The sequence below is a fragment of the Equus caballus genome, chromosome 11 (assembly GCF_041296265.1).
Source record: "Equus caballus isolate H_3958 breed thoroughbred chromosome 11, TB-T2T, whole genome shotgun sequence".
NCBI classification, from domain to species: Eukaryota; Metazoa; Chordata; class Mammalia; order Perissodactyla; family Equidae; genus Equus; species Equus caballus.
In genome coordinates this window covers 30,087,854-30,232,032 of record NC_091694.1, presented here as the reverse complement: position 1 = coordinate 30,232,032, position 144,179 = coordinate 30,087,854, and the positions used below count along the sequence as shown (strand labels likewise).

Sequence of the window (144,179 nt, the reverse complement as noted above, 5' to 3'; positions counted from 1 at the left end):
TGGGAAGGCAAAGGCATGACGCTATGAGCAACCACCACTTGAACAGGAAACAATGGGAAGCTTGATATGTGGAGAAATTGGTAAGAGAAAAGGGAAAAGCAGTGTTGGGATTCTGAAGTTCCTTTCATGACTGAGATGTTCTGCCTTTCATCCATAAATGATGGAGATTCGGCAAAGGTTGATAAAGACCAGAATGACTAAGAAGATATGTTGCTTTAGAAGGATGGTTTAGAAGGAGATAAAAATGGAATCTGGGAGTCCAGAAGACCTGAACTATGATGACCATGAGGGAAGTGGGAAAATTACATCATTATTATTGGCTGGACGCGAATAAGATACCTCTGCTTTATTCCCTGAGCCTGGCTGCCTAGATCTACTGTTAAACTTGCCTAAGGGAAGAGGATGGAGGGAAAAAAAAAAACTTTCACTTTTTCTTTTTTCCTGCACAATTCCCAGGTGAGGAGTTCTACATCCAAGCAATTCTTTCTGCTGTCCTGCATTTTTAACAGCCTCTTGGAGCCATCTGCATTAATTAGCTCTAAACCTCTTAGGTTCCCATCCTAATCACTAAGCAGAAAACCTTCTGCCTCCACTAAGATTCCAACTGCCAAAGGAGGACCCTAGAGCTTGGTCTGTGAATGACAGTGAAAGGTTGAATGAAGTCAACTCAGTTCTGAGGTTCTGAGTTCCGAGAGCAACACTGGCTGTTTTCACATTCCTGGGCTGGATTGATTTGCAATCCTCATCTCCCTTCCACGGCCGCCACTGCCCCAGGCAATCTCTGGAAAGCCAAGTCGTATTCCTATCATCTTTATATGCAATATATCCAAAGGATTTTTTTGCTAAATCATCGTGGACTTTAGAGATTCTTGTGGGGGATTTGTAAAGCTTTCTTGTTTTCAGATCAAACTTTCTCATTTTGTTTCTCTTCCTTTGCTCAGGGTTTAGGGGAGAGCTCAGCTTTCAGTTTGATGGTGAATTATAGGTTAAACACTTCGTCTCCAAATGGCAGTCTTGGAGTGGTTTATGAATGACGTTGGAAACAGTCTCAGTGGACTCAACAAGATGGCCAATGATGTATTCAATGAAGACTCACGTGCTATAGCTAGGCTGCATCTTATGATAACTTATTTAGGAAGAAAAATTAGGTAAAATTATTGTACAAAGTATTTTTAACAGAAAATTAGTTATGATTTGTTGGACAAAATTCAGCTGATTATTTTCAAAATCAACTAGCTTTTTAAAAAATTAACCATATTCTGTTTTTGACATCTGTGCGTGGAAATCTCTTGTGTATCACAGTTGGAGGAAACCTGAAAAGGATGATTCTAACCAATACTTCCTTTTTTTCTTTAGAATAAATATTAATGTCTGTGAGTTCTTCTTTATGCAATCTTAAATAGAGCTGGAAGGACGCAGAGCAAGCATCTAGAAGAATCCCCAAAAGGTGCAAATGAGGCCGCTAAAACCCAAAGAGGTTAAGTGACACCCAAGGTCACACAGGAAGTGTGTGGCAGAATTTGAATTCTACTCAGATGTCCTGGTTCTTTGTGCAAATCTCTTTAGCTACATTTCTTCTTCTTCTTTTTTTAAGACTTTATTTATTTAGAGCAGTCTTATTCAGAGGACAACAATATTCGGAGGAAGGTTCAGAGATTTCCCTTATGCCTCCTGCACTTACACATGCATAACCTGTCCCACTGTCCACATCACTCACCAGAATGGTACATATTGTACTAAGGATGAACCTACACTGACAGATCATCATCACCCGAAGTCTGTAGTTTACCTTAGGGTTCACTCTCGGCGTTGTACATTCTGTAGGTTTAGACAAATATATAATGACATGTATCCATCATTATAGTATCACACAGAGTATTTTCACTGCCCTAAAAGTCCTTTGTGTCCTGCCTATTCATTTCTTTCCCAACCCACACCCCTGACAACCACTAATCTTTTTACCTGCTTCATAGTTTTGCCTTTTCTGGAATGTCATATAGTCGGAATCATACAGTCTGTAGCCCAGATTGGCTTCTTTCATTTAGTAATACACATTTAAGATTTCTCCATGTCTTTTCACGGCTCACTTTTTTTTTTCAGCACCGAATAATATTCTAGGGGCTACACTCAGCTGTGGGCTGGGCTATAGTTCCCTGGTCAGGATGCGCCACCGACCTGGTTCTGCAGATGAGCAAAGCCACTGGTTGGGACTACTTGGGCTCTGCAGGAAGAAGCTCTGTCTGCCAAGATCTCAGTGCTGGTTGTGGGAAGCCCCTCCCCACTTCTCCATCACAAGCAGATTCCCTGTGATCAAGCCCCCCAGATTCCCCTGCAATCCTCATGGGGTGAGACGACAGTGGGGGCTCCCAAGAAGTGACCCACAAGGCTGGGGGAACTGGATGTCCTCCCTGGGCTCTCTTTTCCCATTGGAGGAACCTCTCTGGTGCTGTGCTGGTCTGGAGGAGGGGCAAAGTGGTCAGCATGTAGCTGTTCCTCTTACCCTTCTAACGAGTTCTGCTTTGATCTCTGTGTGCAGGGGATGCTTCAGCCTCACCCTCATGTTCTAGGATTCTCTCAGTGGTGTCTTGTCCAGGAGTAGTTGTTAGTTGTTCTTCTTGTGAGGGGGATTGAAGTCAGGAACAACTTATGTCACCATCTTGGTGATGTCACTCTTGAATAATATTCCATTGTCTGGAGGTACCATAGTTATTTATCCACTCACCTACGGAAGGGCATCTCGATTGCTTTCAGGTTTTGGCAATTGTGAATAAACATCCATGTGCAGATTTTTGTGTGGACATAAGTTTTCAATTCCTTTGGATACATACGAAGGAGCACAATTACTGGATCGTATGGTAAGAGTATGTTAGTTTTCTAAGAAACTGCCAAACTGTCTTCCAAAGTGGCTGTACCATTTTGCATTCCTACTAGCAGTGAATGAACTCCCATTCCCCACATTCTTGCCAGCATTTGGGGGTTGTCAGTTTTCCAGATTTTGGCATTCTAATAGATGTGTAGTGGAATCTCGTTGTTTTAATTTACATTTTCCTGCTGACATACGATGTGGAGCATCTTTTCATATGCTTATTTGCCATCTGTATATCTTCTTTGGTGAAGTGTGTATTAAGGTCTTTGACCCATTTTTTAATTGGGCTGTTTGTTTTCTTAGTGTTGAGATTTAAGAGTTCTTTGTATATTTTAGATAACTGTCCTTTATCAGATGTGTCTTTTGCCTACATTTCTGTACCTACAAAGTGTATTTCTTTGAAGGACCTTAGCAGAAAAAGTAAAAACTATTAAGCTATAGATTTAAGACTTCCTCAAATAATCCCACCCATCTGTGATGTTATCCTAGTTAGTGAACAATTGTGAGTAATTGTAATGATTTGTGTGTTCGTATGTACAACTAACACTTGTCAGGTATTTACTATGTGCCTCGCATGGGGCTGGGCACTGGGGCTAAAAATGTGATAACACGATCCAGGCTCTTAAGGGTTCCACAGTCCAGGTAGCAAGACACACTGAAATAATGGATAATATATGCTCTAATCCTGGGATGTGAAAAGATCTGGAATACAGAGAAAAGAAGGCTGAAATGTGAAGAGGACAGTTTAGGACTCTGACCTATGGCTAGGAGTTTTGCAGAGGAGGAGGAAAGGAAGAGGCGTTTCAGGCAGAGGCCAGCATGAGCACACACGTGAAGCTATGGAGATGCAGACGCAGGAGGAAATGGGGATGAGTCTCCTGCGGCCAAGTGGGCAGAGCCTGGTTTTTGCCACCCCTACTAAGCTGAATGCTTTCTGAGGGTAGATACAAAGTTTTCAAACCTGAGTTGGTAGTTCCCATCTCCAGTGATCTATTTAGGGATGGCCTATTTTTTCTAACTATAAAATAGTCTAGAAGGGAAAATTCCTGCTCAGAGAGTGCCCTCTCTTGGTAAGAGGTCAAATGAAGCATTTTAGTCCAAGAAAGAAACATACATATATTTCTGATTACAATTGTCTATCTTCATCCTCACACAACTCTTAGAAAATACAACTTCCCCGACAGAACTTTAGTTAACAATAAGAGGAGATGGAGAAAGAGCCACAGACTGAGGAAAATTAAGATCCAACCAGCTGAGTGACCTTAGGCCTCTGAGCTTCTGTTTATAAAGTTGGTAAATTGCACTACGTCATCTTCATCCCTTCTTTCTCTGACAGTCCCTGACTTCTAGAAAATATGGCTTATTGTATCTTGGCTGAATATAAAATGCTTGGTACTTAGACCATATTCGCTGGAGTTAATGGCTCTGAATAAACTGGAGAACCCCTAACCAGGAGAAAAATGTTGTTTCTGGCTGTGGCAGCTTCGGTCTCTGAATTTTCCACAGCAGTCAGAGAGAACTGGCCCAAACGATTTCCCCTTTCTCTTCTTCTCATATTTTTGGCAGTAAAAAGCCTATGTGAGATGGTAAAGGATGTAAATACATCAGAATCACAATTCATTCCTGCAACACACCCCCACCACCAGTTTAAACTACAAGTCTGCCCAACAGCATATCAAGAAAAAGATACTTTTTGAGTGCATTATGGGATCCCGAGGATATCTTCCTCCCAAATGACTTCATTTTTCAGGCTTTCAATACAAAAAATTTAAGTGTGCTGAGGGCCAGCCAACTAAGCACGGTAAAGAGAGCTTTGAAGCTTGTCGTACCTTGAGATTTGGACATTTCCCTACAGAGAATTCCAGAAACTGCGTGATAGGGAAAAACAGTTCTTGGAAAGGGAGAAATTGACTGACTACGAAGAGGGGAGAGAAGTGAAATGGATGCAAACTGTGAAGTGATCATGTGAAAAAAAATTAGTTTATTTTTTCTATTTGTTGCCAAAAGAATGTCACTGGTGATATAAAGAAGAGGAAAATGAGAAAACTACATTATCATCCAAAAACCACTTGTCCATTTCCTGCTCAGCATGGAAAGGAAACTTGGACCATGAACCTCAGACTTACACAGGGTTGTGGTCTTCTGGTGCCCTCTACTGTCGGGGAGGGAGACTGCAGCTGCCTGCACTGAGGAAAGAAAGGCCAACCCAGAATTTGGCCCTGGGCCTCAGACGCAATAAATGTGTTAACTGATAAGAAGAAAGGAAAGAAGGAGAGAGTGTGAGAGGGAGAAAGGGGACAGGAAATTCTCAGGTTCCTTCCAAGCCTGGAACCAAGGTTGAGTCCAGAAATTCCAGGAGGGTAACTCCTAACATCAGACAGGTGCTCAAAGAAGGTTTAATGAATGAAAGAGGGGGAAAAAAATGAGAGAGAGAGAGAGAGCTCTTAACTGGCCAGGACTGTGTTTCCCTCCAGTCTGTCATCTTAGAAAAGTCTGATTCTGTCACTCATCTAAAGGATTTTCATAAGTTGTATCCATCCTCCAGATATTTTCAAAAGTCTGTATGTTTGAACTACTGGCTAAGGTAACAAGATGTATTGTATTTTGAGTTTTTATAGAACCTTATCAATTCGAAATTGTTCTATAAGGATAAAGCAGTAGTTGTGGTACCGGCCTTTTAAATTCAGAAGCCTTAGAACCTGGTGTGCCTGGATCACGGAATTTTCAATTTCGGAGCAGATGGGAGATGTCTATTCTTTAACTATAAAAGGTATTATTCTCCAGTTTGTTTCATTTCACTTAAAACTTTTTTGTGGCACAATGGATCATAGACCACCAGTGATTGAACCAACACTGTTAGCATTACTCTACCACATGTGAAATAAAGGGTGCTAATGGATGAGAGAGAGAAATGTTATTAATTTTTTTATTGAGGTAACATTGGTTTATAACATTATGTAAATTTCAGGTGTGCATCATTATATTTCACTTTCTGTGTAGACTACATCATGTTCACCACCCAAAGGCTGATCACCATCCATCCCCATACACGTATGTCGTATCACCCCTTTTGCCCTCTTTCCTCTACCCTTCTTCTTGAGCAACCACCAATCTAATTTCTGTATCTACGTGTTTGTTTGTTGTTGTTGTTATCTTTCACTCATAAGTGAAATCATACAGCATTTGACTTTCTCCGTCTGACTTATTTCACTTAGTATAATACCCTCACACTCCATCCATGCTGTTGCAAAGGGCAAGATTTCATCTTTTTTATGGTTGAGTAGTATTCCGTTGTGTATATATACCACATCTTCTTTACCTGTTTGTTCATTGACGAGCACTTAGTCTTGGTTATTGTGAATAATGCCGCAATGAATATAGGAATACAAATATCTTTTTGACTTAGTGTTTTCATGTTCTTTGGATAAATACCTGGAAGTAGAATAGCTGGATCATATCGCAGTTCTATTCTTTTTTTATTTTTTTTTCATTATTATTGTTTTTTTATTGAGTTAATGATAGGTTACAATCTTGTGAAATTTCAGTTGTACATTAATGTTTGTCATTCGTGTTGTAGGTGCACCACTTCTCCCTTTGTGCCCACCCCCGACGCCCCCTTTCCCCTGGTAGCCACTAATCTGTTCTCTTTGTCCACATTTTTAAATTCCTCATATGAGTGGAGTCATACAGAGATTGTCCTTCTCTAACTGGCTTATTTCACTTAACATAATTCCCTCAAAGTCCATCCATGTTGTTGCAAATGGGACGATTTTGTTCTGTCTTATGGCTGAGTAGTATTCCATTGTGTATATATACCACATCTTCTTCATCCATTCATCTGTTGATGGGCACTTAGGTTGCTTCCATGTCTTGACTATTGTAAATAATGCTGCAATAAACATTGGGGGGCATAGGACTTTTGGAATTGCTGATTTCAAGCTGTCTGGGTAGATACCCAGTGGTGGGACAGCTGGGTTGTATGGTAGTTCTATTCTTAATTTTTTGAGGAATCCTCATACTGTTTTCCACAGTGACTGTACCAGTTTACATTCCCACCAGCAGTGTATGAGGGTTTCCTTTTTTCCACATCCTTTCCAGCACTTGCTATTTCTTGTCTTTTTAATTATAGTTATTCTGACAGGCATGAGGTGACATCTCATTATAGTTTTGATTTGCATTTCCCTAATAATTAGTGATGTTGAACATCTTTTCATTTGTCTGTTGGCCCTCTGTATATCTTCTTTGGAAAAAATGTCTCTTCAGATACTTTGGGTTTTTGTTGTTGAGTTGTATGAATTCTTTGCATATTTTGGATATTAGCCTCTTATGAGGTATATGATTTGCAAATATCTTCTCCCAGTTGTTAGGTTGTCTTTTCATTTTGTCGATGGTTTCTTTCAATTTGCAGAAGTTTTTTAGTGTGATGTAGTCCCATTTGTTTATTTTTTCCTTTGTTTCCCTTGCCTGGTGAGACATGGTATTCAAAAAACTACTGCTAAGACCAATGTCAAAGAGCATACTGCCTATATTTTCTTCTAGGAGTTTTATGGTTTCAGGTCTTACATTCAAGTCTAATCTATTTTGAGTTGATTTTTGTGTATGGCATAAGATAATGGTCTATATTGATTCTTTTGCGTGTGGTCCAGTTTTCCCAACTTCATGTATTGAAGAGACTTTCCTTCCTCCATTGAATGTTCTTGGCTCCCTTGTCAAAATTTAGCTGTCCATAGATGTATTGGTTTATTTCTGGGTTCTTGAGTCTGTTCCATTGATCTGTGCATCTGTTTTTATGCCAGTACTGTGCTGTTTTGATTACTATAACTTTGTAGTATATTTTGAAGTCAGGGAGTGTGATACCTCCAGCTTTCTTTTTTATCAGGAATGCTTTGGCTGTTCACAGTATTTTGTTGTTCCATATAAATTTTAGGATTCTTTGTTCTATTTGTGTGAAAAATATCTTTGGGACTTTGATACGGGTTGCACTGAATCTGTAGATTGCTTTAGGAAGTATGGACATTTTAACTTCGTTAATTCTTCCAATCCATGAGCATGGAATATCTTTCCATTTCTTTATTTCTTCCTTGATTTCTTTCAGTAATGTTTTTACAGTTTTCAGTGTACAGGTCTTGCACCTCTTTGGTTAAATTTATTCCTAGGTATTTTATTCTTTTTGTTGTGATTGTAAACAGGATTGTATTCTTAATTTCTTTCTGCTATTTCTTTGTTAGTGTATAGAAATTCAGCTGATTTTTGTATGTTGATTTTGTACCCTGCAACTTCACTGTATTTTGTTTATTATTTCTAATACTTTTTTGGTTGATCCTTTAGGGTTTTCTACATAAAAAATCATGTCATCTTCAAATTGTGACAGTTTTACTTCCTTCTTTCCAATTTGGACCACTTTATTTCTTTTTCTTGCCTGATTGCTCTAACTAGGATTTCCAATACTATGTTAAATAAGAGTGACAACAGTGGGCATCCTTGTCTTGTTTCTGTTCTTAAAGGGATAGCTTTCAGTTTTTCACCATTGGGTATGAATGTTAGCTGTGGGTTTGTCATATATGGCCTTTATTATGTTGAGGTGCTTTCCTTCTATATCTATTTTATTCAGAGTTTTTATCATAAAGGATGCTGTATCTTGTTGAATGCTTTCTCTGCATCTATTATGATGATCATGTGATTTTTATTCTTCATTTTGTTAATGTGGTGTATCACATTGATTGATTTGCAGATGTTGAACTATACTTGCATCCATGGAATAAATCCCTCTTGATCATAGCATATGATCTTTTTAATGCATTGTTGTATTCACTTTGCTAGTATTTTGTTGAGGATTTTTGCATCTAGGTTCCTCAGTGATATTGGCCTATAATTTTCTTTTTTTTCTGTTATCCATGTCTGGTTTTGGTATCAGGGTAATGTTGGCCTTGTAGAATGAGTTAGGAAGAGTCCTCTCCTCTTCAATTTTTTGGAAGAGTTTGAGAAGGGTAGATATTAAGTCTTCTTTGAATGTTTGGTGGAATTCACTGGGGAAGCCATCTGGTCCTGGGATTTTGTTTTTTGGGTGATTTTTGATTACACTTTCAATCTTTTTACTAGTGATCAGTCTATTCAGATTCTCTATTTCTTCTTGATTCCATTTTGGAAGGTTTATGATTCTAAGAATTTATCCATTACTTCTAGATTATCAAATTTGTTGGCATATAACTTTTCATAGTATTCTCTTATAATCCTTTGGATTTCTGTGGTGTCTGTTGTAATTTCTCCTCTTTCATATTTATTTGAGGCTTCTCTCTTTTTTTCTTGGTAATTCTAGGTAAAAGTTTGTCAATTTTTTTTATCTTTTCAAAGATCCAGCTCTTAGCTTCATTGATTTTTTTCTACATTTTTCCTACTCTCTATTTTATTTATTTCTCCCCTGATTTTTATTATTTCTTTCCTTCTATTGATTTTGGGCTTTGTTCTTCATTTTCTAGTTCCTTTAGGTGTATTGTTAGATTGTTTATTTGAGATTTTTCTTGTTTCTTAAGGGAGGCCTGTATTACAATAAACTTCCCTCTTAGTACTGCTTTTGCTGTATCCCATAAATTTTGGTATGTCTTATTTTTGTCTCCAGGTATTTTTTCAATTTCTCTTTTGATTTCTTCATTGGCCTAATATTTCTTCAGTTGCATTTTGTTTAACCTCCACACATTTGTAGCTTTTCCAGTTTTCTCCTTCTAGTTGATTTCTATTACACATCATTGTGGCAAGAAAAGATGCTTGGTATTATTTCAACTTTCTTCAATGTATTGAGACTTGGTTTCTGGCCTAATATGTGATCTATCCTGGAGAATGTTCCATGTGCATTCAAAAAGAATGTATATTCTGCAGTTTTTGGATGGAATGTTATGTATACATCTACTAAGTCCATCTGGTCTAATGTGTTATTTAAGGCCAATGTTTCCTTATTGATCTTTTGTTTGGATGATCTATCCATTGATGCAAGTGGAATGTTAAAGTCCTCTACTATTATTGTGTTACTGTCAAGTTCTCCTTTTATATCTGCTAATAATTTCTTTATATATTTAGGTGCTCTTATGTTGGGTGCATAGGTATTTACAACTGTTATGTCCTCTTGTTTGATTGTTCCCTTTGTCATTATCTAGTGCCCTTCTTTGTCTCTTGTTACAGTTTTAGTTTTAAAGACTATTTTGTCTGATATAAGTGTGGCTACCTCAGCTTTCTTTTCATTGCCGTTTGCATGGAGTATCTTTTTCCATCCCTTCATTTTCAGTTTGTGAGTGTCTTTAGGTCTGAAGTGTGTCTCTTGTATGCAGCATAAATATGGGTCTTGTTTTTTTTTCCATTTGGTGACCCTATTTCTTCTTATTGGAGCATGTAGTCCATTGACATTTAAAGTAACTATTGATATGTCTGTACTTATTGCCATTTTCTTACTTTTTTCTGGGTGTTTTAGTAGTCCTCTGTAGTAGTCCTTTCTTCTTTTCTTGCTCTCTTCCCCTGTGATTTGAAGGCTTTCCTTAGTATTATATTTGGGTTTCTGTCTTTTTATTTTTTGTGTATTTATTACAGGTTTGTGGTTTGTGATTTTTATATATATAAAAATTAACCTATGTAAATAGCAATCTATATTAAGTTTATGGTCTCTTAAGTTTGACCTCTTACTGAAAGCCCTACACTTTTACTCTCCTCCCCCCACATTTTATGTTTTTGATATCATATTTTACCTCTTTTATGTGTGTGTGTATCCCTTATCCTCTTATCATGGAGATAGCTATTTTAAGTACTTTTGTCCTTTGATCTTTGTACTAGCTTTATAGGTGATTGATCCACTATCTTTACTGTATATTTGCCTTTACCAATGATGTTTTTCTTTGATAATTTTCTTATTTGTATCTGTGATCTTTCCTTTTCCACTTAAATAAGTTCCTTTAACATTTCTTTTAAGACCAGTTGAGTGGTGATAAACTCCTGTAGTTTTTGCTTCTCTGGAAAACTTTTTATTTATCCTTCCATTCTGAATGATAACCTTGCCGAATGGAGTATTCTTGGCTCTAGGTTTTTTCCTTCCGCACCTTGAATATGTCACACCACTCCTTTCTAACCTGTAAGGTTTCTGCTGAGAAGTCAGCCAATAACCTTATGGGGTTTCTTTTGTATGTAACTTGTTGCCTTTCTCTTGCAGCTTGTAGGATTCTCTCTTTGTCTTTAATTCTTAACATTTTAGTTACAATGCGTCTTGGTGTGGGCCTCTTTGGTTTCATCTTGTTTGGTGCTCTCTGAGCTTCCTGTACCTGGATATCTATTCCCTTCCTCAGGTTAGGAAAGTTTCCAGCTATTATTTCTTCAAATAGGTTCTCTGCCCCTTTGTCTCATTCTTCAAGTGAGAGATATTTTAAGTTGACCTTTACACTCCACAACAAATACTTGATTTGGTACCAGGATTGTTGAAGGTGCTCTGACTCCCTTGATAGATGTCTTCATGATTACTAGAGTGTATCAGTTAGTTAAGCTAGGCTAGGGTAACAAATAGACCCCTCCAATCAGCTTTTTTTCTTGCTATGTAACAGTCCCAAGGAGATGTTCTTGTTCAACAGGCAGTTATCCACACAGTGACCCAGGGGTCCAAGTTTCTTTCATATTGTGGCTCTGCCATCCTACGGGGCCTCATCATCACCCTCTGCATCCAGTTGGTAAAACAGACAAGCCTAGAAATGGTCATTTGTCTTACATTCCATATCTGTCATTTGTGCTTACATTCCATTGGCTGAAGCTCAGTCATAAAACCACAACTAGTTGCAGGGGTGTGGTCTAGCTGTGTGCTCAAGAAGAACACAGATTTTGGTGAACAACCAAATTCTAGGCTATGGCTACCACAGCTTTAGAGGTCAGTTTGTGTTCTACTTTCTCATAACTCATGCTATTCAAATCCTCATTATTATAACTCCCTCATATTAGCCCATCACAATACTTCTAGATGTTAGGCATAACAAATGTTAGGCCTAACACAAGTTGTGTCACTTTGGACAAACTGCATAGTACCTCTAAGATTCACTAAGATTCACTATAAAATGGCAATAATTATAGTACACACAATAACATTGTAAGGAATAAATTAGCTAATGTGTATAATGTATTCAGCATGGTGCCAGCTATTAATTAGAATGATTACATCTATCATTTCCTTCTACCTTGTCCATTTCTTTGTTCAAATCAAAGCAGATCAATGAATCTCTACTGTATCTTCATTATGTTCAGAGAATCATATGTAGTAGCTATTTTATCCCCACCCTCAATGATTTAAATCTATTTGAAAGATGAGACATAAAACTGGTGGAAAGTTAAGTCCTAAGAATATTTATATAGAATATTGAAACATTAATAGAAGGGTTTTAATAAGGAGGTACATGATTACTTCCCAAGTTAGTTGTGTGTACAATGAAGTTTTCAGAGGAGAGTTAATATAGGACGTTATGGGGGAGGTAGGATTTGGATTTCGTCTTCAGGAGTCAATTCTAAATAAGGACAGTAGGTAAGAACAAGCACAGAAGGTGTTATAGGAAACTAGAATGACCCAAAAAAAGCCAGGACATGGGGCACGAGGTTGGGGGGAGATGAGGGATAAGACAATTTTTCTAGATATAAGTGAATAATGAAAAATAAAGCTGGAAAGGTAGGTTATACTAACAGAAGGCTAAGCTAAGAACTTGTCCTTGTAGGCCAGTGACTAGCAAATCTAGATGTGCAGAAGAAGCCTTCTGTAGACAGGGGAAGATACATAAATGAGGTACAATGCAGTGGTGAAAAGCACAGGCCCTAGAGCCACGGCCTAGCTTCAAACCTTGGCTCTGCCACTTAAAACGCATGACCTTGGTCTACTTTCTCAACCTCTCTGTGCCTCAGTTTTCTCATCTGTAAAATGAAGTGATAAATTTGCATTCAGTTATTGCAAGAATTGGATGGCTCAATGCAGGGAAAGCAGGTGGGAGAGAACCCGACACACAATAAGGCTTCAGTCGGTGTTAGTTACTGTGGTCATGACAGTGGTAGTGATCTCTAGGGGATGCTTCATTATTTCAGGATTGAAGTCAATCTAGCTTTATACAATTGCTACCAGGAATAGAACTTCTTTCTCTCTTATGAATTATGAACTCCCTGGAATCACTGGACCTTAGAAACCTTTTGTGAGCTCGTGTTTCCCATTTGGCTTCATATAATTAGACCCAGGCACTTTGAAAGCCCAACTCAAAATATTACTTTTCCCTGAAGCTAAGTGTATTCGTTTGCTAAGGCTGCCATAACAAAATACCACAGACTGGGGGGCTGAAACAACAGAAGTTTATTTTTCCACTGGTCTGGAGGCCAGAAGTCCAAGATCAAGGTGTCAGCAGATTTGGTTTCTCCTGAGGCATCTCCCCTTGGTTTGCAGATGGCCACCTTCTCTCTGTGCCCTTGTGGCCTTTCCTCTACGCATGCACATCCCTGGTGTCTCTCTGTGTCCAAATTTCCTCTTCTTATATGGACACCAGTCAGACTGGATTAGAACCCATCATAATGGCCCTATTTTAGTTTAGTCGCTGCTTTAAAGACTCTATCTCCAATATAGTCATGTTCTGAGGTACAGGAGTTAGAACTTCAACATATGAGTTTTAGGGGAACACAGTTCAGCCCATAACACTAGGCTAGGCCCTCTTTCTCATTATAATACTTTCTCTAACCCCCTGTCAAGGAGATCTCTTTTCATCACCATTACCTCATAATAAACAGTTTGAGACTTTATCAAGAAAGGCAAGAGGTGTATTTGCGAGTGGCTCATTCATTCATCCATTTCCCAGATATGTATTCAATGCTTCCCATGTGCCATGTTCTGGACAGTGTGCCAGGATACAGCAGTGCATAAAACAAGCCTCCTGCCCTCAGGAAGCTTGCTTTCTAGTGGGGGTGTCAGACATCTAACAAAATATGTGATGACATGTAGAGTGTGTCAGATGGGAACAAGTGCTATGGAGAACAGGAAAGCAGAATAAGAGAAAAAGGGAATGCCCTGGGCAGGGAGGGTGACTATTTTATAAGGGCTGGTCATGGAAACACTCTCTCACAAGGTCACATTTTAGCAATGACCCAAGGAAGCCAGGGAACAAACCATGCAGATAATTGGAGGAAGAACATTTCAGGCAGACAGAACAGCAAGGGCTAAGATCCTGAGGTGGACTTGGCTTGGAGGGTCCAAGGAAGATCAAAGTGGCTAGAGTAGACCAGAGGAGAGGGAAAGTGCTTGGAAATGAGAGGAGGGAGGTTAGGCCACTTGTGCAGTGCCTTACTGCCATCATAAGAACGTTGGCTTTTACTAGAGTGAAATGGGAAATCGTTAGAAGGTTGTGAGCAAAGGAGTGGCATGGTCTAACCCATCTCTTACAAGGTTCACTCAGGTTGTTGTGTTGAGAACAGACTGGGTGGGAGCCATGGGGAATAGAGAGCAGGCAGACTGGTTGTAATCGTCAAGTCAGGAGGTAACCATGGCTTGATGCAAAGTAGAAGCAGTGGAGATAGTAAAAGAGGTTTAGATTCTTGATATATTTTGAATGTAGAGCCACCAGGATTTTCTGCTATCCCATCTGGTTCTCGTTTCTCCCTCTGGGTTGCTTTTGGCATCCTGACAATTAGCATTGTCAAAGTTTCACTTGCATCTGAGCATTCTCCCTATTTTGGAGGGAAGTATACATTTTAAATCCATGCATGTCTTCCCGAGTTCAATCTATATATCAAAATAAATGAACACTAACATTATCTAAATCCTACATAGGAAATTGGGTAAAGTAGGCATCTTCAACCTTCTATACCCTAATTGCAGGTTTAAAAAGTCCAAAGCTGAGCAACCCCGATGGCCTAGTGGTTAAAGTTTGGTGCTCACAACTTCAGCGGCCCAGGTTTGTTTCCCGGTCATGGAACCACACTACCCACCTGTCAGTTGCCATGTTGTGGCAGTGGCTCACATAGAATAATTAGAAGGACTTATAACTAGAATACGCACTGTGGCTTTGGAAAAGAAAAACAAAAAAAGAGAAAGATTGGCAACAGATGTTAGCTCAGGGTGAATCTTTCCCTGCAAAACAAAAAAAAAGTCCAAAGCCAAAAAGAATGCAGAATGCTTCCAGATGGCATGATATTCAGATAAGAAAATATAGAATGTCATCATGGATGTGAAACATTTCTCAGCAGAAAAATGAAAGAAAGCAGAAGAAACAAAGGCAGACCAGGGAAGTGATAAAATTTACTATCCCTAAATCTGGATGACTAGCATGGTGCAATTATTTTTTCATAACACTTCTTGTCAATACTTTCAAAAGCAAGCTACAAAATTATTTTCTCTCTAATTGCTGAAATTATGTGATATTTTTTGAGTTTCTGTTATTTGAGATGAAGAATTTAGCATAGTTCTACTCATCTTTTCCTTCTTGGATTTTTGTTCATATAATCTGAGATTTTAGATCAAGATAATTTTTATTAAGTAAAAATTATTATAATTACTATTATTAGCATTATTTTTACTGAAAAATGACCATACCTGAACACGTTGGTTCCCCCCAAGTCCTCTCAAACAAAAGCCAATTCTTTTCCATACTCCATTTGGTAGGCTGAAAAATGGCCTTCTGAGAACATAGCCACATCCAATCCCTGCAAGCCATGAATGTCACCTTATAAGGTGATTTTTGCATATGTGATTAAATCCAGGATCCTGAGATGGGGAGATTATCCTGGATTGTCTGAGTGGGCTCAAAATGTAATCACATGTATCCTTATAAGAGTGAGGCAAAAAGGGATTTTACTCAGGGGGCCAGCCCGGTGACATAGCACTTAACTTCACGTGCTCTGCTTCGATGGCCCAGAGTTCTCAAGTTCAGATCCCAGTTGCAGAGATACACACTGCTTATCAAGCCATGCTCTGGCCGGCATCCCACATAGAAAATAGAAGAAGATGGGCACAGATGTTGGCTCAGGGTCAATCTTCCTCAACAAAAAGGGGAGGATTGGCAGTGGATGTTAGCTCAGGGACAATCTTCCTCAAAAAAAAAAGAGGAAGATTGGCAGTGGATGTTAGCTCAGGGCTAATGTTCCTCAAAAAAAAAAGGGGGCATTTTACACACACAGAGGAGAAGGCATTGTGAAGATAGAGCAGAGAGATTTGAAGACTCTGACTTTGAAGATTGGAGTGATGTGACCACAAGCCAAGGAATGCCAGTCACCTCCAAAAGGGGAAAGAGACGAGGAACAGACTGTCCCCTAGAAACTCTGGAGGGAGTACAGTCTCGCCAACACCTGATTTTGGCCCAGTAGTACTGATTTTGGACTTCTGGCCCCTAGAACTGTGAGAGAATACATTTCTGTTATTTGAAGCCACAAAGTTTGGGTTACTTTATTACAGCGGCCACAGGAAACTAATACACCCACATACAGCCTGCAGTTTTCATGATTTGTTATACTGAATTGCTACTTCTAAACACGTGTTTGCCCTTTCTCCATCAAAATCCTGAGTACTGTGCTGACGCTTGTGAAGGACACGTCATTAGACTCGACCACCAGACACCTCTTCTTTTCCCTGTCATCTAACAATCTCCCGACACCCCTCTCTCACCAAGAGCTTTCGAGCTCAGCTCATTTTGTTCTCTTTACTCTAACACTTTTAGCCTTCTTGGCTGTTTCAACAATACTCTGCCACTGCCGGTTTTGTACTTCAACTAAAAAGAGATGCCCTCCACTCCATGTCAGCCATGCACACTCTCAGAGTCCTCCCTAAACCTTATCATCTCCACTAACTATACCCTCTCCAAAATCTCACTTCCAATCATGCCCCTCTCCAACCACCACCTCCAGTCCTCCCAGTGTATGTGCTCAATTCTCTACTCCAACTCTCTTTTGACCACACAGGGACTGCCATTGCATTGACCCTACTGTTTATCACTACACCCACACACATACAAACATACACACACACACACCCCCTACACGTCCTTATTTCCCTTCTTATCCAGCTTAGATGCTTTGATCTAGTATTAGAACCATTTCCTTCCTAACACTCTTATTGGCCCTACCCTGTTTTGTTTGCTTGATTAAGCCTCCAACCTGCTTAACCAAACTATCTACCTACTTTGAGCCAAACATCTCACTTTAAATTCACGACGACAAATCTCAAATGGAAACTCAACACTGCCCTGCAATTCCACCCTCCTTCCCTAGGACATTTGTTTTCTCTTTCCCCAAAATAAATATTTCAAAACTTCTCATCTTTCCTATACCACACATTTCCGTCCCTCAGTCTCTCCTAATGACTTCAACTCATTCCTGAGTCAAAACAAAACAAAGCTCAGGAATCAGATGGCACAAACCTCATTTTCCTAACACTAAAGGCACTCTAAGCCCGCTCATTTTTTCTCCTCTCCGGACACAATGGCAGGATTGTCCCTGCTCCTAGGTGAGCCCCATCTGCCCGTGCTTATTCTGTATCTTCTCCCTGCTCAAGGGACTTGCTCCTATAATTTTCCCCTTTCTCTTGTATTATCAATTGTCCTTTCACAACTGGATTGTTTCCTTTGGCTCACGTACACATTTTAATATCACTTATCTAAAAAACAAAGAAACAAACAAAAAACTGTTTTTTACTTCCACACTGCCCTCCAGCTACTTCCCACTTCTCTTCAATCTTTCCCAGCCAAACTCCTCAAAATTATCTTTGCTCACTGTCTCTACTATCTTACCTTCTATTCTTTTCTCAACTTAGTCTTTCGGGTTTCATTCCTCACCCCATCTCCTCCATGAAAAACCCCTTCAGTTTTTATCAAGGTCTCAAAACCAATGGTGACTTCTCTGTTCTTATCTTACCCAGTCACCTAGCAGCCTTTAACTCAGTTGACCACTTCCTTTTGTAAAGGCACGTTTTCCTAGATTTCTCTGATACTATGCTTCTCTGGTTTTCCTCTTACCTCACTGACCACTTCTTCTCTGTCTCATTCTCTGCTGACCTCTAAATGTTGGAATACTCTGAACTCCCCTTAGCTCTCTTCTCTTTCCTATTTACACTTTCTTCCAATGTCACCTCATCCAGTTCCTTGGCTATAAACACTACCTATGTATTGATAACGCCAAAATCTGCTTCTGCAACACTAATCTTCTCACCAAGATCCAGACCCAGAGATTCACCTGCCTCCTCAGCATCTCAAATTTAATGAATCCTAAGGAGAACTCCAGGAGGAGACTCCCAAAACCAGTCATCTACATGGCACTAAATGGTACCCCCGTATGCCCACTTGCTCAGGCCAAAATCCTCTTTCTCTCATCACATCCAATCCTCAACAAGTACAACAAATATTTCTCAACTCCAAGCCACTTCTTAGCATCTTCATCAATACGCTAGTCCATGCCACCACCATATCTCAGCTACAGCACTGCAGCAGCCTCCTTTACTGATCTCTCTGCTCCTGTTCTTGTCTCTCTATAATTCATTCTCTGCAGAGCAGCCATTGAGAGTTTCTCCAAAATTGAGTGTGATCACCGTCGCTCTGTTTGAATCTCTCTGATATAGCTCACTAAGCCCTATGTGATCTGATCCTGCATTCATCTGGCACAGCTTTGTGACTGAGATGGAATTTTCTCCTGCCCATTGTGCCTTCTCTGAGAGTTTCTCTTGTCTTTCTGCTCTTTTTACTTCTTTTAATTTTTTTTGCTTTTCTTTTCTTTTTTTCCAGCTTTTTTGAGATATAATGTATCAAATCATCACATCACACACGTTTATCTTTTACTCGTGGGGAATTACTGCCCATGATGTAAGGCACCACCACTACTACCCTCCCTTTCTACTCAACTTCTCTTGGATTGAAGATGCTGAGGATGGGAGGATGGCAATGAGTTTATGTGGATCCTGGCCCTACGATACAGGGGCAGATGGTAGGGTTGGTTGGAGAAATGCCCAACTATCCTCACACAGTCTCTATTTCATAATGCAAGGCCTGATTATGTCCTGCAGCAAAGACTGTTTAAATACTTCTCAATCCAGCTCTACCTACTTTATAGTTATCAAGAGTCTTCTTAAATTCTGGTGATAGTTTGTCTTTCAGTCTTGTTTTAATGCATGTATAAATTACAGGCATGACTCAAATAGACAAAACTTTCTTTCATTTCTCTGTAACTAAAACAAATTAGTTCAGAAGTCCCCATGTCTGCCAATGGTGAAAATTCAATCTTGTCAATAAAAAATAACTCAACTACTTCTTGTTCAAAGCTTCCTCTTTTGGAAAGTAAATACGTATTCAAATTTTGGATTCTTCCTTTTCCCCTTCTTCCTGACTTTTTCCATCTAAGTTCCTAAGGTCTTAGGTAGTGTCTCAGCTTTGGAGAAGGAGCATGTAGACTACATATTATCATTTGTCTTCAACGTCCCCCGCTGGGTTGTGGCTTGTCCCATTCATTCTTGGACATCAGACTCTGTACCAGCTATATCACTGCTCATGTCCAAGTCTCCAGTCTCACAGTTGTCAGATCCGCTCACTCTATGCCCTTGGTAGAACCATGAGCCCTTTTCAAATAGACATCTCTCAATTCCTCCATCTTGATTCCATTTTGGAGTCTTAGAAACTCTTGGGTACTTTCCCTGCACCACCTTGGTATATCTTCAATTGTAAGGTAGCTCTGGGTTGCCCAGTTAGCCACCTGTCTTGGAAATTGCTCTCTACCAGTCAAGCACTTTGCTGCTCAGTGTCATATGGGGCATGGGGTTTCTCCAAGAATCTGACAATCTCCCAGAGATAGACTATGGAATCAAAGCCAGAGACTTTTTGCTCTGGAGCGCCCATCTGGGTGATTCTATAGTCTCTCCACCAACAGATGGTGTGTAGGGGAAGGGATGGGGCTTCATAGGGGCACACCAACATCTAAACTCTTGTCACTTCCCCTTGGAATCCCCCTTTCAACTCTTATCGCCCTAAGAGTAGAAAAGGTGCTTGCATTCTTCAGTTTCTCTTTCCTATATTTTGGCCTGTGCTATAAATTCTGTATTCTTGGTCTCTTAAGCCAATATCTTATCATTTTTAAAACGGTCTTTGCTCTCCGCACAATGCTTGGCTCTAAGTCTATGGATATTTGTATAAATTTACAGAAGTCTACAAAGAAGTCCAAGAATGATGAATTTAACTCTTCCAGGCTGTACCTCTCCTGAGAGTCACTACCATTAGAAATCCAGGATGGGGGCCGGCTCCGTGGCCGAGTCGTTAAGTTCACGCGCTCCTCTGCGGCGGCCCAGGGTTTAGATCCTGGGCGCGGACATGGCACCACTCATCAGGCTACGTTGGGGCGGCATCCCGCATCCCACAACTAGAAGGACCTGCAACTAAGATATACAACCGTGTACAGAGGGGTTTGGGAAGATAAAGCAGAAAAAAAAAAAAGATTAGCAACGGTTGTTATCTCAGGTGCCAATCTTTAACAAAAAGGAAAAGAAAGGAAATCCAGGATGATGAAAGAGAAAAATGGATTGAAATATTTCTTGGGAAAGGGAGAGGGGAGAAGCAATGCCTTAACATCTTAAAAATATTAACTCCTGCTATTCTGTTTTTCATTTCTCTTGTAGATTTTTATATTTTTCTGTGTCTTCCAAGGAATTTTACTAGGAAGATGTAAAAGACTACATCGGGGCTGCCAACCAGTTTCTATCTTAAACTGAAGGGCTCGCGTTTATTTTTTATGGAAGTAAATTTCACGTACAGAAATTTTCTTTTCTCTCGGCCATTTTCTTCATGGAGCCACACCTCAGGCGAAGAAGCCAGGAACCAAACCCAGGGCTAGAAGGGGCAAGAGCCAAAAGGAAACAGAGGGAGGTCTAAAGAGTTTTATATACCTTGTAGTTTGCTCCAAGCCACACTGGGATTTATCTAAGCATTAGACAGATGGTGTGTTAGTTTCCCAGGACTGCTGTAACAAAACACCACAAACTGGGGCACTGCAAACTACACAAGTTTATTCTCTCACAGTTGTGGAGACCAGAAGTCTGAAATCAAGGTGTCAGCAGGGTTGCTTCCTTCTAGAGGCTCTGAGGAAGAAAGTGTCCCCTGGCTCTCTCCTAGCTCCTGGTGGTTCTGGCAACCCTCGGCATTCCTTGGCTTGTAGATGCCTCACTCCAATCTCTGCCTGCATCTTCACATGGTGTTCTCTTCTCTGTGTGTCTCTGTGTCTTCACATGGCCTTCATATAAGGGCACCGGTCATTGGATTTAAGATCCACCCTTATCCAATATGACCTCATCTTAACTAATTATTTCTGCAAAGACCCTATTTACAAATAAGGTCACCTTCTGAGTTTCCAAGTGGATATGAATTTGGACGGAGACACTATTCTACCCAGAACATGTGGAAAAAATATCTTGAAGTCGTTCTGTGATAAAATATGGCGATATTTCCCCAGAGGCTCCCAGATGAGCCACTCACTCAATTCCGACTGGGAAGTTGAGACGGCAGTGGTTTTGGAGGAGAGCTGTGTTCTCTCAGGGAAAATTCTTAGGTCAAGTGGACTTGAGAAGATATAGAGGGTTAGCATTTGATTTTTTTTATTGTTGCCATTCTCACTTTTCTAGCATCTATAGCATCTAGCCCTCTTTCATCTTCCACTCTATCTAGTCAATAGCTCCCAGGGAAAAAAGCATTTGATTAGAATTCAAAAAGCGTGGCTTAAAGTCTTATTTCTGTCATTTACCATCTGCTTGGCCCTAAGGAAGTCATTTCCCTGAGCCTCCATGTCCTCAACTGTAACATAATTAACCTCCCAATGATCCTTTTTGCAAGTTTGTGACATTTTTACCTCTGAAGTTATTAAAACTTAAAATCGCAAGAAGACTTTTAGGATATTGCATTTTATCGAGGAAGCAAGGCATTGCATAATATCAAAGATAAATTCCTAACCAGAATAGTTAAAGTACAAAAGTGTTTTGGTGTTTTAAGGCATAAACTTAGTTGCCTAGAAATGCATTTACCTGGAACACATATTTATCTGGCATTATCAAGTGATGTTCCAGGACAGCAGGCAACGTGGACTATACTGTAAATAAGTGTGTATACAACTGAGAACCCATGGAATTCCTCTCTGGGTTCCGAATGCCCCAAAGCACATAGCATAGGATGTGCTATGTAGATATTGGATTTACATTTCAGGCAGTAGAAAAGAGAGATGGAAGGGTGAGAGGGAGAATGCGAATAAGAAGGAGCTAATTAGAATTCCATCCCCTCTCTGAGCTTCAGTTCCCTCATTCCTAAAGTGAAGTTGATAATTCCTCTCTCATTAGTGCTGTTTAACACTGGGCATGTGGCATAGCTTCAGTATTTATTACATTTTCAACCTCCAAAGCGCCAAGCACCCCGCCAGCACATGGTAAGCGTTTGTAAGGGAATGAAGGAAGGACTATATCCTGACTACCTCAAGAGGTTGTTCTGAAATGTGGCTGCTTCTTATTACCTATGGCACCCTTCCCTGCTGATTAGAAATAGCTGTCCCAATTTACCTTTCGCCAACGTTTTTTCTTTACTTAGCAGTTTCTGCTTTGGCCACTAGATGGCACAAGAGGAAAGTTCCCTAATAAAAAGGGGAGAGCAAGAAAGAGGGTCCGGAGATGTGCATAAAGCAGCCATTCCTGGGGTTAATGAAGCAAAACAGGTAGCCAGCATCTCACCGAAGACCTTGGAAGGAAGCAAAGCTTCCACAAGGCTGGACTTGAAATGAACTCTGAGCACAGGTAGATACAAAGATTTTTAAAAAACTCTCTGCAGGTAGTAATAAAAACAATCGCCTTGAACAAAATATTCCGGAACACCATGGAGAGAATCAGCGGAACTAGGACAATGCAAGAGGAGAGAGGAGGCCAGACCAGATCAACTGCTATCATTAAGGGTTATCATTTGCACAGAGAAACCCTGAGCTCATGTGAAAACTCCACTGGACACAAGAGTTGCTGCATACGTTTCAGTTTAATTTCATGTGGATTAAAAAGTATGTAGTCCTCATTTCACAGTCAATTTTAGCAAATCCTTGTGTCATCTCTTTAAAGTCATCAAAGAACTCCCCTAACTATTGTTACATGGAAGAACCTGTGCTGTTCAGACACGAGTTTACTATTGAAGTCAAGAATCTAAAAGTTCAGAGTGGGTGAAAGAAAGTAATTAACTGGTTTATAATAATGCTGCCTTTTTAAAGTCTCGCTGTGATCTGGGAGCCCTACACGTCACTTACAGATGTACAGACAACTCCACCTGCTGAGGATCTGAGCGCACCAAGACATTTTCTGATGACAAATGAACTTTGCCCACAGACCTCCCTCCAGGGAGAAAAAGCTACGGTGGTTCCAGCACCAGCCCTCCCAACCTGTGACAGTTGTATTTCTCGCTGCAACTTAGTAAATTCACATTCTGTTTTAAACATTAGTCTCCTATGAGCTTGGTAAATGTGAATTGCCACCAGGAAAAGGGCTTCCTCTTGACAAAATGAACTATCTGAGCCTGTTGAACTCACAATTTCAGACAGGGTTGAAGTCCGTGTTGAATGTCCCCTAGGACATCTCTTGGTGGCCAACCAATGCTCTGGGTGACCCTTCTTTCACACTTATGTGGCCACAAGCCTCCATGCCAGTTGCATATCAAAATTATCCATGAAGATTTTTACTAATGCAGAGTCCCAGACTCTAGTCCCAAAGATTCTAATTCAATACATTTGGAGTTGATCTGGGAATCTGTATCCCTAAAAAACCCAGTTGATCCCAATGAGGCTGGCCCTAAACCTGCAGTGTTTGAGAACCACTCACCTTCTTGAATATAATTCCTCAGGTTAGTCCAGGACCACAGAATCATAGAGTATTTTATTTGAAAAAGGCTTCCAGATCAACACAAACACCTTTCTACAGCATCCCCTCAGGTTCCCACGGAGGCTGGGCATAAAGGAACCAGGCAGGAAGCTGCTAGGCCATTAAAGTTTAACAAGAATAAGAAACCAGCAGACCTCTGGGAGTTTCGGCCCTTAACTAGGAGTAGAAAAAGAGTCCCATTAGCTCCTGGAGAAATGGCCCTGTCTGGCCAAAAGTGTGTGTACGAGACCAAGGCCAGATACATAATTTGTGAGCCCAGTGTAAAATAAAAGATTATGAAGAATTTCAAGACGGTGACAGCAGAGCATTAAACCAAGTGTGGGGCCCTTCTGAGCACCGGGCCCTGTGCAAGCACAGGTCACACGCCCATGAAGTTGGCCTTATATGACACTACTGGGCCAGGGCTACAAAGGAGAACAATGCTCCATAAATCAACGGATACCTGTACTCTTATCTGATCCTCCCTTCAATCTGCTTGTTTTTCTGCATCCACACAGCAGCCAAGGCGACCTCTATAAAATGTAAATCTGATCGTATCACTGCCCTACATAAAATGATTCAAAGGCTCCCATTGGTCTAGGATCAAGTCTCAAGTATGGCCCACAAGTCGCTTTGTGATCTGACCCTGCCTACCTCTCTCTGCTTGTGTTCCCCGTTCTCTCTCTATAAGCCTGTCAAGCTGCTCTTATTTCAATTCTTCCAACGCTCCGGCTTCTTTCTGCTCAGATCTTTTACAAATGCTGTTCTCTGTGGCTGGAGGAGTCTTCCCCGCCCGTCCTAACCTAACTAAACGCTGCATAGCCTTCGGCTCGTAGCTTCAATGTCTCTTCCTCAGGGCAGTTTTCTCTGACCCACCTTGGGACACACTCTCCTCCCACCCTCTCCTTATCTTTTATAAACTTATTCCCACTGTTCTGTGCAAATATTTGTTGAACGCCTGTCTCCCCTGCTAAACTAAATGCTTCTGTGTCTTCTCGTTGCTTAGCACAGTGCCTGCAACACAGGAGGTGCTCAAAAAGTATTTTTGAATTAATGAATGAAAAAATCAACAAATGAAGAAAGGAACAAAATGTGTTCCTCTTATTAAAGAAACATATCTAGTCCCAAGGCCCACTGATCTGATGGCCCAAATCATTCCAAGTATGGATACTTGATATTTAAACCTCCCTTATGTAAAGGGTGACTATGCTTAGTTTTTCCAGGACAATCCAATGTTTTAACAGTGCGCTTATTAACAGCACTGACTTTTGCTCACCAAACTGTCTGTTTGGACAATGAATTATATGGACACTCTGCTTATATACCACTCTTTGGTGACATATGAACTGTCTCTTTCTTGCTCTTTCTCTCTCTGCGTAGGTGAATTGATGAGAGACAGCTTCTGTGTTTTGGTGGCTGTGGTATTAACAGCAAGAGCTTAAGTTATTAAACTGAGCAGCTTTAATCTGTAGGGTCTCCTAGAGCCATGGGGATTAATGTATTTTTACTCCAGAGCCAATGTAGCTATTCCGACGAGCTAGGGTTTGCTCCCTGCAATCCTCAGCTGACCCCGTTGCCTTTCTCAAGACCCACCTCCCAAGCGTGAGAGATGTCATGGAGTTTTACTTGGAGATCGACCCTGTCACCTTGAACCTGATCATCTTAGTCGTGAGCTACGTCATCTTGCTCCTGGTTTTCCTCATTTCCTGTGTGCTGTATGACTGCCGAGGCAAGGACCCCAGTAAGGAATATGCTCCTGAGTCTGCTCTCGAGGGCCAGCCCTCCATCCGCTTGGTGGTGATGCAGCAAAATGCTCCAGGGGCTCCCTGGGCAAGGGGGCCTGGCCTTCAATTTGGGGATCCTGCTCCACTAGGGAAGAAAAGCACAATGGTGTAAGGCTGGCTGGGGCATACTGGGGAGAGAGCTCTAGACATCCTGGACAAACCATTTTTCAAGTGGCTGCCATTCTCTAAGCACATATGTCCTGCTTGGCTACATAACTGGGAGCTCTGCCTTACTTTCTGCTTCCTCATCACCCTCTTTGTGGATAGAGCAACTGTTTAAGGTAAGAATTCCAAGGTAGTTTTGGTCAAGTTCTCCACATGCAAAATCTCAGCAATACTATCACATAGTACAGTTGGTTACTGGCACATTCCTGATGATGCTATCCTTGCAACTTCTAGGAGAGACTGATATTTGAATAAAGTGTAGGGGTGGAGAACTTTTCCCATCTTCCATTCTAGGTTTTTCTGGCTGGCCTGATAATTAAATTGACACAATACAAGTTAATAGGAGAAAAACAAATTTAATTTTGTACATATGGGCACCCCATAAAAAACATGAGACTCAAAGAACTGATCAGACTAGGCAGCTTTTATACCTTTTAGACAAAGAAAAATTGACAAGACAAGGAAGTTTGGGCTTGGAATAGTAAATTAGTGAAGAAGTAACAAGCTTGGTTTATACAGCCTTCTTGGCCCTAAATTCCCTATTTCTGGCAAGAAGGATGCCTTCTACCCTCCTGGTTCAGGGAGGGTACCTTTCACATGGCAGATTTATTTCCTGCTTTCAGGAAGACAAAGGACAGTCAGAGTCTCCTTCTTGCACTGGCTGTTTCTCAAGTAACTTTAATTCAAAATGAGCAATATGCCAAAATGACATATTTTTGGGAGGCATATTCTGCTCCCCTTCAAAGAGTTTAAAGAAGAGAGTCAACAGTGTGTGTGTCCGTGTGTGTGTGTGTGTGTGTGTATAATGAGGAAGGAGACTAGCTCAGATCTATCCTATATTTAGCAAATCCTTTCTTTTCAAGGCAACCATTGAACTTGTCCAGACTTAAGATTATTATTATTTCTACACACACCAGCTCTTCACATTCTGTTCCCCACTGTGAATCAGTACAGGGAATATAGTAATTGTAGAGCATAGTGGTTAACCGAGAAAGCTTGGATTCTGGGTTCAAACCTTGCCTCCTCCACTTATCAGCTGTGTGACCAAGCTAGAACACTTGCTGTGTGGCCAGGACCACCTCTTTGTGCCTCAGGGCTAGTGGTAAGACCTGTGGGCTATTTGGGGTACTTAAATGAGTTAATTCACTGAAAGCACTTGAGACAGTGCTTGGTACCTAGGGTTAGCTGTTATGATGATGATGATGATGATTCTCTTTCATACCTCTCATCAGGAAGTTTAATCTCAGTCCTCAGATTTGACTTGTTCCAATTCAGAGTTACAGAAGACTCATTGCAAAATGTTGAGGTCCCCATAGTGTGGTATTTCCTTCCCTCGAGCACTGCTTGCTCCCTTTCTTTGTCACTATTAACTAATAAATGTCTTTCCCTGCTCATTCATCTATTGCCAGAATTTTGAATTATTATCTCCATTGTGTGTGTGTTTTTATTAATCCTCCCTTCCCCAAGGTCAGAGCAGCCTGTATGTTCACTTGGTGGCTTACTAAACCCCTTCTTCCAATGAGGCCATGGGTAGAAATACAAAGAAATGAATGTGTCATGATCCCTGCCCTCCAGTCTTGGCTGCCTAACAGGAAGAGGAGGCGTGAGGCATGACTTAGATGATGAAGGACAAGAAAGCATTGCTGATGCTCTGCCAGAAGTCTACACAGGGTGCCAAAGTCCACAGAGACATGAACACCTAGAAACATTTGAATAATGTTGAATGGCCAATTTCATCTTAGACTCCAGCGTCAAAGATAAGATGATTTGTCTTGAAAGATAAGCGGCTATCTTCTAGAAGGACAAAAGTATGTTGGAGGCTTGGAGGGTAGGACAGGCCATGGAATTTTAGACAGAAGGGACAACTTAAACAAAGCTCGGAAGCAGAAACTGTAGAGTTCACCGACAGTGAAAGTCTGATGGCTTCCAAAACTATGAAGAAAAGTGAGAAATTAAATTTTAATTTATCCTATAGAAAACCGAAGAGGTGGGATGGCCCAGCCCGCCCTGCCAGCTTCAGTGAAGGAACTGTTTTGCCCCTGGGTTTAGCATCTATAACAAAAATAAAGATAATCTCAGTTATTTTCTTTTCACATTTTTAATATTTATTTTTAATTGCATTCATATTTTATCAGAAAATCATGTTTTCTCTTAAATATGTGATTTGAAAATTATACCAAAAATCCTTGAGATGAATTTTTTTCTTTCATGGTCAAGGAGCCATCTCCACTTTAGAATGAAAATACAAAATGAATGGGAAAATACAGTAAATTCGTAGGCTGCTTCTAAGAATCTGCCCTTTACCTAGTGTGAACTCTGCCTAGACTAACCTTCTTACCTCTTTCCCCTATCGTGGGAATATGTATACATCAGAGGAGACAAAACATATCAGTGGAGGAAAAAAAAAAACCAGCGGATCCCCCAAATTGATGATAGTAATAATTAATTTAGCTTTTTGAGAGAAATATAAAATACTCTACTCATCTGATTTTAAAGTTAAGAACGTGAAGTAAACATTCATTTAATGTTTTTAAAAGTACAAATATTTTCAATTATGTTTCAACTCCATATTGGGTTAATTGAAAAAGAAAGATAAACAGAGATGGAGGGTAGAAAAATAAATTCTTTTTTTTGGTGAGGAAGATCGGCCCTGAGCTAACATCTATTGCCAATCTTCCTCTCTCTTTTTTTTCTTTTTCTCTCCAAAGCCCCAGTACATAGTTGTATATTCTAGTTGTAAGTCCTTCTAGTTCCTCTATGTGGGGTGCTGCCACAGCATGGCTTGATGAGCGGTATATAGGTCCGTGCCCAGGATCCATGCCAGTGAACCCTGGGCCGCTGAAGCAAAATGAGTGAATTTAACCACTACACCACCAGGTCAGCCCCAGAGAAAAATAGACTCTAAGAGAAAGAAGGAGAAGAACAAAAAACCAAATAATTATAATAACAGCAACAGCCGATAAGGGGAACAGAAATATAGTCAGGGGAGAGGAAAAAAAAAGGAAAGAAAGAAACTAAAAAGACTCTAAGGCAAGTGTTGGAATAAAAGGAATTAAGCTTTCCAAAGCCTCTGGTTCATTTGCTTTGTGGTTCATTCAGCTTGTGTTCTTCACGCAGGAACCAGTTTCTCAGCATTTAAAACAATCTTTTCTGTATAGAGTGTAAGCTGAGAGTCTTATAAGAACTGGAAGTGTCTTTAAGAATTTTACCAATGAGGAAACCAGCCCGGAAGGAAAAGTGCTCTTCCCCAGCATGCGGCTTCAGAGCTGAGACTAAGATCCTATTTTTCCCTTTTTCTTATTTGTCCCCCAACGTTCTTTCCACCTGCTTGAATTTTAAATCTTCATGATTTATTTCTTATTTTTAAATAGAGCTTTATTTCCCAATGGAATTGCTAGTTGCACAGCTGTGAAGTTCTAACTAATGTTTTAAAACCTGGTGGAATGGATTGCTAGCTAGACGCAAGAAGTTCCTTTAACATCTCAATACTGCCTTGTTTTTGTTTCCTTATGAGATTAGGACCCCCTTCCCACCTTCTTTTAATTCATTATCCTCCCACCATGCACAATTTTGATTAAAGCAAATGCAATCTTTTGGCCTAATTTGGATGACAGCTGTGGGCAGGACACAAGCAAAACTCTTCCCAGGCAAGGGCAGGGAGGGACAGAACGGAGAGCTACCAAGTCAGCTACAGGCCAGACACTTTCATTCGTATCTCACTGAATCCTCACCCTCCCCTATGAGAATGGCACAATTCAAACCCGGTTAAAGATACGGAAATGAAAGCTTAGGGAAATGCTAGGGCTTGTGCAAGGCCACACAGCTGGGCCACATGCGAGGCAGTATTTGAACTCGACACTAGACATATCACCTTCGTCCATCTATTTTCTCAGAACTGTTCAACAGTAGCAAAACCACGTTTGTTCCACCCCATCTCTCTCCCATGCTAGAACTGCATACCCAGGAAGCTGCTCGATAAATGTCTGTTAAATAATCTAATAGTCTTTCAGATTCTCTCCTCCGAATAAGATGACCGTAGTTTCCAGCAGAGGAAAACTAAATTATTGTAATTTGGCCCAATCATTATCTTCTGATGTTCCAGAAGATTCCAGGGTGGAGGGGACTAAGCTGGGGCTTTGGCCCAGAAATGCTGAGCTCAAATCCCCCTCTGTCACTACCTGCTGTTGAGCTTCTTATGCATCAATTAACTTCCTACCTTTATTCCTCAACTTAGAAATGAGTAATGTTAACGTTGGTGATGGTTAGAATAATGTATATAAAGTATCTGGCATTTGGTAGGAATTCAATGAAATGAAAGCCACTATTATCATATCAGCAGATAAAGTGAAAATAAGTAGGGGGCCCCATCACTTGGAGGCCCAACATTTCTTGGGCAGGTTTAGGCTCCTTTTGGGAGTGTTGAGGAGAAGGAGTATATGGTTGGAGAGCTGCCACCTGTAGAAGCAATTTGGAAAGAGGAAAAGTCTCCATTGTGGGTTGAATTGTGTCCCCCCCCCCCCCCCCCCGCCAAATTCGTATGCTGAAGTCTTTACCCCAGTACTTCAGAATGTGATCTCATTTTGAAATAGGATCATTACTGGTGTAATTAGCTAAGATGAGGTTATACTGGAGTGGGGTGGACCCCTAATCCAGTATGACTGGTGTCCTTATAAAAAGGTGAAATCTGGACACAGAAACAAATGCAAGGAGAATGGAGTTATATGACCACTGCCAAGGAACTACCAGAAGGTCGGAGAGAGGCCTGGCACAGATCCTTCTCTAGCTCCTTCAGAAGGAGCATGTCCCTACCAACACCTTGCTCTCGGACTTCTGGCCTCCAGAGCCGTGAGACGATAAATTTCTGTGGGTTAAGCCGCTCAGCATGTGGCACTCTGTTAGGAGAGCCCTAGCAAACTACTACAGAGTCTAAAGGGAATGTTTAGGACATGGGATGAGATGCTTAACATTTCAAGAACCTTTAGGGTCAGGGACATGATTCTTTTGGACATAACCATGCTGAGGCGGGGCCTTGGGCAGAAGCTAGAAGGTCAGGTTTTATCAGTTACCTAGGAAATAGACCCTGCACAAGCAAAGTAACCATTTGTTGTGTTTTTAAGGAGGGTAAAACAGGAAAAATGTCTTCAGCAAGAAAATGTGTTTGTGGTTTTGCTACATGGAATGTAAAGGATAACTGAAAGGAAAGAGAATGAGAAACTCTCAGTTCTATAAAGAGAGGCAAGAGCCAAGTCACAAAGAAAAGATGCTATGGAGTCCGTCCAAGTGCATACCCATTGGGTTGAAGCCCAAAAAAGCTCAGAACTAGCCCTAAAGAATCCAGATCCTTCCAGATATCCCATAGATTCCTCCAGAGCTGCTCAGCGGGTGTCAGGCACATCGCTTAATCTGTCTCACAATTTGTAGGGAGGGAATCAGTTTTCTTATTTTAGAGACAAGGGAGTTTCAGATGGTCTTGCATAAACCTTCCGGTGGACAGAATGGGATTAACAGAACCCAGGGATTCTGATTCAATCCTGAGTTTGCCCTGTAATTCCATAGCTGCCCAGAATCTATGCAGAGTAACTAAGTGATTCAGCAAGTTGGATGCAGAATGGCCACATTTTGTGATTTGTCTCTCACTGCCTTTCCTTTGGGGGAGCACCAAATAACACAATCCTCTTGATGAGGGAAAAAGTCCCTAAGAACAAGAGGGCAGACACAGTCCAAGATTGCTCAAGAGTATCAAAGGCAGGCTTTTTCTCATGGCTTCATCTTCCCTGAGAACACTGGTGGTTGAAATGTAGAAAGCAAGAGAGCATTTATTATCTACCCCTGTTGTAACAGTTCATTTCGACTTTGACCTTCTTGGACTGTCAGTGTTGCAGATAAGGGCTTTGTGACAGCAGGATTAAGAAAGATCTTAGCTATTTCACATCTTCCCAAGATAATGGGAAGCTGTCTGCGCGTATTTATTTTTTGTTCAAGGCTTCTCTGTGCTTAACTGTTATTTAATTAGAAACCAGCCACGTGCTGGGGTCTGCTGGTTCTCTCATCAAGCACATCTGCAGCTTGGTGGCCTCTGCTGCTATCCCAAATTGAGAGGCGTGCAAGGCTGAGGAGATACTAGAAAGATGGGGAATTGGTTTGGAAGGATGAAAGTGACCAAGGGAGAGAAAAGCATGCTGCTCCAAGGGAGAGCTTAAAATTGCCCAACAGGCTTAAAATTGCTCAGCGGAAATGTGGCAGTGGAATTTGGAATCTGAACTGTTTGTCAGAATTGATAAAGACATTCTTGTCATGGAAATTTATCAGTGAAAAGTTGTTTGCCATTGAGAAAAACTAATATTATGATAGAATTTTGGAGAAAAACTTATATGTAACAGACATGATACACACGCTCAGGAGGAAAAGCAGAAGATTCAGATCAGAAAACAATTGGTTTCTTAAATGGCAATAGGACTGAATTTGACAATTCTTGCCATCAAGAAAATCTCTCCATATTTAACCTAAGTCTCTGCTGCTCTCATACTTTACATTCATTTTCTCTCATTTACCCATTTTGGGTGTTATAAAGAAGCACTGTTTAGACAGTGATTTGTACAAACGTATCTCATGAAAGAATCCAATCAGATTAGATCAAAAGGTGTCGCTTTGGCTATAACAGTTGGCTCACACCCATGGATGGGGTCATAGTATATTGGTGAATCCCCATCAGTTGTGAGGTGTGCTGCAAGTCATTTGTTACTAAAAATAAATTACCTAAGTTTGTGAATGGTTCACCTACTTTTTTGTAAGGGGTGAATTGAAGGTTATCCCAATCATAACATGTTTCTCACTTCTGTGTACTCCCACGTTGTTGTTTGTGCAACACAGATGGGAGCGCAGTTACAGTTCATGTGGAAGGAATTGCATAAACCTATCGACCACTCATCTATCTGACTAATATTTATAATGCACCTACTTTATGCAGACCTCGTGCCAGGCCCAGGGAATACATTATGCATGTGACAGCTGCAAGTTTTGTTCTCATGAAGCTTACCAAGGAGCAGGAAAAACCACTAAGCACTTTGCATATATTGTCTGAATCTTCACTACAACCCTAAGAGGTACTAGCATTTTCCCAGTTTTATACGTTTTTCGCAGCTAAGACTCTAAAGCCCATTTTCTAAACCAGTGCCCTCCAAATGCCTTTGAGCATGCATTCCTGTCAGTGAAGAAAATTTTAGTACTCACCTGTGTGTGTGTATGTATATATATATATTTAAATAAGTATACATTTATGTATATTTAAGTAATACATATTTAAATATGTATAGATTTGTAGATAGTTGTGCGTTATAGACACAGACGTGTAATAAGTATAAATTATATGTATATTATATGGATCTTCCTGTGCACCTCTCCCTGAGACCACTGCTCTACCCCACTCCACCGTGCTGCCCCCGATTTTGTCTATGGGTAATGGGCACAATCTACCCCCAGTCTTCCCCCAGCTACCCCAGGTTCTGCTCTGGATGAGTGGGGATGGAAACCTCATCCAAGAACTTATCTAGGAAATATTTAAAAAAAAATAAAAACCAGTTGTTTTCAAGCTTGGGCCAGATCTTTGTATTGCTAAGAATGTTTGGGAAGATTTCTTGATGATTTTTTTTATATGCAAAGGTAATTTCTTCTGTTAGTTTGTAAATCCTACTCATTTCTTTTGGATTCTCTCTCTTGGCTGGATCTTAAGCACCTCCCACAAAAGAGTGAGTGTCTTGTATATCTGTTTCAACTCCCCACGGCAACCGGGAAGGGACTGAACACATCAGGAAATCTCCATCCTTTGGTGACAACTTTGTTGGAAAAAGGCAGGAGAATTTTTACTTCAGCTGCCGAATAGGAATCACTCTCCTGTGGAAACAAACTGCCCCAGAGACAGTAGGGAGGAAGCTGGGTGGCTCTGATGTCTCCAAGCATGGAGGACTAGAGAAATGCAGCAGATGGTCTTGTAATAAATGAGGCAGCCGAGATGACGCCAGAGCTGTCACTTCACAGGCACAGTGAAGAGGAGGCTGAGAAACTGGATCAAAAGAGATGAGTCCTTCCATCTCTCTACCCATTCTGGCCCCAGCCACACTCAATCACCCTAACTTCGTCTTTTCCTCTTTGCTCTTTCCCCTATGGTGGCACCTCTACTCAACCACCAGGAAAATAGCTACAACTTCCTCCTTGAGTTGGTAGCCAACGCCTCTGAGCCATTAGACTCTGTGCTTGCTTCTCATCCATATTCCTCATCCAGTACCTATGCCTTGGAGCGGCAGCCTGGGCCACTGCCCTGAGATCTAGTTCTAACCCAGTCACTAACTTCCAGGGAGGCATTAGGCCTCACTTGCTCCTCTACAAAAGGAAAGCACTGAAGTTAATCAGCAACCTCCCAAGGTCCTTCCAGCTCTGGCATTTTTGACCCTGCATCTTTCTTTTCTCTTGACCTTTCTTCCTTCTTACCCTCCTGGCCTTTCAGAATGAAGCAACTAGTGACAGGAGGATTTGTCCTGAAAAACTGCCTATGGTTGTGTCATTGTTGTTGATCAGGGAGTTGCAAAGGGAAGCTTAACAGAGGGTTGAGTCCTTCCCTTTCACAGGATGCATGCACGTATCCCATTTTCAAACATGTTTTCCATCTGACATTTCAAATAACTATCCCCACGTTGATGTTTCTTCAAGTCAAGGTCTGTTGTGCTCTCTTTGGAAGGAGCATAAACCATGACAAATGGTCTCACTGTAGGCATATGGTGATACATTGATTTCCTAGTTGCTGGGATGGATTAACAAACTTACTGTCCCCAAATGTAAAAATAATGAAGTTACCACTATGCATGGAACAGTGACATTGTGAAACAGATTAGATTTATTGGAGCCTCAGAGACAATCTTTAATTTTTAGTAGAACATTGCCTTTTATTTCCATCCTAAGTGAATTTCAATTGCCTTCCCCCTAAAACCTTTTTTTAAGATGGTCAACATCGTTAGGAATTAAAAAGTTGTGTGTGTGTGCGTGTGTGTGTGTGTGTGTTTAAGTGGATGTATTAGTTAGAAACTGTGCTCGGCTATGACCGACAAAGACACAAAATACAGAGGCTAAAACATAATGGGGACTTTATTCTCTCTCCTGCAGCCTGAAGTTGGGAGAGAGATGGTTCAGCCTGGTACAGTGGCTCCAAAGTGTCACCAAAGTCCCCCCATTGGTGTTCCACCAGCTTTGCTTCATGATTTCTCTCCTTGAGGTTGTCTTCTTAGAAGATGGCCCCTGAGGCTCCAAACCTGACATCTTAGTGCCAGGCAGGGAAGAAAGGAAGGGCAAGTAGGCACATTCCAGTTAAGTCAGCTGAGAGACCCACTCAGCAACTTCTACTTACATTTCATTGGCTAGAACTTAATCAGATGTCTACCCTCATCTGCAAGGGAGCCTGGAAGATGCAGATTTTTGCTCGGTACATTGACATCCCCCCCAAAAATCAGGGTTTCATTAGAAAGGAAAAGGGAGAAAATGAATTTGGTGTAGGCAATTGCCCTGGTCGGGGTGCTTTTCCTTCTACAATTAATACACGTGTTTGTTAAGGTGAACTTGAAAACTATGGAAAAGGAAAAGAGAGAGATGATGATGATGATAACTATCCTAAGCGATCTCCAGTAGCATTCAGTGTAATTGTCTACTTTTTTAAATTAATATTTGTAAGCATTCTTTGATTGTATTTTTCTGATTATGAAAGGAATGCCTATTCATTGGGGAAACTTTGAACAAAGTATAGAGAAGAAAATAGGAATTACCCGTAATCTCATTACCCAGAGATAATCCTATACTGTTTTGTTGCATTTTCTGTCATTTTTAATGTATATTTTACATATTAACAATCATAGTGTGTATATAAGTTGGTACTTTGTTTTCACTTTCTAAATAAAACAAGTGAATTTACCTATGACCATACCTAGTGTATCCCTGCATCCTTGTAACATGGCATTCCAAATCGTGGGTGCACAGCTGTTTGGAAGATGCTTCGAGTAGTAAAGAATGAATAGCATAGACTGGTTTTCTCCTGCTCTGCTTCTAGGAGACCATACGGCAGATCTGGCTCACATATTACTCTCTCTCTAAAGACGATATCACATGCTCTCCTTTCTGTATGTTTCCATCTTAAAAAATGTCAAGTGTACATGCCAAGAGTTAAAGTGATTCTTCGGGGAACATGAGCTGTCATGCCCATTGTTAGTGCGTGGCTCACAGAGGTGGATTTTGCTCTGGCTTGTAAATTCATAGGATCTCAAAGCTAGATAGGGCCCTCATGGCCCGCCAGTCCAAACCCCTAATGCAACAGCGAAGAGAAGCAGAAAGGAAGTGTGCCCTGTTCAGGGTCACAGCTGGCACGGTCAGTACCAGAACATAAGCTTCCCTGGCACCTTTCTAGTGATTTTCCACTCTACTTGAGATGCTTTGGATGATGCAACTAATTGGTAAACTTCAAAGGTGTTATAACTCCCACAAAAATACACAACCAACTGCGGCCCCTTGCAAAAGGCATTAACTGAAGCCTAGAGATTTCTAATTTCCTTAGGATGGCATTTCTCAGATTGGCAATTCCATTTACTATACCTGGGTTTTCAGAGAAAATATACACTCTACAGAAAAATAACTCTTTCCATTTGGTGTTCACTTGCTATGAGCTCAGACCTTGCTAAGTGCTACAAAGTTGTGCTATAGATTTATAAAACTTACAGCGTGGCTGGGGAGGTGGAAGAGACATATGAGCCAACATGATACACTGATACAATCAGAATACAATATAGTCATGCAACTATAAAAGGGGATGAAGTAAATCTGCATGAACTGTCATGGAAAGATGGCCATGATATATTGCTAGAAGAAAAATGCTGATTACAGAGGAGCTTGATGGTATATGTAGTATGACCTCTTCTGTGTTTAAAAAAAAAGTATATTCACGCATGTTTTTATATGCATAGGAAATATCTAAACAAACACGCACAAACTTTTAACAGTGGCTATTCAATAAAGTGGGATTTTTATATGCAGGAAATAATTTTTTTAACTTTTTCCACTCTCATACTTCTGGTTTTTAAAGATAATCATGTGTAATCAGTTTCCGTTTCATACATTTTGAAGAACCATAGTATCTACCACAGAGAAGTTGTGACAATTAAATGAGTTGCTATGAATAAAATGCTTAGAACTTTGCCAGGCAAATGTTAAGAACTCAATAAACGTTAGCTGTGGTGGTGATGCTGCTGCTGCTGCTGCTGCTGCTGCTGCTGATGATGATGATAGAAGATGAGTGTTCACATGCTGTTGCTGAGCATATACATTCATACAAGTTATTTTTAAGGCAACTCGACCAGATATGCCAACAGCCTTTAAATTTTGAAAACATTTTGATCCATCAGTTCCTCCTTCAGAAATTTCCACTATGGAAAAAAATTGAGTAAGTAAATAAAAAGGATATACAAAGATGAATAAAGAGCAAAATGTTGGCAACAAGATAAATGTTCAAAAATGAGTATGGTTTAGGGGGCTGGCCCCGTGGCCGAGTGGTTAAGTTCGCGTGCTCCGCTGCAGGCGGCGCAGTGTTTCGTTGGTTCGAATCCTGGGCGCGGACATGGTACTGCTCATCAGACCACGCTGAGGCAGCGTCCCACATACCACAACTAGAAGAACCCACAACGAAGAATATACAACTATGTACCAGGGGGCTTTGGGGAGAAAAAGGAAATAATAAAAAAAAATCTTTAAAAAAAAAAATGAGTATGGTTTAATACACTATGGCACATCCTTCCAATGGAATAGTATGCATTCCTTGTAGCAGTAAATTCATTAATATGGTCATATGTTAATGAAACAAAATTAAGTGAAAAAAGCAAATTTCAGAATAGCATATAAAATATGATCCCACGATGGTACAAAAAATATAATATATATATGTATGTCTAGAAGCACATGCACTAAAATGTTAGCAGTATTGAACCCTGAGTAACTGTCAAATTTTTCTTCTTTATACTTAGTTGTAGTTTTCAATTTTTCTACAATGAATATCTATTATTTGTGCAAGTATTTAAAAGAAAGGCAAGGGGACTTTGGGGGAGTGTTTCGTAACGCAGCCTCCACACCAACAGGCTGGAGTCGGGATGCCTCTGCCTGAGAGTCAGAGGAAAGGCAAGTGCTTCCAGGCTCCAAGGATCATGTGGGCAAGTGTTTTCAGTTTCTACTACAGGCTCAGCAGACATGTGACTAGTGTCCTGGCCAGACACAGGAGATAGGGTTTTGGGTGTTGATTGAAGACCAAAAGAAGGAAATAGGTAAGAAAATTGGACCATGTCATTGCAATCAGCAAACCCCCCAAAATGTACCAAATTCTTATGATGAACATTCCTCCAGTTGTGCATGGAACAATCCCAGTTTATGTCTTCCGTCTCAGCATAATTACGAATAACGCCCCTTTCATTCTTGGTCACCCTATCTGTTTGGGCTTGCTCATTTGTTTTGTTATTTACTTTAATTTGTTTTCCTAGCTTCTGTATTTCCTGTACAGGAAATTGAAGTTAGTTAAAGGTTCAATTTAGCTTCAACTTCTTTTTTGGCAAGAATTGTTTATAGATGATTCTGTTTGCTGTATATCACGTCATGTCAGGAGGTCCAGAATTTCTGGTTGTCCCATTTTTAGTGATACATAAATTGATGAGTAGATTCAGGTGGTATCAGCATGATCAAGCCCTTGTAAAGTTCTTATTCAACCTTTCTTCTCATGGTTTCATCCATTGTTGATAATTGCCCGAATTGTTGTATTAGAGGTTAGAAAATGGTTCTAGTTCTGTCATTCCTTCTACATTTATTGGCTGGAATTGTTTTGTAAGAAAAAAAAATGTTCCCTCATCTCTTAGGGCTCAGTTACCCTCCAGTGTGGTTTATACAGGAAGTAGAGAATAAATGTTCAACTCTTTCCTTTTAATGGTCAATTTTCAGAGTAAGGAGCTGAAATCCTAGTTACTTCCAGCAGTGTTCAGTTTTTTGTTTTTGAAGTATTTTGTTTGCTTGTTTTCTGGTGAGGATGTTTCTATTTTTCTTTCCTTTTAAAAAAGTTTGGTATTATTATGAATTCATTAAGTTCTTGTATGTTAAATTTCAATACATTTATAAAACAAATTATCCTTATAAATTAGGAGTTATCTGTATTAGTCAGAGTTCTCCAGAGAAATAGAACCAATAGAATGCGTATATGTATATATTTATATTTATACAGAGAGAGAGAGAGAGAGACTTGTTTTAAGGAATTTGCCCACATAATTGTGGGGGCTGGCAAGTCTAAAATCTGCAGGGCAGGCAGGCTGGAGACTCAGAGACAACTCAAGTCCAAAGGCTTCGGGAGGCAGAATTCCCTCTTCTTTGGGAGGCCTCAGTCTTTTTCTCTTAAGGCCTTCCACTGGTTAGATGAGACCCTTCTACATTATGGAAGGTAATCTGCTTTACTCAAAGCCTACTGATTTAAATGTCAACCTCATCTAAAAATACCTTCACGGCAACATCTAGGCTGACGTTTAACCAAATATCTCGGTCCTATGGCTTAGTCAGGTTGACACACAAAATTAACCATCACATTATCTCATATTTAAAAAAAAACTTACAATATAAGGTAGGGAATGAAAAATGATTGGGAGAATCAGTGTTGACTGTGAGTGTTCAAAAATGCAAAAGAACACTTAGGCTAAACCAAACAAGAAAGGTTTGAATTAGTAATTTCTGTGTTCTACCAGCTTAGGTGCTAGACTAAGTTGACAACAATGACCCTGATTCTGCCACTTCTCACGTTAACTTGCATAATTCTCATTGGTTCACTGAGTTTCAGAATCTTCATCTTAAAAGCAAGGATAATAACATCTGTTCTACTTGCCACTATATTTTTTTATCACAGCCAAAAGAAGTGTATATCAAAGCATTTTAAAACTCTGCACGTTACACAAATATAAGGTGTTTTAGACTACTTTTTGTTAGGAACCAACGAACCATGGAGTGCTTCGAGGCCATAGCCATAAGTGCAGTGGCACATTATGCTGTTCAATGACTTTCTCTTCATTGGAGAGAGGACATCACTCTTAGGCCCCACATTTTAAGAGGATGGAAAGTTGTTACTCCCCTAAGGGACAAAGAATCAGAGTACTAATTTTCCATATGAATGCCCTTGTCTGTAAATTCATATTTCCCCTAGAATCTCTAATTCTCTATCAACCAGGTAGCATTGACAAATACAAAGGATAAATAACTGGCTGGCTCACTTCATTCATTAATGCATGTAGTACGTGTTTATCAAACACCCGTTATACATGAGACACTGTGCCAGGTGCTATTGGAGACACAGAAATGAGTCAAATCCAGATTTGGTCCTCACGCAATTTACAGGTTATTAAGAGGAAAAAACCACAATTTACAAAGAAAAAACATATTATTCAGTATGGAAATTGAAATGTACCATGAGAGAGATCAGTAACATCCCTTGGAAGTTCAGAGAAGGAGAGATCAGTTTCCACCAAGGATTCCAGACAGCTTCTCGGAAGAGGAGGCACGAAGCTAGACTGAAGAAGAGGAAAGATTTGGACCTGTGAGCTGGGGCAGCGTGGAGCAGATGGAATGGAGAGGCGATGTTGCAGATGTGGGTGGGAATACAAGGTACTTGAAGGGAAGCAGTAGGAAAGATGTTCAGACGTGCTATTTGTGGCGATCGATGAATTCTCTTCTTTACCTCTAACTTCTTTCTCTACAGTTTTGGAAAGGATATTAAGATTCATCTAACACTGGGATGGCAAAAAGATTTCCTCTCTCTAGCTCACCAACTTAATGGTAGCAGAAGGTCACAACTGGTTGGTCGTACAATGGAGAGAGTTATTGTCAAATGCCCACTTGATACATTCTAATTTTACAATGATTACGATGCTTTCCAACTCTAAAACTCTTTAATTCTCAGAAGCCAAATCTTATCTGAAAGTTTTTAACATTTTTGTTACAAATCACTCTTAGCTAGAATACCCACGTCCATGCTTCCTAAACAGAAAATACCCAACTTAATTTAGCCTCCTTGGTGATTCAGAGTTGTTCTCAAAAACAGAAGGGATCAGAATGTGCTGTATCACAGCATTGCCAGGATCCACGGAGGCACAAAGGATTATTTACCCCTAGACTCAGTGGCTCCAGATTGCTCTGTTGTTATAGTTTTTTCCCTTTTCCTTCTGCCTTATTGTTGGGCATTCAGCTCTCAGGTTTTGTTGCTCTCAGCATTATCTACCTACATCAACCCATTTTTGTTCTGTTTGAATTTCTGTTCTACTTGAGGCTTGGAAGTTAGATAACCAAGTTCTGTTAGAATTACACATAAAATAAGAGTAAATAAGCTCTGAGTAAGGGTCTAAGAGTATTGCCTACATCTAAAGTACCTTGAGTCTTAGTGCCATCTTATCTGGCTGTTTAATTAAAGGTGTGTGTGTGTGTGTGTGTGAGAGAGAGAGAGAGAGAGCAAGAGAGAGAGAAAATATGTCTGCAGGTGTGTGTGCGCATGTAAATGTGATTTTCCCTTCTGGTTTTTTACTGTGAGTGTATGACAGCTAAGTTCAAGATAAGTAAAATGTGACAGTCTATAATTTTCCTAGAAAAATTGGGAAGCATAGAAAAATCTAAGATAACAAGAAATTTTGTAACACTGCATATAAGAGATAATTGTGGTTGTCCCTGTTGTTGTACAGACCCTGTAATGATTATAAGGTAGTGGAAGGAGCAACCATTATCTCTGAGAAACAGCAGTTATATGATTAGTCCAAATTCCTTTGGGGAAATTGAAAGAAAATGATGATTAGATTGAGGTCCCCTTATCCCAAACCAGAGTTCCTTCAACTGCTATGAAATGCTACCTACATGATAATTATTATAAGAAATTCTGCACCTCTGTGCTTCTACACCACATTCGGAGAGCATTTAATCAAGGGATGTGGGTTTGGAATAACTCCACACATCCCAACAATCAACCAATGAGCGTGCTAAGCAGAATCACCTGGAAAGCTTGTTAACAAGACAGCTGCACAGGTCCCATTATCAAGAGTCTATTTTAGCAGATCTGGGATGGGACCAGAAGTTCGGGAGAGATTTTCACCCTTAAATATTTAAGCATCCAACTCCATCATCACTATAATATCATTATCACACCAGGTTTTATTTTATGAGAAACCCAGTGCTCTCAACCATTTAGTATTCCACCCTGGGGCTTTAGATAGCCAGGAGGTCATTTCGTTTTTCAAAGCACATCCTTCTTCCTGCCCCTGCCTTTCTCATTCAGCTCACTGTGTACTTCTCAGTGCCTTCACCCATGCCTGCACCAAAATAACAGGATATCTAAGCATGCATGAGATCCCACTCAGTTTCTTTCTGTTCTCCCTCTGCTCATGATGCTCAGCTATTAGTGGTGATGAGGTTACTACAGGACATTCCAGCTAGCCGGGCCCTGCCTCACAGAAGGGTTGAGGCTTGTTCAGCAACGATCATGTTTCTGAAAGAAGGGTCAAATGGTTGAAGGTAACGTTAACAGTAAAAATAGTGATAGTGATCCAGCCAGGAAGTTGAAGTATTCTACACCTTCCAGAAGCCACACCAGCAGCAACGGGGCACTTACTGAGAGCACACACAGGGACAACTGTTTTTGCACACATCACTTCATTTAATACTCATGACAATCTTAAGATGGGAATACCCTTATCTCTATTTTCTACCTACTGAAACTAAGGCTGAGAAGTAATTTGCCCAAGTTTGTACAGCTAGAAAGAGGAAAGCTGTGTTCAAAATCAGTGTGGCAGATGCAAAGTCTGACTCTCAGCCACTGGGCTACATTGGCGTACAACCAGGTTTGAATACATATCCAGATGTTGCAAGGATCCTGCTGCCTGCCTGTAGTCCTAAGCAATGCTGTCAAGAGGCCGGTTCCATTCCTACACCTTGGGGGCATTATAGGGATACTGAACTCAGTAGGAACACTAGCTAGAAGCTGTGTTTATGCATCAAAAGACCAAGAAATCCTCTATCCCCTGAAGTCAGTGTGACGGTCTGCAGCTGACTCAATGCCTCAGAGAAACTTGGGGGTCCTGCTGTCACCTTGGGGACACAGAAAGCACTCTCCATCTGAGAGATGGAGAACTACAGAGCTCAGGAGAAATCACAGAGAAGGAGGCTGTGCATGGGTCCACAGAACCTCTGGCACTGGATTGTGGGCTCCCTGCTACTGTAGAGAGATTCTGTTCTCCTTCCCCAGACTCAAAATTAGACATCGATTTTGATGGGTCTGGGTTGGAAATTGTATCCTCTCCAATGAACATTTAACCCAGTGGTTTTTGAATTCCCAAGGTGGCTGAGTGGTTCCACAAAGGTGCCTTAAGGGACACTGCAAAAAAATAGGGTAAATGCAATGGGCCTGGGGTCTTCCCAAATCACCCCATACAACCAGAATAGCTCTGCTGAAATATGTTTTATGCAGCGGGCTTCTCTGTACCTTCTATTTGAAGGAAAGATTCCATGTTAAGAAACATGCTTGAAAATGATTGTTTCCATCCTCCTGAATTCATTTACTATTATTCCTAAACCCTTGTGGATAGTTGGAGATCTAAGGCCTAGTCTCTGAGGCTGAACAAAGTCTGAGGAATAACCTCCCCCCATCATAAGTTTCCAACACAGCTGGTTGGTCTCTTTCTTAGCCCTCTGTTGAGATGGTAAAGAAACCAATGTATCAGGTACTCTTGATGGCAAAATTGTACTCTTCTCTGAGGAAAGGGACACCTCTTCAATTAAGCTTCATGCTTCAAGTCACAAAGGGAGGGAGGGGGACTACCATCCAGTCCCCGTACGTCACTGTGAGGAGAGGAACCCCAGTCAACTCCATCACTATCCACATTTAGTCAACTCATACCTGAGTATACTTGGGTATGTATATAGATATTGTATACATATATTCAGAGAAAGCCTGAGTTCTACTGGGGAAATGCAAAGAGAAGGGTGTGCAGAAAAGACAGTTGCTACCCAGGCCTGACAGACACTGTTGGTTGCTACTTGGCAATCACTTCCCACCCATATCCCACCTCTTCTTTGCTGGCAGGGCCGTGTCTCCAATTGTCGAGTCTGAGAACGTCAGATATTCGCTTTCCCAGCCTCTCTTGTATGTAGGACACGGAAAATGAGACTCATCCCTTCTGGGGGTTTCTGAGAAGGGCCTTCCTCTCTCCCTAAAAAAAGTGATGTGTCCATGAAAAGTCCCTTCCCCTTCATCACTTCCCAGGCACTTGGCAAACAGTTTCTCCTTTCATCCTCATAACAACCCTATGAGGTGGTTAATAATGTAGTCCTGGTTTTAGAGATGAGGAAACTGAGGCTCAGAGAGATGAACAACTTGACCAAGATCATGTTAACGGATGGTAGGGTAAAGATTTGAACCCAGATCTGTGTGACACCTGTTATGGGTTGAATTGCATCACCTCAAATAGTTATGTTGAGATCCTAATCCCCAGTACCTCAGATTGGGACGTTATTTGGAAATAGGGTCTCTACAGAGGTGACCAAGTTAAAATAAGGTCATCAGGGTGGGCTCTAATTCTCCTTATGAAAGGGGAAATTTGGACACAGAGATAGGCATGCACAGAAGGAAGACGATACGGAGACACACAGGGAGAAGATAGCCATGTGACTGGAATGATGCATCTACAAGCCAGAGAAAGGCGAGGACTGATGGCAAACACCAGAAGCTAGAAGAGGAAAGGATCCTACCCTAGAGCCATCAGAGAGAGCACGGCCCTGCTGATACCTTGACTTCAGACTTGTAGCCTCCAGAACTACGAGACAATAAATTTCTGTTGTTTTAAGCTCCTCAGTTTTTGGTACCTGGTTACAACAGCCCTGGGAAACTAATAGAACTCCCACACTCTTAAACACATTACTATAGTACTTTGCTGAAAGGATGCAAATTTAGATACGTTTGGCCAGGAATCCTACTAGAACAGTGGAGACAATAGAAATAGTGGTGTCTTCATGAAGGCACAAAAGCAGGGCCAAGAAAGTTGTGTGTTGATCCAGCTGGAGAGTCAGGTTGCGATGGAGACCATCATGAATTCAATTTGCATCTACCAAACTGAAAGTATGCCCATAGGTACTTCACACACCAGGCTCCCAACACCCCGCAAGGTTGGTGTCTCCACCCTCATCCCACAGGAGATGGAACTGTTTGACCCCAAATCGCACAGCTAATAAACAAAAGCAAGTGTTCAAAACTACAGTTTTGATAAGCCCCACTGTTCTTTCTGCCTGCTGTGGTTTATTCCCACAGGAAACCATCTTCAGGGACATTGCCTCAGGATGTGGGCAGATAAGAGAAGGAACACTGTGTAAGTACAGTATCTGCCTCATGTTTGGCATTTCTATGTGTCCTTGGCTCTCTGAGGATTCGGGAGTAGATTTTGGTTTTAGACTTTTCTTTTTTAAGACTTCAATTGGTCAGTGGGATCAGTTGCACTTCCCCTGTATGCTGTCTCAGAACACCCAATTGCATCTCCCCAATGGCTTCATTTCTCCCTTCTGTTATTGTGCACTCTACTGCAGCAGAGCTAATAACTGCAACTAATTAACTTAAGAATTGCCTTGAGATAAGAACAAAAGTGCCTAAACTGAGGAATTCAGTAGGTGGGACTTAAGCAGAAGAACTTGTTCCTTCAGATGAAAACTCTGAACTTGGCCTCCAGCCCTTGACACCTCTGACATCATCAAGACTGTTGATCTTGAAACTGTTGCTTTTCAGTTGAGCAGACCGGTGGGTGCTTCCTCTACTTCCCAGGAGAACTACATAAGTGAGAGTCTTCCTTTTCTTTCCACATACTGGGATGGAAAGGATCATTAATGTCGTGGATCAATCACCACACATTGTCTAACTCAGAGCAGCTCAGGAATGAAGAAAATGGAAGGTGATGATTCAAGTTACAGGTTCCAAGATGGTGAACTCCAAGAGGGAAGGAATAGAGTGTCTGGAATTGCCATTATTCATCATATAGCTCATCCTTCCAGAATGAGAAATTTTTGTAACTACCTTTGCATTACATTTATCATGGAGCCCTGCTTAGTAACTCCTGTACCCAGCATCTAAATCCCTCCACACACTGGCCATATCTTCTTTCCAATCAGACTCCCAACCACTCCTACTTGACAGCTCCATTCTTCAAAATATGTTTGCCACTTTCTTATCTTCGTATCTTCTTGCTCTCATCACCGCCCCACCAGAATTCCATCATAGCCTAATGTAGGTGAAAGGAGACACATCCTCCAGTCCAGGGGTCTGAATTACCTATGCAAGGACGAGCTTTATCAGAACCACCTAAGGTGCTCCTTAGAGATTCCTGAGCTCTACTCCCAAATGATTCTTAAGCACAATGAAGTCTGGCAACCCCTAAGAGCCCAAACTCACTCACCAGTGCAGGACTCCCTTCTACACCATCCTAAGACATGCAAATCAGTATATGCTCAAACACACGCTAAGGTCTTGAATTCCACTTCTAAACAAGGCAGATTGTCAAAATCTCTTCCATGTGTTGAAGCAATATTATCTTCTCTGCAAATCATATTATTTGACCTAATTCTGTCATATGACTCTACCCAAAATAAGTCCAATATCTCTTCCCAATAGCAGTTGTTTAAATATCTACAGATAGATATCACCTCCCATTCACTTCCCTCACCACTCCTAAGTCCTATGTCTTCAAATTTTCTGGCTAAACAACTCTAATTCCTCCAGATATAAATCATAATTTATTACTTCATCATATTCCTTGCCATAACTCCATGAGATATGTACTGTTCACTATTTCCATTGTATAGATAAGGAAGCTGAGACTATGGGAGGTTAAGTAACTTCCCAAAGGTCACAGAAAGTGTCAGAGCTTGGACCTGAACAAGTCTGTCTGACTCCAAAGTGGATGGCCTTAACCTCTTTACTATACTGTCACCAATTTTTTCATTCTTCTTTGGACAGTCTCTAATTTTAATGTCTCTCCTTAAAAGTGATATGCAGAATGGGACACAATGTTTGTGAACTTGCCTGCCCAGCACAAGTACAGAATTCTCTTAACGCCCACTGCCACTTCTGTCAACACAGCTCAAGATGAACTTGGTATTTCCTGGCAGCTCTATCACATAGTTAACCAATATCAATTAAAACTCCTGGTCTATTTTCACATGTAAAGTTGGGTATGATTTCACTTTATTAATTTCCTATCATGTGCAAATCAAAGAACTATGGACTAGGGATACAGGAGTGGATCTCACATTAGATAAGGCACACTCTGCTCTCAAAGAAGCAAATGGAAGGAAAAGGAGGGGAGAGTACGGAGTGGAAGAGATGCTGGAACTGGTTCCCAACCATATCATTGGCACTGTAAAAATGCCAGGCTCAGAGATCTTATGGAGACTTATTTCTTTTCCAACATTGTGACTAATGTTACTTTGTGATTATGTGATTCCCGGAGGCTGAGCAGAAGAGCACATCAGATACTTAAAGCTACCACCCTATATGTCTTATCCCATACCTGTAAATTTAATTTATTTTCAACCTGAGTTAAGGACTTTCCTTCTATTTGTACTTAATTATGTCTTATGTATTTACCTTATGAATGTTGGCCCGTCTTTCCAAACTTTAAAAAGTGTTTTGTTCTATTGTTGAACTTGATTTTACAAGAATCAGATTTTCCAATGTCAAAACTCCTAGCTCTGAACATCCCACAAATGGAATTAATATGGCTTCTATGTCACTGATAAAAGCATTAAGTGAGAAGGAAACTGGACAGGTTAAAATAGAGATACAAGCTTATGCCGGGAGAGGTCTATGTCTGGCTTGTTCATCACTGACTGCCCAGAACGTAGCACAGGGCTCAACGTGGAGTGAATGTCACGTCAAGCCTTGTATAAATCAATTGATTAATTAGGATCCTTCTCCAGTTTCAAAACATAGAATATCCTAGCTGGAAAGGGCCTTAAAAGTCATTTATCTCAATTCCACCCTTCATAGAGTCATAAAACAAAACCCAAAGAGGAACAATTATTTACCTCAAATCACCTGCTTAGAGAAAAAAATAGGTCAATGGCCCAGGTTTCCTATTTTCTAATGCAGAACACTTTCCACCACACCAAGTAGTGGACTTGCTCATCAACACTTTCCTATTATATGTGTCCACCTCTTAATCGTACTAGTGTTATCTAGCTTGGGGGATCCTGTGGAAACTCCACCTAGGGCAGAAGAAATACCTTTTCCTTCTGACTCAGAGGCCAAACGCTCTCCAGTGAATAAAGATAAATCCCTTTATCCTTGGGTACTAAATTTGTCATAATAAGGGAAAGACTCTTTCACAGAGAGTTTCAGAAAGTAGCTTTAGGGTCCTAGAGGGAAAAAAGAAGTCTTCCATCATTCCTTAGACATAGCAATTGGCCCCCAAAGGAACTCTCCAGGGTACTGGCCCACATCAGATCCCCACGACCCGATAGACCTCAGCTTTTTATCTCTGGGCCTAACCTATAATGAATTCTGCTGTCCAAATCACAAGGAATACTACATACTATGGATTGTTAAGTACCTATGAAGTGCCAGCTCACCATAATGGGGTTTTACATTCTTTATTTCAAATCCTCATGACAACCCTGCATGCTAGCTTTTCTTAGCCCACTTTCCAGATGAGGAAATAAAGATCCAAAGAGGTTAAATAACTTTCCTGATAACAAGTGGAGAAGCCAATATTGAAACCCTTGTCTAACCATCTAAATCCAAGACTTAATTCAAGGCCATATACTTCCCACTGTACCAGACTGCTTCCCCCAAAATCTGTCCTAAATTATTTCAAGTTTGACCTCAGCCAGCCCCCAAATAAGCTACAGAAAAATATGAATTTGGCTACCACCCATATCTACAGGCTTTCCCATCTGCTGCTCCAGACCAATCTCCCAGTGGATTCCTAATGTAGCCTACATTTGCAGCCTTCTTCTGCAAGAGGTTTCTGCCCTGAATTGTTCTATTTACTAAACATATTACAGAATCAAAAACAATATGACTTCAATGATGCATTTAAGTCAGTCAATACTACCACTGGGGGGAGGTCTTAGAAGTGTTTTTCCTCATTAGAGAAATGAATATCATAAAAAGAAAAACTAGTTGTATTTTTCTGGATACTCATAGAAATGTATTTTTTTTTCTGTTTTTAAATGTACGGTACAATTTTTACATAAATGAATAATTTATTTTTTGATTATTGTAGTATAATTTACAGAGAATAAAATGCACCCTTTTAAGGTGCACAATTCTGGAATTTTGATCATACAATCATTATTATGGACTGAATTGTGTACCTCCAAAATTCACGTTGAAGCCCTCCACATGACTGTATTTGGAGACAGGGCCACAAGGAGCTAATTACAGATAAATGAGGTCATAAGGGTGAGTCTCTACTCCGATAGGTCTACTGTCCTTATAAGAAGAGGAGAAGATATCAGGAGTGTACTTGCTGATAGAGAGAGAAATTATGACATCCACTTGTGTGGAATGAGAAGTTGACTCACCCTATTGGTGATTCCAGTTTTAAATGATCTGTGTAGCTCCAAGTCATCTCCAGGTCACCTGGGTTTGACTCATCTCTCCGAAGCAGTCATTGGACCCACTTTTCTACAGCTCAGTCCTAGATTTCTTTTGTTCAAACATACTCTTCTGAAAGAAACGCAAAACCTGTCTGGTATATGCATGATATATGTGGCTTATATGGTTCTTTCCCCATAGAGAAAAGGCTATGTGAGGACACAGCAAGAAGGTGACCATCTGCACACCAGGAAAAGAGGCCTCAAAAGAAACCAACCCTGCCAGCACCTTGATCTTGAACTTTCAGCCTCCAGGACCACAGAAAAATTAATTTCTCTTGTTTAAACCATCTGTAGTATTTTATATGGCAGCCCTAGCTGACTAATACAGCTGTGTAAGCACCACCGTAATAAAGATATAGACTACTTTCATCCTTCCAAAAAGTTCTCCCTTTATCTGCAATCAATCCTCTTCCCCCACCTCCAGTCTCTGGCAACTAATTTCTGTTGCTATAGTTTTACTTTTTCCAGAATGTCACATAAATGGACTCATACAGTATGTAACCTTTTTAAGTCTGGTGTTATTCACTTAGCATTTTGCTTTGAGAGTCATCCATGTTGCTGCACAATAATCATCTCTTTTGGATGAAGATGTTTGGAGAGTGTGTGAGCAAGAGAAAAGAGAGAGAGAGACAGAGAAGGAAGAGGACAATAGATTTGAGGAGTAGAGTGATGTTGAGTGTAGAATCAGGTATTGGAGAAACTGAATGCACTCAAAATACGGTACAAATAATTACTTTAGACTTCTCCAAAATATACTCTAGACAAATCTCTCCTTTCTCTGTCTCCTTGGCCTTAGGTCAGAGTTGAGATAATCATATTTCTCCGTTCCCAATATCTTATTGTCCCCAGTCTGCGAGGCCTTATTCCTGCCTAATTTTATCATGTTTCTCAATTTATTCTCTACACCAGGTGCCATTCTCCTCCCCCAGACTCTCTCTCTAATGTGTTCCTTATGTGTGTTAGGTCTATATGGATCCTTAAAACCCACATAGTGCTGATTTGTATATTTATGTGTTTTAAATTGACATAAATGGTGTTGTGGTATAGGGCTTGTCCTGCTCCTTTTTCACTCAGCACTGTGTCTTTAAGATCCATCCACAATGAGTTAATATGTAGTGCTTTGTAAACCGTATTAAGAACTCTACACATATTAATAACAATATAATAGCAATAATAATAGTTTGTTCAAGAAATCTTTTTGAGCATCTACTATATTCTAGGCACTTTATTAAACCCTGGGAATACAGAAATGATTTTTTAAAAGGCACAGTTCGTTATGAACAAATATAGTAAATAAATAACTGCATAACTAACTATACAAATATGACTGTAATAACCCTAAAATTGTAAAGAACTAAGTGGTATGAGAGTTTCTAACAGGAGGGCCTAACCTCATCTTGAGACTCAGGGACAGTTTCTTTGAGGTGGGGACACTTAGGCCAACTTTTTGTCCCTTAAGCTCAGACTCATGAAAGAACCATATAAGCCACATATATCATGCATATACCAGACAGGTTTTGCGTTTCTTTCAGAAGAGTACGTTTGAACAAAAGAAATCTAGGACTGAGTTGTAGAAAAGTGGGTCCAATGACTGCTTCGGAGAGATGAGTCAAACCCAGGTGACCTGGAGATGACTTGGAGCTACACAGATCATTTAAAACTGGAATCACCAATAGGGGTGAGTCAACTTCTCATTCCACACAAGTGGATGTCATCAGCAGCACATCAGCATCATCAGGAGAACTATTAATTAAACTCCCATCACTGTGCATTGTGAGTGTGGGTCTGTGTGTTTTCTTGGATGGAGGAGCAATTAGAGACAGTAAGTAATAGAACGCCCAGACACAGGAGCGAGTCTTACTCTCAGCGTTAGTCCTGAGTTGCACCAAGAGAAAAAAAATCCAGGTTCAAAATAAAGGATTAAGGTCCTCAAACAGACTAGGCATTTTATTGCATTAATTTCAATTTAATATGAAGGAAGAACAAAAGTCACAATCTAAAAGCAGGAAGCACATAGCCGAGAGTGGATGTTCAGATAACAGGAAAATCCCAACTCTCTAAGCCCATTAGACTGGAGAACAAGCGCTGTCTGTGGGTTAATGGCATTTACGAATGTTTTTGTCTTTAGTGAGATAGCCAGATAAAGATCTTGAGAACTGTCAACAGGATTTTCTTTTAAATGCAAGCCTATGTAAACCCTGTTCTTCATTTAGAGAGCGTTTGTGTATTTTCTAATAATGCAGACTTATTTGAAAACTGCCAGCTTTATCCTCTCCCAATCTACTCCTACCCCATGAACTAATCTCTTAAAAATCTGTGTCCTTGTGTTGGAGAAATAACGTTAAGTTATAACTGCTTACTGATTTGCGATCCTCTGACCGAGGAAATCTGAAATTGCAAACTGCCATGCAGGATTCTCCAAAAAGCTAGATGTTTAACGGTGCCTAAAAGACTAAGGTCATGGCCCATTTCAAATGTATTTTGAAAGCCTCTCAGTCTGCTTTTTTTTCATGTGTTGACATGAGTGGAGATTTAATACCCAAGGTGACTAGAAAGTAATACAATTTATCCTTAAGCTCCAAGGAGAAAACTCACATAATTACTTTTTAGTCTTACCTTCTTACTGTTTGAATGTGGCTCAAAAGAACACATATTTATTGGGCCTTCCTACTATATTTGAAAGAGAAACAAAAATTAACAAAACACAGACTTAAAGAACCACAGTTCTTAACCTCAGGTCCTTAAATGGGCTTCCAGTGACGGTTTAATGACCATGTTGTTATTAAATATCCATGCCTCTAAACTCATTTGGGGGAAAACAGGGCTCCAAATTTTCATCAGATTCTCAAAGGCATCTGTGGTTTCAAGAAATTTAAGGATCTCTGTCCTGCTTGTAGAATAAGTCATATATAAAGACTGAATGATCAATTGTTAAAGGGGAAATGGTACTTAAAGTCATCTAGCCTGAATTAGCCTTTTTCAGCTTACAAATAAGAAAACCAAAGAAAAAATGACTTGCCCCTAGTGCCAGATAGAATTGAGAAACAACCACAGCCCTCATTCTTGAACTATGAATATGACTAGGGTAGACTAAGATAATTAACAGAAAAGAAGTACAAGAGAAAAAGGAAAAGATTGCATTTGCTTGAGAGTGTCGAAAAAGACCTGATGAGGGAAGTAGCCTTTGAAATAATCTCAAATGATGGATTTTGAGACACAATATTGGGAGGGCTAAAGCGAGACTGGATGTTGTACGAGTGTCATTTGGGGAAAAGAAACACAGAAAAAATAAAGTTGGGAAAATATGAATCTTGTTTGAACAAAAGTCACTGTGTGTGTGTGTGTGTGTGTGTGTGTGGAGAGAAATAGAAGGAGACAGGACTGGAAAGATAGGTGGTGGCCCCATTGTGAAAGGCATCAGAGACAAGAAGAGAACTTGAGTTTCATGCACAAGACAAGTTAAAAATTCCACGAAATTCCTATATTCCCTGTCAAACTTCCGAAGATTTCTTTAAATGCTCATACCTACTCAGCATTGGCAAACGCTCATAAAAACTGCTGATGGGATTGTAAATCAGTATCTAAATGCTTTGAAAAGTGCATAGCTTTTGACAGGGCAATTCTTCTTCTAGGGATTTGTTCTACATAAACAATAATAAATGTGCACAAAGATTTCTCTCTAAGACAATCCACTGCAGTGTTCATCCTAGCAGTGAATAATTAGAAATCATCAAATGTCCACACACAGGAAATAAGTTAAATAAAGTATGGTACTTCCTCGAGATGAAAAAAATATGATCGTTAAATATCATACTGTAGATGAGTAATTAATGGGGAAATGTTCATGATAAATTGTGAAGGTTTTAAATTTGTTTTGATTATCTTACCTTCTCTATCTTGTTTTTCTCAAATGAGAAGCCAGAGATTTTGAACTTGCCTGCGTGCCTTATCTGCATAAAAAGCCCGTAACACATTTTTAGAGAAATAAAGCAAGTCACAAAGCAATAAGTACACTGTCATTGTTAGTGTAAAAAGCCATCTAAATACATGTATATAGACTAAATGGATAGTCATGAAAAAGTTAATCATGGTTATCCCCTATAGTGAAATTAACATTTTAAAAGATTTGCTTTCTGTTTGTCTACATTTTCTAGGTTTTTTAAAAAAATAACAGGTGACAATTTTAAAAGCAAAGCAATACAGGTGTTATTTTTACAGAGGGTAATCTGTGAAGGTTGTTTATTTTTTGGCGAGGAAGTTAACCTAGCCGGGGTGATTTCTGACCCAGCAGTTTTTCTACGTTGGAATGCATAGCAAAATGCCACAGGACACTTCCCTTTCTCCGTCCTTTGCATCTTATTTTGAAGACTTGTTTTGTCTGGGATTGTTTATTTAGGGGCTTCATTTACCTCTTAGTACTTCCCCCCTTTAGTCAGTATCTTTATAAACCAGCTTTTTGGATATGAAGGTTCCAAAGATTACTACCAAACACACATTCAAAACCTACTTCCTAGGAAAATTACTTCTGGTTTTTTCAAAATTTGCATCGCTGATCAGATGACACTGAGCGATCAGCTAGTAACGACCTTTCTGTTAGAAAGAAGAGGAAGTAGGCTTGGCTCTAACTTGCCCTGATGGCCTCTCAGCCTGACTTCTCTTTGCACGAGAAGATGGGGTCAAACCAGAAGTTAAATTCCCATGAGGCCACCAGTGGTAGATATATCCTAGAGAACCAGGGCTTTGCTTCTGACCCTCAAAAGAGGAAAAAGGATAGGTTATTCAAGATATCACTCATGAAGATCCCTTCTACTGCCATGCTTACATTGTCTTGACCAACTGCTCTGAGCATCTGTGGACTTTACTATGAAAACTTGGGGACCTGCCATCCAGGAGACTGGATAAATACACTGTGGGATATTTATATCAGCAGGGGGCAGAGGGAGTGATGGGGATTTCCAAGGAGGTGGTTATATTCTATTTCTTGTTTTCAGTGCTGGTTATAAGGATGTGTTCAGCTTATAAAAATCCATTGTGTGTAAATGTGCCCTTTTTAGTATATATGATATAATTGAATAAAAAGTTAGATTAAAAAAACCTGGGGATCACCACTGCCATTCTCAGTTGGAGACCAATACTGAACTTGCCAAGAGACCTGCAGGATAGTGTAAAAGGTTTGTGCGCCTCTTGAGAGTGAAGGGAGGGGAGAAGGGGCGTGGAAAACAGGAATGATCTATATGCTTGGAAACCAAGCTGTGTGCCCCCATATACTGATGAATTGCCAAGATGGTGTGTACTTCAGAGAAAAGGGTGGCTGGGAGTACGGGAACACAGCTTCCCCTTCCCATCACCACCACCATCACCATGGAGACTCAGATCACTAAGCATCTCGCTGTTCCTCTCTGAACTTCAGCTCCACCAACTACAAAAGGAGGATATTTGGTCTAATTAACCATGACCTCATGGCTCTGTTCTCGCTGGGCTTTATGTTAAAGGAAAGACACAGCTGAGGGGGAGGGGCAGAGTAGTACTGAAAAAAATACAGCAATGAACTGACGGATTCACTCTTCTTATTAGAAAGCAAAGTCAAACATTTAGAGGTCACTCTCAGGTCACCCAGAGACAGGATGTAAGCTGAGTGATGACCCAGCCCATTTTCTGGAAGAGGATGGCCACTGCGGGAGCTGAGTCCTCGGACCTAGAAGAGCTGGAGCCTTCTGTGGGCTGTTCACAGCAACTTCTTGGCTTGTCCAGGTTCATGGTCAAAGTCCCACCAAGAAGCTGAGAGCTTGTTCTACCACATTTCCCCTCCATTCGGTGTTAACGATCCATGGGCAGTGTCAGTCTCCTACTTCTCCATCCTGCGAATTTTCCTTCCTGCATCACCATCACTAACCCAGCTCTATTACCAACTTTGCTTTGCTGTTTCTATACACAAAGCTGTGTTTACAAACACACATGTACAGTCTGGAGTCAACCGGCTCTTTTCAAAGAAACTGGTAGCTTAACTGGATGTAGCAGGATTTCGACTCCAGAAGTTCCCAAACTGTGTTCTGCAGAACACCTACACTCAGTGATATTTATGCAAATTCCTTGACAAAAGGATGTGTGGTCAAATAAGCTTGGGGAATGCTGGGTTTGTTAAAGTGTTTACCTTAGAACTTCTCAGAGCCTTTGATATGCATTGTGAATGGTTAAGAGGACACAAAAACTCTTAAATCTTTTCCATAGGGAATAAATAGTGATTCCCCTGGCAGACTAGTTTAGGAAATGAGTAAATTCATTTGTTCAACACACATTTATTAAGTGCCTACTATGCGTCAGGCACTGTTCCAGGTGCCTGGAGGATATATCTTTCTAAAGGTCCTTGTCAAAGTATTTTTATTCTAGTGGCAAGAGAAAACAATACACTAGTAATAATATAAGAAACATATGGAGGAAATAGCCAGGGCTCACTTTAAGGCCTCTCCAGGGAGCTATCTGAGCTGAAACTTGAGGGTAAACATGAGTCAGTCACAGGAAGAGCCATGAGGAAAGCATTCTAGACAAACAAAAGAGTAAGTGCAAAGATCCAAAGGCAGGGAAGACCTTGGGCTTCTCCAGGACCAGGCTATGGTCTGACCAGGCCAGTGGCTCAGAGGGTAGTGAGGGATAGAGATGGTTGGAGGAAATGAGATTAGGGAAGGGGCAGGTGTTGGATCATGTAGGGCCCAGTGGGCAACAATCAGGAATTTGGATAGTAGTGTAAGGGCAATGAGAAGCCACCAGGGGGCTTTAAGTAATGAGCTGCTGCCAAGGGAGACGGAGGAAGTGGGTGGATTAGAAACGTATCATGGAGGCGGAGCCTATGGGACTCTCCAGTATTACTGTCTGGACTCAATTGGTACTGTGGGGGACTGGAATTGGCCACCCCAAGTATGTCTCTTTGGCATGAGGATTATTTTGGGTTGGTTACTTTTAAAAACTGCAGACAGGAAAGAAACTCTAAAAAGGTGGAATTTACTTACCCTTTATTAAGAGACATTTACATTTGTAAGGGAAATCTCCATCTGTAAAGGTGTCTCCCTCTCTGTACCAGAAAGAAGAGGGGATGACCTTATCTCTAGAAACTCTTAATCAATGCAGAAGGCAAGGACTTAAATCTGCATAATAACCCTACCCTTGTTTACTGCACTTTTTGGTAATCTCCCATGATCAGCTCCTCCCACCCCCAACATCCTCCTTTGTCTTTAGCTGAAGATGATATTTAAGGTGGTGGCTTCGGCCATTTTGGTGAGTTGCTCAGGTTGCCTGAGCCTCTCCCATGTATACATGTTATAAAGCTTTGTTTAATTTTCTCCTGTTATTGTATCTCATGTGAATTTAATTCATTCCCCAGCCAGAAGAACCCAGAGCAGGTAGAAGAAATGTCTTCCCCCCCTACAGTACCTAAGCACATTATCTGTGCTATGCTGATATTGTCTTGTGGTTGTAAGCTTCTGTCTCCTAATTCAACTGCAAGTTCCCTCTCTCTAGGCTGTAAGCACAAAGCAAAAAGTAAATACTGGGTATCAGAGGACCTGGGTTCCAATTCTAGGCTCACATTGAGCAGCTGTGAGAGTGTGGACAAGTCACTTCACTCCTTGGGCCTCAGTCATCTCCTGTGTAAAATGAAAACAAAAGACTAAGTGATCTGCCTCTAACATTATGAGATCTACATTCTATGCCTCTCAAGGCAGGGAGGGACATAACTAGACAAACAGAAGGGAATTAAGAGATTTGCCCCCCACCACTTGAGAGATAGCAAGGAAAAACAAAAGGTCAAAGATTAGCTTCCTGATATTGGGCTTAGTAATGATTTCTTGGATATGGTATCAAAAGCACAAGCAACAAAAGTAAAATTAGACAAGTGGGACTACATCAAGCTAAAAATCTTTTGTGCAAAGGAAACAATCAACAGAGTGAAAAGGCAACCCACAGAATGGGAAAAAAATATTTGCACATCATATATCTAATAAGATATTAATATCCAAAATATACTAGGAACTCTTACAGGTCAATAGGAAAAAAAATAAATCACCCAATTTAAAAATGAGCAAAAGACTTGAACAGACATTTTTCCAAAGAAGATGTACAAATGGTCAACAGACATATGAAAGATGATCGACGTCACTACTTATCAGGGAAGTGCAAATTAAAACTACAATGAGGTATCCCCTCATGGCTGTTCGAATGGCTTTAATATATTAAAAAAAAAAGAGATAAATGTTGGCAAGGACATGAAGAAATTAGAACCCTTGTGCACTGTTGGTGGAAATGCAAAACAGTGCAGCTGCAATGCAAAACAGCAAGGCGTTTCCTCAAAACATTGAAAATAGAACTACCATATGATTCAGCAATCCCACTGCTGGGTATTTACTCAAAATAATGTTGAAACTCACAAAATGTGTACATTCAATATGTGCAATTTTTAAAAAGCCAAAGATTAGATAGTCTATTAGTTTCCTGTGGCTGCTGTAACAAATTACCACAAACTGAGTATCTTAGCACAACAAAAATTAATTCTCTTACGTTCTGGAGGCCAGAAGTCCAAAATCAAGGGGTCGGCAGGTCTGCATTCCCTCCAAAGGCTCTAGAAGAGAATCCGTCCCTTATCTCTTCCAGCTTCTGGTGGCTCCAGGGGTTCTTGGCTGTGGCCATATCCCTCTAATGTCTGCTTCTGTGGTCGTATTGCCTCTCCCTCTTCTAGCTCAATCTTCTACCACATAAAGTAATATTCACAGTTTCTGGGGGTTAGGATGTAGACATATCTTTTTGGGGGCCATCATTAAATTGACTGTAGATAGCAATTACCACCTCGCCCCAAATATGCCTTCATGCTATTTTCAGGTATTCATCCTTTCTCTCCAGCATCCCCATCCACCAGGACTTTTGTTTCTCCTTCATAGTGCCCAGTAAAAGACTTTGCACAGGGTAGGTTGTTATTCAATGATCATAGTTCCCAAACAGAAACTTCTGGAAACTCTTCAGAAGAGTATCCTGGGCTCTTCCCTTGCTACTCAAAGATTGGAAAATCGGCTAGACATCAGCTGATTTGTAAAGCAACAAAAGAACACACTTCACTAGGCACAGAGATTCAGATTTTAGTCTCTGCTCTGTACCAATCTGTATTATGACCCTGGCTAGCAAGCATCTCCAGCTGGCTTTCTAAAGAGAGGGGCCTACTGCCATCAGCTTCCAGAAGCTCTTATACCACTTATATTCCCCAAGAAGAATTTGTAGGGGAGGACAAAAATATTTTCTTCTACCCATCTTAGGTTCATTGGCCCTGCAAATTCGACTGGCAAAAGACAGATTAACAAGAGAAAACCAAACAGAAGTTTACTAACACGTCTATAGCACACACACGCAGGAGTATTTAGTGATAAGTAGATCAAAGGGGTGGTTAGAATTTGGACCTGTATAGCATCTTAACAAAAGAACAATAAATTTGTAGAGAAATGTCAAGACAAAGGAAAAGGACTTCGTGTGTTTAAGGGCAGGAAAAGGTAAATGTATGAGGGAAACTAATAGAAAATAAGGGCTAGATAGCAAAGTCTACTATGTAACGTCCTCTGGTGTCATCTCAGGGCTGGTAAGAGTCTAGAGTTGTCTCCAGCGATGAAGAATCGTTTTCCCCTTCCTAATAGAGAGAGGGAAGGCAGAGAGTTTGTCTTGTGTCTGCTTTTTCTCAATTGCCTTCAGCTCAAAATAATCCTTATGTTAGAGTGGCATATTTTAAGAGGTGGCATACTCTAAACCCCTTCAAATTCAAGATTAAATATGTTCTTTCTCAGGATCCTTGAAAATACATATTTCCTCTCAGTTACAGAAGAAAAACATAGCCTTTTGCCCTCTCCTACTGCAGTTTGGGGGGAAGCATCTGCCCTAGAAAGAAGAAAAGGATAAACACTGAGATAAAACCCTCATGTTCCAGTCCTAATGGCCCAGATCTGAACACTTGAGGCTTTTGCAATAAGGAGGGTCAAGTTTCAACGATTACTATCTCTACAGTAAGCTCGACTGGTGTTTTGGAAAATGTTAGCAAATCCTTCGGCTAACAAACATTCTTAGGCCTAGAAATACATAACCAATGGGACACCTGTTTCTGTCTTCTACCATCACACTGTCCCCTTCCATCCCCCCTTCCCACACCCCAGCAAATCCTCAGGAAAACTTCCTCCCATAAATAATTTAAGGAGCCAAGCTATTAATTAGAGATATTACAACACAGGCTCAGAAAAGGCCCAGGAAAAGGAAGAGAATTATCCTGTCCTCTTCATTATACTCCCTTACTTTAGTCCTAAATGAAATATATGAACTTTTGTACGAGAGAGAAAGGAAGAAAATAACATTAACTGAGCACCTACTATGCACCAGGCCTTTTCCTAGATTTCTTATCCTCACAACAACTCTGTAAAACAGATATTATCAATCTGTTTAAAAGATATAGAAACACAACCAAAAGGTGGAAACAAGCCACATGTCCATTGCCAGATGAACGGATAAACAAATTTGATATATAAATACGCTGGAATATTATTCAGCTTTAAAAAGAAATGAAATTCTGATACATGCTACCACACAGATAAGACATTAAGACATTATGCTTAAGATATTATGCTAAGTGAAATGAGTCAGACACAAAAGGACAAATACTATATAATTGCACCATATGATACATAGAACAAGCAAATCCACAGAGACAGAAAGTAGAATAGAGGTTACCAGAGCGTGAGGAGAGGGGAGAAGGGGCAGTTATTGTTTAATGAGAACAGACCTTCTGTTTGGGATGATGAGAAAGTTCTGGAAATAGAGAGTGGTAATGGTTGCACAACATTGTGAATGTACTAACACCACCAAACTGTACACTGAAAAACGGTTAAAATGGTAACATTTATGTTACATATATTTTACTACCATTTTAAAAAAAGGAATATGGAAACTGTGAGGTAAATTGTCCAAAGCCACACAGCCATTATAAGAGGAAGCCGGGGTTTAAACCCATCTGTCTGACATGTGATAATCATGTGGAGGAAAAAGATCAGTAGATAGTGACAATACTTATCTCCAGACAAAGCAGATACTGCAATTGAATAAACATTAGCTTCTTCTGTCTCCTCCAAGCTAATTCCCTGAGCTAAGGTTGTTTTTCAGATGACAACTGGGTGAGTGGAAAGAATATGAACACATCACTCATTGAATATTCTCTAACCACATCCTTATTAGTCTCTTCTGGAGATGGCCTCATCTGTTGTATTATCCCCCGATTCCACCTCTGTTTGAACATGAAGAATAACTAAAGAATGAAAAGAAAAATAAATCTGGCTCCCAAAGCCTACAAATAATGTCCTTAATGAGAATAAATACAGGGATTCCTCTAGCCAGTGTTAGAGAAGTCACTAGACTGTTAGGCTTAAGTTCATCTTTGTCTCCTGTCCCAGGTATTTGGCACAACATCTGGCCTATAGCAATATTTGGAAATTTTTTTAACTGTGAATTAAAATTTGAAATTTTAACCTTAAACTTGACGGGAGATGCTCTACATGACCAGCCTAGATATTGAATAATCGAATGTCTCTAACGGAAATCGGTGGTCTAAAATGTTGTGGGTTGTTTTGTTCCCCCTCCACCACCACCTCCATTACACATAGCGACAAATTCCGCTTTTCAGTGCCATGTCCTGGGCATGTTTACCAAAGGACCGCTGAAGGTTTAAGTACTCTATCCTTTCTTGTTCATAATAATAGCTGATGTTGACAGTCTGACATGATCTGCCCAGCAGAGTGACACAATATGTAGCACCAAACATGACCTATGAAGCACTGCATTTTTGCCCAGAATATTTGTCCTGAATATAACGAGGCCTTTAGACCTAGTTTCCAATTTGTAGGAAATATTCAAGACAGAGGACTAAGCTAAATAACACCACAAGCAATTAGATCATGGCAGAACATAGGACATTGTTCAAGACAATTGGCCTTCTTACTTCAAAAGATCAATGCCACGGGAAAGTGAGAGGGGGAGGGGAGCTGCTCTTCTAGACTAGAGGAGACTAAAGAGGTATCAAATCAAAATACACTGTGTGAACCGTCAACGGATTCTGGTTCAAAAAAGGCTAAAAGGTGAGTAATTAAGACATATGATTATGGGTTTGAAATTAGACATTAGAGAATTATAATTCATTTTCTTATGTGTGATAATGGTACAATTATGAAAGAAAACACCTTTTTTAAGAGCATGCATGCTGAGGTATATAGGGCTGGTGTGTCATGATGTCTAACACTTCTTTTCAAAAGGTTTAGCAAAAGAAAAAAGCAATGCACATGTGTATGCCTATGTGTAGTTGAAGCAAATATGATGAAATGTTAAGTTGTTAAGTCTGGATGTTGGATATTTGGGTGACCGTTGTATTCTTCTCTCAATTTTTCCATATATTTGAGCATTTTCTTTTCTTTTTTTTTTTTTTTGTGAGGAAGATTCACCCTGAGTTAACATCCATTGCCAATCCTCCTCCCTTTTTTGCTTAAGGAAGATTAGCCCTAGGCTAACAGCTGTGCCAATCCTCCTTGACTTTGTATGCAGGATGCCTCCACAGCACGGCTGATGAGTGGAGTAGGTCCACACCTGGGATCCAAACCCGCAAACCCAGGCTGCCAAAATGGAGCATGTGGAACTTTAACCACTCCATCACGGGGCTGGCCCCTGAGCATTTTCAAAATTAAAATCTATTTTAAAAATTCAAAATCAAAATTACAAGAAAAAAATAGCTAATGTTAATTGAATATGTGCTATGTGCCAGGCCAGACTTTATATTGGCAGCTCATTTAATCTCGACAACAACTCTCTGAGTTAGGTGCTAAAATTCTTCTCACTTGAGTGATGAGGAAACTGAGCAACTTGCCCTGAATCACACAGTAGTTGAAGCGAGCTGTCACTTCCGGTCACTTTGTTTTGCTACTCAAAATATTCAATAATACAGTACAGATCTCTTGAGGAGAGACCATGGGGCTATTTCAAGGCCAATTCCTGACACGTCTGAAGTGAATTATTTCACTTACAGTAAATGCCAAAAACCAACATGGTGCAAGCTCGGAATGAAAACTCCCACCTGAATTCCACATTACTTAGTGCTCTCCTGACCCGGGAACACGTCTTCCATTTTTACTCCTTAAATATTCATGAATGCAACTACCAGTATTCCTACAGCTCTAACTCCTAGGAAGTTGTGTAGTAAAATGACCTCAATCCTGCCAGAATATTGTCTCCTTTTTAATTTAGGGGTCAACTCATCAGTTTCGGTAACAGGAAGAGGAAGCCATCAAGTGGGCTCAGCATACTTGACCATTTGTTCCACCTCTGCTACCAACAGCTGGACCTGGGGGATGTCATTTTACCTCTCTGGGCCCTTCCCTTGGGAAATGAAGAGTTTGGCCACAAAAAGTATAAGATTCTTTCCGATTTAGCCTTGCTGCAACCAGAGCTTAGAATAATCAGTTTCACAACCAATCTGCTCTATTTTGTTCAGTTGTGGAATTTTTTAAGGAAAGTTTCTTGCGGCTGGACAAGTCACTTCCCTTCTAAAGTTTTATGGTTTTATTTCAAAAGTATCCTCCGTGGCTGCTCCCTGGCCTCTTTTTCACCCCCACGAGTTTGTTTATCTGGTGACCAAGTGCAGAGACCTCTTGAGATTTGAGGCAGTTCGTTCAAACAGTGGGGTGTGGGGTATAGGGGGAGGGGTGGACCTTAAATTCTCAAGTCTGTCCCTCAGGTCAGAAACGGTCTGATATGCTGAACTCCAGTCTCAACCTTCTTCACTTCCTCCATTTCATTTTCCACTAATAGTAGGGAAGGCACTAGGTAAACCTTAAACTACTCACAGGATAGGAATAGTCAGATTGGTAAGTGGAGTGCACAAGAATTCTGCTAAGATCTGGTCAAATCTCCAAAATTGTACCAGCCAAAGAGGTTTTGCATCTTAAGGTTAGCAAAAGTGACCAAGGTCAACTCTTTCAAGCAGTTAGAGGTGACATTGGTTCTAATCCTCTAATAGAATCATCGGAAATGGGCCCTGGGTTTGATTTCTACAAGTTGCACGCAGGTCTGTGTTTACCCCCATATTTCAGGGGAGACCTCAAGGCAAACTGCAATGCAGATGAGCTTGTCAGAACCGGGTCATGAGAAGGGCAGCAAAGCAGGAGGCAGCCCACTTTCTATCCATGTGGCTGCCACCAGCCCCACCCAGGCTCCCCCACGGAATGGTTCCTCAGCGTTTTCTTACTTAGGAAAGAAAAGGCTTTTAGCAAAAGGAACTTTGCATTGCGATCAATTTTTCACCCTTATTCTCCACAAACTCAATAAGTAAATAAATAAAATAAAACTTTCAATGGAGGCATTTCAAACTTCTTTTAGAAGGGATTTAAATTTAAGGTTGCCAGTATCGTTTGTTGTCATTGTCAGTTTTAAAAAATATGTACAGTCGATGTGTTAACTTCAAGATGTAGTACTAAACCTAACGAGCCCGTTCCCCACTGCCTTTGTGGAGGGAGCCCCTTCACCACCACCACCCAGCCGTGGGAAATAGACCTGGCTCATGGCCGAGCTGGGGAGGGAACGTGGAAAGGCCTTGCTCCACTTTGATAGCGCCATCCTTGCTCAGAGGCTGACCTCCCTCCCTCTGCCCAGGACATCTGGCACCAGGATTTCTAAATCAGGACCAAAGGCAACAAAGTGTAAACTCCACATTCCATTCCTTCTGTAAGAAAGCCCTGTGAAAGCTCCCTTCTAGGGAAAGAGGAAGGTAGAGGAGTAAAGGGAGCTGCCACTGGGCTGCATGTTTTCAAGGCAAATTCTCCCCTCTTCCCATGGAAAGAGACTCCGAGAGGAGGCTGGTTAGGGTAATGGACCGTGTCCCCAAGTGTGGTCCCTGTACATCCCGCTACAAAACAATTCCATTTTTAAATAAGGTTGGGGAATAATGCATATTAATCACTCTTGGAGATTCATGCTGCCCATCGGCAAGTTAAAGGTCCTGAGAAAGCCTACTATAAAGAAACCTGTTCATGTTTAATTCAAGATTTCCAAAAGCTATTTGACCATACAGTCTTTTTTTCTCTTTTTTATGTAACACCTATTAACATCGGTTCTGAGGAATACAAATTGGGAAACACTGGTTTAACGGAAAATCGTGACCTTTGGTGTAAGCAAATCTAGATTGGAATCACCATCTGATGACTTACTGTGGAGCCCTGGGAAATTTACTTAACCTCTCTGAGTCTCTGTTTTGCCATCTTTAAAAGCAAGCTCATCTTTCCAACCTCATCAGGGCACTGTCAGGATGAAACAAGCAAAGATATTGCTCAGCACCGGATGGGAGTCCGAGACAGGGCAGCTGCCATTTATAAAAATGACACCTTGTGGAGTGGAGGTTGTGAGGCACTTTCCAGGTCCCCCTTCCTGAATAAAGGAAGGACTTGTTTTCCCAGCTGCTGGGAATGCTGCAGAGACAGCTGTCAGCTCTCAGCCCTCTTCAGGAATTGTCTTGGCTGAAGAGAACCACCTGACCCAAGGACAGCCCCATCCTTAGGGCAGCTTGTGGAGGGAACAAAAGTCTGACTCTTTCACCTGTTTGGGGACCAGTCTGAAGGGCAATCTCAGCTTCAGAGCGGCTGGCTAAGGCATCCCTTGAGAATGTATTGCAGCCCATCTTCTCCTTCTCCCTAAATCCCACTCCCCTTCCTCTCCTCCTCTCCCCTCCCCTCCCCTCCCTTCCCCTCTGCCTCTCCTTCCCTCCACTTGCCTTCCTCCCCTTCTATGGGTATTAATCCAAGAGCACTCCCTAGTAAACCTCCAGCACACAAATTTCCACCTGGGAGTCAGCTTCCTGGGGCCCCAGCCAGCACCACTGTGATTCTAATAACCTACCTGCCAGCAGGACGTTGATGACAGGAAAGAGAGGCATGCACACTTACAGGGCCTCAGCAAGACCTGGATTTAGCTATCTAAATAAGTATGAGTTCCTTAAAGAAACGCATCCCATGCCAGGAAAATGTCCTCCCCATCAATGTCTGACAGGTCCCCTCAGTAACACAGGCTGTGGTATTACTCCTCAAAGTGTGGCCCACCGGCATCTCCTGAGCAGCTTGAAAACAACAGGGCTTGCCAGGCCCAGCCCAGACCGACCGTCTTAGGAGTAGTCTGCGATGATACTGGGAATCAACATTTGTAACAAATCCTCCAAATGAAGCTGACGCAGGCCATCCTTGGACCACCCTTGGAGAATCAGTACTGCAAACTTTTTCTGTTTTAGGCACGGCAAGACATATAGCCTCTGACACAACTACTCAACTTTGCCACTGTATCATGAGAGAAGCCACAGAAAATATACAAGACAAATGAGCATAGCTGTATTTCAATAAAACTTTATTTTCAGAAACAGCCAGCAGGCTGGATGTGGCCTAAGGCCACACTTTGCCAATAGCCTCACCCCAGACTCTTGTTATTCAAGGCATGGTCCTGGAATGGCCAACATCACCTTGGACCCTGCTTGAAAATGTTAAATCTCAGGCCGAGTCCCAGAATTATGGAGTCAGAATCAGTAATTTGACAAGCTGGTCAAGTGATTTCTAGTACATTTGAGTTTGACAAGCAACGCTATGCAGTGTCTATTGGGACAACTTCACAGATCAATATCACCTTGAACTAATTAGCTTCTCTCTGTTCCGTGATTACAGAGAAGATCGGAACCTAGGCTGTGCAGAATGTGCCACGTAGAGCAGGCCAGCCCCGAGTGTCCCTTTTCTGGGCAAACCAAGTAAATTCTGACTTTCTAACTGGAGGCCAGTGGTTAATTACAATGAAGCTGAGACAAGGAGAGGGGCGAAGAAAAAAAACACCTTCTTATCTTTGGAGGGAAGTAGAATGGAAGAGACCATCTTGATTGCCAAGCACCAGAGCTTATCTTCCTGATTCATGCCGTGCTGTTTTTCCACTAGAGACTTTGCAATATTGCATTAGTCAAATGATTCTGCAACATCATTTAAATGACACAAAATGTCTGCTTGTGTCTGAGCATGATTCTGAGGGTGGAATTGTGCCTGCCCATCTGTTTCTCTGAAGAATAAATCCAGAATTAATTCTATTAGAAACAACAGGCCCATTTTGGCAGAACAAACCTGATAAGTGGATATAAAAAGCCTGTGTGCCAGAAGAACTGTCCTCATGAGGGACATCACCAACACAAGGGCAGATACATCTTATCCTCCCCTCCACCCATGCCCTGACAAAAGCTCAGAGATGCTTTCTTGGCTGGACTTAACCACTCCATCTGCTAAAGCAGCATTTGGCAAACTTTTTCTGAAAAGGGCCAGATAGTAAATATTTTAGCCTTTGTCAGCTATAAGGTCTCTGTTACAACCACTCAACTCTGCATTGTAGCGTAATAGCAGCCATAGACAACACGTAAAGGAATGGGGGCCAGGGCACGCTTGTTTCATAAAACTATATTTATAAAAAAGCGGGCAGTGAGCTGGGTCTGACCTCCGGATTTTAGTTTGCCGGCTCTCGAGTCTAGTCTAGACCACTGCTTCTCAAAGTTTAATGTGCATAGGAATCACCAGAGTATCTTGTTAAAATGCAAACTCTGTTTCAAGAAGTGGGGCCCAGATTCTACATTTTTAACCAGCTCTCACATGAGGGTGAAGGTAGTGGTCCAGCACCATGCTTTGAGTAGCAAGGATTGAGTTTAGACCAGTAATTCTCAACCTTGGTTGTTCCCTGAAATTACCTGGAGAGCTTTAAAAATATGATAACTAAGCAGGATGACCAGGAGCCTGGTTCTACGCTCACCCCCTGAAATTCTGATTTCACTAATCTGGGTTGTGACCTGACCAGCAGGATTTTTTGAAGTTCCCCCAGTAATTCTGATATGCAGCTAAAATTAAAAATAATTGTCAGGATAGAATTTAAAAGGTGGGGCGTTCACGTCAACTGTCTTGTAGTGGAAGAGACATTCAACCAGCAAACACTTTCTGAGCATTTAAGCACGTCCCAGGGGAAGGTCATCTGCTAAATGCAGGAAGTGGAAGTGGAGTGAAGGACTTGAAGAGAATAGTGAAAATTCAGAACAGCTTCTAAGAACAGTAGGAGAAGATGCAGAGCTTGGAACAAATGGATTTCCCAGCGCTATAATAGGCCAGTTGCAGCTAGAGATATTTCTCAAGTGAATAAAAGGAAGACTTTGCTGACAGTAAAACTGTCCAACATTGTCATGGGCTCCCATCAGAAATGGTGAACTCTCAGTCACTAGGTGATTTCAAAACCACTTGTGAAATCAGCATTTCTCATGCACAAAACTTATGTAGAAAGGACAGCAAAGCGGAGCATTACTAGTAATTTTGACTAGTAATAGACTGCCAACCTTTGCAAATGAATGACTTTGAAAACACACTTTAGAATACAATCAAATCTGTCTCTGTAATCACTTCCCTCTTAATTATTTGCATTATTGATTCACTCTGAGTGGAAGAAAAAGGTGTGGCACAAAGCTCGCCAGGAATTTCGCACAACCCACAAACCGTCTTATCTCATCTGCACAGGTGATGTATCTTACATGTGAGCATTATCCATCAAGTGTGGGGTAGTGGAAAAAAGGGCTGTGAACTGCTGAGACAGATGGAACATGGTAGTGGGGGGATCCAAGAAATGAATTTGGAGTGGAGATGTTGAAACAAATAGCAGTTAAAAGTCCTTCCCACTCTGATACTCAGTGATTCTAAGAAAGCATCTGTGGTTCTGTTTGTTCTTTTGGTTTGAAAGTAAAAGCTTCATGGAAAAGGGAGGATGAGTCACTACATAAATTATTCAGGGCTTGAAGTCCTTTAGAGAATTGCACTCTGGTCTTTGATTGAGGCAGGAATCTTCTCCCATATCCAAAGTCTGGGTCAAGGCTGCGTTTTTGATCTCTCAGATGCAGAGAAAGGCCACACATAGCTAACTAAGCCATAGGTAGGCTTCCTCCATCTCGTATCTTTATGATTATTGAAAGCATCACCTTGTGCATAGCTTGTAATAAATTATTTTCCTTAAAGCCAGATAGCTGTTGCTGCAAATGGACTTCATAGCTAGCAGGAGATAGTGTGACATAGCAGTATGCCTGGGTTCAGGTATCACTTTCCAGGTGCTGACCTTAGATAGGCTGCTTTCTGCTCAGTGCCAGCCTCTTCATCAGTAAAAGGAGGATAATGATGCCTCCCTCAGAGGGCTATTACGAGGACAAAATACATATTGAGTGCTTAGATTAGCACCTGGCAGGTACAAAGGTGAACACTCAGGCTATGTTGGTTGCTATATAATTCCTGCCTTCTAGGAACTGGGAGAAAAATACACTTAAATGGACATACATTTACAACACATGCAGCCAACAAAATAAGAACATGAAACAAAAACAAAATTATTCTTCTCTTTTATAGGTTCTACTTTGTTGTAAAATTAAGCACCAACTCTTTAGCTTGGCATCAAAGTCTTGTATGATCTGATGCCAACATTTCTACACATAACACATTCTTTCCGATTAAGTAAATAACCTATACTCAAAATAAACCAGACCACGCTAACTGTGATCCCAATGGGCTCTATGCTTTCCCATCTCTGAAAATTTACTCATGATATTTACTCAACCTGTATGTAATATACTCTTTACTCACCTTTGCTGGTCAGTCTCTATCCATCCTTCACTGTCCAGGCTGAATGACTTTTTCCATCAAGACTTTCTTTAAAACGCCAGCAGACAGGAGCCAGGCCAGTGGTGTAGTGGTTAAGTTCGGGGGCTCCACTTTGGCAGTCTGGGGTTCACCAGTTTGGATCCCGGCACGGACCTGCACACCTCTTGTCAAGCCATGCTGTGGTGGAGTCCCACATACAAAGTAGAAGAGGATTGGCACAGATCCTAGCTCAGGGACAATCTTCCTCACGCAAAAAGAGGAAGATTGGCAACAGATGTGAGCTGAGGACCGATCTTCCTCACAAAAAATAACAGCAGACAGAATGTATCTATTCCTCTCTGTGGTATCTTAAGACTTCATGCCTCCAATACCATATTTATCATACTCTCCCTTGGTTTAGGGTTATTTTGTGAAGCCCATCAGATTTTCAGTGGCTTGAAAAACAGAAATTACTCCTTATATCCCATTCTTTGACCAGGTGCCACCATCACCACCTTTGCAATATGCACAGTGCAAGCCATGGTAACTTATACACTGTAGGCATTTGACAAATGTGGGCTGGGTCTGTGAATCTCTGGGATGTAGGAAAGTATATAATCAGAATGGAGATTGGGAAGAATTTCCTATCTACCCAAGTGGGGCAAGAAAGAGCAGATGACTATAACTCAGGGGCTGCAAGTACTTATTAAAATTGGATATCTAATATCTGAGAACAAATTCTCACAAACACTTAGTATTAAGCATCTTTTAGGTGCTAGCCATACTCATCCCCCCTTCTAAAAGCACTGCCTCCCACTCACAGCCCCTGAGGAAGTGGTGCATAAGTCACCTGTTTGTTCCACCACAGCTCACACTCTAGCCTGAGTTGACTGAATCAGGGCAGCCAATTCACAGAAAGCCTAGTTACCTATGGCCTCATGACACAAATCTAGCTCAGCCAATGGCTCTCTCCACTGAGAATTTCTAATCAGGACTTGGAAGTACTCAAATAGGAACTGTAAACATCAGAATTGCTGTAATAACAATAACAACAACACAGCTGTATTTATTGTGCTTGTACTATGTGCCATCACTGTGCTGAGTATTTGAGGTCATTATCTTATTTACTCCTCACAATATCCTATGAGGTTGAGGCTGATATTAGCTTCATTTTATAGATGAGGAAACTGGAACACAGAGAAGGTAAGTGGGAAATCGGGAGTCAATCTCAAGGATTCTGTCTCTAGAGTCTGTGCCCTTAACCTCTGTGCTGAAATGTTTGTTTCCCCTGGGCAGGGCAGGGCAGGGCAGGATGAAATGTCCTGACGACTCAGAGATGGGGCACCCCTTTGAAGGTCAGGGACAAGCCAAGGAGTAAGCAGAGGAAGTCAGACTACAGAGGAAAAAAACAACAGGAGGAGAAGCAAAGAGAGAAACGTAAATGAAAGATCACACAGCCACAGAAAGACCCCATTTCCTGTCAGCTGTAAAATTCCCAGGGGCTTGGCAATATTGCGTTTCCTGCCTTTGGATTCTGTGAACTCAACTGTTTATGATACATTGACCTTTGTGTGAGCTAAATTGAGAGAGGCTTCTTTCCAATGAAAAGAACTTGCGTGCACTTGTTCGAAGCCTGTGTTTCCATACTGAAGCTGCAGCCTGTGGACCCAGAAGTCACACTCATTGCAAGGTCCTCAACTCAGCTCAGCTCCAACTTTGCAGACCCTCTTGCTCAGGAATGAATACCTTACTCAGAGTCAGAGGACCTTGTCGGAGTTCTAGCTCTGCCATCTTATTAACTGTACGACCTCAAACTGGTCCTTGATGTGTTTGAACCTCAACAGTTTCCTTTATAAAATGGGTGTAGGGGAGAGGACGGCAAATAACAAACCATTTTTCCTGCCTCCTACCTCCAGCCAAGAATTGTGGCTGCAGCTTAACTAAGACAGAGGATGTGAAAAGACTGTGCAAATATAGGGCATTTTTTTAAGCTTAGCATTCCTTAGGACTTGTGTGTAAACCATGGGTTTTATCAGTGGTGCTGGGCCAATCAGTAAAGAGAAAGGTAATGTTATCGCCATGGCATTTCCCTCACGCGTGTCTCTGTTTACAAAGTCATGGGTATTGGCAGAAAATACTCATGTTTCTTTGTTCTCGCTAATGAGCCAACTCTGGAAGCACCAGACTCTTTATCAGTAAGACCAATCTATTTTTCCAGGGCCCTATTTACTCATCAGCAGAAACACTCTCTTGGGTCCGTTCTCTGTAGTATTGGCTCTGAGTTTTCCCAAGTTTCTCTGCCTCACCAAATGTTACCTTCTCTGCCAGCTTGGGCCTACATGTCCTTCTCCCCAACCCCCAACAAGTTTGTGATTCCAGGGGACCCTGAATTGACTGCAGAGAAAATTACATGGCAACAAAGAGATGGGCCAGATAGATATCAGCTTGAGAGTCTAGTCAACTGTGATTCTCTGATAGCATTCTTTACAAGACAACAGAGGGTTTTAAATTTAGTTTAATTTTTTATGGTTTGTTTTATAAATGAACCATGCCTCCTTCATCAATATTACTTTGTGGGGTTTTCCCAACTTCAAAAAGGTTTAGTGTCTCTTCAAAACCACAAAACTCACTAAATCAGTCTTCCTGTCTTGTTACTCATACAGACATGATCAAAATTTCCTACAAAGAAATTATGAAATAGTTGATGCTTGCTTTACTGAGTTATAGAGTGAGAAGGACCCTGGGAAGGAGAAGCCCTGAGATAGGGTTGCCAGTGTGGGGGATCAGAACTGGCCACCCCAAAATCTGTCTCTTTGCCTTGCCTTGATTATTTTTAAGAACAAAAGACTCTGAAAGAAACTTTGACATTCCCCCTAACTGCCTAAAAGAAATTTAAGATAAAAGGCCTATCCCATAGATAACACTGGGTATTGGTAGACTGGGAGGGTCCTTGCTAAGCCCATCCTTATCAAAGTTCTGTCTACCGAACATTTGCTTTTCCATTTCCATGTGAATTGCCTTCCTCCCCTTGGAAATCCCAAGCCAGTACCCCCAACACTTTTCTTTGTCTTTAGCTGAAGATGATATTTAAGCTGGCAGCTTGGCCATTTTGTTGAGTTACCCAGTTTCCTGGGTTTCTCCCACGTATACATGTTCTAAAGCATTGTTCAATTTTCTCCTGTTATTCTGTCTCATGTCAGTTTAATTCGTAGCCCAACCAGAAGGACCCAGAGGGGAGAGGATTTGTCTTCCTTCCCTATACCAGATAAAATATAGAATGCTGAGTTAAATTTGAATTTCAGATGAATAAAGAATAAACAATCAATACTTCATGGGACAGACTTATAGCAAAAAGTTATTTGTTGTTAACTGAAATTCAAATTTAAATGGGTGTCCTGCATTTTTATTTGCTAAATCTGGCAACTCTACCCAACTTTGACTCTTACAACAGATAAAATTTATATTCTCTGGATCTTTAGAATCCTCTGCAAAATGAGAAGCCTGAACAAGATCAACCCTAACGCTTTCTGCAGCTCAATAATTATGTAATTCTGTGACTCAAATACTAATAAACTACAAATGTGATATTGGGTGAGTTATGCAATCTCCAGGAGGATTAATTTCCTCAACTTCAAAATAAGGATGATAAAGCCAAAGTCACAGAAGTGTTAGATGAATGTTCTGGCTCACGCCTTTTTCAAAGAGAGACAAAGCCAGACATTACAGTCATGAACCAAGTAACAACGTTTCAGTCCACAAAGGACAATATATATGACAGTGGTCCCATGAGATTAGTACCATATAGCCTAGGTGTGTAGTAGGCTAGACCATCTAGGTTTGTGTACGTACAGTCTATGATATTCTCGCAACGACAAAACTGCCTAACGATGCATTTTTCAGAAGGTAGCACCGTCATTAAGCGATGCACATTGTAATTCAAGTAGTGAAAATAGATTTTATTGAGTAACTATTGACAGTAGAGGAAAGAGCTGAGCCCCATACCAATTTGTGCAGAGGTGATTGGGCATTTAAAGGGAGAAGGAGGGAGTAGGGGCGAGTGGGGACTTAAGCAGAGTCAGGGAAGTGAAAAATCACAGGGGGTTGGTTAGCATAAATGCCTTTAAGCCAGCTGTGTCTGCTAGCTGGTAATTACTGAAGCAAGGATTCTATCTTCCCACAGAGACTGGGAGACAGCGGCCCTATCCTTGCTGATGATTACATTTCAAAGGAATTGCTTTAAGGAAAGACACTCCTGAGTTGTAGGAGACACATATACATCTCAAAGGGACAGAGGAAGGATTTACAATTGTTAAGTATTTTTTAGTAAATGCTCTAAGAAAGGGAGGTCAGGGGCCTATTGTCAGGTATTGGCTAGAACAAACAGTCAATTATTTTGACAACCCTGAGCTCTTCCAACAGGAACTCAAAGGGGGCTGGGTCATCCCAGGGACAGACCTTAGGCTACTTAGAAGTCCTACAAATGTGATACTGCAAGGTTGGTCAAGTCTCTTAGTTGGGGGGGTTTGGATGGAATCCTTTGGTGCCCAGACTTCTTTTGCCGTTCTCATCTTCAAAAGTGCCTGGCATAGGAACGTGTCCGTAACAAATAATCAGTCATTTATTCACTCAAAATACTATGAGATCCTTCATAATCCAACGGTATCCAACCAGAATTTTTTTACAACTTGTGCGTGAAGAAAGGGCTCTTGATGCAAAATTTTAGTGTTAAAAAAACTAATAGAAAACTTGCTTAAAATATCATTGTCTTAGGAAACTGTTGGCAAGCAACAGACATGCTGCTTTAAAATGAACCTTATTTTTTCATTAAGGCATCTCTCAAGACTTGTCGTCAATGTTTTTGTTGACATGGAGTTGATGATCTACAGGCACAAAATACACATATTAAATCACTCTAGAATTTGTACCGTACATTTGCTCTCAGCTTGCCCTCCCTTCATTTAGTCCAAAATAAAAAGATTCCTCCATTTCTGAATAGGTCAGGATACTATTTTGATTTAATTATATCTATACTGCAGCAGATCTGAGCTGGGTCTGGGGAAGAGCATATGTCCTATTTTTGTCTCTCTTTCCTCATTAGATTTCTATTTTTAAATGGCACTGAATTGTGAGTTTAGCGTGATACTCACAGAAGCAGTCATGGATGGAACTGTACTCCTCCTTGAGTTTTCACAGATTTAGGCTTTGTATAAAGAACCCATTCATCCTTCTCCGCTCCCGCTGACATCACCTTTGTTCTGACCTTCATCACTTCTTGCTGGGATTATTCTAATCGTGTTTACTGATCACTCTACTTCCAGCTCCACTCACAGTATCTGTTTGGATAACCTGCATGCGACAGAAGCCCCAAATAAGAATGGTATAAATGAAATACAAATTTATTTCTCTCACACTTAAATGTCTGATTGGTATGGAGGCTCTACACCACAGCCATCAGGGCCCAGGCTCCTTCCATCTTACTGCTCTGGTATGCCACATAATCCAAATGCCTCTCTTCTGTGTCTGCATTTCAGCCTGTGAAGAAAGGGGAAAGGAAGAAGAGGATGGCCCAGCTTAACTTTAAGGCATAACCCAGAAATTGCACTTCGCTCATGTCCCATTGCCCAGAACTTAGTCATATGGCTCACACTTAGCTATAAGGCAAGCTGGAAAATGTGGTCTTTACTCTGGGCAGCTATGTCCCCAGCTTAAAAATTGGGGTTTCTATTAAGACAGATAAAGAGAAGAAGGTGCTGTCCAATATGGTAGCCACTAACCACATGTGGCTACTTAAATTTAAATATATTAAAATTAAATAAGAGTAAAAGTGCAGCTCCTCAGATTCACTGGCCACATTGCAACTGCTCAATAGCATAAGTGGCTAGCCACTATGGTAGTAGACCGCACAGACAGAAAACATTTCTATCATCATTGAAAGTTCTACCGGATAAAGCTGATAGAGACAACCAGCAATCTCCTTCACACTCCTCCAATCCATTCATTCTCCATACAAATTTTATCAGAGAGATCTTTCTAAATACAAAACTGATCATCTCGTTTTTGTGTTTAAAGTTTTTCAATGGGTCTCTACTGCTTTCAGTATAAACTCTAAATCTCCTTGGCTTAGCACATCAGTCCTTTGTTTAATCTGAACACTTCTTATCCCTTATCTTCATCTACAAGACTTCTCCACAAATGCCTTTCACTTGCATCATGTGGAATTGCAGGTCTTCAGACACATCATCCTTTTGCATATGCTGTGGTCTCTCTCCTTTGAATGTCAACTTCTTTATTGCTTATTTACTCTCTCTCATCTAATCACTGGGTACTAAGACCCAATATCGTCTCCTCTTAAAAGTCCCTTTTCCCCACCTGGCCTCACTATCATTAGAGATTCTTATTATGTGCGACTAAAGCATCAAGAACAATACTCCATCATAGCATTTAACACACTTAACAGTGATTTATGGTCAATTGTTTTTTTTTTCCCACCACCTGGAGTTTCCTTGAGGATAGGGCACTCATTCAACTTTGTGTCTGGGACCTGCACGCTCATTAGACTTGCAATAAATGTTCATTGAATAAATGTGTGATAAATAAAAATAATAAATTATTAGTTCTTTTCAATTCCTTCCCTTTCTGTATCTTTTAAAGAAGGTAAATCTCCATGAAGACCCTTTGTTTTGCTCAGCAGAGTGATTCTTGGGGATGCAAATGATAGAAGCCAAAAGAGAAAGACTAAATTTTTTTGCACGAGAAAATATACAAACAGACTTTCTAGAGGTGGAAAGTTTTCTCCATTGGTATGGAGAAAACATGTTAGTGGGAAAATAGGATTGTTTGGGAGAAAAAGAAACGGCGGCTCCCAAAGGATGTAGAACTTTGGAGACACAGAAATGTTTAAGGGTGATGCACAGTGTAATTCCCTTTTCCATATTCACAGGAATTTTAGTAACAATTGACATTACTTGTCTTGGCTTTTAGAGAATCACTTAGGTTTGCATTTCTTCCAATTAGAAGAAATCTGTACAGCAGGTGCAAGGGCTTGTTCAAGGAGGCCCAGTTGCATTCGGTTTACAAATAAATGAAAGACGTTAGGCCTGGACATCTATAATAGCAGGGGAAGTTTCAGAGCAGCATCTTTCAGCGTGTGCAAGTTTAAAAATGTTCATCAGTATTCACACCAACATATTCTGCTTTTCTCTCTTCAAGAGAAGTTACACTTCATCTTTGTCAGCACTTCCTATTTATCATGAGCAAATAAAATAGCTGAGACCACATAAGGCATCAAGAACCTCTCCGAATCTTTTCAGTTCCTGGTTGACTTTGGCAGAATAAAAGATGTCACAGGTTGACTACCCTCACTGAGTTCCTATTGCCCAAGCCCAAGTAAACAAAAAGTGTGAAAATAAATGCCAAGTGACCCCAATTAAGGGGGAATCTGCATTTTGTTAAATATAATTCTTTATTCTTTTCGACTGAATCAAAAGCATAGACATGAGTTTCACACAGACGACTACGAAAGTCCCTAGTGTGATCTTGTGGCCTCTGAGTCACATTATGAGAACCACTGCCATCAACTCTTGTTTTGTTCCTACGTTGGTCTTTTGGGGTCCGCTTTGTACTCACTGGCATTCCCATCCTTATTCTCATCACCTCTCAAACCTGCTTTGGAAGAAAGAGCTGCAGCAATCCTGACTCTGTACTCAGCAGGGACTTTAAAAACAACATGAGGCAGTCAGAGTGTTCTACACTCAAATAATGTTCTTTTTGAAGAAGTGAGTGTTGGTCACAGTGCGAAACAACCACAACAGCCAGCAGAATGTCGTTTATCGATTGTTCACTGAGAATAGAACACGGTTGGCCACAGTGAGTAATGATACACAGTCATATACCGTGATGAGGCATGGAGGGAAAAAGCATTTGTCTTGGAGACAGGAAACCTGGGCTCAAATCTTGACTTTTTCATTTATACTTACAAATTTAAGTAACTCACAAAACCCCTCTAAGCTTTCACGTCTTTATCTATAAAATTGATATTATCTAGCTCACAGGATGGTTTTAAGGATAAAATGAGCTAATGGGCATAAAAGTTCCAGGAGCAAGTTAAGCACTCAAAAAGTTGAATCTGTGTAACCATCGTATATCCCCCACCCATGTGGTCCAGTCTCTGAAAGAAATCACTTTCAAATAAATACAATCCAACAGCCAAGAATTAAAAAAAAGGGACTCTCAACTTTAGTTGTTGGAAAATACTAGAGTATCCAACGCATACTCTTAGCAGAACTTCTCACAGTCCCTTTCCTGTTCTTCTCATGTTCCATAATTCTATGAATCCTCTTACTTAGTTAAGTCCCTCCCCACCTCACAAAAACCTTTACCAATACCCCCCAGATTATGGAATGTTTTTTCTCCTACTCATCTTCATCATGTAGATCAATATAGCCTATCTACCAAGGCCCTTCCTTTCTCTCAGGATTGCTTTTTCTTCCCATTATCTTCTCCAATTGTTTTCATCATGGAAGTCCAGGAACTGGGCATGAAAGAGACAAATAATCCTCAAATGACGGGTGTCTTAGCCTATTTGGGCTGGTATAACAAAATATCACAGACTGGGAGGCTTATAAACAACAGGAATTTATTTCCCACAGTTCTGGAGACTGGAAGTCCAAGATCAGGGTGCCAGCATGGTCGGGTTCTGGTGAAGGCTCTCTTCCGGGTCGCAGAATGATGACTTCCCCCTGTGTCCTCACATGGTGGACAGGGCCAGAGAGCTCTCATCTCTTTATGCGGGCATTAGTGTCATTCATGAGAGCAGTGGTTAACCTAGTCACCTTCCAAAGGCCCCCTCCTCCTAACACTATCACAGGGAGCATTAGGATTTCAACATGTTAAGGGGGAGGCGGGGCACAAACATTCAGACCATAACATAAGGGAAGGTGGGCAAAAGATTAAGTAGGAAAAGATGGCATTCCTCTTTTTAGGAGAGGGGAAAGGCTGCAAGTATTTACACTTTAAATACTACTTTACTTTGTCATATGTGTAAAGAGACAGATTGAAACCAGTCACAGAAGAAGACCTGCAGTCACAAGTTCAGGCAACCTTCCTGGGGCAGCTAGAGTCACAGACTGGAGCAGAGCTGCCACTTTCTGATTGGATGGTCCCGGCCAGAGGACTAGGTACCAGGTGTTTCCTAGTACGGTCAGCATCCTGTCCAGGAACTCTGTGTTCCTCACGAGCAGGGCAGGCATTCTCCCAAGAGTCTCCCTTGCAGCTGGTGTCTGCTCCATCACAAATCCTTTCTCTTAGGCACAGGCCATGCCCATGCAAATGTGTCTGCAGTTTTGCAGAAAGACTTACATCTCCGATCTCAGCAAAAATATCACACCTGCTAACTCGAAAACCTGTCTATTTTCTTCCTCTCCTGCAACACTAATCTCTAAGTAGAATCTTGTACTTCTTCTCTGCAAACAAACTCAGGATTCCTCCTCAGAAACAGATTCAAAGGGACACCACACTAAAAAAAATGTGGCAGGTGTTTGCATAATTAATTCAAAGGCGTTTCTTGTATTTTATTTTTATCTTTTGAGGTTTGCTTTTACTTTTGGGGGGGAGTTTCACCAACAACGAGGCTGATTTAAATTTTCGATCATATTGTTTCAACAAGCCACTTTCAGTTAATATTCCTGCATTTCTGTGGAAGAGACCGCTGTAGGTCAAGGGATTTTATTCTACCAAGTGAATCTGATTTTTATCTCACTCATTTTTTTTCTTGGGTAAATCCCATTCACATTGATGTTTCTAAACCTCGATGGCCTTCCACAAATTTTCCCCATACTGACTACTCATCTTTGTTCAAACCATTCTCCCCATATGAAAGGCTGTGCCAAGTCATGCCCGTCATCTCTTCCAAAATGCATATTGAGACTTCCTTCTTTCCTGTTCTCCTTTCCCTAATTAGCCTCATCACACTCTGACAGCTTATCTCTGCACTTTCCTAAGTCATTGATAGGATGTGACCTGACATCTGTTGGTTCATTGTTTTTTTTAATCCTTCTTATTATTTTTTTAATCTATTTTCATTAGTTATTGCCTTTGTAACCTTCCCTTCCCTCACCAATTCATTAGCCAGGTGGCCCGACAAAGGAGATTAGTAAAGTTTCAATTCATGCTCATTTTTCTGCCTTGGAGTAGAAAGAAAGTTTTTTTTAAAGAGATAGATTACTTTAAAATTTAGGCAGAGGCAGTCTGGGGTACTGAAAGGATCTGGGACCGTAACGTGAAACAAAGTTAGGTACAAATCCTAGTTTTGCCTTTGGCAAATTTCTAAACCTCAGCCTCCTTATCGTGAAATGAGTAAGATAACGACTATCTCCTGGCGTTCTTGGGGAAATTAATGAAATAACCCGGAAAGCACCCTGCTAGATGCTGCCACTTGGAAGGTGTTAAAGGAAAGAAACTAGAATTACGGGTGAAAGAATTCTCAGCTTTTCAATGCTCCACTGCACGCAGAGTAAACACTCCTAATAGGCTGGCCTAATGTCTCCTTGAGTCTCCAATTTGGGGTGTAGGGGGATGGGTGTGAACAGGCTTCCTGGAGGGGAGCACACCTAAATTCCAAGAGTGGTAAGGGAATGGATCAAGAAGTCACCCATCATTCACTTAACTTTGAACCTCTCTTCCAGCAAGCCCTGAGTTTAGGTTTAGCGACAGGAACCTGATTCAAGCCTACTTTCTGGTTTATCTGGAAGCCGTTTGGATAAGAAATAAATAAAAAATAAATTGGAGGACACTATAAAAGGAGCCTTGCAGAGGACACCAGCGTTTGTGGTTCTCAGTGAATCTCAGAATTAGAGGATGCCTTAGTGATTTCAACCTCCTCGTCTGACGGACAAGGAAAGGTTTTTAAACCTGCCCTGCAGCCTTGAATAATAGCCTAGGGGTAGTTGGTCCTCGAAATGATGAAGGAATAAATGAACGGAGGGATGGAGAAATGAACGCTGAAGAATGGATGAATGACACTGAGCCAGGACTAGAACTCAGACAGGGGTCCTTGTTTGCTGCTATTTCCTTCACAATTGCTTTTGACATTCTTGGCCCATCTCCTCCTTCACAATCGCTCTTCCTCTCTGCCTCTTCTGTTTTCACGCCCCACCTCGACCCCTTCTAGAAGTGCGCCGCCCTTCCCGCTTTCCTGCCCTCCCCCTCCCCCCTCCCCCCTCCCCCCTTCCCCCTCCCCCCTCCCCTCTGCTGCGAGGCCCCGCCCCCGGACCGGGCCCGCGGGACTGAAAGGCCGCGCTGCCGCCGCGCCGCTCGGGCTGCTGATTGGCTGCCGGGTGCGGTGACGCGCGGGCAGGCGGGAGCACGCAGCCGGGCCGACCGGGAGGGGGTGGAGCCGGCTCCGGGGCGGGGCGCGGGCGCCCGGGGGCGGAGGAGCCGGAGGCGGGAGGCGGGAGGCGCCGGGGCCGTTTAAGCGGCCTCCCTCCCGCCCCCAGCCGCCGGGTCTGGCCCCGGCCCTGTCCCGACCCCCGGCCTGGCCCACTCCGGCCCTGCCCCGCCGAGCGGAGCGCCGGGCACGCGGGCGGCCTCCGGAGCAGCCCAAGCCCATGAGGGCCGCGCGCCCGGCCGCCGGCGCTGACGAGACGGAGCTCCGGGCCCCCGAGGAGGAGCGGAGGATCAATGCGGTTCAGGAATCGATTCCAGCGGTGAGAGGGATGGCGCCCCCGCCCCGCCGCCGCCGCCGGTGCCGGGAGCGAGTCCCGGCTCCCGCCTCCGCCCGCATGGGTCCCGACTCCTCACCTGGGTCCACCCCCGTGGATCCGGCACCTTGGCTGGGGACCAGTTCCCGAGGGATTCCCCGCCCTGCGGTCCCTGGGCAATCCCCTTCCTCCGAGGACCAGGACTTCATGCCTAACCCGGGTCCCCCCTCGCGATCTGCACACCTCCGTTTCCCAGACCCCGGACCTGGAGCCTGCCCTCCTCCCAGGAGATCCCATTGCTCACCCGGCTTCACCCTCCCGACCTCCATCCAGGCAGGGCTCTTGCTTGCTCTGAGGACCCGAACCCCAGCTGCAGGCGTCGCCGCCGGGTCCTCCGACCCTGGCTTTGGCCTCCACCTCTTACCCGCAGCGTGGTGGCTCCCCGGGCGCGCGGAGTCGGGGCCGGGTGGCTGTTGCGCCCTGCAGCGAGATTGTCGTAAAGAAGGGGTGCGGGGCATTTTGGGTGCTTTGTGAACCGCCCTAGCAACAGGGAAACTGAGGCACGCTCCACCGGTTTAGCCTTGCCTGGCCATATCTGGGCCTTGCTGGTTCTCAGGCCTCGGGTCCCAGGGCGGTGCTCTTTGGGGCCCCACGGAGGGGCGAGTTAGCTTTCGGATGGTGCGACCTGCTGTCGAGGTGTCTGGGTTAGGAACCGGGAAATGGAACCGAGGAGGCGCCACCGGAAGGCTGGTCGGCTGCTCTTTCACTGGAGAGCTGGTGGGAACCAGCCTGGGGAGTCACCATGGCCTTAATCCCACTCCGGGTCTCTGCCATCGAGCAATGGATGGAGTCTGGCCCATGGTTCAGAGAGGAAGCTCTGGGTTTTTTTTTTTTTTTTCCTCATTCTTCTTCGTTTAAGTGGGTGAAAGTTCACCTCTCCTGTGTTTGTAATAACTTGCCATCCCTTTGTCTGAGTCAGGCAGCTGTCCCCCCTCCCAGACTTTCACCAGCAAGCTTACTTAGTGTGCAGTGATCGGGAATTTGAAAGAAGCAAAGGAATGTATGAAACCATCTAAAGAGATGATGGTTGAGTCTTTAGGCACTGCCTTTTATTTCGAAAATTTAATGTGCACTTGTTTTCCTATGTGACTCCCTAATCCCCCGTGGACCATTCACCCATTATGCTGGTCTCCTTCCTCCCCCAGTCCCAAAGGGTAAAGGAGCCAAAAATGCGTAGGAAGAGTTGTGGTGGACTATGCCATCAGAAGAGTGACCCTTTGGAAGACTTGACTTAACTTCTGACTGTTGCTGGTCCCTCAGGGTGTTGAATGCCTGGCTCTATTCCCCCAGTGGCAACATCTTATCTGTGCTTCTATAGGCAAAAAGGAACCATGATTTGTGGCTTTAGAAAATGAAGTCAGGCATGAAGACTGGAGGAGCTTTTAAGGGAGAAGGTAACATGTGCTCGGGCATGATTGGCAAAGCCCTGCCCTGTGTGGTTTGTTTGATTTGGTTTTGCTTCTCTGCACATGTGTGCGCTTCCTGTTTTCAGAGAACAGTGGCAGTCTTCTGTGAAATTACCTTTCTTATTTCGTTGAGTTAGTATTTCTTTCATATCCTTTGAAATCTTCTCTAGAAAGGAAAAAAGAGCTTGTTTTATTACATGTTGCACAAACATTAAAACAGTGTTAAAAGGAATAAAGAAAAAAAAAAGACGACTTAGAATCCTACCATCTCAGCCAATTGAACTATCTTCTTTTTGCTGGACACTAATCTATCCGGTCCTTATTAACACAGTTCTAGTGTGATTTTGCGCTCTACTTCATTCATTTAAAAATGGAAAATACAGGCATTGTCTTTTGGTGCAGCATAGACTTTGTAATTTTCTCAGTGGCTGCACAATAACAATGGATATTTAACAGTTATTTTCTTAATGACATCTAGATCTACCCTGATTTTCTTTGAAGATTGAATGATCCCATAACTTCTTGTTTTTCTATTGTAGGCTGGATTGGAAAGATATTTCTAAGGGTCAGTTTGAACTTGGACATAACACCTGTAAATAAAAAGTCCTTACAACTTGAAGGACCTACAACTAGAATGTAATACTGGGGGGCTTTGAGGAGAAGAAGAAGAAGAAGAAGAAGAAGAAGAAGAAACAAAGATTGGTAACAGATGCTAGCTCAGGTGCCAATCTTTGAAAAAAGAAAACAAAAGAAATCCTGTCTTTAAAATAAGCCAAAGGAGAAATTTAAAACAAAAAAACAAAAAAACAGTCCTGGTTTTCTGTGGTCCACCCATTAAAATGTTGAGAGTGCTATTCTGTGCCTCTTAAAGCCGTGTTCATTATACAGCATTTGAGCATTCAGGATAGTTACAGGTAGGTAAATGACAGAGGAACTGGAGGAAGGGACACACTGTCCTTGAAAACGTGCTCCTTCTCTGATTTATCGGGTCTTAATTGAAGAGCGTTTGATTGCAATAAAAACAATTCATTAGGCCATAGTTTGTGGTTATGCGTAAATTACAAGAAAACCTGAACACCTTGCTGGCTTGCTCATAATGGAAACTTGGTGGTCATTGTGGCTTTGAATCAACTTCCAGAGTTCTGCGCTTTCTGTGGAGGACGGCTATAAGGAAACTTAGCCCACTGTCCTAAGTGGAGGGCTTTATGCAGGCATGGCTTCTCAAAAAACTTAGGCTGTGAAAAATCCCACTGAGACACAGAACATATTTTATCTTTCCTGTTTTATTCCTTCCATGCTTGAGTTTCCCCCCCCCACACACAGTCATTCTCTCCTTTTCACATCATCTCTGACTTATTTGAATAACTGCTAACATTTACTGAGTGCCTACCTGGGCCAGGCAGGGTCCGGGTATTTATCTATTTCTCATCTCATCCTCAACTGTAACCCTGGAAGATGAATTTTATACCCATTTAATAGAAGAGCAAATAGAGTTAGAGAATTGAAGGGAACTTGCCATAATCACGCACCTAAGAAGGGGCAGGCCCGAGGGTTCAATTTCATGTCCCTCTCCACCACCCATGCTGCCAGTTCACCTCTGTCTCCCTGTCCACACCACATCTGTGTGTTCCACCACCCATGCTGCCAGTTCACCTCTGTCTCCCTGCCCACACCACATCTGTGTGTTCCACCACCCATGCTGCCAGTTCACCTCTGTCTCCCTGCCCACACCACACCTGTGTGTTCAGTGTAGAGGCCTAGGACCCACCGAGCTACTGTATCTTGTTGGTGCATACTCATTTCTCCAGCCTGGCAACCAAAAATCCAAGGAAAAGGATGCTCCTTCCCTCAGCCCCAGCCTCATGACCACTGGTTAGCTTCAAATTGAATATGTGGTAGAGCATCTTATTCTAGAACATCAGGAAGTCTTCCAGGACTGCCTGTTGTCTCGTTTTGCGTGTTCTGAGAGCATTGAATCATAGGCATGGAGTAGTCTCCCTATATATGCCTTCTCCCTTATTTCATAATGAAGCTAAATGTCCCCCACCGCCATTACCACCTCTGGCAATGGACACTCTTCCTGAACATCATGCTTCTTTGTAAAGGAGAGTTAGTTGTAAGGTACTGTGCACAGCTCAGCTTACATTGCCCCAATCAAGTGATGCCAAAGGAGGCCTTGGAATGTTCATGGTCTTGGCCTTTAAGAATTTTCTTTTCATGAGATTCAGGGTTCTTTTGGCTCTAAGACTTCCTTTTTCTCTTTGCTACATGAAGAACCTGCTGAATCCGCAGTGAAACTAATTGATGATGGGATATCAGTTAAGATAAAATAGTGCAGCAGCAGCTGGAATGTCTCTTTCTGTTCATTCCACACTTCTTTATTAAGCTCCAGCAATAGCTGGACATTGTTCTTGGGGTTGGAAATGAAATGGTGGACAAGAGGCCTTCCTGGAATTTACATTACAGTGGGGAAACAAGAAATAAAAAGTAAACAAGTTTAAAAAGTTAGATTACTAATTGTGATAACTCTGGTGGGGTGGGGAGGGCTGAAGTGATACTTTAGGTGGGACAGTCAGGAAACCCTCTGAGGCGGTGACATTTGAACTGAGCTTGACGGGTGAGAAGAGAGCTGAGCGTCCTGGAGAAGAATGTTCTAAGCAGAAATAAACAGCAAATGCAATCGCCGTGGGGCAGACAAGACCTTGGTAGTTTGAGCAGCAGAGAAGAGGTAGTGTGGCTAGAGAAAAAGGCTTGTGGGCCCCGGAGCAGCTGCAGTGTTATCCTAAGAACTTGGGAAGCCAAAGACAAGTTCGAAGCTGGGTTTGGGGTGTGTGATGGGATCTCGTTTTAAGAGACTGTTGGCGGCTGCTCTATAAAGGAGAGTCCGTGTGTGGAGATGTCGATGTCTTGATGTAAGGTAGGGTCTGTGTAACTCTAGAGAGGTGGGCTGATTTGGAATATATTTTGAAGGAAGTGTTGACAATGTTGCATTTGGAGAATGAGGAACACGTAGGAATAAGGACAACTTGCCGGGTTTGAGCTTGGGCCTCTGAGATGTGCTGATGGGTTGTAGATTTACTTTCTGAAGGCACAGTGCTTTGGGGCTAAATTTAAAGTGTGCAGAGGAGTGTCCCCTGTGAGTCCCTATCTCTCCATAGTTTTGGAATTCTGTCATGGCGGGTAGGGCGTAAGGCAGGGAGGGCGTAAGGGCACTGGGCAAGAGAGAGTGTTGAAAGAGAAAGTGATGAATGAACAAATCCTCCCTAACTAATAGCTTTATGAAGTGTGGTTCCCATACTCAAGACTAAGTCACTTTCTCTCAGCTCTCTAAAGCATGCTGGGTACTCTGTTCTAGCACTGGGGGGCAGTTTGGGTTACTCCCCTTAGGGGTGTCTTCCATAAATGGGCGATGTTTGCCATAACACTTGAGAACCGTCCTCATTCTTCTTGGAGGAAAGAGAACAGCCTCAGCGTGTGGGAGATAATTTGCATATTACATCTGCTTTTCCATTTAGGTCTTAGGTGATGTGATTTCTTCAGGAGGCTAAATGGAGGCTTGATTGTTTGCCGGCAGATCAGAGAGAAATGGAAAAATCGCACTGTAAATTTCCCAGCAGAACAGAGTGCTGTCAGTCCCCTGAGCCCCAGACAGTGATCTGCTTCTAGCATAGATGCTCTTCCTTTTCCTTACTGCCCGAGTCTGGCTCCGTCCATAACGAGAGAGCACCTTAAGTCACCAGGGGTGGGATTTTTTTCTCTACAGCTTCTGAGTTTATTTTTAACCTGAGTGATTCCAGGTGGGCAGGGACTAAGCAGTCACAAACATGGCCACCCAGCTGCTTTGCTTTTGGGAGAAAATGTGAAAGTCTATCTCTGTTGCTGTGTAATGGCCTGACTATTTTTAGATTGGGCTGCCAGAGATATAAATTGCTATTTTAGTCTGCAGCCTGGTGGTGGGTAGGCAAACCTCGCTTACTGTTCCCTACACAGAGCACTCTCAATTTAATCCACCCGCAACCATCTTGGAGCCTGCCCTTTACCCTTTAAAGTTCCTAATAGGGTATGCTACTTATAGCTCTGTTGTTATGTCTCAGGGTAATGACATGGTAGATCCTTGAATGCTTGGGACGCTTTTAAAGCATCCTTCCCAAGAATATAATTATTTTCTTTTTTACTAATAAGAGCTGTATAGCAACACTCTTGTCCTTTGGGAAATTAGTAAAATTATTTAAAGAATTATCAAGGGAGAAAAGATTTATTTATCTGTGTGTGAGAATAGCTTAGATAAATTCTGAAGCTGTTAACTGCACGTTTCTCTTAAACAGTTTTCCAGCCATCTGTTGAATTCCACTCAATATATATCTTGCACACTAGTTAGATAGCTAACCTATTGGTAGTTCACGTGGAACATATTCATTGTCCCAAATTCATTGCCCAGTGGAATTTCCACCTGAACTCTCTATATTGGGTTAGTAGAGACTGTCATTTTATTTATTTTTTATTTGCTCTAAGGATAACAGTCTCTTCTTAATTCAGGAAGAAAGTGCTAGTCCTTTGTTAATAAACTGGACACTGTTTAGAACAACTTGACCATGTGTTTTGGCCAATGTTTGACAACCTGGCTCTGCCATTTGCTTCAGCCTGGTACCATTTTTCATCATCTTAATTAATTAGATGTGACGACTCAGAACTCCTTAGTGGCAAATAAGAAAATCCCCCTCTCCCAGTTTAAACTAGCTCAAGCAGAAGGATGATTTACCGGACAAAGCCTGTTGACATCTCCCAGGCTCCAAGCACAGGAGCGCAGCTTGAGTGCTGAGCTCTGAATGCTGTCAGGGCTCTTTGACCTCCGTTTGTTTCTCTGTGTCTGCTGCTTTCAGGCAGCTGCTTTTTTATCTTCCCGAGTTTACATCTCCCTTTTTCCCAAGAACAGAGAGGCTAAACCAGAATCCTTCATGAAACATGGCTGGGGTATGGGTTGGGTTTTGGGGGATCCTCACCCACACACTGAAATGGAAGAATGCCATTTGTCTCTTCAGGTCTGATGGTATTGGTGCTTTTCACTCTAGGATTGCTGATTGCCACAAAGTTAGCCCAAAAGGAAGTATGGAATATGGCCATGTGTCTGTATGTGTAACAGGTTTTGGTATTTGGATACATGCACACATTTGTTTGTATATGTGAATTTTATAGCTGAAGTATCAGGTACTAGTCATATATTTGGATTTTGAATCAAACTCTTAATTCAGGAAGAATGCAGGTGAAAATATACCTCTTGTGTAGGTGGCCCAGGGGCAGCCAGGTATCATTTGTTTGAGCTGTCTGGAACAGGTAATGCAGTATAGGGAGACTAGTTGGACAGGCCTGCTAATCATGGGATGTAGGTTTAAAAATCTACATGTATAAAGCCTTATAAACTTTGAGAGAGAAAATAGAAACCTTTCAAATGCATTGTATCCCTTTTCATTTAATGGCAGTTACCAGCATTTGTAAAATTTTGAAAAATTCCCATGATTTTTTTCCTAAGATTTCAGGTTTGATCGTGCCCTTTTTTTATCTTTAATTTTTTTTAGTTTTGGGGAGTACCAGTTGAAGGGAGTGGTTTCTGTTTGCTTTTGGTTGGTAGAAGGTTTTTCTTTGGAATAAGCTGAAAGAATATTTCACCCGATAAACTGGGACATTTGCTTTAGGATCATTGCTGCTGACTCAGTTTACACCTGTTTAGTGGCTTTGGTTTTATTCCCATGACTAGGTATTTCCAGCAGTCGCTTCTTCATTTAGAATAGACAAGACAACCATTGGCAGGCTTCCCCATTGTTCTTCACAGGCTTCAAACTTTTCTCACATGATGTCCTTTTGTTTCCAAAGGTTCATGAACCACCGGGCCCCAGCCAATGGCCGCTACAAACCAACTTGTTACGAACATGCTGCTAACTGTTACACACATGCAGTGAGTGTATTTTTCTGCCTTTTTCTTCTTTCCCAAAGGGCTTTGGTGGGAGGAAGGGGCAATTATCTCTAGTGACCTCAGCCCGAGCAGTTGGATTTACCCATCTCTGTGACCTTACCTACCAGGGTATCACTGCTGGGTCACATCACCAGAAACTCTGTGAGCGTGTCTGACACTGGGTGCTCTGACCCACAGTCAGCTCTGTCCATCCTGGACTTGCTTTCTCTGACAAGATCTTCTTTAAAAAGATAATATCAGTAAGTACCCTAGGTATAGGAAAACCAAAGAAAACTATTTATGATGACTGTCAGCCCTGGAATGAAATGAATCGCCTTTTCAAGACAGTCAGCTGTGCTCATTAGCCAAGGAGAATTCACAATTTTTTCAAAAGGTGCTGATTTTACTAGGTGATCCTCTGAAACAGGTAGCCATATCCTCCCCACCCCTCCAGTGGCCAGTGCTTCTCAGAGCAGTTACTACTCCATATTGTTGAAGAAAAAACGGATTTAATCCCTAAATTCAGAGTGAATTTTTTCTTTCTTGTAAAAGCAAAACATGCTCGTTATAAGAAACTTAGAAAATATTGGAGAATATATAAGAAAAATAAAACTACTCAGAAATAACTTGTTAACACTTTGGTGCATTTCTTCTTTTTATGTGTGGTGTTTGTGAATATGTATGTATTTTCATAGTTTTGCTATTAATGTCATATTATTGGCGTTTTCTTGTGTCATTTTAAATTTCCCTTTATCTGTGATTTTGTATTCCCTTTGAAAATTGCATTTAGTCAGACTTTTGAGGGAAAAATGGTAGCTAGTGATATAGTCGGAAGACAAGAAATAGAAGAGACCAATTTACTCCTTTAGTGGAGAGTGTTTAGAACAGGCTGCTTTAATTATTTTAGACAGTGTTAGTACAATATGTAGGTTATATACATATGTCATTAAAATAAAATTTGCTTGAAGTAAGTTGTGCCTTTTCATTTCTTTAAGCCCTTCCCCAAAGCATAGTCACGGTGTTTTCTGTAAAGGAACTATGATGCTGAGTAAACCCAGAATAAACTAGTTTTTGGTGGATTTCTTTATAATCTAATAGAGCAATGCCATTTGGTCATTACTTAGCACAAATCAAACTTTATAAAGCCCCTGTTTTATGTATTATAATAGTGGAATTCAGATATTACTTGGTACTACTGAAACATCACCCTAATTTATCACTGGCTTCCTTTTTTACTTAGGTGCTAAGCAGATTTTTACTTAAATAATTCATATGCTGGAATCTTGTTAAAATTTTTTTCTTTAGAAAAAAATTGGTACCTGACTTGCCTGCCCTGGATTCCATGAAGGGGCTTCAGTAGTGAAATTTGGAGTAACCGCTCCAGCGGACAGTCTCCCTAGACCCATGGTATAGATTCTGGGCACAGGAAGGATTCAGTGGAATTCTCTAGACTTGAGCTGACCCCTGTCTTTGCCTTAATGACATGCTCATGGGAAGCGAGCTTGACAGCACCAGAGGGTCAAAATGTTTAGAGTCCAAACTTGGTTTTAAAGACGGCACAGCCTAATTTTTGTCACCTTTACCAGCCTGGGTATCCATTTTTTATTCTTGACTAAATGTTCGACGAATTTAACAGAACTAAAAGTAAAATTACTTCTGAAGATAATTGTCCACAGGCCCCTAAGAAAATAAGTGTGTGTGTGTGCACGCATGTATATTTAAGTCTAGGTCAGGATTAGGATATAAGGAATATAAAAGTTTGAAAAGCAGTTGGTTTATTTGTCCTGTTCCTTCACTCATGGCTCCAATATGCACCCATTATTTTCTCTGTTTACCAACTGCAAAACACTGATAAAAGTTATGAAAATATGCCTTGATAGTTTCCATACTAGGGACCAATAAGAGCAATCAATGAAGTGCTTGTTACTTAGCACAATGTTGAGCATTTAAGTATAATAGTTTGGCTATTGAGATGCACAGCTCACCTTTAGGAATAATATTTGCTTGAGATGGACCTGAAATATCCCTCAACTTATCTCTTCTGGATCTGTCACAAGTTAAGGAACACTTGTATAAAACAAAGTTAAGGAAAAACTGACAAAACCTCCATGTTAATTTTTTAGAACATAAATTGTCATCTTATTAAACTGTATGCCTGGTTTTTGAATTTCAGAGAGCAGTAAAATTTCTAAAACAGACAAAACAAAAAACTTTCATCATCCTCATTTTGTTAAAGAGAGGATGGTTTAACAAGAAAAAAGTAGGAAGGGCATAATCTCAAAATAATTAAATTCTGTTTTATGAGAAACTTTATTGTTTGTTGTTCTTAATTTTCTCATTTTGTCTGGACCAATGAAAACTTCGGCATTTGAAAATTCAGTGCTGATTAATATTCTTTTGCAAGAGGGCAAAAATAGATGTTGGTGTAAAAAAGGTAAGATTGCTAAAGTTTGCATTCTGTGCCAGGTATACTTACTCTAACATCTGATGAAGTAGCTTATTTCTCCTGAGGGTGTCTGTTATTATAAAATGTTTACTAGTCATACTGATATGACTAGTTATTGAAATTTGTATCCATATGAAGTATAAAATATGGTGCAAAAGGCAAAATTCTAAGATTCTAGTCTCTTAAAATTATTTGAATAGGTGAGAATGGATTACCCTTGCTTACTTGAAAGGTGCAATTAAAAATGAAATAATCCAAAAACCCTTTCACTCTGCAGTAGCCCCCAGTTGTTGTAATGTACAGATCCAAACTAAAAATCAGGACATGTGACTTGAAGAATTGATTTTTTTGTGTGTGGCGTGTACATTACAATACTTATTGACTAGATTCATTCACTTACCCTTTGCTGAAATATTGGGACTTTAGGAGTACCTGAGGGAGACAGAAAAGAATATTGAAAACTTAGGACCTCTCTAGGAAATCTGGGTATGTTCTTGGCATTTGAGTATTTTAAGTACCTACTCTAAATCATGTTAGAGAATAGCATGAAATGTGTTCTTAATTAATGAAATTAGGATAAAAATCATTTGTTTTGCAACAGTTGAGTCATCTTGCATCCTTTACTGCTTATTTGTGTGTACATTGATGGGTATAATTCCTGGGCTCTTAACAGCAGTACCGGTTCCGGTGCAGCAACTGACAACTTTATCTGGCTCTTGTTATGATTATCCAGGAGAGGCAAACATTTGTTTTAAAATAGTCTTTCTAAAATTTTCCCTGGTAAACTTATGTATTTTTAACAAAGGTCTCAATTCAGTAAAACTTAGGAGATTGACTTTTCTTTGCCGTTCTCTCAGTTCCTCATTGTTCCGGCCATCGTGGGCAGTGCCCTCCTCCATCGGCTGTCTGATGACTGCTGGGAAAAGATAACAGCATGGATTTATGGAATGGGCCTCTGTGCCCTCTTCATCGTTTCCACAGTATTTCACATTGTATCATGGAAAAAGAGCCACTTAAGGTACAGTGAACGGCATGCCATTTCAACAGAATAGTTCACTCAGGTTAGCCTCCCCTACTGGCATGTGTTGGTGAGGTGAGGCAAAGAATGACATTTTCCTGCCTTTTAGACTATAATGCTGTCCCATTATTCAGGAAATTTTCTATGCATTGGACAGAGTTTGAGGACCTCCCAATGTATCTAGGAAAAGTAGGCCTTTGCTCAGATACTACAAACAAAATTGCCCTGCTTTCCAAGGACATACAACTTAAAATCCCGAGACCTATTTTCCAATGATATCAAGCACACCAAAGATGCTCTAAGTGTGTGGCAGCTGTGGGCTGGTGACAAAGTACACCAAACTTGGAGTCAGCAATGGGGCTTAGAGTCCCAGCCCTGCCACTTAGTGTTGTGTTGTCACTTGACCTCATGAAGCCTCAGTTTCCTCATCACTAAAATGAGAACAATAATGCCTGACTCAGGATTATTGTGATAAGTGAATGAGATGAAGTATGTGAAAATGATTTGAAAATTACAAAAGACTCTAGGACAAAGTGATGTAAGGAGGTATGCTAGAGCTTGGGTCCACTGTTTGGAAGTTCAGCTTTCAGAATTAGGTCCTATGTATCTATTCAAACAAGATTCTGGTATTTTGCTACTGTTAGCTTTCAGGTACTTTCCAGAGAATACCATGGTCCCTAACCTCCCAATAAGAAGGACGTAAAAGCATTCCTCTTCTTAGTGAAGGGTTAATTTGGGGGAATCCAAATGGAGCAACATGCTACGTGGGTGGGAATGGGTTCCTTATGAAATAGATTCTGTACAACCCAGAAGGGCAAAATTTCTTCTCAGCGAAACAGGATTCAGAGCAGACTTAGAGTGATTTTAAATAATATTAGAATATACTTTTTGATTTTATGGAATGTCCCCAAAAGTCTCCACCTATTTAAACAATCTAGTATTAAGAAGACATGCTTCATTTCACAAAAGAATTTGGGACTTACAAGATGATTACTGGTTTCTTTACATGTAGAATCAGAGTTTTAGTGCTGGAAGGATTCTTAAGGGTCGTCTAATCCCATCCCCTTAATTTTCACCTGGAGAAACTGAGGCTCAGAGAAGTGGTCTGACTCACCCAAGCCGGTGATTCTAGCAGAATCTGATCATCCCAGGACCTGTGACTCCAAGTCCTGTGGTTTTTTCACCGCGCCCTTCACTTATGGCTTATAGTTTGCAGTCTGCTACCTTTCCCTGTAAGGTGACAGTTCCCTGGGCTTAAAATAAAAGGCCATTGAATCACAAGGGCGCTCCGGGACACTCAGAAGAGAGCCTCAAAAGTACCTGTCTTGCCTCTTCAGGACACACTGTCGCAGAGGCCAGAGCACTTCATTATCTTCTTGGCACAGTCCAACACTTGTGGTTGCCTCAGCTGACTCAGCTCTGATGTCTAGGTTTCTGAATCAATAAAGAGTTGTAGATGCTTACTCCAGTATTCAGAGCCTCCCTGCCAGGGACTGGACAAGAAGGTGTAATAGAAACCAGACTCTCTTGAACCTTGAAATACCACTGCTAGAATCATAAGCCGTGGATGGATTTTTACTCTGCATTAATTTTTTTAAGTATCCAAGTATAGCCTTAATTTAAATAAAAGAGAGGAAGGAATTAGCATTTATTGAGTACCTACTATGTGCTAGGTGCTGTGCTAAATACATTTAACGCTCACACATACTCTATGATAGAGAAGTAATGTTACTTCTGTTTCACCTGTCAGGAAAGTGAGGGTCAGAGAAGTGGATGGCCAATCGTGAATAAAAGTGCAAGTCTGATTTTACCGGCTGTAATAGTGCGTAACAATGTAGAAAGAAGGGTTAGCAAGGCCCCAAACCTGGCTAAGAATCGCAATCATCCAAGGAGTTTAAAAAAAATATTCTCCTCTTCCCTCCATCTTCTACCTCATCTTCTAACACTTTTAAATTAGAATCTTCTGGACTAGAGTTCCTGACTATATTTTGTGAGCTCCCCAGGTGATTCTGATATGCAGTCAAGTTTGTGTTAATCTACTTAGTGTTCGCTTTTTTAGACCTGTGACCTAAATTATTTTCACTTCTTCACTAACACTAACCATGCCTGAAACACCCTCAGCCTGCTTTGCTGACATATGTGTGTTGAGGCGAAAATCTAATACTAGTGCTCCACCAAATCATAGTTACTACCCCTTGAACACTGAAAATGGATTCAAGACAATGCAATGCATTCGTACTTTTAAATGACCTCCTAAAGGGCAGATTGTCTCATCCTTTCTGTGACTAGACCTCAGTGAGCCCGATCTTGGTACACTTCCCAACTTTTCCGTTTTAGAAGGAGGAACTTGCTTAGAAATCCAGGTGGCTACACTCTTGCAGAAAATTCGCCTTTTGTTGTTGTTGTTGTTGTTAATGCTGTTCCTAGTATATTACAACTTCTTACAACTTTATTACAACTTATTATCTACACTAAGATGTTTGACGTAAAGTTTTCTTTAAAGATATTATAAAAAGTCATGAAAAATGTGACTTCGGGGAATGTTTACTGAGCATCACGACTTCGTGCCCTGCCTGTGATAGGGGTTGAGGAGTGGTCTGCCCTCAAGGAATTTCATTTTCCTGTTAGATAGGATCTAAAAGAAATGGGAAACATCAGAAAAGACAGATTTTGTTTATTGGTTTATTTTAACCACCTCAGAGTCCCTGTGAGATTCTGTCCCTGTATCTCATGCCTGGTGAATATCTATTGTATGTGCAATCTTAAAAATATTATAAACTTTTACTTCTGGCTTCATATTATTAAAAATAGCAGTGTGACTTTGAAGGCCAAATTATAAATGCCATGAGAAACCAGAACAAGAATGGAAATCACAACATAGTGGAGTGATAGCCCATACTTCCAGTCTGAAATTTTTCTGAAAACTTTATCTAACTTTTTCCCCCCACTAGGACAGTGGAGCATTGTTTTCACATGTGTGATAGAATGGTCATCTATTTCTTCATTGCTGCTTCTTACGCTCCATGGTAAGATACCGTCTTTCTATTTTTAAAGGTAGTGTTTTTCTGATAGAATTCCTCAGTCCTCTTTTCCTCCCTTCTTCCTCTCCCTGCTCAGCCCCCACGCATATACCCCACCCGTCTCCTCTCAACACACAAACATACATGCATGTTTTTTTCCATTTTAATTTACTTGGGTCAGATTGCATATTTTCAGGGGAGAATGTTGCTGCTATTTAGAATACATATCTGGCATTGGATTGTTCAAGAGAAGTGCTATGAACTTGTGTGTAGGTGGCTTGTTCACTTTTGAAATACGTTACCTTTGCCTTCCGTATTCTTTCTATATACTTCTGCTGCTGTTCAGAATGCTTGGACATCTAATTGTTTAAGTGGAAATGCTATAAATATGTAGGCGGAAAAGAAGCTCACTTTTGAAATTTAGAGTTTTTGTCTTCGATTCACTTCACAGCACAGTAGCTACTGTATACATGGAATACGTTTCTCACTTTTGCTGTATAAGAGAACTAGCCAAATTAGTTAGCTACTTAAAATACCTAATAGTCTGTTCAATTTCCTTGATCTTCCTGCCCTTTTGGTATAGATCAGATAGAATATTTTGTTGCTGTGAAACCAATAATTAAAGAAACATTAGTTTTCCTCTGTCAAGTCATTGTCCAGTTTTAAACACTCAAATTCATAATATGTTATCAACTACTACAGTCATTAGAAACAGCAGGCCTCTGGATTCTGACTAATGCAGCATCCATCATTCAAAAGAAACCTAATTATCTGTTGGAGTAAAGAGTAAGTGCTTCCTCTCCCCAACACCTGTTAGTAAATTATAGGTCTGCATCATATTGGAACGAGAACACTTAAAGGCTTTTGTGTAGTATACCTCAATTTGGAATAAGTAAATAAAAATTTTAAATGTAGGCTGAGGAATCAAATATTACAGTAGGCAATTTGTTCATATGTAGTCTTTGATATGCAGGTGGTACCTTTGCCATTTGGAAATATTAATTTTGTAGCAGTAGTCGATCAGAACAACATTTGTTTTTTTCTCATATCTATTCTTAGTATGAACTTAGTACAAATGAATCTGCAGCATTTTAAAATGCAGCCTTCACAAGAGTCCATGGTTAAATTCTAACAAAATGTCTTCCATAACAGATGTTGGGCTGATTCTTCTCATGTTCTCTCTTGGCAGAGAGATTGATAATGGAGACGCTTGGTCTGTGTATTAGGTATCCACTGTGGGTATGCGATCCCAGGTCAGGATTTTGTTCAGGGTTCTCGTCAAGCTTTGTAAGCAATCTGCTCCCAAATATGTTATCAGAAATAAGAAGGCAAGCAGCCTCTACAGCAGTCTGCCTAATAAGGAACCACAGATGTGATGGGACTCACTTCTACATATCTCCTTTTAGCTGGTTCTATTTTTAAACCACGTTGGGTCTAATTCTGAGTCTTAAAGGTCGACTGACAATTTGATCTTTGAGTTACTAATTTTACCAAAATTGCCCAAATACCTCCATGGCATGTTGTGTGCGTTTTCTTCCTAGTCTTATCCTAGTACTCACTCTGCCAATTTTCAAGACTAGGGGAAAACGCAGGTTCTAAGAATTCCCCTCATTTATCACTTCTGTTCTTTGTTGTCATGTTTACATTTTTAGGTTAAATCTCCGTGAACTTGGACCCCTGGCATCTCATATGCGTTGGTTTATCTGGCTCATGGCAGCTGGAGGAACCATTTATGTATTTCTCTACCATGAAAAGTAAGAGAAAATAATTTACATTTGATAGTTTTAAAATTAACTGTCTAAATTTTATCTACATTACAACGCAATTTACTCATATTTGCCCTTCAAAATAGTAGAAATACATAAATAGAATAAATATTGTTTATAGCAAATCTTCAAGACCATTTGGTCTTCATTATCAGTGGGGAGGTTGCTGCAGAAAGAAATGAATGGCGCTTGTGTGGTGTGAGGTAGTTGAGGGACAAGGCGGACTGTCACTTTAGAGTCAGTTGGACCTCATTTCACATCCTCAGGTAGCTCGGCCTTATCAGCAGACTGGCCTTATCCTCTGTGATACACAGTTACCACGTGAGAAAAGCAACTGCTTTTCAAAGTTTTCTAGGAAATTGAAGATAACAGACATGAAGTGCCCAGCACAACATTTAACCTAGATAGGAACCCAGAGGATGTCCCAAACTAGGATTCCTGAGAAAGGAGATGTTTGGAAGGACATCTAAACTCTTAATATCCTAACCACAGGGCACAATTTTTTAAACCTATTATTTGTGGGTCTTAGAAGTGTGAAACGATATAAATAGGAAAGCTGATTGAAATTTAGCATCTTAGCTCGAGAGGGGACCTTCAAAGCCATCTATTCCAGCTTCATGCTTAAAACTGAGAACATTTAGGACATGCATTAATTAGTACTCATCTGGAATTAGGACCCAAGGGTCCTAGCTCCTATGCCATGGCTCTTTTCATTATTTCACATGTCTGAGTTTGAGAAACTCACAACCATGAAATCATTGTCATTGAATGCAGTTTATTGAATTCTTTATCTATGGTGGTTGGCAGAATGGCTCTCAGAATTGAAGATAATTTGTGTTTATCACAGAGTATTCAATTGTGTTCTCTTTTCAGAAGAAAATGGTAGTTTTCAATAACTTCTCTTTGACTTTGAAATTCACTTAAATGCATTTTTTACCATAATTAGCAATTCTTAATGGTGTTGTGCAGTATATATAAGTCCAAGGGAACGTTTTGCTTCTTGGGCTCAAACTCCTAATTTATATTCTTGGGTAAAATAGAAAGTAAAGTGGGCTAGCCCTAGTGGCCTAATGGTTAAGTTCAGTGTGCTCTGCTTCAGCAGCCCAGATTTGGTTCCCAGGCACAGACCTATACCACTTGTCTATGAGTGGCCATGCTGTGACAGTGGCTCACATACAGAATAGAGGAAGGTTGGCAATAGATGTTAGCTCAGGGTGAGTCTTCCTTAGCAAAAAAAAAAGAAAGAAAGTAAGACAACTATCCTTCCTCCTCTTCGAGACCTGCTAATGTAAACCACAGCTGCACACCCCTTCCTCCCCAGCTTCCTGATATGTTCCTTCATGGTGGATTTGGAGTATAAAATACTGAGAATGAGATATGAGTCACCCTGGGCCATTCGGTGCAGCAGATATTAGGGATATTACCTAAACTGTGCCAGGTGATGTTCTAGGCCCTGCAGATCCAAACGTAAATAAAACTCGGCCCCTGCCTTTGAGGAACGTAGAGTCTAGTTTGATGCAGCAGAAATGTATGTTGAATTTCAATACACTGTGTTTCTTAGCATTTTCAGACATTCCACAGCCTAATGTGAGGAGCCTTACAAATTGGAGTTTGTGCCGATGCAAAATAAAGAGACAAACAAAAATACATGCCCTTTGCTCCTTAGGGCTCTGTCTGTTTGCCACTGAGAAACTAGGCCCCAAGCGGCATCCACTTGTCTTCATAATTTCAGTTTCTTATGGCTGTGGGTTGAATGGTAAGGAGGGCAGACACTCTGGGATTAGAAGGGGGGACGCACGGTGGATTGGACTCCATGATAACTACTTTTGACAGAAAACATTTTCCAGATAGCCTGTGGACTCTGATGCTTCTCAGTCCTGAAAGGACTGCTAGTCCATTGTTATTCAACCACAGCACTTTGGTTAGAGGCCTACTGATCTCCTGCTGGGAAAATGCATTTCATTTGAATAGTTAAGCGTTTACATTTCTTTTTCAAAAGGAAAAACTGGTATGGAAACTGTCTGAGTGTTGTGGGAATAGATAAATTAAGTTAACTGCATTTTTATCCTGCAGGTATAAGGTGGTTGAACTCTTTTTCTATCTTACCATGGGGTTTTCTCCAGCCTTGGTGGTGACATCAATGGTAAGAAGTGGCTTCGTAATTTTCCTTACTTCACCTTATTTTCTTTGCAATTGCTGGGACTCTTAATATGTCTATAGATACAACATGTAGCCTTTCTTTCAAAGTTAGGATAGTTGTCCAGTAACTTGAGACTCAAAAGAAAAAAACATAAGTAACGAAGTGCCAGCAACTTGTACTAGCTACTGTCCAGAGTTTGTAGAAGTTAATACATTTAGGCATGTTTCTTTCCTTATGCTAATCTTCCGTATTAGTTTCTTTTGGATAACCTTTTGGTCCACCCCACCCTTCCCTCAAAGAACTGTGAGAGTATGTGAAGGTGCGTATTCCTGTGTGAATTACTTAGTGTCTTAACCCTAAATCGACTGAAAAGGGTAAATTTTGAGGTTTCTTACAGTGAAGAAAATGTACATTACTGACTTTTTTTTTTTTTGGTGAGGAAGATTGGCTCTGAGCTAACGTTTGTTGCCCGTCTTCCTCTGTTTACTTAAGGAAGATAGTCCCTGAGCTAACATCTCTGACAATCTTCCTTTATTTTCTATGTGGGATGCTGCCACAGCATGGCTTGATGAGCAGTGTATGGGTCTGCACCCAGGATCCAAACCCATGAACCCCGCGCCCCCAAAGTGGAGCACGCAAACTTAACCACTACGCTACCAGGCCAGCCCCTGACTTTTTAAATCTTAAGAATTGGAAGGACCTTAAAAGTTCATTTGGCTCAACATTTTACTAAGTCATATTATTTCTTTTTCTCAATAAAGTGCCTTTTTTATTTTTTAGCTTTGCTTGAAAATTTCTTTTGGGGACTTTCCTGGATGAGAGTGTAACATTACCTGTAGTAGGCAGTCACATGTGTATATATTTGAACTCTCTTTCACCTTGAATTACTGTTGAGAAATCTATGTATATCTGTCAATTTGAAACAAAAATATATCATTACAACCTCACCATCCCATCCAACTGGTTACTCGTGCCTGTTGCTAGGTACTCCAGTGTCGTCTATACTGTGGTTTTTGGCACTAGCCACTATATTAATTAAGAAACTCAGGTGCCAGCTCTGTGGCTGAGTGGTTAAGTTTGTGCGCTATGCTTCAGCAGCCCGGGGTTTTGCCAGTTCAGATGCTGGGCGTGGACCTAGCAGCGCTGATCAAGCCATGCTGAGGCCATGTCCCACGTAGAAGAACTAGAAGAACCTACAACTAGGATGTACAACTATGTACTGGGGGGCTTTGGGGAGGGGAAAAAAAAAAGAGGAAGATTGGCAACAGATGTTAGATTCAGGGCCAAACTTCCTCACCAAAAAAAAGGAAAGTCACAAGATGTTTACTTTGAACTCTCTTCTCAGCCTGTAATGGTCAGAGGAATTATACCAGTGATTTCACTCCTGAGCTCATAGGCACATTGTAAGAATGTAATTTTACTGTACATTGTTCTTGCCCTGGTCATAAAAACACCTGTAAAAGGTTTAAGAGTTACAAGTTTGCTTGTGTTTTTTCACAGGATATGTCTTAATGAGAATGCAACAAAATATGTTCTTTGAGATATGACGTTTGTGATGGCTTTAATAATTACCAAGCACCAAAAATACATAGAATTTAGTTGGTAAAGGCAACAGGGAATGGTGAGGAGTAGATGAATGACTGAAATGAGAAAATCTGCCTTGAAGGCGATATAGTCACAGGGCGATTCAGGACACCCGAAGCAATGTAAGCAGGGTCTATGTGAATAGGTTGCTGCTCATTAGAGTAGAACTTGAGGTAAATTCCCTTGCAGTGTCATAAGAGCAGGTTTATCCAGCATTTTTACTAGCCTAAATCTCTAATTGGCATTTTCACAAGTGGTACAATAGTGGGTGACTAGTGATTATGATAATCAAACAGGATAATCCCCACACTAACTTGAAGAACTTAGAATCAAACAGAAAAAGAAAATTCGTATTAAATAAGACACTATAATAAAGTTTTGAGATATCTTTGACTGGAGAAAGTATAGGTTGCTATGGGAGCACATGACAGAAGTACCAGTGGAAATGATACTTAAACTGTTTTAGAAAGACGAGTAGGAGCCGAGAGATGGTACAGGTGATACAAGTGGTGTAGGTAAAGATACAGCATGAAGGGAGCCCTGAAGAGGAGGAAAGCACTAGTATCTTTGAAGAACTGAAAATAGTTCATTGTTTGGATCGTGAGTGTGTGTACCTGTTTGAGTATACGTATATGCATGAGGTGGGTAATGATGCAGATAACACAAGTCTTGTGATAAAGCTGGAGAGCTGGACAGAGACCAGATCCAAAAGACCCTTGTAATCCATCTGAACTAATAAAGAAACAGACAGTATGGATGAAGACTCAGAGCTCTGGTTCTGGTCAAAATAATGGGTATCAGACTTACCCTGCTGCCATAAAGAACTATAAAACTGGAAAAAGTATATGAAACAACTATTTTTTGGCCTTGGACACACACAGTGTAGGTCCTTGATCCTTGAGGCAAGAGAAACCAAAAGATAAGCTTCAAATTCACCCCAGTTGTCTCCCGGGGGACACTTTCCAAACGGCAGTGAAAGAAACTGATCCAGAGAGCTGCAGTCTGGGTGGAGGAAATGGAAATCAGCATTTCAGCTACTGAGCCAGCTGCAGTTTGGGGGGCAGCATGCTGGAGAGTAGGGAGCTTTACAAAGAGAAGTCTCCATAAATCTACAGAGTCGTTTCCTTGAGCCTTTGCCCAGATACTAAGCTGGATTTGCACAGGGCAAGACTCTGCATGCCCTGGCTGAGAATAGCCATGGGAAGGCTGTGAGATCAATGGAGATTCCACAAGGTGCCCAGTGCTGAGAGATATCAGAATTCCAACCAGCCAGGGTGAAGAGACCGTGCTGAACAACTCAGGTATTCAGTTGACCCTAGCAATTTCACACATTAGGAGAAGAGCTACTGTAGCCTGCCATAGCAAAACCCCAAAACAAACCTCGAAAGGATAAAGTTGATTTTCCAGTAAATAAACTGCCTACCAGAACAAACCCAACATTCTTTGAAGGATGACAACAGAATCTATGCTCCTTAACAACTTGGCATCCACCATCCAAACAAACATTACTAGATAAGCAAGCAGAAAAATGTGACACACACATACACACAAACACGCACAGGTAAGGAAAAACAGGTCAATAGAAACAGATCCAAAGATGACAGTTGTTGAAATTAGCATACAAGGACTTTAGAACAATGAGTAAACAGATGAGGAATCTCAGAAAAGAAATGGAATTATAAAAAAGGAACCAAATGGAAATACTAGATCTGGAAACTATGCTATATTAAGAAAAAAGTTTATTGGAGAGGTTTAACACTAGATTGGATACTGCAGAAGAAAAGATTAATGAACTTGAAAAAGAATAGACAAGCCACAGACTGGGAGAAAATATTTGCCTTCTCTATATGTATCTAGCAAGGGATATGTATCCCAAATATATAAAACACTCCAAATCAGTAGTAAAAAGCCAGTCCTTTAAAAATGGGTAAAACACTTGAACAGACACTTCACAAAGAAAGATATACAAGTGCCCAATAAACCCTTGAAAAAGTGCTCGGCATCACTAGTCATCAGGGAAATGAAAATTAAAACCTCCATCTGCTTCACTACACACCCTGTAGAACGGTTAAAATGAAAAAGACTGGCAACACCAAATACTGGCAAAGATGTAAAATAACTGGAACCCTCCTTCCTTTTGGGGGAGAGTATAAAATGGTATAACTGCTTCATAAATTATTTTGCAGTTTATTATAAAATTAAATGTACATTTATGACTCAACGAGTATTACCCAACAGAAATGAAAACATATGTCTACAAAAAGACTCATAAAATACTGTAGATATTAATTTTATTCATAATAGCCCCGAAATGGAAAGAATTGGTAAATTACATTCAATAAATCAAGGGAATGCTAAGTAAAAGGAATGAATGATTGATATACACGAAGCATGTGTATGAATGTCAAAAACATTATATTGAGCAAAAAGAACCCAGATACAAACATGTACATACAGTGTAATTCCATTTATGTGAAGTTCTAGAACATTTAGACTTAGTCTGTGGTAATAGTAATAGGAACAGTTATTGCCTTGGTGGAAGGGATCGTCCAGGATTGGGAAGAGGTACCACAGAACTTTCTGGGCTGATGGGATAGTTGTGTATCTGGGTAGGCGGATGGGTTACATAGGTGTGTGCATTTATCAAAATCCATACTGGTCACTTAAGGTCTGTGTGTTACACTCTCAATTAATCATCAATTTTTTAAATCATCCTCCCCCCCACCCAAAAAATGAATGCACGTTCAGGAACCAGACTACCTTGGTTCAAATCTGATTGTGACACCTAAAGGCCATGTGGCCTTGGGCAACTACTTAACCTCTCTGTGTTTTAGTTTTCTTATCTATAAATTGGGATAATAATAGTAGCTAATTTAGAGTTGTGAAGATTAAATGTGTAAATATGTGGAAGAGCTTCAGTGTCTGCTACATAGTAACACAATAAAGACATTGATAATGAAGAAAACATTTTTGTTTTGTTTGTTTTAGCATTAACTATGTTCTGGTTCTTTGAAAGTTGATAAGGTAAATGTGATATCATGAGGAACTATCTATTAACAGAATGTTTGTCAAAACCAGCCTGTGTACTTGGTTTGGTCTCTCATTTATTGTTTTAGCAGAAAGAAAAAAGAGTGGGTATCTTTTGGGGCAGTGACCAGCTGTATGACTTTGTTCGGGTTACTTCATTTCTCTGGCCTTACTCTCTTCATCTCTAAAGTAAGGAGGTTGTGTTAGATGAGCAACTCTTACCGTTTGGGGGTCACGTGCCCCTTTGAGAATCTGATGAAAATCTTAACCTCTCCTAGAAAAATGCCCCTAATGTATGTACATGGAGAATTTTGTATAATTAGTAGATATTAATTGCTTTATAACCTTTAGGAAATAATGTGTTGTATTTTGGTTTTGGCCTTTTTTCACTTTTTAAATAAAGATAAATCTGGCTGAGTTCCATCTTACTAGATTAGTGGTAGTCAGTTAGGGTTGGCTCTTTCCCTATCTTTTGATCCTACAAAAACCGTGGGGTTGTGTGAACTTTGAAAACAGGACTGATCCTCACCTCTGGCCCTAGATCCTCGCTCCTGGTCTTCTGCTGCTGCCATTGCTGTAGCCTGGGCCTGTGCGCCCATTCCATTAGGCGGCTGCATGAGAGCTTCCCCATGCTGCCTGCTGGACTTGGCGGCAGCAGCCTGCTCCAAGGCTCACAACATCGCAGCCATCAGTGCCCAGGCCTCTGGGACACCCACACACCAGTCCCCTTGCAAGGCCTTGCCACCGTCTGGCTTATATTACCACCTACCCTGCAGAACCCAAGACCTTTCTATTCCTTGTCTCCAGGAATGCAGGGGCCTGACTAGTTTCCTCAGCTTCCTCAGCCCTGCCTCTAGTCTCTTCCCCTCTCAATCACACAACCCGATTTAATCTAGGTAGGCCTAGGTCTTTGAAAACCAAAAGCAGCCTAAACATTCTCCTTAGTGTGCTAAAGCACACACAACTGTTAACTTCTCGCTAAGCTAAGAACCTCTGAGGTTCAAGGACAAAAAGGCCTGGCAACATCTAGAAGGTACCCTATGATCTCTGATCTCGGAGGCCACTTCTAGCTGTGATTTTCCTGTGTCAGCCAAAAGGAACCAAGAGAAGCCTTTTGGTTTAGCTTATATAATATACTGTAGGACTGAGGTTATAGGCCTTTATATTACCAACCAGACATACATCATATTGCAAACCTAAGTAAGTTCACACAAGCAGGGAAAGTCGCAGAAAAGCAGTCAGTGCAGAACAGGGTTTAGGAGGACAAAGGGACGTGAAAACTCTGGCTGGGATGTAAATTATAAATGGAGTGGCGTGGGCGTGCCTTGTAGAGAAGAAAGCTTTTAAAGAGGAAGATGACAGCCAGGGATTGTACTTTATTAAAATGAAGTGCTGTATATGGATGCAATTGCAGTCTGCTTAAACATGCTATAGATGGGCAGAGTGTGCTGCTTTTCCCTGTGGGACCTGTTACCGTACTGCTTGGTCAAATCAAGACGGCCAACTCAAACAGTAATCCAGGTGGATGTCGAGGAGACTTTTCAGTTTACTTCATGCTTACAGATCAGGATTCTGTCCATGCCTAGCTACTTCATCGTCTAAAAAATCAGGAGGCTTAAGGGGACTTGCAGTTATCTCTTGAGCTTGTCACATCAGCGTAACATCAAAACCTTTTTATTTTTTTCCTCTGTTGACAGAATAACACCGATGGACTTCACGAACTTGCCTGTGGGGGCTTAATCTATTGCCTGGGAGTTGTGTTCTTCAAGAGTGATGGCATCATTCCATTTGCGCATGCCATCTGGCACCTGTTTGTGGCCACGGCAGCTGCAGTGCATTACTATGCCATTTGGAAATATCTTTACCGAAGTCCTACAGACTTTATGCGACATTTATGACCAATCTTTACTAGGTCTTCAAACCAGTATTATTTCGATTATGGCACTTGGGAGTGGGGTAAGAGCTGAAAATTGCACAGAGAAAAAGAAAAAAAAAGAAGACAACTGCACTGACTTTCTTTATATCTTTTGAATATAATTACTGTGAAAGTATAAAGGCTGTGTTCTGGAATTTTCCCCCTCACAGCAAATAAGGTAGTGAATTAATTATTCATTCCATTCCACTATCATGAAGGACTCTGGATAGACTTGGCCAACTGATGTTTACAGACCAGAATTTTGTATTTTAATTTTACAGATTTTACTACATGATTTTTCTAAATTACTAGGTCAGGTTCTAAAAGTCAGTGCAATAACAAATCTTCCTTTTTAAGAGAAAATTGTTTCTATCTCTTTCCCATTAGCTGTGTAAAGAATCATGGACAGAACTTACACTACTTTTACCATGTTTCATCTTGGCATAACATGGTTATTTTTTAAATAGAAACCTTAGTTTTTTGTAAATTTTTAAAATATTTTTCATTGAAGCGCATCCCTGCGGTTCCCCATTCATGTGAATTTTTGCAGCAAGCTGTCAACATTCCACAAGCGAACAAACATTATACCTCTTCTGATAGTTTTATTAAGCATGGAGAAATTGCCAATTTTTAAAAACTGCAGTTTCCCAAACTTTTCTGCCAACCTCTGACTCTGAATTCCATGCTGCTTTGGGCCATCTGCGTGACCTATTTGGTTTACCAGTGATGGAAAAGTATTTTGATATCATCAACTTTTTCAAAAGACTCGACTTTTTCTCTTTGCCTTTGCCATGTTTTCTTCAGGATCTCTTTCAACAGTAGATGAGTATTCCGTCTGTATGATGAGAGTATTATTGGGTTAGCCATCTGCTGAAAACTCCTGAAGAGAGTTACGAATTACAGTGAATAGTGGTATTGTCTGTTCAGTGCCCGACAGTTGAGTCATTGTCACTTAGCTCTATATTATCAGTTTGATATTGATTTTAAATTGTGGAAGTAGATGCATGAATTCACATTTCTACCTTTCCTCTGCATCTCCTGATAGACTTTTTTCTTTTTCATAGAAAAATATTTAAAGCATTGTTTGACAGATAGAAACTCATGCATCTGTGGTCCATGGGTTATATCCTGGCTCAGTGGAGTGATATTTGATATATTATTTTTGGTTTCCCCTCAGTGTCTTATATTAAGATTAACATATTAGTTATTTTGTTGATTAATCTCCTCTTGGTGTTTTGATAAATGAGCAGACCCTGCCTTTGGATTGGGTGCTGATAACGACTATTTTCTAGTAATGGGTTTGATCAATGAAATTGTTGGTTTGATGATACATTTAGGCTTATTCATTGAAATTTTGTACTGATACTGCTTTAAAAGAGGGTTTATTTTGTGTGTGTGTGTGTGTGTGTGTTTAGAATGCTCTGATTTTGGTGAATTATATGGGAATGAGAAACAGAAGAACTGGTATTTACTGGTGAATTCTTAAATAGGTGAAGTACCCAGTGATAACACCAACCAGACCACCGCTATCTGCATGATTCTGAACATCTAGATGCCTGTTGTTTTATTGTGTATATTTTATTTTTAATATATTAACTTTTGTAGATTCATTTGAAGTCTGCTCAAAAGTAACACTGTCAAAACCACTAAAATATATGTAAAAAATTGTGCTGTAGACTAGAATAAAATTGTTACTTGGATTTGTTCCACTGTCTCTAAATTAGATGACTGTGAAAATGATAATGCATTTTTGAGAGCTTGAGCTCATCCAGCATTTGTAATTTGTATACTAGCCTTTTTTTTGAAAAGTAAGGACAGGAAGAAAAATAAATGTGCCCTGTCATCTAGACCTTTCTAGTCACTTTTTAATAACTGAAATGCCATAGCCTGCTCAAACATTAAAATCAACATACATTTACAGTTTAAAATATGCTAGTTGGGGCCTAAAGATTGTAAATTTTATAGTGATGTATCTTTACCAAGAGAAGGCTTTTGGTTTAGCTTATATAATATACTGTAGGACTGGGGTTACAGGCTTTTATATTACCAAGCAGACATACACATATTGCAAACCTAACAACTCTGAGAGTATGAGATGTCATTCTCCATCTTCTCCAGTGCAGGAGACTGAGAGTCAGAGTTTACCTCTTCCTCCTAAGTCAAGGAGCTGGGGCAGGAACCCAGGTCTGTCCTGTTCCAAAGCCTCCATTCATGTTCACCACTCATTGTCAGAGTCAGCAGAAACAAACGAATCGAAAAACAAACTGAAGATTTATCAGGCGTGCACATGGAAAAGAAAACACTGTTTACGCAGGTTAGAGCCTCCATAAACCCTCAGGCAAATCTGATTTTGAAGGTTCAGTGTCTGAAAACATTCTTCCCAAGCATCCTGTTCTTTAGTCCACCAGGGTAACCTCTTCTGGAGCACCCGCCCTCTACTGTGCAATTGCCTTCCTGATCAGTATCTCCAGCCTAGAATTGTTTTTGAAAGCCAGACTGCTCTAATCAACAGCCCAGACACCCCCTGGCTCATTTTTCTCAACCTGTCCCAAACTGAGTTTATTTAATCTTTCGTTAGTCCATCATTGAACCCATTTCTCTGAAGTTTCCTATCTTTGTTAATGGCATGGCTATACTTATCCATCTATCCCTGATTTCTGTCACCTCCCAGATCTAACCAGTCAGCCAGAGTTGTCACTTCCACACCAGTCACAACCCTCTGAGCTGGTTCCTCACCCCCCCCCCCCGCCCCCCTGCAAGGCCCTAAAAAGCCCTCCTTAGTGCTCCTCATACTAGTGCAGCCACCTCCTCATTTGTGCCCCTCCCACTGGTTACAGCCACATGAGCTCCTCCGCCACAGCGACCAGCACTGTCTTCCCCAGAGAATCGGAGCACGTCTCTCCCCTGCTTCAAAACTTCCACTGACTTTTAGTCCGCGTGACTCAGGCCTACCCTCTTAGCGTGATCTCTTTGCGTGCTGACTCCTCCTCCTTTTCCCTCTCCCCAACTGAACCCCATGAGACACCAGCCCCATGGGGAATCTCACAGCCTTCCCCCACAACACCTTGCCCTCACGGTGCTTTTATGCCTGCTGTTCCTCAGCCTGGAATGCCTTCACCTCAGCCCTTCTCCTACCCTGGCAAACGTTTGCTCATTCCCAACCTCCATCAGATGCCACCTCTGCTGTGCTGTTGGCCAAGCCCCATGCACGGTTAGCAATGCCCTCCTCTTTGACTCTACAGCCCTGATATTCTTTCAGGGCCCCTGTCATGTTGACTGGGATTGTGTTTGCTTGTCTGCCCCCTCTGGTCCTGGGGCTGACCACTTTCAAGACAGGAGCTGAGTCTCATCCACCTCTGTCCTCAGCTTCTAGCCTAGCGCTGGGCTCACAGTAGGAGTGCAAAGAGAGCTTGTAAAGGAGAGGGAGGGGCAGGTTAGAGAATGGTGTTGGAGGAAAGAGACTGAGAATAAAGTGCTTTTTAGGACAGGCTTGGTTTTTACCAGCTTCATCTTATCCATCATGAAGACCGAGGCAGGTTCGCACCGGCTGCCTGGAGCCTGACTTTCAGCTTCCTTGGCCTTACTGGCCTCCTTGACCAAGGGTCACCTGGAACATTCATGGCAACCACAGGAATGTTCATGAGAAATTTGCATGGAAATATTAGACAGTATGCCCTAAATAAGGAAAAATCCAAGCTTGTTTATTGAAGCTTCCAGGGAACCAACTATCAAAAATTTATAATTCTGGAAAATTGTTTTGCTACCCTACAGCCTACTGGGCCTCTTCTGAACGTTGTAATAAAATAAATAGAAATAGCCCTCAGTTCTGCAACCCTGGAGCCTTCATGCCGATTACACTCAAAAAGCAACAATTTTAACATAATTTTTAATATTATTTTTCTTACTTTTACTCTAAAAATCATGCAACTATATAAAATACTTTGGAAAATAGAGAATAGAAAACTAAAAGTTAACCAGAGTTCACTCATCCTGATGAATTTTCAAGTCTTGCCTGTCAATCTTTCCCCCCCAGTTACAGGATTTGGTTTTTGTTTTACACAGTTGTAAATATATATGCAATTTTATACACTTCTTTTTTCCCACCTATTATATCATAAGCACTTAAAAATATTACATAATTTTCAGGGCCAGCCTGGTGGCACAGCAGTTAAGTTCACACGTTCCACTTTGGCGGCCTGGGGTTCACTGATTCGGATGCCAGGTGCAGACCTACGCACTGCTTGTAAAGCCATCCTTTGGCAGGCGTCTCACATATAAAGTAGAGGAAGATGGGCACAGATGTTATCTCAGGGCCAGCCTTCCTCAGCAAAAAGAGAAGGATTGGTGGCAAACGTTAGCTCAGGGCTAATCTTCCTCAAAAAAGAAATTATATAATTTTCATAGCCAGAATTTTTAATAGCTCCATCATCTTTCCAGACCAGATGTGCAGCTTATTTTGCTTAATCATTCACCTAATTTTGGGTTTTTAGATTGTTTCAGATTTTTCATTATTATGAACAGTGTTGCATTGACTGTCTTTGCACAAAGCTTTGTCCATGTTTATGATTGAGTCTTTAAGGTAATAATAATAAACAGTTGAACAGTTGAGACAATTGAGGGCTCCCTATGTGTTGGGTACTGGTACTGTGCTAGTCTATATGGATTATCTCACTTAATCTTTACCAAAAACCTATAGGTAGATAATTTTATTATTCCCATTTTACACATGAGGAAATAATGCACAGAAGAATGAGTTTCCTTGTTCAAGGTAAGTGTCCAAGCCAGATAGACCCAGGAAGCCTGGAGTCTGTTTTCATTCTTAGGAGTGCAGTCTCTGGGTCAAAGGTTTATTAGTGGGTTTACCCAAAGGAAGACCTTTTAAAAATAAAACTGGTTCCAAACCTCCCCATTTTCACTTGGCATCTTCAGGTTATGTCTACACTCGTGTGCCAGTTAGATGGAGAGCGAAATAGGCAAATCTCCAAAGGCAACTGACCTCGAAGAAGCTGGTTCACCTCCCTCCTTGTGAAGCGAAATAGTTTCCCAAGAGGACTCGAGGAATGTTTTTAGTTTAATAAGGTTAGAATTACTGTGTTCATGTCTTTCTGCTGCTTTTGCTATTTTAAACAGACAGTGCCAACATGTTCTTATGTTCTGTGCCATTCCCACCTACATCCCTGCAAGGCATCGCTGGTGTTATTTTTCCGAGGAACAGTGCCACTGTGCACTGTAGCCGCTTTGCAAGAAGAGTTAAGCTATTCTCATCAGGGGCCTGTTCGACACAACAGAACACTCTCATTCTCCTACACAGCTCATTAGCACCCAGACTTCACTGCAGCCAGAAGTCGTTAAGTCGAAATAGACTGGCTAGGCTTAAGCGGGCCTTGGGAAAATATGCTTTGGAGCCTTACCTTGTCTGCTGGGAGAGGTCGCAGGTCGTCTTGCCACTCTGTGCCAGGCCAAACTCAGTGCACCCAATCAAATGGGTCAGTCACGGAAAAAGGGAAATTTATTGATCAAAAGGATTTGGTTCTTGTAAAATCACGAGTGTCTTCTGAGTCCCATCTTGAAGCTGTGTGTTGAGTCAGCCTGGAATCAGCCAGCCTGTGACAGATTGGCTGAGTGAGCTTAGGCAACTTACGTATTCCCTTTGGGCCTCAGTTCCTATCTGCAAAAGGGGTATAGCACCCCCCTCATAGTACAGTCATAGGATTAAATAATATACCAAAAGTGTCTAGTTTGTGCATTCTGCTATGTGATTGGCACTAGATAAATGTTAGCTTCCTTCCCATATGGCCGAGCTCTTACAATTATGGTTATAGCCCACCTGCAGAGATCTTTCACGCAGAAACAACCGAAAGGAACAGTTCAGTAGCACTCTTAAAAAATTATGTGCATTCTTTAGCTCTTAAAAATGGTCCTGGAGCAAACTATGGCCAAAGCTAAACTGAGGCACGTGGTCACCTCAGGCTTTCTGATGATTTTGTGTCCTTTGTAACAAATGTTCGTTAAATATTCAATATTTCTTGAGACAGCGGCTGAGTAGTACATGGAGAAAGGGTGGGAAAGGAGGATGCTGGGCAGGTCTCTTTTTGTGCCCAGCTGGGGACACACATACTCCACTTGGTCCAACCAGAGGCCTTTTGTTAACTGGACCCACACGCTTTGGACAGCACTTTGGTCACCATCCCTTGTTACTTGAGCATGCTTGTGGGGAGACTAACCCACCTGACCGACCCCTAGTGGCTTATTAAAGAATTACTCCTAACTACAGCGCTATAATGTCTTCTCCAGCTCGTTTCTTTCCCAGTGGCCATAGGTTCCTCTAGTCACACATTCCTTCAACAAATGTTTATAGGGTATCAAGTATGTGCCAGGGACTGGTCTAGGCACTGGAGATGCTAAAAACAAAAACGAAAACGAAAACCCCTGCCTGTTCTCAGGCCCCGTGATTCCCTACCCCCCACCCCCACCCCGCTTCCTTTTTCTGGGTTTGAGGCCTTGGTGAGTTTTTGCTGCTCTGCTTTTTGCACCATACAGATGCCTGTGGCCAGTGAACTGGACAGTGTGTACAGGCAAGTAGAAAGTGATGCTGATTTAACTAGCTTTTCACCAAGATCGCCTTACTTCGTGCAGTAGATTTGTGTCCGCCGTGCTGGGTTTGAATTCCCTGTCTGAAAATCAGCTCTTGCTTTGGAGAGCGCTAAAGAAGCTCACTATATAAGGAGCCCTGTGGTGAACTCTGCCTTCAGATGCTTAATCCTTGAGAGGGAATGAATCCCCCTCTACTTCGGCCCCACATTTGTTCACGTGTGTCAGGTTCCTTTGAAGCAGGGTTTCCCTAGCCTCCCAGGCAAGGATGATGAGTGAGAAACACCTGTCTGGGCCGAGATGTTTTCTGTCCTTGTTTACAGTGTCTGAGCTGCGTATAGCCCCTTCGTCATTCACCCCAACCCGGCCGTGTGTCATATATGTGTTAGTGGCTGGGGATGCAATACCAAATAAGGTAAGTCTCTGCCCTCCAGGCTCCTACGTCTCCTGGGGAGAAGGACATGGGAACAAATTAGCAATTATAATGTGACAATATCCCAGTGTTTGTATTGGATGCTGTTATTGGAGGCGGGAATGATTAACTCTGCCCAGGGCAGTCAGAAGTCCTCTCTGCAGAGGCAATTTCTGTTGAGACTTGAAGGGTGAGTGAGGAATTACTGGGAAGACAAGAAGTGAGGGGGCAGAGGGGAAAGACAACATTTGGGGCATAGGAAAGGGCATGTGCAGGGGCACGTGGCGGGTTTCAGGAACAGCATGGGATGTCTGGAAGGGGAGGTGATCATTTAGATGAAGTGCCTACTGAGGGCCCATTATACCCGATCTATATATGGAAGATGGCCTTGTATGCATATGAGTTTTGCTGCAGCAAGCTCTGAATCCTAGATAGGTTTCTTTGTCCCAATATTTCTGGGCTTCCTTTTCCTTTTTTTGTACCCCTCACAACCACATAGCACCATAGAATTCTTACGGAAGGCAAATATTCCATGGTTCATCTGACCTAATTCTTATGTTACTGCATTAATATTACGATAATGCATGGTAAAGTACATTATGAACTGGTTGGACGAATCATCCGTCATTGGGATTATTATCCTTTGGTGTTGATATAGCTAATCAAGATCTGAGGGTATTTGTAGAGACCTTCATCCAGGTGTCCAGTTCGTTCAACACAGAATGAGCCCCACCTGTGTGCCAGCAGGATCGTGCCAGATGCCATTCCAGGTGTTGGAGATACAACAGTGAACCAAATAGACACAAGTCCTTGCCTCATGGGACTGACGTTCCAGTTGGGGGGAAGAAGACTGTAAACAAAATGTATAAGTAAAATATATAGTATGTTAGATGGTAGTAAGTGCTCCAGAGGAAAATCAATCAGGAAAGAGAAGGGGAGAGACGGGGGAGAGCTGGGAGAGAGCGGTCTTGGCGATGAGGTCGGGGGGGTGACAGAGGCTCTCGCCTTTGACCAAACTCTAGTCAGGCTCCTCTGAGTCCTCTTTCTGACTAGTCCCTGACCGTGGACTCTGTCCTTGGCCCGTTTAATCCAGTTTGGGCAAGAATCCTGCTGGGTCCCCCACCCTTGCTAGCTAATGCAATTCCTTATCCCCTACCATTGCTGTCTTATCACCCTGGCCTGCCTGCAGTAAGAATCCCCTGGCCTTGTTGTTTCCTCTTAGTAATTTTCCAGCCACTGCCCCCCCTCCCTGCTCCTTGGCTGAGAATCACCTTTTGTCCTTGTAGTCAGAGTTGGGTCTGCTCTCTCTTCCTGACTACAAAACCCCATTGCAGTAGCCCTCCTGAATAAAGCCTGCCTTACTGTCTTTAACAAGTGCTTTGGATAATTTTTTCTCTAACAGAGGTACTGAATGGCCAGATACATAGGACCTTGGAAGCTACTGTAAGGTCCATGGACGCATGTGTGGGGTTGTTATTAGTAGTGAACTTCCTTATGGAATCATTTATCCCTGGGTATCAGGAAGATCCCAGCATCTGGATCCTGAATACCGAGTTGAGTCCTGGCTCCTAAACACTGGAAAGGACCTGGGCAAGTCCCTGAATTTCAGTTTGTTTATCTTTAAAATGCAGATTATAGGAATAAGACAGTCAACCTCAGGGGATAGTAGAAACACTGTAAAAATGTTAAGTTAAAGATGAGCACCCATCTTAAAGACAGAAAGTGGGCCAGTGTGTTCCCAAGCAGCCCTGACTTGTCTAATGGTTTAGGAGGGGAGATTTGCAACTCACTAGCTGGGAGGGAGGTGAAGTCACCCTGCTGACCTTCCTCCCCTGTCCGCCCCCACCTCCACCCCTCCCTGGCTGTCCTAGCTCTTTGAAAAGAAAGCTTCTTTGTGCAGTGTCTTACCTCTCTTCTGCCCATTGATTTAACTTGTTCATGTGGAGGCCTCGGTGGTAGAACTCGCATCCTGTATCTGGCCAAACGTTATCTTTTTTACTTGTCAGCTTTAGGAGCTTGAGCCAGTGGGAGATTAAAAGACTGACTCTTCACAGATGTGAAGCCACTGGTGTGGCTCTTCACAGATCTGTTTTGGGGGTTGTGACCTGGCAACCAATGGAGAGGAAAGGAGCAAGTGACTTGGCCATGCTGAGCCTTGATTTCCTCCTTGTGAAAGGGAGGATTATGCTCTCAGCCTCGAAGGGCCATGGTGAGATTATCTGCACAAAGTATCTAACACAGGACTTGGTAATCAATATGTGCCGAACTCCATTCCCAACCATTCTTCATCAGAGGTGCCCTGGAGAAAGTGAAATAGCCCTTGGCTGGGGATTAGGGCAAAGAGGTACAAGCAGAGTGCTCTCCTACTTAGCTCCTTTCATCCCATATTAGTGACAGGCGGCCCTGCTCCTATCTAAAGCTTTTCCTCAAGCCTGTCAGCTTCATGGCCTTGCTCTACCAATCATGTCTCTCCTTTGGCTTCCATCACACTTATCCTCCCTAAGGAACTCGACAGCATTGTGTGCTCTCCATTCTTAAACCTCCCCTGAGTCCTGGCCTCCCTGACACCACTGCCTCCTGGTTTCCCCCAGGCATTTCTGGCCGCTCTTTCTCAGTCTTCTTTCCTGGCTCCTCCTGCTCTACTGGTCCTTAAATATTGGTGTCCCAGGTCTCCCTCTCAGGCCTCTTTCTCTCTTTCCCTCCTCACCCTCGCTGATCTCACTGATGTCCATGGTGAGGGTCTCTAGCCCCAAACTCTCTCCTATCTTCCAAATCCTTAAACCCATTTGCCTCCTGGCTATTTCCATATAGATGTCCCATTCCCACCTCAAAGTCAATACAGTCATGCAGTGCATAACAATGTTGCAGTCAACAATGGACTGCATATACGACAGTGGTCCCATGAGATTAGTACCATATAGCTTAGGTGTGTAGTACGCTGTACCAACTAGGTTTGTGTAAGTGCTACAGGGGAGGAAGAAATTTTCCTCTACCCTTCTAAGTTCTTCTGGATGGTTTAAGAATTAAATTGACATGAGACAGATTAACAGTAGAAACACAACAAAAGTTTAATAACATGTATACATGGGAGAGACCCAGGAAAACTGAGCAATTCACCAAAATGGCAAAGCTCTCCCTGTAAATACCATCCTCAGCTAAAGAAAAAAGAAGGTGTTGGGGGTGGGGAGAGTCAGGGACTTCAAAGGGAAGGAAGGCAACTCACAGGTAGGTGAAAAGGAGCAAACGTTTGGAAAGCAAGTGTTTGGCCGCACAGAAACAGAAGAACACAGAGGGGACCCCAAAAAACAGGCTTTTCTAGGTTCCTCCCTGTCTACCACCTAGTTCATGTTAAGCTAAGGTCATAGCTTGCTTCAGGAGACAGGTTTTTTTGTCTGAATTCTTTTAGATAGTAAAGGGGGAGGTAACAAGAAAAACTTTCTGAATCTTTTGTCTCTTAAAAATAATCAACCTAAAATAATTCTCATGTTACAGAGGTACATTTTGGGGTGGCAAATTTTGTTCCCCTTCAGTACATTCTGTGATGTTTTCCCAACAACAAAATCACCTGACGACTCATTTCTCAGAACGTATCCGTATCCTTAAGCAATGCTTGACTGTATTTTCAAAGCTAAATAATCATCTTTTCTCCCAGACCTGATTCTCTGCCTGTATTTCTTATGTAAGCCAACAGTATGATTATCTCCACAGTCACCTAAGCCAGAAACGTGGAAGTCATTCTAGACTTCTCCCTCCCTCACATCTATCCCCAAGCTTCACACTCTGCTCAGAGTCTCTCTCTCTAACCCCTCACCTTCTCCACGGGCACTGCCTTAGTTGAGGCCTTTATCTAGCCTCAGTTGGTTTACTGTGATAGCTCCCAACAGGTCACTCTGCCACCCATCCCACTCCTTCAGTCTCACACATCTGCAGTCTGGTCTCTACGTTTCTACCAGCACACTCTTTCTGAAATGAGTCTGATCTGATTCTCTGAAGTAGTTCCCCTTCTCCTTCAGAATAAGCCCAGGGTTGGATTTGGTGCACACTTACCTGTCCAGTCTCATCTCTGCCAATCCTAAGATACCCTCCAGCCAATCAAAATGATTGCTGTTCCTCAAATATACCACAGCCTTATCATGCCTCCATACCTTTGTATATGTTGTACCCTCTTCTTAGAATGCCCTCCCTCCCCTCACCTTCAGCTTTATCCATCCACATCGAAAATTCCTACTTATCCTTCAAGTCCCAGTTCAAGTGTTATCTCCTAGAAGTCTTTTTTGACCCTACTGGGCTTAAAAAGGGCTCCTCCAGCACATTCTTCAAAGCCATTCCACTATGATAGACATTCAGTGTACTGTGTTGTGCTCATCTGTTTCACTCAACAAACCTCAAGGTAAAGGAAGGTTTCTAATCTTTGTACCACTGACCCTTAAGAAGTTCTTGACACATAGGAGCTACTTGGAACATGCTTATTGAATAAGTGAATGAATGGATGATTAAATGAAAACTTGATGGTCAGTGGCATAGAATGGAGCATTTGTTGAAAGAACGTCAATATTGAGAAGACAAGAAACTGGGAGTCCAGGCTGTTGGGTGAGCCATTAGCATGTATACTGAACTCTTTGAAAGTGACAGCAAAGAGAGAAAAGTCTTGAGCCAGGCTTAACCCCAGATGACTTTCCTCTTACTGCCCAACTCACCACCCAACGTCTATCTGAGCCACCTCTACCTTCCATCTTGCAAAGCTCAGCCTGAGCAAAACAAAATTAAGAAGGTAAAAAAAAAAATTTTAATTATTGCAATGCTGAATTAAAATGCCCTGCACTCCTTGGGATTATTTGCTCTTCGAGATTATGTACCACCCCTTAGCATGGATGATCAAGGACTGACCACCTCTCTTTCTCAGGACACTTTGTTTCCTGAAGCATCAGAGCAAACTGATAACACCTTATGGAGCGAAAGCTGTGTCAAACCAACCAAATCAACCAGGGGGCATTCTGGAGGACCAGAAGGTCTAGGGTCTCATCTCAGCCAGGTGGAGCACAAAGGCCCTTTCAGCTTTAATTCCAGGGCAGCAGGGGCCCTGGACTATAGTCACCCACAAACCCGGGTGATTCCGAGGAATGTTCTAATAATAGCATCTCCCAGCTTAAGACATTCCTCTGGAAATTTTCCAAGTGCTTCTATGGCTCTCACTCTGCCTTCTTTTTCAATTTTCTTGGGAGGCCATTTGGAGGCAGCGAATGTTCTAATTCCTATGTTACAGTTGGAGAAAGCGAACTGCCTAGGAGGTAAATAATAACCCAAGATCACACAGCAAATTGGAGATCAAGCCAGGACCTGCACCCAGGCAAAAATAACTTCTGAAAGGCCACTTTACCGAGTCTTCTATGAAGCATCATCTGCTCTTTATTTAAGTCTGGGGGAAAATTAAATTTGGGAAAAAAGAATAGAAGCATAATTAAAGGATCTGGCAAGAGAATATAAAACCCGGAGGGAACAACTCATTCCTTTGTGCCTTTTTTTTAGCTGCTTGAGCATGCACATGACTTTTCTTATTCCTTATTCCCAAATGTTCTTTCTTTTTTTTAAGTCAAATCTTAAGGCTCTGAAACCCATACCCTTTAGCACCTGACTTCCTTGGGGCCTGACCTTCCTTTGGTTTACTCTGCCAGGGGCTGACCAAGCAACTCAACTCTATCCTTTTAATTGTTTTTAACTTTTTGTCATGGAAAATTTCATATGGATACAAAGGTACACAGCAACTCGACTCTAAACAGAAAGGCAAATAATGCAAAACAAGAAACCTACGCCTAAGTATGTATTTCCATCTCAGGAAATCGTTGGCCCGTTCTTCAACTGCACCGAGGTAGGATGAACTCAAGACTTGGAGAAGAATATCTGCATCCAGCTCTCCCTCTTCTGAACTGTGTGACTTTTGCAAAGTCGCTCTGAGGGTTGGTTTCTTTACTTGCAAAATAAGAATGATCAAACCAACCCCACAGAATGGCTATGACAATGAAATGAGATAATGTCTGGGAATATGTTTTATAAGTTATAAAGTGCTCTTAAAATGTGAAGAACTATTATTAATATTTCGCAGGGCCCTTGGAGCATTGCCATGCCAAGAGTGGTTAACAAGCTCAGGAATGTAGACAGAAGGTTTGTGTGACAGGAGCTCTGCCATGCCCACCCTCTGTTCAAGCTTGATCCTGAAGCTGTCATCTCATGCCATTTTGCTTTTCACCCACTTGACTAGCAACCTTGCTACCCACTACTCGTTTTCCTCCTTATTTGGAGGACAATTTGTCCATCAATCTTGTCTTCCCAACTTTACCCAAGTGGCACCTGCGATCTTTTTATTCCAGTGAAATCCTGATTGGCAGCACCTCCACCCAGTAATTAGGACCCAGGCAGGAAGCAATGTGGGCTTAGGAAGGAGAGCAGAGAAGGAAGACTCCTCGTAGCAGGCTCCTATGGGTCAGGGAGGGACCTACTCTCCCTAGAAGGCAGTTTGGGGACCAGTGGTACACAAGATGAAGTCTGTGACCCCATGGAGGTTATATTCCAGAGGCGGAGCTAACTGTCAATGAGTAAATATAAACATAAATAATACGTAAAATAAATAATATTTCAAATTGTGAAGGAAATAATGCAGAGTTAGGGACTAGCAAGAGACTGGAGGTAGGAGGTGGCTAATTCAGATAGGGTGGTCAAGGTCATGGGTTGTGGCTTTAGTTTTGTTAAGTGCCCTCCCTACCCCACCTCATTGTGAACAAGGAAGCTAAGAGCCCCGCTTGCTGCTGGCAGCCATCCCATACCCTGAGGGGAGCTATTTATAGGATGAAGCCATCACTGCACAGAACAGAACAGAAAAAGGAAAACTTGCGTCCTTGATGCTATGGTTAAGCCACTGTATCATTAAACCCTGAAGTCCACCTAACTCTGGACCTTCCAGCTAGGTGAGCCAACAACTTTCTCAGGCCACTTTGATTTGAGTTTTCAATGCCCAGCATCCAAAAGCATCATAACTGATGTGTGCCTCTTGTGGGTTACAGTCCCCACCCCAGGCAGCTTATCCATCCAACCACATGCAACTCTTCCCATGAAGATTCGGACAAACCTAAGTTTCTCCATCTTCTTACGTTTCCAGGGATGCCATTACCCAGGTGAGGCACTTCTTAATGTGCCTAACATATTAATGATACTTGACAAGTGTCTGTTGAACTGAACTCAGCAAATATCCAGAGCACTGCTGAAAAAGGCAAAAGATGCAGGAAGTCCTAGTCTCCCAAAAGACAAGGACATTCCAAAATAAATTTGCAGCCCTTTCTAGGTCACAGAAAGCTTTCACGTACCTCATGCCATTTAACCTTGTCCTACTCCAGGGACCACCATTATCTTCATTTTATGGATGAAGAAACAGAGAATGAGAAAGGTCAAGTCAAGAGCATGGCAATTAGGTGATACTCAAAGATGATACTCTGACTCCCAATCTCCCCCCTCTTTTCTAGATTCTGAAAATTAACTGGATGCCAATTCAGTAGATATTCAGATAAGTTCCAGGTAAGCCAGAGGAATGAACAAAGAGGCGTCCATAGTCTTATTGACCTCAGAGAGCAAAGATTCTAGAGATGATGCTGTGGAAAATGTGTCTATCTGGAATCAACCAGGCCCTGGAGGGGCTGCATATTTGTGACAGGAACACAAGGACCCTTTACTATGTCACTTCAACCAAAGCTGACTGTGAACCCTACAGATTCACAGGAAAACAGGATAAAGACTTGAATAGCACCTTCCTCCCACCTCTCCCCTTATAATGCCAGCAATAAGTTGATTGCACTTTTTTTCAGTGTACAATTAATCTTTATTTTTTGAAATTTTTCTTTTTTTCTTTTCATGAGGAGGATTGGCCCTGAGCTAACATCTGTTGCCAATCGTCCTCTTTTTGCTTGAGGAAGATTGTCCCTGAGCTGAGATCTGTGCCAATCCTCCTCTATTTTGTGTGTGGGACGCTGCTACAGCATGGCTTGATGAGTGGTGTGTAGGTCCGCGCCCAGGATCCGAACCTGCAAATCCCAGGTTGCCAAAGCAGAGCACACAAACTTAACCACTATGCCACCAGGCTGGCCCTTATTTCACTTTTAAGAAACTTTTAATTTTAGAGTAATTTTAGATTTACAGAAAATTTATGACAATAGTATGGAGTTTCCCTATACCCCCACATCCAATAATAACTGGGTGTATAATATTAACATCTTACATTAGGAAGGTATATTTGTCATACTTAATGAACCAAAATTGATAAACTATTATTAACTAAAGTCCATACTTTATTCATATTTCCTTAGTTTTGACCTATCCTTTATCTGTTCCAGGTTCCCCTCCAAGGTACATTTAGTCCTCGTGTCTCCTTAGGCTCCTCTTGGCTGTGACAGTTTCTCAGACTTTCCTTGTTTTTGATGACCTTGACAGTTTTGAGGACTACTAGTCAGGCAGAACCTTTTTCAGTTTTGTGGAATGTTCTTCACCTGGAATTCACCTGATGTTTTTCTCATGATTAGACTGGGATTACAGGTTTCTGAGAGGGAGATCAACAGAGGTAAAGTGCTCTTCTCATTACATCATATCAAGGGTGCATCCTATTGACATGACTTATCACTGGGGATGTTGACCTGGGTCACCTGGCTGAGGTAGCACTTGTCAGGGTTCTCCGCTGTAAAGTTACTCTCTTTTCTCCCTCTCCATGCGCTGCTGTTAGGAAGGACGTCTCTCTGCATAGCCAGCACTTATGGAGTGGGGAGTTGTGCGCCACCTCCTTGAGCGCAGAGTATCTAAATAAATTATGTGGAATTCTTCTGCAGGTAGAATGGCTGTTCTTCTTCATTTACTTATTTCTTCCATCATTCATCTATATCAGTATAGACTCATGGATGTTTATTTTATACTCTAAGTTATAATCCAATACTACTTTATTTATTTTGTTGCTCAGGTTATTCTAGCTTTGGCCGTTGGGTGCTCTTTCCATTGGCTGGTTGCAGTTTTAACCCAAACGTACATTCTGATGTCTTTTTACCTAAGAGCATGAAGCAGAAAATCAGCAGAAGTGAGGTCCTCCCTCCCATCTCTACCACAAATTTCTGTGTTGCTTTGGTCAGATCTTGACTTGTCTCTCTTTTTCTTCACCTGTACAGTAAAGTTACACCATCTGCTTCCCTTCACCTCTGCAGTGGCTGTAAAGCTAAAGTGGGATGATAGGTAGGAAAGGACTCTAGAAAATTAAAAACAAAATGAACTTTGCAAATACAAGGCTTTATTTTATTTATTTATTTATTTATTCATTCCTTCTCCCCAAAGCCCCAGTGCATGGTTGTATATCCTAGTTGTGAGTCCTCCTAGTTCTTCTACGAGCCACTGCCACAGCATGGCAACTGACAGACGGGTGATGTGGTTCCACGACCAGGAAGCCAACCCAGGCTGCTGAAGAGGTGAGAGCACCAAACCTTAACCACTAGACCATTAGGGATGGCTCTCCGAGGCATCATTTTGAATCTCCACTTCCCCTCCCCACTCGCGTCTGTAGAGCTTCACAGTTCCAGCACTCAGTAAATATTTTCTGAGTGAAGGAATGAATGAAAGAAGGAATGCATGCATGCTTCCTGTGCTGTGACAGCAGATGAGCAATGGAAAAGAGAGACCGCAGCCCAGGTGTGCCAGGCGAACACATTATCTCCAGCTCAGCTCATGTCATAGCAAGTTCATAAACTTCTCAGGTGGGCTTATGATGTGCAAACCCTGGGCTTGGGGGAAGCAGGGATGCGTAAGACACAAAACATGGCATCAAGGAATTTACAATCTAGTATGTATCCAGATATAGAAACAGCTATTCAAAGAGGATGTGATATACCTCATGGGTACCAGAAATGCATCCCTACTTTGTTGTTTTCTGTAACTTGGCTTAATCTCTCTAAATGTTTCCATCCACCCTGCCCCCTGCCAACTGAATTCTTAGTCAAGCCAGTTCTGGGCTGTCTCAGTCAATTCCATGTTTTCTTCCTTTCCTTCCTAGGACTGCGTTTCAGTTCTAAGCATCATAAACTGAGTAGGCGTTAGAGGTGTGTGAGGCATTGGATACCTGGGTATCACCTGTCACCATTGTCCTGGCCTCTGCCCAATCCTCAGGTGTGGTTATCTATGGTGTGGTTGCCTGTCCATCTGCTTCATCGTGATGCAGACACCATCAGGATCTACCCACTGGCTGTCTCTCATTGCCCTTCTTGGAGGCCCAGGGAAATCTGGAATTCTCCCACACTGCTTTTGAGCCTAGGAAACTGTTAGTGGCTGCTTCAGACTCTCTCTGCTCTCAGCCTCTCACACAATAATCTCTACCTTCTGCTTTCAGGCCACAGGGGTATAAGGAACACCTGCACACTGCCTGGGTCCCAGACAAAAATCGGGGCATGGCGCCTCTACTCTTGGATGCTCACACCTATCTGGGGACACTATCACCCCACCCCCTTTGAAGCTGACTCTGGGGAGGAGGGCCCCTTCTCAGGAACACTCACCATCGGCTTTCTTGCTTTCATTCCAATCCTCTAATGTTCTTCCTCTTGGGAGACGGAGGTGGGCAGAGGGGAGCCCCACGCAGCAAGGATCTTGTCAAATGGTTACAGCTTATGCTTGGACTATGAGGTCACTCTTGAGACCCAATAATTTGATAATGTTGCTCTTGCTTTTTACTCGCACCTTGGACTCTAGAGACCTTTTATCTAGCGGCCTGTATGCAGAAAGATCTCAAGAGGATGAAAGAAGGTTGGGAGGGGAAAAAGCAAGATGTAGTAATTGGGGAACACACCAGAACCAGTGAGAGTCAAAAGCAGCCTCTTCTCCCTCTAGAGCTTAGTAAGGTGATGAGGAAAACAGGATGGGGGCAGTGGATCTATGCCCTTAGTTCACTCTTCATATGCCTCTTTAGGCAGTGTAGACTCTTGCCTAGAGGAGGTGCTTTCTCTCTTCTGGTCTATGTTGGTGAGTCTCTGAGAGTAAGTGATAAAAGGACCTTTGGTTTGCCTAACTCATCACAGTTTACCAAGCATTTTACATCCCTTAGTGCATTAGGTTATGACATCCCCGTGAGGAGGGCAGATATTATCATCCTCATTTTACAGATGAGGACACCAAGGTTCAGAGAGGTTAAGGGACTTGGCCTGGGCAAACCAGAGAATGACAACAATCACCAGAACTTACGATCTTCTGTTTCTAAACCTTTGTGAGGGGTACACTCAAAAGTGTGCCTTATCACCTTTGGAGAAGGAAGAAATGGCAAGGCAGAAAGCCCATCTCATTCCTTCAGCTTCAGGGAAATTGCTGTGATGTCACAATTACAACAGGAGCACCTAATTCTTCAGTGTTAGTAAACTGCCCTTCAGGTCCGTGGAGAGGAGTATGTGATAACAAAAAGGGTGCAAATTTGGGTACTAATCATTTGTTCATTTAACAAACATTTATTGTCTACGAGTGTTGGATAGTGTTCTAGGTCTTAGGGATCAAAAAAGATGAAGACCACAAGATTTTAGAAGTTTACTCTCTGGTAGCGAGAGACACGTGAACAAATAAGTGAAATGCAATCTTAGGTGAATCTTCAAGATTGATCCAGAGTTCAGTTTGGCTCAAAGAGGGACTGGTCAGTCCTGGAGAGCAGAGGTGGGAGGCTTAAGAGAGGAGATGCTTGTTGGACTGAGTCTAAAAAAGTGAGTTTTTGCCGTGTGAATAGGGAGGTGAGGGACAGGGCAATTGAAGGAGAGGAGGTGTCATGGGGAAAGGTCCTGAGGCACGAAATGACATGAAGTATCTCAGGAAATGAACTTCCCTGTAACTGAATCATTACGTGCAAAAGGGATGAAGATGAGGATCAGTCTGAAGAACTTGGCCAGAGGCTAGAGGGCCTTGTAAACCATGCCCAGGGGTTGTCGTCTAAGCACCTGCTGACCAAAACGCTAGCTACTAGCCACCTGTGATTAGAGAGCATTTGAAATGTGGCTAGTGTGACTGAGGAATTTAATTTTTAGTTTTAATTCATTTAAATTTAAAAACTGGTATTCAATTCAATTATTGGAAAACTTTTGAGTATGTTTGGAGCAACTTGGATAAGCGCATCTACTCTTTCAACTCAATTGTAAATTTTATGCAATCTAAATATAAATCAAGTATTTCCAATGAAAATTTGACATCTGAATTGAAATATGCTGTAAGCATAAAAATATACACCAGATTTCAAAGATTTGGCATGAAAAAAGAGTGTAAAATATCTCATTAATGATTTTTATATTGGTTACATATTAAAATGATAATATTTTTGATATATTGGGTTCAATAATATATATTATTAAAGTACATTTCACTTGTTTTGTTTTTTTCTTACTTTTAAAATTTTCTGGTAGCCACATAGAAAGATTACACATGTGGCCTGCATTATATTTCTATTGGACAATGTTGTTTAAGCGTTGAGGGAATGTTGAAGAATTTTATGTAGGGTACAGACATGATTGGATTTGCATTTGGAGTGGACATTCCGGTAGCAAAGGGGAGGATAGACTGGAGGGATTAAGGCTGGAGAAAGGTACACTGGTTAGGAAGTGATCGCAATGGTTTGGGTGTGAGATGATGAGGGCCTGCCTTAAGATAGGAGCTTCAGGAATGGAGTAATTAGAGTGATAATAAGGAAGGTTAATTTAGAGCATGCGGCAGAATCACCTAGAAGACTTGTTAAAACACCGATGGCTGGGTCCCACCCTGAAAGGTACTGATTCAGGAGAACGAGGGTGGCGTCCAAGCACTTTGATTTCTAACTAGTTTCCAGATGCTGCTGTGGCTGATGATCTGGAGACCTTACTTTGAGAACCTCCCCTCTGCAGGACTTGGCCACCAGTAGGATGTGTGAAGAGAGGGAGAGGGAGAAGTCTACAAGGGTTTGCAGGTTCCCCCCGTGGCTCTCTGGGTAGACAAGGACCAGAAGAGAGAAGCTGGTTTGGAACAAACTGGGATGGGTTCAGTTTTGGATATACTGAATTTGAGGTCCCCTGGGAACCCCCAGGAGGAGATATCTAATTGGATAGTTGGATAAATTTGGGTCTGGAACTCAGGAAAGAGTAATTAAGTAAAGAGTAATTAAATATTTGGAAGTCATCAGAATAGAGTTGGCAGTTAAAGCCCTAAGTGTGAGTGAGATTGCCCAGAGAGACAGTGGGGAAGGAGAAGAGATGAGACCAAGGGTAGATGCCCGTAGCTAAAAGTATGTTTTGGCCCAAATCATCAGTGTTCAAGACAAATAAGATAGGCATGAATTTCCACTTGTCATTTTTAACCATACGCCTCTGTGTTTGATAACAGTGACCCAGGCTTAGGTAATAGTTTCATAGGACTTTAAAATCCTCCTTAAGATTCTAATCAAAGATCAGCTATGACATGACAGAATTTAAAACCTTTATTTATAAATTTGATCATTAATAAAATAGTCTTGGCCAAATAGCAGAACCTTCCTAAACTTTAATTTCTTTGTCTATAAAATTGGGATGCTGAAAACTCTGTCACAGAATTTCTGGAAAAGTGGGGATAATGTGTGCAAGCGCAGTACCTGGCTGACACACAGGAGCATCTCAATAAGAGTGACTATCATTATTGCCGTGAGACCACTTTCTAGGTGAGGCTGCTTCGATAAACCTATGGGATTGAGGCCAAGGAAAGACTCACTCTGCTTGGAATTCTGCCCAGTGCAAAGAGAGTAATTCAGAGTCAACAACAGCAATAATGATTTCAGTATTCTAATAGTTGTAATTTTAGAATTCAAAGGGGAAAAAACCCACCACTCTTTAGAGCAATGTGTGTTTTCCATTGTTTCATTGTGTTTTTATAACAATTGACATGGAAGGAAAATAGCCTTCCTCTGTGCTAGGCAGGCTGGATATATTATTTCATTTAATTTATCAATGTAATATCTTTAAATAAGGACCCAGTGAATGGCTCTAAGTGTTTCTTAGCAAGAGAGAGGAGGAGCCGGGTCCCTGTGGTCCCAACAAATGCCATTGCTGAGGCAATCAAAAGCAGGGTCATTGCAGGTGGCTTATTGTCATGCACTCAGAGCAGCAGGTAGCTGGCCACAGTTCTGACTCAACTGATGGGCAGGCCAGACCTGTGTAGACAAGCACAGCCTTTCTTTTGGTCATTTAAACCATTTTCTCCATCACCCACTCCTGTTCTCGTTTTCTTTGGGAGCCTCAGCACCTCCTTTGATTTGCTTGCTCTTTTCCCCCAAACAAAACCCTTCTCCACCCGAGAGAGAAAGTCCTCCTCATGTTACCTTTAATCTGAATATCGCTTTCAGCATCTTCACCCGAGAGCCTGATCGCCTGATCGAGGCCAGTGGCTTTGACTGAGGTGTGGTCTGGAAAGAAGTAAAACTGAATTTGTGGGGCTTGGCTGACACCTCTCCTAGTCCTCCTTGTTCTTTTCTTTCCAGAGAATTCTCACCTCTCCCCAGGTCTGGTGTGCTAATGAAATAGATACTCTTCTTTGTTTCTGCTGGGCACAGAACAAGGCCCAAATGCATTTCCTAATGGTTTGTTTTCCAGCTGAGCTGAGCAGAATCAAAGCCACAAACCCTCAACAAGGGTGCAAGATGTCTAGAAGAACAGAGGAAGCCATTTAAAATGCTCAAAAAATAAAATGAAATAAAATCAGAGACCAGTGGGATTCTCTGTAGTTATTTTATTGAGTAGGAGATTATTTTCATATACATATAAATGTATATCATTAACAAATTATGTTACAAGAAGTTATTTACCAATCTGCATTTCTAGTGCTTTTTTTTAAAAAAAATAAAAGCATATCTACCTATCCCCTCATCTAACCAACCCCTCACTCCTTACCCACCTCCCAACCCCTACCCTCTGCTGCCAAAAACTTCTTCTGAGTGGTCAGCAAGCTCATCTATATCCTCAAATACTTCTGAGTATTTCCTATACCTCTTTGCCTTAGTTGAAACCCAAGATTACTGGTGTGCCCCCTTATTCTCCCACTGCTTGGGGTCCCATGGTATGATAATGGTCCTTCTTGTTCGCCATTGCTACTTCCAGACAATTATTCCCCTACCCACTTATTAAAACAAAAACACACACCAACAACAACAAACCCAGCTACTTTGGAGCTCCTGCTACCCTACATTACCTCTCTCTCCCCTCCCTCAGTTGTCATTTTCCCTCATTCACTAGAGATTTTAGGACCTGATCTTAGGACCATGGTCTTTGTCTCTTGCAATCCATGCCATCGAACTTAATAACTTCTACATGCAAGTCAGGGGCTCGCCCAACGCCTTGTGTATCAACTCACTGACCTTCTCAACTGCACCTCAGCCCACACGCCCATGATCCCACCCTAGACATTGTCTCCCAAAACCTGCACCCCTTTCCAAATCATGATGTTGCAAATCCAGTTTTTAGACCACATCTTTTTATCTTGCTAGGAATTCTTCAGCCTCATGGATGCTTCCGATCTGTTAATCCAATGACTTATTTTCTTCTTTGGTTCATCTGCCTTCTCTTGACATCACTTACATCTTTATGACTTATAAGTTCATGATTTATCAATGTCATCACTTCCCTGCCACTATCTTTAACTATTTTACCCTTCTCTCCTTTCATCACACTCACCTCACAAATTGAACAGTTTCTATTCCAGCACCTCTGGGACTGGCTATAGAAAGCCACAAAGTGGAGCCAATTGTCACTTTAAATAAATAACTCACTTGAAATGGCTACATCGTGATGCCTAGGATTCCTTCTCTGTCTCTCTGGGCAACTTCATCTCCTATTCTCTCCCGCAAGATTTTCACACTTTTCCATCATTCCTCAAATTTCCTATTCTTATCTCCTATCTTTTAGTTTATGGTTTAATTAAAAGCCATCATACGGAAGTGCTACTGTCTTCCCCTGACCAATTCAGGAAATCTGCTTGTGTCTGCATCAATCTTTTCTCCCACTGCTAGTTCCGTGGAGCAAGTGTCCTCTTCCTCCTCTGAAGGGCCAATGTCCTAATGTGCACTGGGTTTTACTCTCTCTATTGCACGTCATTAATTGCTCCTTCTTAACTGCATCAATCCCGTCTACACACAAACATGGTGCAAGAGCTCCTATCTTAAAAACTTTATAAACTAGCGAAACTACTCTGATGATCCCACATCCCTCTAGAGAGCCGCTCCATCCTCTTTACTCCTGATGCTTGCTTCAAACAAGTTGCCTAACTCCACTTCTCTTCACATTCACTTTCCCCCTTCACTCTTGTACCCATTCTGATCTGGTTTCTCCCTGCAATACTCCAAATTGGCTCCTCTCAAAGTGACCGATGACCTCTGTCGTCACCCTACTCTGATTGCTCCTGAGCAGGTGCAGCCATAGCACAGCCTTCCTGACACCCAGAGTTGACTGTGATCAAAGGAGAGTTCTTTTTGGCTTTTTTTCTTTCTCTGGTTTTCTCTATTAAACTTCTGTCTGCTCTGCGATTTTGTTTGCATCATGCAGATGCCAGCCTCCTTTGTACTCCACAAAGATCACCATTATTTTCAACCATGCTCTTGGGCATGGAGTTCTCCACTCTTTGTTCCAACTAAATCAGTCCCGTCAAGCAGAGCTGGGGAGCTTTTCATCCTTATGGCGCATCTTTCCCACTAGGCAGAATCTCTCTCTCTACCACTGCACTGGAGCTGGGTCTGAGACATACTTTTCCTAGAGGGACATCTCTGCCTTACAAGTGGGTACTGGGGGAAGTGGATGTGGGAAACCCCTTGTCTTCTCAGCTTGCCCCTCCCAGCATGGAGTTTCTCCCTGCAAGTGAACTGGGGTGTGGGAAATCAGGGCCCCAGGATCACGGACTTGCCATGCCTGGAGTAGAGCTTGTATCCTACAAGTGAGGGCTAGATGAAGAAAGGGACACCTGGTCCTCTTAGCGTGCGTATCTGGAATAGAACTTCTGCAAAATGAGACTGGAGGCTGAGAAACCCAGCTTCCCACCTCTTTGGAGTCAAACCACAGCCACAGACTGGAATCTCAGGAGAGATGGAGCCCCTTGGCTGCACATGCCCTGGGTAGAGCTTGTGTGACATGGAGCTAGTGGGGAGGTTGATGAAGGAGAGCATGGCTCGAACACTGCAGGCCTTTGCTCTTCGTATTTAGATTTTGTGGATTTTCTTGAATGAATATTTCTCTTTTGCTGTATGCCCTTAGAACACTTTCCAGAGACTTTAAATGGTGGATATTTGAAATAATACTTTCAGTTAACTTGTTACTTTGCTGGGGAGAAAGTCTACCAAGCTTGCTACTCCATCATTTCAGAAGTTCCATCTCTTAATTCATCTTTATATACCCACTATAATGTCTCTTAGCATGGTAGCATAGGGGTTAAAAGCACAAGCTCCAGTCTAACCAGCTTGGATTCAATTCTCTATTCTGCCACTTGTTAGCTATGTTACTTAGAACAAGTTATTAAACTAATAGCAGCTACCTCAGAGGATTATAGTAAGGCTAAATGAGTTAATCCGTGGAAAATACCTACCCAGCATGATATTTGGCTCAGAGTTAGGCACCCACTAATGATAGCTCTCATGTTCATCTGGTTAACCGCTTCATGGTGACAGATCGCCACAATGGGACACCAGGAGCCAGGTGTAATGATGAAGCACTCAAGGGATTCAATTAGGTCATCCCAACCAGAAGTAGGCATTTTTCCAGACAACAGAAGATGGAAGTTGAAGGCACTTTCTAAACATCACCATACCACAGTCCACATAAGACAGAAATTCAGGACCTTTCCTAAACATCACTAGATCGTTTTCCCAATGGGAAGCTTAGCTATGCACATGGAAGTATGCTGTGAAGAGGAATATCTCATTTGATTTGCAAGCTACTATTTCTGTGTGCAAGGTAGTGTTCTAGGAGTCGGGAGGATGCAAAGGCTCCCTTAAGGAACAATCAAATATAGTAAGTTGGTATTTACTTATTGAGTGCTTGCCATACACTAAGGATTCTAAATAGCATAAGGGATCATCCCCTTCCTTTCCTTCAGGTGGAACAGGGCCCCAGAGGCTCGGCTGAGGATTTGACCTTTGTTCAGAGGATGATGAAAACGCAACAGATATTCTGGAGCAAGGAGGAGGTAACTTAATGAAGAAGGCACTTAGCATGATGTATTTAGAGTGGAGTGCAGGAAAGAAGAGCGGCGAAAGTCAGGGATGCCCCTGGCAATGTTGCAATAGACCAGTGAGAAGCCAAACTTCGTTAAAGCAAAAACTCTTAATAAGGCTAAATTTTAATAGAAACTCCAATAGTTAGGAGAAATAAAATGAAGCTGTTATTCTGGCTGAAACAGGACTATGGAACCTGGGTCTTCACCTGTTAGGCTTCTTTCTCACCTCTCTACAGCCCCCGAAATGATGAACTGGCTACAGCCTTTAAAAAGTGAATTAGGGGCCGGCCCGGTGGTGCAGCGGTTAAGTGCGCATGTTCTGCTAAGTGCACACGTCCTGCTTCTCGCGGCCCGGGGTTCGCTGGTTCGGATCCCGGGTGCAGACATGGCACCACTTGGCAAGCCATACTGTGGCAGGCATCCCACATATAAAGTAGAGGAAGATGGGCACGGATGTTAGCTCAGGGCCAGTCTTCCCCAGCAAAAAGAGAAGGACTGGCAGTAGTTAGCTCAGGGCTAGTCTTCCTCAAAAAAAAAAAAAAAAAATTAAATGTTGGAAGAACCTTAGATGTGTCTCTATGTAATACAATTTGAAAAACACTGCAATGGTCCAAACAATCAAGTGAATGGATGAAGACTCAGGATAAAAGATAACTGCAAGGATGAAGAAAATGGGCCAGCCCAATGACCCAGTACCTTACACCTGCTGCCCCCGGGCATCCCCGCTCCATCACAGCTGCATCCTATGCACTTTGCCTCCTTCCTCCTTGTGCCGTTTCTTCTGCTTCCTTCGCATTCTGTCCACTGGCTCGCACTAGCACAGGTCCAGGGTCTGAGCCTAATCTATGACATTAATCTTGGTTCTCATCCTTGGTTATAATTCACATTTTCCTCTCACTTCCCAGAGACAATCCAGCTTGATACAGCCCTGTAAATGGGAGGCTTAGCATGGACCTAGGAGGCCACTCTTTTTGCCAGGACTTTCTAGCTCCTGTGAAAATTAAGAAAGAAGAATGAAGAGGATCTACAACTGATTGTATATGGAGGCAGAACTAATAAAGGAAGGGAAAAAAGAAAGGGTTATTGTTAAGCTAATATTTATTAAGTGGCGTCTATGTACCAGGCACATTGCTAAGATTATATATACATCCGCAATATATATAATCTATTTATATTTGTGTTTATATATAAACATAAATATATATATAAGTATAACTATATTTACATATGGGAGGCAGATAGGAATAGGACAAGCTTAAATGCCACGAAACACACTGTTTTTGCTGAGATTCAGCTATTTTTCCTCTGATGGTTGCAAGACTTTAGTTAATTTCCAGAGTTCTGAAATGTTGATTCTGATGATTTTTGTCAGTGTGCTCGTTGCTGTTATGGAAGTGGATTTTCAGAAGCCCTTACTCTGCCAGGGTGGAAGTTGCAGCCCCGGTCCCTGTGCTTCCTAAGCCACTGGGTCCCGTTGCTCCCCTCATCCTTGGCTTGTGGTCAGCATAACCCTGAGTCTTTCATCCTGAACTGCTGGCTACTCCTTCTGGTATTTGAGTGTTTTAAAGCAGGTTTAAGACTTCTCATTTTCACTAATTATATTTCATTTTCTTAATTTTTGTTGTTCTTCCAAGATGTCAAATAACTTTGAATCCTGGCTTCAGTAGTATGCTTTTTTCCGTTTCACTTCAGTCATGGACAAAATTACTGGCCCAAGTCAGAGCACAGACTAGCCTTTTGGTGCTCCACTGGGGTACCCCTTCAAGGGGGACATTTACTCCATTAACTAGTTTTGGAGTCTTTATCTGTTTCCATACTGTGTCTCTAGCATTACAAAATCTACTAGTAAGACAACTTTTTCTAAAAAGGAAAGTTGGTTAATTTTACATGATTTATTCATAGTGAATTTTTCCAACTCATTATTTTGTTTCTAAAGAATTTTATACTTAGCAAAGTAGCAAGGATCCATCATTGCCCTTTTTTGAAAATTGAGGCAATATTGGTCTGTAATCACATTTCTAGCCTCCTTTCACCTCTTCGTACATTTCTCAAAGGACAATAAGAATTGTGTGGGAATTAATCTGCAACCTTAGCAGTCTTGTCCCTGGCTGGGCCAGGAAAAGCGTGGTCTGGGGACAACCAGCTCAAGTGTGGGGGCTGGTTCCCATATGGGCAGCCTGGGCAGCTAATAGACAGCTTTAGGTGTGGTGTGGGAAATCATCAATAGCAGAGTTTCAAACTGTGCTCATAGGGCTGTGATGTGGTCCAGGGCTGGCTTTTTTTGGAAATCATGAGAGCAGCTAGTCCATGATTAGTGGACGAGGAAAGAGAATGCAGCATTCCCCACTCCCCAGGAGAGAGGGCTGGTGAGAGTAATAAAGGACATTAAGGCCAAGCTAAGCAGACTGAAATTCAGAGCTTGGGCCTCAGACACAGTCTGCAGGGCAGGAATCCCTGTCTGTGAACCAGGCCAACTGCAAGTGGGCACAGAAGACACCAGACCTGCTAGTACCCACTGCTGACATGTGTCCTACCTGTTTCATGAGTGGTTCAAGATGGGGTGTGGAGCATCTGTGATTCCAGCTGTGAGGGGCTGGAGAACGCAGGAGCTATCAAGAAATATCACTTTTGAGAGTTTTCAGAATAAGTGGAAATAAAGAGTGAGGCATGCTAAACAGGCTGTGACCAACTCTCTTGGCAAGTAATTAATACTTTGAGTTTCAAGTTTCTCATTTATAAATTAAAGATAGTAATATCTCTCCTGCAGGATTGGTTTGAAAGAAAGAAATGTGCATTAAGCGCTCAACAAGAGACCTATGCACTGTACCTTGGGGAATTTCATTTTGTATGTTGCTTTCTTTCTCAGAGCAGTTTCCCACCTTTACTGCCAGATGGCGCCCATGAGCAGCACTGCCCTTTCCAAAGGCTTTTATTTCCACCCTTTGGGCTCTAGGTAGCTATCTTTCTCTCCGCCAGTGCTCAGGCTGGCATTTAAAATCCAGTATTGCACACAGACTTTGTGTTTCTGATCCATCTGCTCCATGAAGAACTGTGAAACTCAGAAATACCTACTTCTAGCCAGACACCCATTTCTCCAATAGAATATGTCAGTGGATAAGCCTTTATGATATTACCGGGGAGCTGGGCATTCAAAAGAAGCCAAATGACACTTAATTAGGAATCTGGTTTTTGTATGCTTATCTCTATTATCAATTTGAGAATCTTGAAAGAGGGTAGAGATTCGAAGTTCAGGCCATGTGGATTTGAATCCCAGTATACTGAGCAAACTTGGACTATTGGTTCTCTCTCAATCTCGCTTTCTTCATCTACAAAACTGTTTTAATAATAGTAGCTTCTTCATAGGATTATTGTGAGGATAAATGAGATGATACATGAGGGACACTCAGCATAAACCCAGGTACATAGTAAGCACCCGCTAAGTATGAGCAATTATGACTGTCAAGAGCAGGAGCTTTGAAGTCAGACAAATATAGATTTGACTCCTAGCTCTTTGATTTAAAAGTTGCATGATCTTGAATAAGTTATGTAAACCCTCTGAGCTCCACTTGCCTTGAAAGTTGCGAGATTATTAGGAAAATTACAGAGATGTATATATAATACCTTTTAGTTTTTATGTGTATCAGGACCCATTCAGATAGGATTTGAGTTTACCACTCCAAACAAAAATTAGCCCAATGACTTTTATTTTAAGAAGGTAATAAAAAAAAATCAGGGTGAAACAAAAGCAAGGAGAGGAAAAACAAGAGATAAGGTAAGAATCTTAAATCACATCACAAGAGTCTGTATCCTTGCTAGTGATGGGTCATAAATTTGGCTTTGAGCTTCTTAGCATGCAAGGCAATAAAGAAAGGAAATATGGGTAGTTAAATGATTCAGAGTACCAAGATAAATGCGGGGGAGTTCTGAAGAAGAAACCCAGCTCTTCCTAGCTCTGAGACTTAAGAGACTGTGTGTGGCACATGGTGGATACACCATAGATGGATAAATGTTAGCCGTCCTCATCTTCCAGCAGAGGCAAGAGTGAGTCTAGGCATAAAAGCAACATGGAAAAGGTAACTTTTGAGCTGAGTAAGACTGAATACAAATCTGCCAGGTGCCTGGAGAGCTGGAGAAGGGAGTCCGTCGATAAAGGGAGAGGGTGACAGTGTGATCATCTCCATCCGTCAGGCGACCTTAAAGCCAGGACTCACGTGGTCTTGCACGAGTTGGAAATGAAGCTGCCCTCAGACTAAAAGGCATGGAGCCTTGTGGTCTGAGGAGGCTGGAGGGAGAGGTGGCTTGGGAGCATTGTCCACACAGCTGCTCTGGTTTCGTCTCTCCCTACTGGACATCTGGTGTTTAATGACAATCCTCAGAGAGAAGTTAGTTGTCTTTCTTTTGAGTGTGTTTTGTTTTGTTCTGTTTTCCCGAGGACCCGGCCTTATGGCTCTTAAAGGAAGAAAGGATTAGAATGGTAACAGAGAATGTTACTTTTTTCCTCTAGGTCGTCTCAGCCATTACAACCAGTGCTGGAGGCTTCTATGGCATAACTGATTGAGAAAGTGTTTTTAGACTGTAAAGACCCATAGAATTGTTAGGGAATTCTGTTCTTATTCCTTCTCTTCTCACAGCACACTCTGCTTTCTCCCTCTCCCTTCTTCATTTCTTCTAATACATCCTCCCTCCCTCTCTCTCTCTCTCCCTCTCCGGAAGCGGGAGGGAGTGGGATAAACCTGGCAGAAATCTGTTCTGTGTGTCTTTCTGCTTGGGCCACGCACAGGGGGCAGCCTCTGAGGAGCATCCGAGTCCCCGCCTGCCCTCTGGACTCTGTCCTAAATCAACCTCTGTGCAAAGACAGAGCTTTGCTGCTTCCAGGTATTTGTGCCCGAGGTTGAAAATGAGCTAATTAGTGACTACAGTTAGGTTGGATTCCTGCATGCACACACTCTGGTATCATTGCCTTGCTCTGGAGACAGTTGAGAAGTCACTCATTTTCAGGACTTCCATACCCTGTGGGCTCTTTCTGGCCTGCGGGGATAGGCATGGCGTGATCACTGCAGCCCAGGGTGGTGGCTTATTATCTCTGTGATCATATTTTCTAAGAACTCTCCACAGGGCGGGTTCTTGGTATGGTTCTGATTGTTCTCTGCACCTTCCGTGTGACGTCTGTGGCAGAGTCTGTGTTTTAGCCTGCTCTGCTCAGGCATGGTGGAAGGGGTACAGGATGGGGAAGTTAAGAATCTGAGTTCCAGGTATGACTGTCACAGACAAGTTTGGTGGCTTTGGATAAGTCACTTCTGTTTTCTGGTCCTCAATTTTCCCATCCATAAAAAAAAATTTTGTATATTAAAAAAAATTTTTTATACGTGGATTTTTCTGGGGAAAGGGTCCATAGCTGTCATTATTTTCTCAAAAGGGTCTGTGACCAAAAAAGGTTAAGGATCCCTCGCCTTGTTGATTTATAAATTCTTATAATTTAACAGAGCTATTCTTTGGTTCTATGCTTCTAGGAATGTCATACATCTAACTGTTCATTAAGTTTTTGACGACTGCCTACTGTATACCAGGTCTTCGGATATGGTCCAAGGATGCAAAAGTAAATAAAACACCCTCCAAGGGGACCACGCTCTCATGGGGGAGACAGACCCACACAGAATTATAATAAGATGTTTGAAATGTAGTGATGGAGATATACACAGTGCATTTGAGGCACACAGAATAGCTGCCAAGTGTTTGTAACCTCTTGTCCTCACCTCAGAGGGGAATGAACTGCTGAAAAAGGAGAGGGGGCTTTTAAGGGCTTCCCTTTAGGTTTACAAAGTGGACAGCATGTCCCTAGCCAGTCATTCTGAAGGCCGCAGGCTCCCGCTGACCCTCTTCTTCCCAGCACTCATCACACAGGGTCTCTCTCCTTGTGCGGCCAGCAAGTTCGTTGAGCTTAAGTGGAAACAGATCTCCTCTTTCCTGGATGTCACTGCTACTGCGTCATCCTCAGACCACCGCCTTCTGGGCAAGAAGCAGCCTGCCCTGCAGGAGCCCCGGGACCCTGCCAGCCCTTCTTTTCCTGCCCTTCCTGGGTTCATTGGACCCTTTCACATCCCAGACTCCAGGCCAATGAGCCTTAGAGAGGCTGATGCGTGCGTTATCACACCTGCATGTTATTCTTGCTCTGGGGTAGACCAGCAGTTCCCGGTTCCCTATGGCTCTACAACAAGTACTATTAAATGGGGAATTCACTTAAAAAAAGAAAAGCAGGAGAATTTATATTGGCCTATGGCGGGCCAGATGGGAAGATGCTACAGGAATCCCAGGTTCTAGTCCCAGTTCTTTTACTTACCACCTGGGTCCAAGCCTTTCCGTCGCATTGCTCCCCCGTGGACCAGGCTACCGTCACCTCTATAGCCCTCAATGGTTCCACTTAACTTCCACATACACCTCACTAAAATTCATTCTCCATATGGCAGCTGGAGGGACCTTTTCAAAATGTAAATCAGAACATGCCACTCCCACCTAAAACTTTCCAAATGCTTTCACTGCACTTAGAATAAAATCCAAACACCTCACCTTCCATGATCTGGCATCGGCCTACCTCTCTAGCCCTATCCTGGACCTCTCTCTTCCTCCTCACTCACTAAGCTCACTGACCTTCTGTCTCTGCATCACAGTAATGTCAGTTCTGCCTCAGGGCCTTTGTACTTGCTGTTTTGCGGCCTGAACTGCTCTTCCCCCCATCTAGGCATGACTGCTTCCTCTTATGATTCAGATCTCAGCTTAAAAGGCACTTTTTGTGAGAGATCTTCCCTGAGTATCTCATCTAAACCGCCCCTCACCACCACTATCACAGCTTTTTCACCCTGCTTTCTTATATTCTCTTTATAGTGTTCATAGTAATCTGAAATTGGCTTATTTATTTGTTTGTTGTCTGTCTCCCATGCCTCACTAATGAACCTTGTCTGTCCCATTCACTATTGCATTCCCAGTATCTAGCACAGGGTCTGGCCCATAATAGATAATCAAATATTTGTGGATGATTGAATGAGTGATGATGGTAAAGTCATTTAATATATTTGAGCCCCAAATCCCCAGCTATGCACCTGATCTTTTGTGATCCTTAGAAAACTCTCTGAGGTAGATATTACTATCGTAGCCACTTTCCAGTGAGGAAATAGGTCAGATGAGTTAAATAATTTGCCTAAAATCATAATTGTGGCCCAAAAGTTTATCCCCTTTGAGATACCAATAAAGATTTGGGGAAAATTGGCAAGGGGGAAAAATTCTCTCCATTCTGCCAAATTTTGAATCCCGCCCAAAAGTTACCCATTCATTGGAGAATGGAACACTATGCTACTTACCTGGTCCACCCAACAACAAGGTCTGTGGCCAGGACTCAGCCCAGTGGAGTGATAGACCCTCTTTCCATACATAATTCTTCTGCATATGATCCATTCTGAGCACATCCACTACGTTCAGTCATTCATTTATTTATGTATCAATTCATCACGTCTGTACTGGGACAGGTAATGGCAGGTCCAGGGAGGAAGCCCTGATTTATGCTAAGAGTCTGTCCCTGCTCTCCCCTAGAAATGGATAGTACCCAATAGGGTCTATTGATCAAATTCTAATTCTTTTGACTAAATAAGGTAATGCATATAAAAACCTTATTAGCCAGGGTTCTGGCATGGAATAGGCACTCAAGGAATGTTAGTAATAATGAAGATGATGATGATGATGATGATAGTCGTGGTGATGATGATGATGTTAGAACCTGAGCCTCCTTTCTCAGCCAGGCTGCCTAGAAGAGGAGAAAGAGACTAAAAATGCCCTGGGGTTTTTTTCCCTTCCAGATCCATTCCATTAAAAACTCCAGCACACATGACTCCCATTGCCTTTTCTTTAAATCCACAGCCTGTACACACAACTGAAAGCAATAAGCCTAATTTAAATGCTGTGTCTTTCCTAATTAAAATCCATCGGGAAGGGGATGCCAGAGTTATTTTAGTCCATGTGGCAAGGAAGTTCCATTATATTCATCCATGCTTCCAGACAGAGTCCAAGGGGAGATGTGTGCGTGTGTATATAATGGAAGTTTGGGGGGTGCCACCAAGAGTGAATAATTGGCTCTGAACAGGTTGACGGATCTGAGTTTTCAAAGGGAGGTGTTGATGGGGCCTTTGGGAATTGCTTCCTGAGGTGCCTCAGGCTGGTGAACAACGCTGAAGTCTGCCCTGGCCCTTTAGGTGGTTCTAAAGAAACCCACTGGAATGGCTTTTTCATGAGATGCTGTCCCAGCTCTCCCCGCGGAGGCTCCACATGCTTGGCGGCTCTCCTTGGAAACACCGCTTGCCAGAGCAGCTGTGTCAGCTGGCTTCCCCAGAAAAGACGGGAAAGCAAGCAGGGAGCCCTATGCTCACCCAAGAGCCTCTTTCTAGGGGACAGCTCCCAAGAGCAAACCACACAGGAAACCAAATCTAGATAGAGAGGAGACGACAACGGAAACACAAGGAGGAAAGGAAGAGAAGGCAGGGAGCTTTAAAAGGTTTACGAGACATTCTCTCCAAGGGCAGTCTTGCTTTGCAAGGGCAGGAGTCTGTCTCTGCGTGGGAGGACAGTTGGCTGAAGTATGAAGACAGTTTGGGGCGTGCTTTTAATTTTCGGTGGATTCTTCTCTCCCATCACCTGGCCCCGAGCCCTCGCTCTAACTGCTAATATTTTTTAAATACCTCTCAATGTATTTTCTCTTATTGATGAATCTGTTTCTTTCCCAGCAGCCTTTCAGCCGTATTGGCACTGGGAAGGAGACGAGGAGGATATGATGTTAAGGGACCTCCACGCCCAGCAGGAAAGGGGAGGAAAAGCATTTAAGGTTTGAGATGGGGGTGTTTCTGCTCCCCAAATCAAAGTCACACCCAGGTTTGTTGGAGGTTAGGAGGGGAGGAACAATGTTTAGCAGGGGTTCAGGAACACCCAGATAGGGAAAGAGGATAACTTATCCCTGGGAAATGCAAATGTTTCAGACAGCCCTTGGTCGGCCCAGCACAGGTCCAACATACTTCCAGGGCAGTGGGCACCAGGACTGAGGAAGGTATTCAGGTAACAGGGCCAGAGATATGACTTGCAGACTCCAGCTTGGTGTGGTGCACGGAACACATCTGAGAGTTTCTGAGCCCCCAGGGAGATACAGAGGTTGAAAGAAATGAAGGACCAAAATGGATCCAGGCAGTAGATAAGGTGGCTGCAGGGAGTGGCAACTCACCTCTGGAGGCCAAGTCAGGGACCACACACAAATCTCCAAAGGACAAGGTGAGATTCCCTTTCTAGGCAGATATGCAGGGAACAGACCAGAACGGCCATGGATCAGCGCAGACCCATGGCAGGCGTGTAGCACTGAGACGACCCCCACTACCATAGGGCTTGCAAGTTCCTCCTCCACCCAGATAGCGATCCAGAGAAAGAGAAGAAGGTGAGGTGACATCTTGAGGGAAACTACCCTGGACATTTGTACTTTGAATTGATTGAATTCTTAACCCAAAGAGATCAAGTTGAATGAAACAGCCTATTTTAAATTGGAAAAGAAGAAATTACTTTTAATTGGCCAATTAAGTTTTCTGGGCATTCAGATAAAGATGAAATCAATTATAGATACTTTTAAGAGCTACATTTTTTTCCACAACTGAGTTGAAGTGTAAAAATTTTGACCTCTTTATAATAATGACCTCACACATCTGCATAGATTTAGAGCATACAAGTCATTTTCACGTACATTATCTTTTTTGAACTTCATGTCAAATCAAAATGGATGTGCTTGTTCCAACTTTACAGATGCAGAAAACAAAAGCTCAGTAATGATAGCCTTGTTCAAGTTCAACAACTTAGAAAAGAGCCTCTTCCAGGTCTATTTCAATACAAGCTGCTGAATATAGTCTAATATAGTGGTTCTCAACTGGGGCCATTTCTGGGGACAATTTTGGTTGTCACAACTGGGGAGAAGGAATGCTAATGGCATTTAGTGTGTAGAGGCCAGGGATGCTGCTAAATATCCTACAATGCACAGGACAGCCCTCACAATAAAAAGTTATCAGGCCCCAAGTGTCAGTAGTGTTGAGGTGGAGAAACCTTCTTGTATATTATAGGGTACTCTGTAGGGGAGCAGAATTTGCCACCCCAAAATTTGTCTCTTTGGCTTGATTATTTTCAACAACAAAAGACTCAGAAAGAAACTTTGATCTTCCCCCTAACTGCCTAAAAGAATTTAAGATAGAAGTTCTGTTCCAGGAAGGAGCTCTCACCATAGACAACTAAAGCATAACATGAACTAGATCTGATAGACAGGGAGGAACCCAGCAAAGCCTCTTTGACCACAATCTTCTCTATGTCTCATTGTCTTTGCAGGGCATGGCAAACATCTGTCTACCAAACATTTGCTTTTCCATCTCCTTGTGAATTACCTTCCTCCCCTTTGAAGTCCCAGACCACTACTCCCAACGTCCTCTTTCGTCTTTAGCTGAAGATGATATTTGGGGTGGTGGCTTCAGCCATTTTGGCAAATTACTCAGTTTTCCTGGGTTCCTCCCATGTATACATGTTATTAAACTTGTTTGATTTCTCCTGTTATTCTGTCTTATGTCAATTTAATTCTTAGACCAGCCAGAAGAACCTAGAACGGTAGAGGAGAATTTCTTCCTCCCCAACAACTCCAAGGGAAGAAATTGTCTCTCTCCTTTCACTTGTAAAAATGGACCAAGACTCAGAGCCAAGGTGATTACAATTTAATAAGGAAGACACAACTGATAAACCTTAACTTGCTAGAGACATGGAGCTTCATTTCCAAAATGCTGTGGGGGATGGGTGAGTCAAATTTCTTGTTGAAGAATTGAGAGGAAATTGTGTGCACCATGGACAGAGAGGCACCCAGGGGTGCACTTGGAGGGAGTAATTCTTAAACTCCTCTTCTCTATACAACACTATTTTTAGTAACAATCATAAATTAAAACAAATAATAATAGCCAGAAAACTATGAAATTTTTCTTTTATTGACTGTCATATACATAATCATGTCAGTAACAAAAATAAATAAATATAGTGAAAAAGGAAAAAAGTGGTAGATTAATACTTTTTAATTACATTAAAGTATTTTCTTTTAAAGGAAAAAAATGTATACCTGCATATTGGTCTGTTGCAAAATGAATAATAAGATTACAAATTCTATGTTCATGCCTTAACCTCTGTAAAGTTGTCAATGATTTTGTCAAAATTGATCTTCTTTGCATATTCAAGTTCAGTAGACAGTGCAGGCAGATTTGTCATCTTCACTCATAGTTCCTTGAAGAATTTTTTATTAATTTTAATTTTGAAATTTTCTTTCATACAAAGCAACAAGTTTACAAATAGGAATTTTCATACTTACATGTGGGCAAGTTTGGCAGAGATACATAAAATATCCCGTTTCTCAATAAATCCTAGAAATTGCAATACTGCCCATGTCTTTTTATCCTTTCAGGATCTAGTCTAGCAGCTTTCCAAAGTCTCCACAGTTGAAAATGTTCACTAAAATACCTTCAGCAGAAAATCCATCATATTTCTATTGTATTAGATAAAAACTTCAAAAATTTTTCTTCTGCAAAAACAGAGAAATTGGTTGAGTTAGAGAACACTGATATTATCTTTTTTTTTTTTTTTTGCCGGGAAAGATTTGCCCTGAGCTAACATCTGTTGCCAATCTTCCTCTCTCATTTTTTTTTCCTCCCTAAAGCCCCAGTACATAGTTGTATATTCTAGTTGTAAGTCCTTCTGGTTCTTCTATGTGAGCCACCACCACAGCATGGCTACTGACAGACACCTAAGAAATGAACCTGGGCTGCCAAAGTAGAGTGTGCCAAAGTTTATCCACTAGGCCGTGAGGGCTAGCTCCATGTTATCATTTTAAAAATCACTTCAGACAATGTCCCCTCTTATTGCCTACGCCCAGGGCTGATCCATCTTGCCACCCAGCCCTTGGTATGTGTCTGTCCCTGGATGCTTCCCAGAGGAGCTAAGTTTCATTGTTCAGGGGAAGGATCTATGAGGCAAGGACGGCTTCATGGAATCACAGTGTCCCAAGGTCAGGTCCTTTTTTTTTTTTTTTTAAATTCTTTACAAAAAGAATATGAAAATAAAGAAACATATTAAAGAATAAAGATCACATACTGAATTAATTAGAATTAGGCCTGGCTGAGGTCTATAATGTACAGTGTCTGCCCTCAAAGATGCTGACATCTTTGTGAAGGGGCTACATTGTGAACAAATGTAGCATTGTAGGACATTAGCCATTGCAAGCGAGGGGCAGGTGGAGAGCTTGGGTTGGAAGTGGGGTGAGGTTCAGAGGAGGGAGTGACTGCTTCAAACTAGGAGACTAGAGAAGATTTCATGGGAAAAGTGACAATTCAATTTGTCTTGAAGAATGGGTGGGACTTGAATACTTAAAGACTATGCTTAGGCCTAGAAGACAGTGGACTGAGGTAATGAGATTCTTCATGCCTCCATTTCTCCATCTGCAAAACAAGCATCAGATCATCTTTGCCCTTTGGGTCTACATGGAAAACGACAAAAGAGGAGACAAGGTGTTCTGTTGCACAGAGCCTGACCTGGGAAATAGGGGATTGCTGTAATTGTGTTTAACTGTGCACGACATCCAGCAAGTCACTTTCCTTCTTCAGACCACAATGTTCTCATCAGAAAAAATGGAAGGATTTACCAGATGAAATATCTCACATCCTCTGACTCAAATGTTATTGCATGGTCCTAAAAGCCCGCCTTGGGGTGGGTTTCTGAGAATGGGAATTGGGCTTCCTACTCACACAGTCAACTGTGGTGTTTACAGGTCACAATCAGGGGGTTAGGAACTCTGGGCTTTTCCTATCCCATCCACCTGCCTGGGGTCTTGAATCTCCATCCACACTTCCCCTATAGCCATTCCCACCTCTCATCCACATCCACCCACTCACATCCCCCTTCCACCACCACACACCTGAGGGAGGAAAGAAAGAAGGGAGAGTGGGAGGGAGCAAGGGAGAGGGAGAAAAGGAATGAGAGAAAGAGAAAGACCATCTCTGTGCACAAATAGCTCAAATCCCAGCTTCCCACTGAGAATTGTGAGACCAAGGGAAGTCTCATCTCCTTTCTGCTCACCCACCCCTGTCTCCTCTTTTAAATTACTTTTTCTCTATTTCTGAGATTCATCTTCACTCAAAAGAAAGAAAGGCACTTTGGTCTTTTCAAGGTAGCTTTTCATGAGGCTTTTGTGTGTGTTCGCTTCCCTCTGTAGTTCTGGGAGGGCAGCGGGGAACAGGGGGACCTGAAGGAGGGGTGAAGGGGTCTGCTGCCCCGGTAGGAGGTGGGGTGGGGTGCAGACAGGGAGGGGCGCCTCCAGGCCGTCCAAGGAGCCTTGTCAAAGGACTCTCATTTTCTGGACTTGAAAGCTACGAACAGAAAAGTTAGGAAGAGGAGAATAAGGTTACGGGTGGGGAAGATTCATTTTTAGGAAAGACAGTTCTATCCCAGATGAAATCAGCTGATCCCTGGCTGCTGTCTCACAAATCATAATCTTTGATCTCCGAGGTGGTGGGTGGAGAAGCGCCACGGTGCAGGCTGGGGAGTCAGCACCCTGTCAGAGGCATTTAGTTTTTAAGATTTATTCAAAATTCTTTCATTATAGCTGAGAAAGTCGGGGTGTGTCTGCAGGGTGTTGAGGAGACCCGTGTGATGGGCTGGGATCAGCACATACTCCCTGAGGGTCTGCAGGGATGTCAAAACACACCCTGCAGCACA

The 144,179-nt window shown here is 41.8% G+C and overlaps 2 protein-coding genes and 3 long non-coding RNA genes across 7 annotated transcripts; 3 read left to right on the top strand and 2 right to left on the bottom strand.

Annotated features, from left to right (window-relative positions):
- The first annotated feature begins 25,352 nt into the window (after positions 1–25,352).
- On the top strand, positions 25,353–25,634 carry SMIM36 (small integral membrane protein 36). Its single transcript, XM_070228376.1, has one exon. The coding sequence runs from the start codon at positions 25,353–25,355 to the stop codon at positions 25,632–25,634; it is 282 nt and encodes a 93-aa protein (XP_070084477.1).
- A 24,981-nt stretch (positions 25,635–50,615) lies between these two features.
- Positions 50,616–58,139, bottom strand: LOC138916159 (uncharacterized). The gene is made up of 2 exons (XR_011423004.1): positions 57,953–58,139; positions 50,616–57,042 (listed from the first exon to the last, which is right to left on the bottom strand). It is a non-coding gene; the product is annotated as an uncharacterized lncRNA (long non-coding RNA).
- Positions 58,140–73,058: 14,919 nt separating this feature from the next.
- LOC138916156 (uncharacterized) lies at positions 73,059–81,312 on the bottom strand. Of its 2 annotated transcripts, XR_011422999.1 has the most exons (3): positions 81,121–81,312; positions 74,268–74,466; positions 73,059–74,000 (listed from the first exon to the last, which is right to left on the bottom strand). It is a non-coding gene; the product is annotated as an uncharacterized lncRNA (long non-coding RNA). The 2 variants fall into 2 exon arrangements; XR_011422998.1 differs by lacking the exons at positions 73,059–74,000; positions 74,268–74,466 and adding an exon at positions 74,494–74,652 and having other exon boundaries at positions 81,121–81,284.
- MMD (monocyte to macrophage differentiation associated) lies at positions 80,537–106,994 on the top strand. 2 transcript variants are annotated; one of them, XM_023652818.2, is made up of 7 exons: positions 80,537–80,822; positions 88,151–88,232; positions 91,533–91,693; positions 94,645–94,719; positions 96,366–96,467; positions 98,553–98,622; positions 104,928–106,994. In XM_023652818.2, the coding sequence occupies exons 1-7, from the start codon at positions 80,797–80,799 to the stop codon at positions 105,126–105,128; spliced, it is 717 nt and encodes a 238-aa protein (XP_023508586.1). In that variant the 5' UTR covers positions 80,537–80,796; the 3' UTR covers positions 105,129–106,994. The 2 variants fall into 2 exon arrangements, with proteins under 2 accessions (XP_023508586.1, XP_023508587.1); XM_023652819.2 differs by lacking the exon at positions 96,366–96,467 and having other exon boundaries at positions 80,550–80,822.
- Positions 106,995–110,117: 3,123 nt separating this feature from the next.
- LOC138916158 (uncharacterized) lies at positions 110,118–140,987 on the top strand. Its single transcript, XR_011423002.1, has 3 exons — positions 110,118–110,224; positions 139,145–139,239; positions 140,766–140,987. It is a non-coding gene; the product is annotated as an uncharacterized lncRNA (long non-coding RNA).
- Positions 140,988–144,179: the final 3,192 nt, after the last annotated feature.

Bases quoted from the DNA above. Each gene is read 5' to 3' on its own strand.
- SMIM36 (XM_070228376.1), top strand. From the start codon at position 25,353: ATGGAGTTTTACTTGGAGATCGACCCTGTCACCTTGAACCTGATCATC.
- MMD (XM_023652818.2), top strand. From the start codon at position 80,797: ATGCGGTTCAGGAATCGATTCCAGCG. The intron at 80,823-88,150 runs GTGAGAGGGATG...TTGTTTCCAAAG, and splicing joins TTCAGGAATCGATTCCAGCG to GTTCATGAACCACCGGGCCC. The intron at 94,720-96,365 runs GTAAGATACCGT...TTACATTTTTAG, and splicing joins GCTGCTTCTTACGCTCCATG to GTTAAATCTCCGTGAACTTG.